The sequence below is a fragment of the Enoplosus armatus genome, chromosome 2 (genome assembly GCF_043641665.1).
Source record: "Enoplosus armatus isolate fEnoArm2 chromosome 2, fEnoArm2.hap1, whole genome shotgun sequence".
Taxonomy (NCBI): domain Eukaryota; kingdom Metazoa; phylum Chordata; class Actinopteri; order Centrarchiformes; family Enoplosidae; genus Enoplosus; species Enoplosus armatus.
The window spans coordinates 28604198-28748376 of NC_092181.1; the positions used below are offsets into that span (position 1 = coordinate 28604198).

At 44.0% G+C, this 144179-nt stretch overlaps 6 protein-coding genes across 7 annotated transcripts in view; 4 read left to right on the forward strand and 2 right to left on the reverse strand.

The window, feature by feature from the left end:
• Positions 1 to 6649: 6649 nt before the first annotated feature.
• Positions 6650 to 27692, forward strand: LOC139296266 (serum response factor-like). The gene is made up of 8 exons (XM_070918639.1): positions 6650 to 7309; positions 15657 to 15926; positions 17252 to 17459; positions 17758 to 17922; positions 19961 to 20068; positions 20777 to 20977; positions 24758 to 24837; positions 25605 to 27692. Exons 1-8 carry the CDS (start codon positions 6848 to 6850, stop codon positions 25686 to 25688), a joined length of 1578 nt encoding a protein of 525 aa, XP_070774740.1. The 5' UTR covers positions 6650 to 6847; the 3' UTR covers positions 25689 to 27692.
• A 6486-nt stretch (positions 27693 to 34178) lies between these two features.
• On the forward strand, positions 34179 to 41046 carry eif4a3 (eukaryotic translation initiation factor 4A3). The gene is made up of 12 exons (XM_070913808.1): positions 34179 to 34427; positions 35217 to 35289; positions 35379 to 35445; positions 36512 to 36574; positions 36675 to 36807; positions 37922 to 38002; positions 38148 to 38289; positions 38702 to 38840; positions 39191 to 39306; positions 39797 to 39904; positions 40348 to 40475; positions 40867 to 41046. The coding sequence occupies exons 1-12, from the start codon at positions 34274 to 34276 to the stop codon at positions 40881 to 40883; spliced, it is 1221 nt and encodes a 406-aa protein (XP_070769909.1). The 5' UTR covers positions 34179 to 34273; the 3' UTR covers positions 40884 to 41046.
• A 523-nt stretch (positions 41047 to 41569) lies between these two features.
• Positions 41570 to 47515, reverse strand: soul4 (heme-binding protein soul4). The gene is made up of 6 exons (XM_070920123.1): positions 47417 to 47515; positions 46133 to 46338; positions 45672 to 45757; positions 44371 to 44512; positions 43773 to 43956; positions 41570 to 43220 (listed from the first exon to the last, which is right to left on the reverse strand). The coding sequence occupies exons 2-6, from the start codon at positions 46284 to 46286 to the stop codon at positions 43046 to 43048; spliced, it is 741 nt and encodes a 246-aa protein (XP_070776224.1). The 5' UTR covers positions 46287 to 46338; positions 47417 to 47515; the 3' UTR covers positions 41570 to 43045.
• Positions 47516 to 48306: 791 nt separating this feature from the next.
• Positions 48307 to 98855, reverse strand: LOC139300885 (mitogen-activated protein kinase kinase kinase kinase 3-like). The gene is made up of 34 exons (XM_070924077.1): positions 98760 to 98855; positions 93094 to 93151; positions 84632 to 84722; positions 84236 to 84300; positions 78983 to 79038; positions 78850 to 78897; positions 78679 to 78721; positions 76997 to 77069; positions 76578 to 76709; positions 75808 to 75870; positions 75077 to 75158; positions 74827 to 74946; positions 71644 to 71713; positions 71509 to 71567; positions 70917 to 70979; positions 60812 to 60873; positions 58930 to 58968; positions 58696 to 58821; positions 57639 to 57693; positions 57396 to 57543; positions 56635 to 56708; positions 55945 to 55986; positions 54062 to 54146; positions 53683 to 53762; positions 53261 to 53321; positions 52631 to 52748; positions 52347 to 52405; positions 50991 to 51094; positions 50475 to 50646; positions 50199 to 50267; positions 49980 to 50072; positions 49765 to 49835; positions 49639 to 49694; positions 48307 to 49558 (listed from the first exon to the last, which is right to left on the reverse strand). The coding sequence occupies exons 1-34, from the start codon at positions 98853 to 98855 to the stop codon at positions 49471 to 49473; spliced, it is 2721 nt and encodes a 906-aa protein (XP_070780178.1). The 3' UTR covers positions 48307 to 49470.
• Positions 98856 to 102150: 3295 nt separating this feature from the next.
• tmem178a (transmembrane protein 178a) lies at positions 102151 to 108690 on the forward strand. The gene is made up of 4 exons (XM_070923351.1): positions 102151 to 102676; positions 106984 to 107097; positions 107643 to 107780; positions 108449 to 108690. The coding sequence occupies exons 1-4, from the start codon at positions 102151 to 102153 to the stop codon at positions 108688 to 108690; spliced, it is 1020 nt and encodes a 339-aa protein (XP_070779452.1).
• A 9536-nt stretch (positions 108691 to 118226) lies between these two features.
• Positions 118227 to 144179, forward strand: part of LOC139292327 (son of sevenless homolog 1-like) — a 52142-nt gene continuing 26189 nt past the window's right edge. For both annotated transcript variants that reach the window (XM_070914643.1, XM_070914651.1), the window contains exons 1-10: positions 118227 to 118508; positions 125452 to 125577; positions 128391 to 128522; positions 128605 to 128769; positions 129448 to 129657; positions 130029 to 130172; positions 133409 to 133519; positions 134524 to 134622; positions 136118 to 136245; positions 143126 to 143787. In XM_070914643.1, the coding sequence (XP_070770744.1) occupies positions 118422 to 118508; positions 125452 to 125577; positions 128391 to 128522; positions 128605 to 128769; positions 129448 to 129657; positions 130029 to 130172; positions 133409 to 133519; positions 134524 to 134622; positions 136118 to 136245; positions 143126 to 143787 (1864 nt within the window). In that variant the 5' untranslated portion in view covers positions 118227 to 118421. The remainder of the gene's footprint in view (positions 118509 to 125451; positions 125578 to 128390; positions 128523 to 128604; positions 128770 to 129447; positions 129658 to 130028; positions 130173 to 133408; positions 133520 to 134523; positions 134623 to 136117; positions 136246 to 143125; positions 143788 to 144179) is intronic.

The following is a 144179-nucleotide window of genomic DNA, read 5'->3' on the forward strand; positions in this document are numbered from 1 at the left end:
TAAGAAACACATCATTTCATCACAATAAGACCATAAACCACATTTTCCGAATACCTCACCTTCCTTGCTTAGCAAGTGTGTGGTTTCTCACCTCGTAGGGTGTCAGGCAGATGCAAAAACAAAGCTTGTATCTTGTTCTTATCAGGTGCCAATTTAGCAGAATTTATCGAGGTGAGACATCCAGAGACAGGATGTCTGGTCCAATTTCGGAGAACAGGTCGACTTAAAACACTTCTTGACCTTATCTACTGAACTTAGTTTGAACTTATTAACTGAGTTTGAATTGTTACTTAGAAGAGAGGGGGGTGGGGGGGGGGGGGGGTGAGGGTATGACTCGGACACAACACGGGTGGAACACTCAACATCTCCTTGTTTAACAAGATCTTCTCCCTGAAGACTGGGAGCCTTAGTGATGCCTCTGAACTGAGGGGCTGCGTGAAGGGCCAGTAGAAGATGAATAAGGACTTGTTTCAACTGTGAATCATGCAAAGCTGCTCCACTGGAGTCCCAGAATACAAATATAGAGCTGAAATGAGCATAGTATGGGACCTTTAAGCAGAAAATGTCTGACTGTAATTTGTCTTCCTCTGGCTCACTAACAACATCAACTGGTTGAAACTAACTGTTGAACAGAGGCGGAAAGATCAGTTCATGCTAAAGTGACAAAGTGAGGTCAGACATATGACATCATGTGATGTAGAATTTAAACTAGAGCTTAAACTGGAAAAGTATCATCAGTAGTATGTAGACCAAAAGTACAGGCAAGCTGTTTGTAGTTTTTGAGTGAGCAACACCAGAAATCTAAAGTCATTGGAAGCGTTAGATCCTGCGTAACCCCTGTTCAGGAGGTACCGGACCAGCTCTCCGTTTAAAGGGTCCGAGTTTACAGCCCTACCGGTATCACCTGGTTAGGATGGCTTGAAACTATTCAAGCTGGTGGCGAGGAGACTCGCTTAGCTGCTCACTGCCTTCATCCGAACGTCTACCCTGTTTACTCCGGTGTAGCACCAGGCTGAGTAGCTCTGTGCCTGATACTGCCACCGGCCACGCCCATTAACGGCAGCTCTCCTCTTAGTGACCTGTGCACTGGGTGCTAGGAGATGTTTTAGGGACTAGTAAAATAAGTCCCAAGGGCCTGTTAGTTTGATAGGCTAGAATAACCTTTAGGAACCATGAAAGTTGTTAAACACACTATACCTCTAAGACCACAGTCCTTTAGACTGGATAAAGCCAAATTAGGCTTTAAATGCAATTTAGGAATTTATTGCAAAAATAGGCAGGGCAAAGCTTACAACTCAAAAAATAAATGTATAACAATAATTGCAAAAAAGATTGGTGAAATAGTGAAATATTGAAATTCTGAGAATATATGAAAACCTGAACAAATGAGTTGATGCTGAACAGTCCAGTGTCCGTTTTGGGAGAGAGGGAGGGAAAGACAGCCAGGCCTTGCGATTCATCCTTTATTGCCAAACTGTGGAACTTGTAGAAAACCTCATGATCCTGTCCAAAATCCACAAAGTATTACAAAGTCCACAGTTCATGTTGGCGGTGTGAGCATAAGGGCTCTGATAGTCTCTGATTGTAGTCCACAGCTGGTTGGAAAATGGTTAATCCTCCTGATGCTCGAGCTTCTCTATTCTACAGCTGTAGATTTTTATCAAAGTCCTTTTTGGTGCTCACCAACTCTGTCTCGTGAGATGAACAAAGTCTGGTGATAATCTTCTGAAGTGGTCAATTCAGTAAGGTAATCCAAACTTGCTTGAAGATCTTCAAGGGAGAAAGAACGACGACCACTCCCGGACTCATTCTTTTATACTATACATCGTCCACAAGATTTACGTAGTTATTTCCAGAACATTCTATGTGTATTTGTGTGTGTGTGTGTTACAGTTACTTTGGCCGATTTGTGTGTAAATGTGTGTGCGCTTACACAGTTACTGCACTTCCCCTTTTTACCTCCTTCCGGACTTTCCAACTGGACGAAATCATGTACAGCTCAGCATACACTCTGACACAGGTCATGATAACCTCTTGGTTACAGGTCATAAACTTGTGATTCTGATCTATTCACTTTCACTCATAAATTAAACTGCTTGTTTTTATACTTTTTTTTATATTATAACTTCAACAATACAATCAGTCAGTAAATCAGTGAACATATAATCACATCAATAAGTCATTACAGTCATGTTTTACTCTTGATACAATGACTAGTGCTTAATCATCTCATATACTTGTTTTTGTGGTTACATGCTCTACCATTATTATACAGTAGGAAATCACCTTACGCCCCCAGTTATAGGGAGAGTGTCCCTTAGCCCTTTTGATGGAAAGTCCCAAGAGTTTTTTGTGTGTGTCTTTATCATAAACAGGCTTTTTGTGCTGTTAGGGTAGGGAGAGATCTCAACTCACTTGACAGAAGATATAAAGCCAATGAAATTAAATGTAATTCAGGTCAATTCAGTTTTATTCATATAGCACCAAATCACAACAGAAGTTATCGCATGACACTACTACACTACATGTAGAGCAGGTCTAGACCTCTTTATCATATTATTACAGAGACAGACAGAGATGCACAGCAACAACAGTAATAACAACAACATCTTTAATAATAACAGTAATATGACTAATAATAATAATTGTAGTGGTGGGAGTCAAACAGGCCCACTGCTGCAGGCGGTCGACAACAACGTTCCATGGAAGCCTGTTAACTGCAGCCAGGCGTACCAGGACCACGATCCACAGGAACCCGCAAGACGAGAAAGCACAAAGAAACTCGGGGAAGATATAAAGTTAGTAACATGCATTGGAGGGACATGAAGAGGAGGAGAGAGGTCTAGGCCTATAGCAGCATCAGCTGGTCCAGAGCCCACCTGAGGCAGCCCTAACTACAAGCTTTATCAAAGAGGAACTGTAAGACTGTAAGCATGACGAAATATAGGAAAAGGAATTATTTAAACCACCCATCTACGTTTTAATTTATTTTGTTGTTAAAATCAGATAAGCCAAAATTTATTTGTAAACTGCCTGTTTGAAGAATGTCCTTCCTTTGTTTAAATAACACCTGGTGAACGGCTGTTGTTGTTCATAATGTTGTTTCTGTCGCTGGTGTTGCTGTTGTTGCTGCTGTGGTTGTTGTTGCTGCTGTGGTTGTTTCTGTTGTTGCTGTTGCTGCTGTTGTTGTTGTTGTTGCTGTGTCTGATGTTGCTGTTGTTGCTGTTTCTGATGCTGTATTGTTGTTTATGTTGATGTTGCTACTGTTCCTGTTGTTGTTGCTGCTGCTGCTGCTGTTGTTGTTGTTGTTGTTGTTGTTGCTGTGTCTGATGTTGTCGTTGCTGCTGTGGTTGTTTCTGTTGCTGGAGTTGTTGCTGTTGTTGCTGTTGATGTTGCTGTTGCTGCTGTTTCTGTTGTTGTTGCTGTTGTTGTTGTTGCTGTGCCTGATGTTGTTGCTGCTGTTTCTGTTGTTGTTGCTGTTGCTGCTGCTGCAGTTGATGTTGCTGTTGTTGTTGATAATGTGTCTGTTTGCTGGTGTTGTTGCTTCCGTTGTTGACGTTACGGCTGTTTCTGATGTTGCTGTTGCTGCTATTGTTGCTGTTGCTGTTGTTGCTGCTGTGGTTGTTGTTGCTGCTGTGGTTGTTTCTGTTGTTGTTGTTGTTGTTGTTGCTGTGTCTGATGTTGTCGTTGCTGCTGTGGTTGTTTCTGTTGCTGGAGTTGTTGCTGTTGTTGCTGTTGATGTTGCTGTTGCTGCTGTTTCTGTTGTTGTTGCTGTTGTTGTTGTTGTTGCTGTGCCTGATGTTGTTGCTGCTGTTTCTGTTGTTGTTGCTGTTGTTGATAATGTTTCTGTTTGCTGATGTTGCTACTTTTGTTGTTGTTACTGTTGCTGCTGCTGCAGTTGATGTTGCTGTTGTTGTTGATAATGTGTCTGTTTGCTGGTGTTGTTGCTTCCGTTGTTGATGTTACGGCTGTTTCTGATGTTGCTGTTGCTGCTGTTGTTGCTGTTGCTGTTGTTGCTGCTGTGGTTGTTGTTGCTGCTGTGGTTGTTGTTGCTGCTGTGGTTGTTTCTGTTGTTGTTGTTGTTGTTGTTGCTGCTGTGTCTGATGTTGCTGTTGTTGCTGTTTCTGATGATGTATTGTTGTTTATGTTGGTGTTGCTACTATTCCTGTTGTTCCATTCCATTGTTGATGTTGCGGCTGTTTCTGATGTTGTTGTTGCTGCTGTTGTTATTTCTGTTTTTTCTTCTTCTGTTGTTGTTGTTGTTGCCTCCCAGATTCCTGCACAAACAGAAACCACCTGACGGAGGCTTCCATTTTTTATTTTACAGTGGTGTAGTGGCACCTGGAGAAGTGGGTATACTCTTAATTTATATCCAAATGATAAGCGCCCTGTGTATACACAGTGACATGTAAGACTACTCCTGCATATCTAGTTGAGCCCCTACACATCTTAAGAACATAATTTACATGGTTCTGTTATTAAAGAGCATGAAGTCATGCCTTCACCATCCTAGGAAAAAAAATTAAATTATGTGCATCAGAGGGAAGATTTAGAAGTGGGTATACGCAAAATACGCCATATACCTGTGTATACCTGCACTACACCACTGATATTAACACTCAGTCAAACTAGTAACCTACAAACATGAACTGTTAATATTATGTCCTCTCTTCTTCTTGTCTCTCACTCTGTTATTGATCTGGATATTGATGATGAGTGTTCTGCCTTCAGATGTGAAACCTTCTCCTCATTGTGTAATGGACTACTTTCATGTTTGAAGTAAAGTCAACACACAAAGTATAAGTATAGTCTTCGACATTCAAAATTGTTCTGAATCTGAAGTAGCACAGAGGTATTTGCAATGAAATGTACTTAAGTATCAAAAGTAAAAGTACTCATCATCATCACCCTGTCAGTGTTACATTATTATGTTATTGGATGATTATTATTGATGCAGGTGGAGCTGCTTCACACACACTTTAATGTTTAATAATTCTGCATGTTGTATTCACTAATCAGTTACTGTTAAATGTGGTGGAGTACAAGTTAAATAGAAATACTCAAGACCTCAAAATGGTACTTAAGTACAGTACTTGAGTAAATGTCCTTGGTTACTTTGGTGGAGTACAAGTTAAATAGAAATACTCAAGACCTCAAAATGGTACTTAAGTACAGTACTTGAGTAAATGTCCTTGGTTACTTTGGTGGAGTACAAGTTAAATAGAAATACTCAAGACCTCAAAATGGTACTTAAGTACAGTACTTGAGTAAATGTCCTTGGTTACTTTCCATCAGTGGAATAAATGAGTGTCAGCAGCTCCACCTTGCGAGTCAGTGAAGTTTCCTACTTCATATCTTCTCACTATTATATGTTAATATTTTATATATTATTAAATATGAGAATATGGTGTGTTCGTGGCCCCATCAACCTGCTGGGGGGCCCAGCAGTTAAACCAACCAGCACTCTAGAGCTGAAGTTGATGAATCGACAGAAAATGAATTGACTACAAGTTTGATAATTAAGTGTTTAAGTCATTCTTTAAGCACAAACTCACTCGTTCCTGCATCTCTACTTTTCCCATTTTCTATGCTAAAAACTCAACATGTTTGTGTTTTTGACAGCTGATCAGACAAAACTACACATTACAATATGTTCACTTGGGCTGTTTGCTGACATTTATTCACTCAACAACCAATGGATTACAACTGTCAGTCTTATTGATGATGAAAATAATTGTTGCTTGCAGCCTGACAGTTCTGCTATGATGCAATAATATGGCCTCCCCACAGGTTTCCTCTGTGTTAACAACATAACACAAGAGCAACAAATATAAACTAAACAATTCAGGTCTTAAACCCACATTTCCACCCCTTCAAGACTGGGGCCACAACATGGAGGATGGAGGAGCTGACACTGTTGATGTTGAATTTCAGTGGTGCACATTTCTTATAAATGCACGAGTAATCAAAGTATGTGGACATAAATGATATGGATTAAACCTTCTGGGGCCCAGTTGGGGATCCAGCCTTGGGTGTGTTTTATGTAATGGTCATGACAGTTCAAATGCTCCTTCACAGTTTACTTCCCCCACCTGAACAGGTTTGTTTACAACAGTTCACACGGGATCTCTCCCTCTTCTCTTTCTTTTCTACACGTGTTTGTAGTTTTTCAGTGAAAGCAAATGATTGACCAAATAAGGAGAGGCAGCGCCATAAAAGGCAAGGTGTTTCTTTATATGGAGGAAAGTAGTTCCTTAGCTTGTCTGAAAGAACACATCTCCTTTTAGTATCCCTGCGCACAGCCACCATTAACTTCAGGCATTTTCTATAATATGTCATGTAGATTACATTAATGTCACGTTTCTGATCAAAGGTGTGATATTTTTAACAAGAAGTGTGAATATAGTGCGTAAAGTATGTAGAACTATATTCCACGGCGGACTGATAAAATCGGGCGCTGCTCGTCATTTCCTTATGTGGAGCGGAGTGTTTCTGGGGGCCGGGCCTCACTGATTACTGTACAAAACACAACTTTTAGAACTTTATTCATTGATTCTGGTGAAACTGGATCATATTTTATGGAGAAAATGTTTTCTGTTTTCCTTCTGATGTCCTCCGGCTGCTCTGCCTCAATTCTCGGTGATTTACGGAGTTTCCTGATGGACAGAAAGCTTTAGAAAGTAACTGCTAACTGCTGCTAACTGTAGCTGCTGTTAGCTAGTGGTACAGCTAGCGGTCATTAGCTGACTCTACCTGGACTGGGCGCTCGAAGCACTGGGGGAGTGTTGGTGTTTCAAACGCTAGCAAAGGAGCTTTGGACCGCCAGGGGGAGGGGGGCCTGCGGGAAATGCTAGTGGGGAGCGGCGCCGGCATGGGCACCAGAACCGGAGTCGGGCGCGCGGGCAACGGAACCGGTGTCAGCAGCCTCCCAGTGAACACGGCCGGACCGGGACAGAACACAACCTCCGAGACCGACGGAGGCCAGTTTGACGACAAGGAATACAGTACCGAGGTGATTTACAGCGGCTCCGACCAGGATTCTGACTCCGGGGACGACGAAGACACAGCGGGTTCGGGCGGAGACAGGAGAGGCGTGAAGAGGGAGAGGAGCGAGAGGGAGGTCGGGCATCGGTCAGCCCCAACCCCCGGAGGCCTGAGCGAGGGTTACGGCGGGGTCAGCCCCGGGGTGCCAGGAGCCAAACCCGGCAAGAAAACCAGAGGACGAGTCAAAATCAAGATGGAGTTCATAGACAACAAACTGAGGCGGTACACAACTTTCAGCAAGAGGAAGACTGGGATCATGAAGAAGGTGAGTGTGGAGGGAAAACCTCCCGACAGGTAAACACGACAGGGGTCAGGGACCCAGCTGGTCCACAGACCTGCAGACCTGTTCATGTTGAGGTTGTGTTGATGCTCAGCTGCTGAGCTGATGTGACACCACATGAGGTTAAAACAGGAGGACAGTTTAAAATTATATGTTTCATTTGTCTTCATCATTTCAGACTCAAGTGTCTGAAGAAGAGAGCGCTCTCAGTGTGGACAGACAGGTACATTTACTTAAGTACTGTACTTAAGTATAGTTTTGAGGTACTTGTGCTTTACTTGCGTATTTCCATTTTATGCTGCTGAAGTTGACTATTAAATGTGACTCAGCAGTAAATATGACTCCTAATGGGAACAGGCATCAGCTGTTGGTTGCCGACACTGAAAATATGTTGTATTCAATTCAATTTTATTTATATTGTGTCAAATCACAACAAAAGTCATCTCATGACACTACAAATAGAGCAGGTCTAGACTCTTTATAATATTATTAGAGAGACCCTAATTAGAGAGAGAGAGAGAAAGAGAGACACAGGCAGAGATGTATAGCAGCACCAGCAGTAGCCATAGCAACTATAATTATCATAATAATGGAAATATGACTGATAATAGTAGTTACAGTTGTAATAATAGCTGAGATATGATTAATAACAGCAATAACAACTTTAATAGTAACAGAACTATGACTAATAATAATAACGGTAGTGATGAGAGTCAGGCAGGCCCATGGCAGCAGCAGCCGGGAGTACCAGGACCACGATCCACAGGAACCTGCGAGACGAGAAAGCACAAAGAAACTCCGGGGAGGTATAAAGTTAGTAACATGCATTGGAGGGACATGAATGTGTAAAGATGGAGAGGGAGAGGAGGAAAGCTCAGTGCATCATGGGAAGTCCCCCTGCAGTATAGGCCTGTAGCAGCATAACTAGGGGCTGGTCCAGGCAGGCCTGAGCCAGACCTAACTATAAGCGTTCTCAAAAAGCAAAGTTTTAAGCCCACTCTTAAAAGTAGAGAGTGTGTCTGCCTCCCGGACCCAAACTGGGAGCCAATTCCACAGGAGAGGAGCTTGATAGCTGAAGGCTCTGGCTCCTGTTCGGCTTCTGGAGACTCTAGGAACCACAAGCAACCCTGCATTCTGGGAGCGGAGTGCTCTAGTGGGGTAATAGGGTACTATGAGCTCTTTAAGATATGATGGTGCCTGACCAGTAAGAGCTTTGTAGGGGAGAAGAAGGATTTTAAACTCTATTCTGGATTTTACAGGGAGCCAGTGCAGCGAAGCTAACACAGGAGAAATATGATCTCTTTTCCTGGTTCCTGTCAGTACACGTGCCGCAGCATTCTGGATCAGCTGGAGAGTCCTCAGGGACTTATTGGGACAGCCTGATAATAAGGAATTGCAATAATCCAGCCTAGACGTGACAAATGCATGGACTAATTTTTCTGCATCTGTTTGAGACACGATCTAACTGATGTTTCAATGTTACGGAGGTAAAAGAAGGCAGTCCTTGAAGTTTGGTTTACGTGAGAGTTAAAGGACATATCCTGATCAAAGACAACTCCGAGATTCCTCACAGTGGTGCTGGAGGCCAGGGCAATGCCATCTCGAGTAACAATATCCTTAGATACTGTGTTTCTGAGGAGTTCAGGGCCGAGAACAATAACTTCTGTCTTGTCCGAGTTCAACATCAGATGATTGCAGGTCATCCAGGTCTTTATGTCCTTAAGGCATCCTTGGAGCTTGGCTAACTGATGAGGTTCTTGGCTTGATGGCTTGATTCGATAGATATAATTGGGTATCATCACAGCAATGAAAATATATGTGTTTTCTAATAATATCTCCTAAAGGAAGCATAAATAAGGTGAAGATCATTGGTCCAAGCACAGAACCTTGTGGAACTCCATGACTTTGGCGTACATGGAGGATTAACGTGTACAAACTGAGATCGATCTGATAAATACGGTGAAATCAGGTTTTACAGCTGGTTCTGAGATTCCTGTGTTTGAAGGTAAGGTACCACCTGAAGACAGGAGGTGATCAATTTTGTCTCTAATAGTTAGAATTTTATCATTAAAGAAGCTCACGAAGTCGTTACTGCTCAGGGTTATAGGAATACGTGGCTTCGTAGAGCTGTGACTCTCTGTCAGCCTGGCTACAGTGCTGAAGAGAAACCTGGGGGTTGTTCTTGTTCTCTTCTACTAATACTCCTCTAATATTTGAATTCATTTAAATGGTCGGGGGGCAGACACAGTCATTATGGGGTTTTGGGTGGGTAACTGCTCTAATGGAAGTGCAGAGAAGCGTGTAGGACTGCGACTCTGCCTCCTGGTCTGGCCTCTGACTCTGGGTTTGGTTCACTAATAAAGTCGGTCAGATTTCTAGATATGAGAGCCGCTCCATCCAAAGTGGGATGAATGCCGTCTCTCCTCATCAGACCAGTTCTCCTCCAGAAAGTCCGCCAATTATCTACGAAGCCCACATTGTTTGCCGGACATCACCTCGACAGCCAGCGGTTGAATGATGACATGCGGCTAAACTTATCATCACTGGTCAGATTGGGGCCCAGAGAAAACTACGGAGTCCGACATAGTTTTTGAAAATGTACACACCAACTAACATAGAACATATAATCTGACAGACAACAAGCATGTAAAAATATAAAGGTAAAAGAATAAGATAAGATAAATAGCAAACAGTGCAGTGACCAAAAGAAAGTGTCCAGGTAAAGTGTCCAGTAGGGGGCGTGTTAATGTAACGCAGTATGTAACTTGTGTTTGTGTGTGTGTGTGTGTGTGTGTGTGGGGGGGGGGGTTGACTGCAGAGGGGAAGAAACTGTTTTTGTGGCGGGAGGTTTTGGTCCTGATAGACCGCAGCCAGAGGGGGTCGAACAGATGGTGTCCGGGGTGGGAGGGGTCGGCAGCGATCTTCCCTGCTCTCCTCAGGGTCCTGGAGGAGTACTGGTCCTGAAGAGATGGGAGGTTGCAGCCGATCACCCTCTCTGCAGAGCGGATGATACGCTGCAGTCTGCACCTGTCCTTGGTGGAGGCAGCAGCGTACCAGACGGTGATGGAGGAGGTGAGGATGGACTCTATGATTGCAGTGTAGAAGTGAATCAGCATTGTTTGTGGCAGGTTAAACTTCCTCAGCTGCCTCAGGAAGTACATCCTCTGTTGGGCTTTCTTGATGAGGGAGCTGATGGAGCCCAGGAAACAGAAGGACTCCACAGTGTCCACTGGAGAGTCACACAGGGTGATGGGGGCGGGTGGGGCTGCACTCTTCTAAAATCTACAACCATCTCCACTGTCTTTGAAGCGTTAAGCTCCAGGTTGTTGCTGTTGCACCAGGTCACCAGATGGTCAATCTCCCACCTGTAGGCAGACTCATCCTCTCCAGAGATGAGTCCGATGAGGGTGGTGTCGTCCGCGAACTTCAGGAGCTTTATGGACTGGTGACTGGAGGTGCAGCTGTTGGTGTACAGGGTGAAGAGTAGAGGAGAAAGAACGCAGCCTTGAGGGGAGCCGGTGCTGATCGTCCGCGAGTCTGAAACGTGTTTCCCCAGCTTCACGTGCTGCTTCCTGTCAGACAGGAAATCTGTGATCCACCTGCAGGGGGGGTCAGGCACGTTGAGCTGGGAGAGCTTGTCCTGAAGAAGAGCCGGGATTCAATGATTCAATGTTACTCGCTCTGGCCCCAGGAATACATTTCATTATGGTCGCTGGTGTCGCTAACTTCACGTTTCTGACTATGGAGCTGCCAATTACCAGAATCTGCTTCTCAGCGGGTGAGTCGCTGAGTGGGGAGAACCTGTTAGAAACATGAAGTGGTTGGTGGTGAACCGTGGGCTTCTGCTTAGGGCTATGCTTCCTTCGGACAGTCACCCAGCCTCTCTGGCTGAGTCAGAAATACTTTATTTATCCCCGGAGGGAAATGATACAGTACCGGTGCTCCCATTCAAGAGTAGAAAGTAGCATAAATTTAGAAATGAGAGTATGTACAAAATATAAAAAATATACACATTTACAATGATAAGTATAGGTAGTATATGAACAGGTGAAGCAGGTCCAGAGTCAGTCTGTTTCTTCTGAGTGTCAGTCACACTCAGAGGGAGGAGTTGAACAGTCTGATGGCCACAGGCAGGACTGATTTCCTGTGTCGCTCTGTTGTACATTTGGGAGGAATGAATCTCCCACTGAAGGTGCTCTTGTGTCTGACCGGTACGTCATGGAGAGGACAGAGGACGGTGGTGGCAGAGAGGAGGATGCTGTCCAAGCTGCAGGTCATCTTGGACAGCATCCTCCTCTCTGCCACCACCGTCAGAGAGTCCAGCTCCACCCCCGCAACGTCACTGGCCTTGCGGATCAGTTTATTGAGTCTGTTGGAATCCGCCACCCTCAGCCTGCTGCCCCAGCATGCATCAGCTTAGAGCAGGGGAATTCAACTAAAATTCGAAGAGGTCCAGTTAGAGAAAATTTCCTCAAGCAAAGGTCCGGAACATCATAATGTCTAACTTGCATTGTGATTTAGTGTGATAGGGGTGCTTAAAGCCTGTGCCCCCCAGCTATGTGGAGTACTTCACCACGTCTTCAGAGGGTCACCGTGCTGTGGAAGACATCCTGCCTCGTTCCTGTGCCAAAGACGCCGCGACCCAGTGGCTCCAAGGACTACAGACCCGCGACACTGACCTCCCACATCATGAAGACCCTGGAGAGACTCGTCCTAGAGCAGCTCCGGCCCTTGGTCAAGCCACACTTGGACCCCCTTCAGTTCGCCTACCAGCCCCGACTTGGAGTGGAGGATGCCATCATCTACCTGCTCAACCGCGTCTACGCCCACCTGGATAAGCCGGCGAGCACTGTGAGAGCCATGTTTTTTGACTTCTCCAGTGCGTTCAACACCATCCGTCCGGCTCTACTGGGTGAGAAGCTGACGGAGATGCAGGTGGATGCCCCCCTCGTGTCCTGGATTGTCAACTACCTGACTGGCAGACCACAGTATGTGCGCTTACAACACTGTGTGTCAGACAGAGTGGTCAGCAACACCGGGGCCCCGCAGGGGACTGTCCTCTCTCCCTTCCTCTTCACCGTCTACACCACGGACTTCAGCTACTGCACTGAGACCTGCCATCTTCAGAAGTTGTCTGACGACTCAGCAATAGTTGGATGTATCAGCAAAGGTGATGAGGAGGAGTAAAGGGCTGCTGTGGACAACTTTGTCACATGGTGTGAGCAGAACCACCTGCAGCTCAACGTGACAAAGACAAAGGAACTGACTGTTGATCTGAGGAGGACCAAGGTGCCCATGACCCCTGTTTCCATCCAGGGGGTCCGTGTGGACATTGTAGAGGACTACAAGTACCTGGGAGTTCACATAGACAATAAACTGGACTGGGTAAAGAACACTAATGCCCTCTACAGGAAGGGCCAGAGCCGTCTCTATTTTCTGAGGCGGCTGAGGTCCTTCAACATCTGCTGGACTATGCTGAGGATGTTTTATGAGTCTGTGGTGGCCAGTGCTATCCTCTATGCTGTTGCATGCTGGGGCAGCAGGCTGAGGGTGGCGGACTCCAACAGACTAAACAAACTGATCCGCAAGGCCAGTGACGTTGTGGGGGTGGAGCTGGACTCTCTGACGGTGGTGTCATAGAGGAGGATGCTGTCCAAGCTGCGGGGCATCTTGGACAATGTTTCACATCCTCTCCATGACGTACTGGTCGGACACAAGAGCAGCTTCAGTGGGAGACTCATTCCTCCCAAATGTACAACAGAGCGACACAGGAAATCATTCCTGCCTGTGGCCATCAGACTGTTCAACTCCTCCCTCTGAGTGTCAGACACTCAGGAAGAAACTGGAAATCTGTATCTACTTCACCTGTTCATACACTACCTCACTATTTATTCTTAATGTTTAAGTGCAATACATATATAGTGCAATACATATATAGTCATACACTTCAGTGCAACACATACATACATATACATTGTTATTGTATGTATTTTTTTTACCTCATTTCACTTAAATACTGTAAATGTGTATATTTTTTATTTTCTATTTCTTATTTTTATATTTTGTACATACTTTTAGTTCTAAATTATGCTACTTTTCTACTCTTGAATGGGAGCACTGGTACTGTACAATTTCCCCCCGGGGATCAATAAAGTATTTCTGATTCTGATTCTGATTCTGAAGACTCAGGCTCATGTTGAAGACATGGTGAAGTACTCCACATAGCTGGGGGGCACAGGCTTTAAGCACCCTGGGGCTGACACCATCAGGGCCTGCAGCCTTGCTTGAGTGGAGTCTCATCAGCTGTCTCCTAACATGGTCAGCAGTGAAGCACACTGTAGAGATGACCGGCGGGGGAGGGGTGGTGTCGTCAGGTTGGAGAGTGCCGTCAGCCTCACAGGAGGATGGGGGGCTGTGAGGAGGAGGAGGGGGAGTATCAAATCTGTTGAAAAACAGATTCAGTTCGTTGGCCCGGTCCACACTGCCTTCAACTCCTCTGTTGTTGGTTGGCCTGTAACCCATGATGGTCCTCATTCCACTCCAGACCTCCCTGATGTTGTTCTGCTGGAGTTTCCACTCCAGCTTCCTCCTGTACTTCTCCTTGGCCTCCCTGATCTTTACCTTCAGTTCCCCCAGTTCCCCCTTGTGGTCTGACCTACCCAGAGGGGGGAGGGGAGAGGAGCTGTATGCATCCTTACGTTAGCATACAGCAAGTCCAGGGTCCTCTGCTCTCTAGTAGGACAGCTCACATACTGTGTGAAGGTGGGAAGTGTCTTAGCCATGGTGACGTGGTTGAAGTCACCCAAAATAGCAATGAATGCATTCAGGTGTTGAGTCTGTAAACGGGCCATGGCGGAGTGAATGACGTCACACGCCGTGTCTTGTTTGCCAGTGATCTGACATTGCCCATGATGACAGAGGGGAGACACGGCTTATATCTACTTTTCTCCATAAGCCTCTGTTGTCTCGGCCCACCTCACTTCCCTCGTCGCTTCGTTCCTCCTCTGCATCTCTGTGTGTTTTTCTCTTTCAGCAGGGATCGCCGATGTTCTGGTCTCCAAGCCGGCCGGCTTCAGAGCGATCAGCTGATCTCTGAAGTAAACAATGCGTCCTAGAAGTTGCTGCGCAACTGTACGATGTCTGACTGAAAGTAATTCCAGGGTGAAAAAAAGTACCAGAACTGCAGGGGGACGGCTATCAGGAGCTACACTGAGTTGGTCCACACCGGCTGCTGGGGACTGGCTGACTACAGCCGTCTCCATGGTGCGGAACCGAGCGTCCAACTCGCTGAGCCTCGCCTCCAGCACACTAAATAAGCTACATTTATTACATTTACCACTATCACTAAAGGAGGCGGGGGAATAACTAAACATCTGACACACCGAGCAGGACAGAGCAGGAGAGTGAGAAGGAGAGAGAGAAGCCATCGCTAGCTGCTAAGCTAATAACAGACAGAATAGTGTGTAAACAACTGAGATTAGTGAAAAAGTTGCTAAAAGGAGAGCGCTATGAGTGCGAAGCAGAACTAGTGTATGTTTAAGTGGCTAGTGGATGATTAGCCGTTGTAATGAAATATATAACAAACTTAATTTAACTTGCAGCCAAACACACACGCTACCAGTGACACAGACACCGGAAATGAAGCAATACGCTTACCGCAGTATGTCAGCAGGGGTTGTAGTCACCTTATATTTTGAGAAGTTAAGAGACAGTTACACATAAACTTAATAATGAACAATGTTTAAAAAGATTTACTACAGTAACCGAACAACATTGTCTGTAGTTCGTGTTTTATCTGATACGTCAGTGTTGACAGCGAACGTGCCCCCCAGCAGTCATGTCAGCTGTCATGATCGTCACAGACCCCTCAAAAAGCTTCTTTGTCTGTTCTGTCTTTTTTATGTTGGGGTGCTCGTGTTGCTGTTTGCTGTCCCTGCTTTTAGATAAGTTGAAAAGTGGTTGCCACTGATATCAACCAAAGGCCAAACATTTGTTGCCAATGGTAACCTGGCAACCATTACTGTCGAGTCCTGGCATTGTAGCGACCAGAGTTCGCCTCACCTGAGCTCACTGCAGTGAAAGTGACAGCTGGCCAATGGCCTTTTAGTTGAGTAACATTGGAGAAATATTTCTGTTGATCTTAACCCTTTAACACAGAGTGTGTCGTAGGAGACATGTTTGTCCAAGCGCACTTTGGATTACCATAATTATTTTTTTTACCGATAGTGCAAACCGTGACGTAATTATGGTAATCCAAAGTCCAGCCCGTTTACCTGCTGAGGTGTCAAACAATCAGTCAGCACCCTCCTCAGATCTGCTCTCCCTCCTGCAGGCGTACGAGTTGTCTACGTTGACTGGGACTCAGGTGTTGCTGCTGGTTGCTAGTGAAACAGGTCACGTGTACACCTTCGCCACCAGGAAGCTGCAGCCGATGATCACGTCAGAGACGGGGAAAGCTCTGATCCAGACCTGCCTCAACTCTCCGGACTCCCCGCCTCGCTCAGACCCCTCCTCTGACCAGAGGATGAGCGCCACAGGCTTTGAGGAGACCGACCTCACCTACCAGGTGTCTGAGGCCGACAGCTGCTCGGAGGTCGCCAAGGTAACGCCACGTTCAGAGTAGGGCTGTGCAATGGGGTGAATATATTGGGTGTTGGCTTTTGCAGGTCTGTCATTTTATTTAAACAATGAACACGTAATTCATAGTGTGTGAACAGGAAGTGGCAGTCACAGTATGAACGTTCTCGTTGCTCTGATTTTAAATGACAATGAAGATGTTTTTAGTGGTTTCTGTCAGACTGATTGGTGCTGAAAAGCAATGCCAATTCATAGATCACATTACCAAAGACTGTGCAGTTGTTCCCCTGGTCATTTGACACACTTGGTTGTTCTGTTATCATTTATGCATATATTCACGTGGAGATGTGGTGCATACTCACCCTGTCGTCACCCATCAACAAGTTTGGTTGGCAAAACGGGCAGAACAGGTTAAATAGGATGGGCTTTGTTTCAAATCACTTGTTTTGAACTGAGGAAAATGTTTAGGAAAATATAGATAATTCATATTCAAAATATACGTGGGTTTAAGAAACTGCAAATGCCTTGTAACAAAAGGTCTAAATTGTATTTTTCTTATGTAATTATTAAGCCTAATGGGAGGGGCAATGGGTTTAAAAGATGCTGCCTTGGCCCTGGATCAGGCAGTCTTACCTGAGTTACATAGAAGGTAACATATACTGAACCTTGAGAGCATATTGGATTGTATTTCTTTTTTTCGATTTTGTTTTGAAGATATCTGAGTTGTTGAGGATTTTTTTAAAATCCTATATAGAGAGTAATTTTGATTTATATATAGATTAGAGAATATATTATATTCTCACCATTTGGGAGGTCTGTGCAATAAATCACACCATCATAGTATTTTCTGGCTAAGCCTGTGTTTTTCCAGTTTTTTGTTTTTTGTTTTGAGGAGTTGAAATAGAACCCTGTGACAATAACTTTAGAGCCACGTAGGACGGCTGAGCAGATATACGCTGTACAAATATTACAAAAATGTCAAATACAAAAATGTCATTTGAGCTGATGGCAGCTAGCTGTAGCAACAGTGTTCAGACTCAGATAATTAATCAAGGGATGTCCCGAGCATCAGTAACTGACTCTGTTTTAGCTAGACACACGGACGGTCGGAGAGATAGTATTCTCACCTCACACTATTTCACCGTCCTGCTCTCGTCCATGTGAATGCAGTAAAACAGTAACTGTGGCTGTTTAGCACAGTTTTGTCACAGCAGCGTGTAGAGGACATTAGAGGAACTGCAGCTGATGCTGATTGGCTGCTGAGTCTCAGGTGTTTTCAGGTAGAGTTTGTGCCTTCCTGCCTATATGACTCTGCTCAGCCTCATTCCTCCTGTCTGTCTCTTCCTGCAGGATCTGATCAAACCAGCGTTCACCATGTCCAACCTGCCCGGCAACACACAGACCACACCCTCCTCCTCCTCCTCCTCCTCCTCCTCCTCCTCCCTGTCCACAGTGTCCATGCAGGTGCAGACCAGCGCCCCATCCTGGCAACCGCCCTCCTCCTCCAATGGGACGGTGCTGAAGACGGTGCTTCCCGGAGGCTTCACCTTGATGTCAGGTAGGAGGGCGGAGCCCACTTGTCGCTCTGAGAGTCTGTGCTGAGTCATACAGACATCATGTGATGATGGTGATTATTGACAGTAATCTGATGATTATTGTATTGAGTAATCAATTAATCCAAGGAATTGCATTTTGCTGTCATTCTACTTTGATTGCATGTGACAAAATTGATTGATAACCAGCAAATGTTCACTGGTCATGTTCTGACCTCTCAGCTTCCCTCAGACCGGCTTGTGCTCAGTTTGTAAGTAGCTAACCTGTCTCTGGCCCTGCCCCCCTCCCTCACCTGTCCACAGGTGCCCCGCTGCCCCCTGGCACCCACACCATCCCCCTCAGCCAGCTGCAGGGCCAGCCTCTGGCCATGCAGGGTCCCATGGCCCCAGGCACTGCTGCCACGCTGCATGCTCAGCACACACAGCCGACCACGTTGCTCCGCCTCCCCGCCACCGTGTCACTGTCAGGTCAGCTGCCACGCCCACCTGAGAAATTTGTGTGTGTGTGTGTGTGTTCCTCTGCAGCTTCAGGACTGTAAAGACTAACTGACACCTGCTGAAACAGGCCCTGTTCACACCTGGAAACAAGCCTTCTGATTTTGGTCATTGGGTCATTTTATGGAGAAAATATTTTCTGTTTTCCCTCTGACGTCCTCCGGCTGCTCTGCCTCAACTCTCTGTGATTTACGGAGTTTCCTGATGGACAGAAAGCTTTACTTGTTGCTAAAGTAACCGCTAACTGTAGCTGCCATTAGCTAATTAGCTCAGTTAGTCGCGCAGCTTGCAGTTTATGAGCTGTGAAGTTTAAATAAAGCTTTGTTAAACCCCCTCTGAATGTGGTCTCAGAGATCAGATCTCAATGCGTCTTGGGTGCATTCTAAGGGCACCCCTATCAGAATTTTAGGAGCCAATCACTGGAAGCAGTATCGGCCGATAACCAATCATGGGGTCTATTTTGAAGCCTTCTATTTATCGTGTATCATTATTTATTTATGTATTTATTTAACTATTCTTAACAGCATTGTATGTAAAGTATTAAAATGAAGAGATGAGAAAGTAGCATGAATTGAGAACTATGTTTTTATTGGCAGGCAACATGTGCAACATATTCTACCGTCTGTCTTAGAGTCTCTGCCAGGAGTTGAACATAAAGAGGAGTCCCCTCAGCCAACTGGTCCTGAGGCTGGCTGACATTTCACCTTCTTACATCACAAACCCCAGCCAGCCTCAGAGCAGTTACACCATCACTCAGAAGATTAGACCGAACCAAATTATAACTAAAGAAAAAGAAAAACACATCACATATTGGAATGATGTCACACGCTCACAACACAAACTAGAAACCTAGAGAACCTGCGAAAGACCCTGACGATGTTCAGACTCCCTGACCACATTAACTGATAAGAACCTGAGAAAGACCCTGACGATGTTCAGACTGAGTGACCACAGTAACTGATGAGAACCTGAGAAAGACCCTGACGATGTTCAGACTACCTGACCACAGTAACTGATGAGAACCTGAGAAAGACCCTGACGATGTTCAGACTGAGTGACCACAGTAACTGATGAGAACCTGAGAAAGACCCTGACGATGTTCAGACTACCTGACCACAGTAACTGATAAGAACCTGAGAAAGACCCGGACGATGTTCAGACTGAGTGACCACAGTAACTGATGAGAACCTGAGAAAGACCCTGACGATGTTCAGTGCTGTCACTGTGATGAAGGAACTGTAGAGACAGAACTGCACTCACTTCAAACAGAACATCAAAAATAGAAAAATATCAGAGGAGTTTTTTCCAAAATTTGAACATAAGTGCCCAGTATTCCGAAATCTGACGTAAAGGGAGAAATTACCCCTCATTCTGGGGGAAAAGAAAGAATGTGCGGTGCTGGCTGCTCAATATGCCACTTCCTGACAAGAGAGACAGTAGGAATTAGAAGAATTAGATATAGACAGATAGACATTCATAAATACACCTGCACTCACCATATTATACTCTCCGCCACCATCTCCGTCTCCGACAACTCGTTACGTTGCGTGGTGCTGAAATTCGACCATGGTGTTCTGTCGGGACACACAGAGACTGGAAGAGTTATGAGAAAGAAAAAATTTGTTAAAAGTCTGCTAGCTGCTAGGCTAATTTATGCAGTGTAAAATGCCATAGGCTTAAGCTAATAACGTTGACTGTCATATCAGGATGGATGTTAATACCAGGTGTAAACAGGGCCATAGAGAACTGATCTGATGTCAGTGCTCTGTTTTTCTTTTCAGCTCAGTTCAGGCAATAATCAATAAAAAAACAGCTCAGTCAGTGAATCCAGTCCAGGTGAGGAGATGGGCTCCGCCTTCACCTGGGTGAAGTCAGTCTTCCCTCCCTATATATATATATATATATATATATACATATATATATATATACATATATATATATACTTAATATTCAGATTTATACATTAACATTGATAATGATTGATGATGTCACTCACCTGTGTGTTCATCAGGAGGCGGAGTCTCTCAGCAGCTACAGACCATCCAGGTTCAGCCCAACAGTCAGCAGACCTCCACCAATCAAAGCAGCTCTGACATCCACATCCCCGCCTCCTCCACAGGTGAGACCATACCCCAAGTTAGCTAAAGACCAGGTGTCCTCTAACAAAATCAGAAATACTTTATTGATCCCCGGGAGGAAATTGTACAAAGGCCACCATCGCCATCACTAAGTGCCTCTCGGTTGCAGCAGATCTTTTTTGTTATTATTTTGTTGTGTTCATCATGAAACTGGCCAGAGTCTAGCTAATTATTGGGAAACACTGGTGTTGTGAGTCTGAGAGGGGGCAGTTAGTCTCAGTACCAGCTGACATAGGGGACTCTTCTGGGCTTAGCTCTGGATTTTAGTGTGATCAATGTGTATCTGCCTCACTCTGCTCTACATGCAAGTACAAGATGTACCAGTGGGCTGATGACACTGTTGACACAAATGGATTTCATTATAAAATGTTCTATTAATTGCATTTAGAGCTCTGAGCTTTTCTTGTAGTGCATTCACTGCCATGTCGAAACAGGTTATAACTCATACTGTGATCAATGTCGTGATTACTGATGATAAACTGGTGTTTCTTCTCCTGACGGCAAATATCACATTCTGTGTCCAGCTGTTGCTTGTTCAGTAGGAGACAGTAGAACCAGGTCCTCAGCATGAAACAGAGACATCACCTGTCTCTCTGTCTGTCTGTCTGTCTGTCTGCCTCTCTCTCTCTCTCTCTCTCTCTCTCTCTCTCTCTGTCTGTCTCTCTCTCTGTCTGTCTCTCTCTCTGCAGCCAGTCTTCCTGCCTGCATCATCTCGTCCTCTTCCTCTTCCTCCTCCTCGCCCTCCTCGTCCTCCTCAGTGGCAGGTCACATGATGTACCCGGGCAGTCACACGGTGATGTACGCTGCACCGACGCCCTCATTGGGCGATGGTAGCCTCACCGTCCTCAACACCTTCCCCCAGACGGGCCACGCCCACTCACATGACCCCGGTACGGCCCTGCTTCTACGGATATGTGCACACACACACACACACACACACACACACACACACACACACACATACATACATTTATTCAATTCAATTCAATTCAATTTTATTTATATAGCGCCAAATCACAACAAAGTCATCTCATGACACTTTACAAAATAGAGCAGGTCTAGACCGACTCTTTATAATGTTATTACAGAGACCCAACAGTTCCCACCATGAGCAAGCACTTTGGCGACAGTGGCAAGGAAAAACTTCCTTTTAAGAGGCAGAAACCTCGAGCAGAACCAGACTCTAGGTGGGCGGTCATCTGCTTTGACCGGTTGGGTTTGAGAGAGAGAGAGAAAGAGAGGGAGAGAGAGAGACAGAGACAGAGAGATAGATGTAGAGACACAGATAGACAGACAGACAGACAGACAGACAGACAGGTAGGCAGGCAAAGATGTATGGCAGCACTAACAGTAGAAATAGCTGTAATATTAGCTGAGATTAATAATAGCAGCTTTAATAGTAACAGATCTACGACTAAACATAATAAATGTAGTGATGAGAGTCAGGCAGGCCCATGGCGGCAGCAGCACCCAGGCGTACCAGGAAGATGAGGAGGGAGAGGAAGAAAGCTCAGTGCATCATGGGAAGTCATCATGGGAAGTCCCCCAGCATATTTATATTTATAAATATAAATATAAATATATAAATATATATGTATATATGTGTATATATACATATATCAGAATCAGAATCAGAATCAGAATCAGAAACTGTTTATTGCCAAGTAACATACATTACAAGGAATTTGCTGTGGTCTGAAGGTGCTATTGTTTTGATAACAAATAAGTAGAATATAAAAGCTAAAATAAGAATAAGAATAAAAATAAAAATAAAGAAAATAAAAAAAATAAGATAAGATAAATAACAACAGTGCAGTGACCAGAATAAAGTAAAGTGTCCAGATAAAGTGTCCAGTGGGGGGGTGAGTGCGTTAATGTAACGCAGTGGGGACAGGGGTGATGTACGTTAATATAACGTATAGCTTGTGTTTGTGTTCTGGGGGGGGGTCAGTGAGAGTTTGTCAGGTTGACTGCAGAGGGGAAGAAACTGTTTTTGTGGCGGGAGGTTTTGGTCCTGATGGACCGCAGCCTCCTGCCAGAGGGGAGGGGGTCGAACAGATGGTGTCCGGGGTGGGAGGGGTCGGCAGCGATCTTCCCTGCTCTCCTCAGGGTCCTGGAGGAGTACAGGTCCTGAAGAGATGGAAGGTTGCAGCCGATCACCCTCTCTGCAGAGCGGATGATACGCTGCAGTCTGCGTCTGTCCTTGGTGGAGGCAGCAGCGTACCAGACGGTGATGGAGGAGGTGAGGATGGACTCTATGATGGCAGTGTAGAAGTGAACCAGCATTTTTTGTGGCAGGTTAAACTTCCTCAGCTGCCTCAGGAAGTACATCCTCTGTTGGGCTTTCTTGATGACGGAGCTGATGTTCAGCTCCCACCGGAGGTCCTGGCTGATGATGGAGCCCAGGAAACGGAAGGACTCCACAGTGTCCACTGCAGAGTCACACAGGGTGATGGGGGCGGGTGGGGCTGCGCTCTTCCTGAAGTCAACAACCATCTCCACTGTCTTTGAAGCGTTAAGCTCCAGGTTGTTGCTGTTACACCAGGTCACCAGATGGTCAATCTCCCACCTGTAGGCAGACTCATCCTCTCCAGAGATGAGTCCGATGAGGGTGGTGTCGTCCGCGAACTTCAGGAGCTTGACAGACTGGTGACTGGAGGTGCAGCTGTTGGTGTAGAGGGAGAAGAGTAGAGGAGAAAGAACGCAGCCTTGAGGGGAGCCGGTGCTGATCGTCCGCGAGTCAGAGACGTGTTTCCCCAGCTTCACGTGCTGCTTCCTGTCAGACAGGAAATCTGTGATCCACCTGCAGGTGGGGTCAGGCACGTTGAGCTGGGAGAGCTTGTCCTGAAGAAGAGCCGGGACGATCGTGTTGAAGGCAGAGCTGAAGTCCACAAACAGGATCCTGGCATAGGATCCTGCGGAGTCCAGGTGCTGGAGGATGTAGTGTAGAGCCAGGTTGACGGCGTCGTCTACAGACCTGTTGGCTCTGTAGGCGAACTGCAGGGGGTCCAGCAGAGAGTCTGTGATGGATTTGAGGTGGGACAAAACCAGGCGTTCAAATGATTTCATGACCACAGAGGTCAGGGCGACGGGTCTGTAGTCATTTAATCCAGTGGGCCCTGGTTTTTTGGGGACGGGGATGATGGTGGAGGCCTTGAAGCAGGCTGGCACGTGGCATGTCTCCAGTGAGGTGTTGAAGATGTCCGTGAACACCGGAGACAGCTGATCGGCGCAGCGCTTCAGGCAGGATGGGGAGATGGAGTCTGGTCCAGCAGCTTTACGCGGGTTTTGTCTCTTGAAGAGCCTGTTCACATCTCTTTCAAGGACAGACAGAGGTGTCGATGCTGGAGGAGTGGGGGGCACTGTGGGGGGCAGTTGTGGTGGTAAGAGGTGAGAGAGTTCAGCCCCAGGTGTGATGAGGGGGTTGGGGCTGTTGGGCTGGAGCTGGTGGGTGATGGTGTGGGGGATGGTGTTAGGACTGTCCCATTGTCTTTCAAAGCGACAGTAGAAGTCGTTGAGGCTGTTGGCGAGGCGTCGGTCGTTAGCAGAGTTGGGGGCTCTTGGCTTGTAGTTGGTGAACTGCCTGAGCCCCCTCCACACAGAAGCAGAGTCGTTGGAGGAGAACTGGTTTTGTAGTCTCTCTGAGTACAGTCGTTTAGCTTCCCTCACCGCCTTGCTAAACTTGTACTTGGCTTCCTTAAACTCTGCTCTGTTGCCACTCTTAAACGCCTCTTCCTTTTCCAACCTCAGCTGTCGCAGTCTTGCTGTGAACCAGGGTTTGTCGTTGTTATAACTCACCCTGGTCCGAGTTGGTACGCAGCAGTCCTCACAGAAGCTGATATATGAAGTCACAGCCTCTGTGTACTCATCCAGACTGTTGGTAGCAGTCCTGAAAACATCCCAGTCAGTACAGTCCAAACACGCCTTCAGGTCCTCTGCAGCTTCACTAGTCCACTTCTTCGAAGTTCTCACAACAGGCTTAGAAAGTTTTAATTTCTGCCTGTATGTGGGAATCAGGTGGACCATGTCGTGGTCAGAGTGTCCCAGTGCAGCGCGGGTGACGGCGTGAAAAGCGTTACTGACTGTGGTGTAACAGTGATCCAGAGTGTTCCCCTCCCTGGTGGGGCATTTAATAAACTGTTTGTATTTTGGGAGTTCGTGTCTGAGATTACCTTTGTTAAAGTCACCGAGGACAATAACTAAGGAGTCCGGGTTGGTCCGCTCCGTTTCCAGTATCTGCTCGGCGAGTGCGCGCTGTGCGTCCTGCACGTTGGCCTCCGGTGGAATGTAAACACCGACCAGAATGAATGAAGCGAACTCACGGGGGGAGTAGTAAGGTTTACAGTTTATGAAAAAGGTTTCCAGGGAAGGAGAGCAATGCCGTCGGATCACTGTCACGTCGTTACACCAGCTGCTGTTGATGTAGAAACAAATACCTCCACCCTTTGTTTTGCCGGAGAGGTGCGCGTCGCGGTCCGCTCGGAGTAGCTGGAATCCGTCCAGCTGCAGCGCCGCGTCGGGAGTTCTTTCCCCCAGCCATGTCTCCGTGAAGCACAAAACAGCAGATGAATAAAAGTCCTTGTTTCTCCTCATCAGTAGTAGTATATACATATAGTATATACATACATATATATATATGTATGTATATAAATATATTTTATGTCTTTCAGGTTCTCTGCCGCAGGTCTTCCTCACCTCGCTGCCTCCAGTCGGCGCTCAGATCCCGGTGTCTGCAGTCCAACTCCACCCTGTAAGAACACAGATACCATAGAAGTACCACAAATACCACTGAAGTACCACAGATACCACAGAAGTACTACAGATACTGCAGATAGCATATATACAGCAGAACTACTACAGATATCTCAGATACAACAGAACTACTACAAATACCACAGATACAACAGAAGTACTACATATACCACAGAAGTACTACAGATACAATCGAAGTACTACAGATATCGCACATAGCATATATACAACAGAACTACTACAGATACCACAGATCGCATATATACAACAGAACTACCACAGATACTCCAGATACCACAGAAGTACTCCAGATACCACAGAAGTACTCCAGATACCACAGAGGTACTACAGATACAATAGAAGTACTACAGATATCACAGATGTACTACAGATATCACAGACATACTACAGACGTACTACAGATACTACAGACGTACTACAGATACAACAGAAGTACTACAGATACCACAGACGTACTACAGATACTACAGATACAATAGAAGTACCACAGATAGCACAGATACAACAGAAGCACTACAGATACTACAGACATACTACAGATATTACAGACGTACTACAGATACAACAGAAGTACTACAGAAACCACAGGTACCAGAGAAGTACCTCAGAAGTACTACAGATACCACAAATACAACAGAAGTACTACAGATACCACAGAAATACCACAGATACTGCAGGTACCACAGAAGTACCTCAGAAGTACTACAGAGTATTCCTCCATGACTTTGTCTGTCTGTTGTTCAGATGGTGATCAGTCAGCAGAGCAGCAGCAACTTGACGGAGCTGCAGGTCGTCAGTCTGGACGTCCACCAATCAAAAGACGACTGACTGTCACATGACTGTCTCTCTCATTCACACTCACACACACCTTTGTACTTCTATATTTGTGAGGACCTTCATTGACATAATGCATTCCCTAACCTGAACCTTTAAAATCAAGTCTGAACCCTCAAACAGCCCTTTGTAGGTCTGTCTGAAAGTGAGGACCGGCTAAAATATCCTCACTTCTAAGGTGTAAAACTCAAAATTGGTTCTCACGAAGATAGCTGTACAAGTACACACACTCTAGGGCGATATGTTAAATCTTTACAGCTTGCCGATGTATTCGTGCAGGTGTGTTTGTGCAGCGAGCCGGCAACATAGTTTCAGCTGGGAGATGTGTGCAAACAGCGAATCCGCTACGCTCCACAAACTCTCTTAGCTTTTATTAGTCTAATAAATAAACTCACATGTCAAATGAAATACTCTTACAGCTACTTTCCTTATTAAACAGAAAAATACAACCGCATACCTTCTGAATTCAAGTTTCTCTCTTCCACCGGACTGAGACTAGCTTATTGCCTTGTGAACTCACCATAAGACACACTTTCAAACGCCACAAAAACAAACTAAAACTTGGTTAGTCTTTCCACTGTTCCAGCAGTCACCAACTAATAATCCACCGCGTTAGATGTGCAAATATTCTGGCTGTAACGTTAGCCACTGTGTTAGCCACTGGGTTAGCCACTGTGTTAGCTCGCTGAATGAGAGTCTGTCGCTGAGCAGCGGCTCTCACCCATTCTTCACAGATCATTAAATCAACTAAATAAAATGACAAAAATCGCCCAAAAAAAACAATTGCCGATGGACGCCGATATGTTCGTTCAATCATCCAGCCCTATTATACAAACACACACATCATGTGTCACTCGACATCATGTAAACAACAACAGTGTCCATTCAGACTCTTCACACAGTAACTGATCTAGAGTCAGTGTTTCCAGAATAAAGTCTGAATATTTTGAGAAAAGATTCTGAATGTTATGAGAATAATTTGCAAAATTAGAGGAAGAAATCCATAATATTGTTGTTGAATTATGACTGAATAGTTTTGATGATGATGATGTCATCAGACATTGAGATGTTCAGGTGATTGTGTGTGTGTGTGTGTGTGTGTGTGTGTGTGTGTGTGTGTGTGTGTGTGTGTGTGTGTGTGTGTGTGTGTGTGTGTGTGTGCGCGCGTGTGAGTCTTGTGTGTCATATGAATGTATCTTTTTGTTTTTGTTCGGTTTCACTTTATGATTTTAAAAAACAAAAAGTGCCAAAAAATGTGGAAAAGGAAAAAACTACAAACCGTGTTTACTTCACAGTCCATCTGTCATGTGACGGGATGATGTCACGTTGCATCACAACATTAACTATGTAGAATTTAAAAATGTGTCTTTACAAATGTGAAAAAGAGAAATAAAGTATAAATATTTAGATTGAACAGTTTTTAATTATGAGCTGATCATTAATGATCATTTAGTTATATATTAATATTTCTATTGTGAACATCAGTATGTAAGTACACGCTGAGTGTGTAGTGTTTAGAAAACCCTCTGTTGGTGCTTTTAAGGATGCTCGGTCATCTGAAAACTGATGTGTTGATGAATTCATGGACTCTGAGCTGATGAACTGATGAATTATTTCAGTCCTGATATAATTTGGTCTGGATTCAGCTTCATTTGGAGGATTTTCTCTGTTCCTGCAAGACCTCGTCAGACTCTGGATCTGAGCAGACCTGATTTATTTTCTCAATTTAAAAATGTTTTTTAAACTTTTTGACTTTGAAAGTGGAAGATATTTTTGCTCTTTGTTCACAAACTGAAGCAGGTCTGGCCTATGACCTCCTGAGTTACACAGTGCTGATCCTCTGAGCTGTCTTTGCGATGTTCAACCACCAGGAGGCGCTGAGCGACGCTGGATTAGGGCCCCAAAGGTTCACTGTGTGGTGATGAGTTTGTGGGAACTTTATTCATTCTACATCTGTTTGGGGATAAGCTCTAAAATAAAGCATTTTATAAACTTTAAGGTGGCTCCTGCAGTTTTACTCGATCACGAGGACCCTGTCTTACAAAGAGGCCCGGGTGAAAATCTGGTCTTAAGGCCTTCAATACTTGAGTTAATGTGTTGACATGGTGATGATGTAAGTAGACAGAGGGTCCAGGGCAGTGGTTTTAAACTACATTCAGTCCAGTTTTAAAGTCTTCAAGTGTTTCCAGCTGCACCACAATCATCCTCACATCATCTCCAACATGATGTGCTGACTAACCAATACTCTTCTACTAACTCTTCTGCGTCTGAAGCTTCATACAGATGTTTGATTTAAACAGTGATTTCTTCAGTAACGTACACTAAATGTCTCAGGGGACCTGTTGAAACCTGACAGCTGCCTTAATGTACAGAGACACATTGTTAGAAAGAGGGACAGAGTATAGATCTGATTCTGAGGGTGAATCCACGATGTCCACAGATCTGTCTCTGTTCTCACATCGATGACTGATCATATTTGATATATCTGATGTTTCTAAAGACTACACTTGACGAGGACTGAATGAGGACATGAAACAGTGTCGGAGACAGAGAGACACTTAGTGAGCAGGGTAGTTCACAGTGTCTGTTACCACAGTAACTGGCCCAGAGTCAGCTCTGTTTCTGGACCTGAAGACCAAGAGTGTCCCTCATCTATTCAATTCAATTCAATTCAATTTTATTTATATAGTGCTAATTTACAACAAAAGTCATCTCATGACACTTTACAAATAGAGCAGGTCTAGACCGACTCTTTATAATGTTATTACAGAGACCAAACAGTTCCCACCATGAGAAGCACTTTGGAGACAGTGGCAAGGAAAAACTTCCTTTTAAGGGGCAGAAACCATAGCACAGAGACAGCACTGGTGAAAGTTACAAATGACCTTCTAACTGCATCAGACAAGGGACTTATCTTAGTGCTGCATTTGACACCATTGACCATCATACCCTATTACAGAGACTGGAACATTTAATTGGCATCCAAGGAACCGCACTAAGCTGGTTTAAGTCGTATTTATCAGATGGATCTCAGTTTGTACATGTTAATGATGAATCCTCCATGTACGCCAAAGTCAGTCATGGAGTTCCACAAGGTTCTGTGCTTGGACCAATAATATTCACCTTATATATGCTTCCTTTAGGGGATATTATTAGAAAACACTCCATACATTTTCATTGCTATGCGGATGATACCCAGCTATATTTATCGATCAAGCCAGAAGAACCTCATCAGTTAGCCAAGCTTCAAGCATGCCTTAAGGACATAAAGACCTGGATGACCTGTAATTATCTGATGTTGAACTCAGACAAGACAGAAGTTATTGTTCTTGGCCCTGAACACCTCAGAAACACAGTATCTAAGGATATTGTTACCCTAGATGGCATTGCCCTGGCCTCCAGCGCCACAGTGAGGAATCTCAGAGTTGTCTTTGATCAGGACATGTCCTTTAACTCTCACGTAAAACAAACTTCAAGGCCTGCCTTCTTTCACCTCCGTAACATTGCAAAAATCAGGAAGATCCTGTCTCAAACAGATGCAGAAAAATGAGTCCATGCATTTGTCACGTCTAGGCTGGATTATTGCAATTCCTTATTATCAGGCTGTCCCAATAAGTCCCTGAGGACTCTCCAGCTGATCCAGAATGCTGCGGCAGGTGTACTGACAGGAACCAGGAAAAGAGATCATATTTCTCCTGTGTTAGCTTCGCTGCACTGGCTCCCTTTAAAATCTAGAATAGAGTTTAAAATCCTTCTCCTGACCTACAAAGCTCTTACTGGTCAGGCACCATCATATCTTAAAGAGCTCATAGTACCCTATTACCCCACTAGAGCACTGCGCTCCCAGAATGCAGGGTTGCTTGTGGTTCCTAGAGTCTCCAAAAGCAGAACAGGAGCCTTCAGCTATCAAGCTCCTCTCCTGTGGAATCAGCTCCCAGTTTGGGTCCGGGAGGCAGACACACTCTACTTTTAAGAGTAGGCTTAAAACTTTGCTTTTTGAGAACGCTTATAGTTAAGGGCTGGCTCAGGCCTGCCTGGACCAGCCCCTAGTTATGCTGCTATAGGCCTACACTGCTGGGGAGACTTCCCATGATGCACTGAGCTTTCCTCCTCTCCCTCTTAATCTTTGCACATTCATGTCCCTCCAATGCATGTTACTAACTTTATTTCTTCCCCGGAGTTTCTTTGTGCTTTCTCGTCTCGCAGGTTGCTGTGGATCGTGGTCCTGGTACGCCTGGCTGCTGCTGCCATGGGCCTGCCTGACTCTCATCACTACAGTTATTATGTTTAGTCGTAGTTTTTTACTATTAAAGCTGCTATTATTAATCTCAGCTAGTATTACAGCTGTAACTACTATTATCAGTCATATTTCCAGGATTATTATAATTATAGCTGCTATTTCTACTGCTGGTGCTGCCATACATCTCTGCCTGTCTGTCTGTCTGTCTGTCTGTCTCTCCCCCTCTCTCTTTCTCCCTCTCTTTCTCTCTCTCTCTCTCTCTCTCTCTCAAACCCAACCGGTCAAAGCAGATGACCGCGCGCCTAGAGTCTGGTTCTGCTCGAGGTTTCTGCCTCTTAAAAGGAAGTTTTTCCTTGCCACTGTTACCAAAGTGTTTGCTCATGGTGGGAACTGTTGGTCTCTGTAATAACATTATGAAGAGTAGGTCTAGACCTGCTCTATTTTGTAAAGTGTCATGAGATGACTTTTGTTGTGATTTGGCGCTATATAAATAAAATTGAATTGAAATTGAATTGAATTGAATTGAAACCAAGAGCAGAACCAGACTCTAGGTAGGCGGTCATCTGCTTTGACAGGTTGGGTTTGAGAGAGAGAGAGAGAGAGACATAGGGAGGGAGGGAGAAAGAGAGAGGGGGAGAGACAGACAGAGAGAGAGATAGATGTAGAGACACAGATAGACAGACCGACAAACAGTCAGACAGACAGGCAGACAGACAGACAGGCAGAGATGTATGGCAGCACTAGTAGTAGAAATAGCAGCTATAATTATAATAATACTGGAAATATGACTGATAATAGTACTTACATCTGTAATAATAGCTGAGATTAATAATAGCAATAACAGCTTTAGTAGTAACAGAACTACGACTAAACATAATAACTGTAGTGATGAGAGTCAGGCAGGCCCATGGCAGCAGCACCCAGGCGTACCAGGCCCACGATCCACAGGAACCTGAGAACTAGTTGGGTGACATTGTGACGACAAAGCAACATAACATACTTTAAATTCCAGATTGAATTAGAATTTCTCTGAAATAGTTTGAGCCAATCAGTTTTGCTCGTTCAGCATTTTAAAATCCAGGCTCTAATTTTCACTCCTACAAACAAAATGAGACATCCTGCCACTGACTTTACTTCATAGAGACACTAGAGTCACAAATTAATTCTTAAATTCTGGCTAAAAACCTATATTACGCCAAGCAAGTAACCAGTATTTCATGACAATTCATACAAATTTCATGACAATCGGTTCAGAATTAAGCGACTTACAGTTGATTTTGTAGTGAATACACACTTCAAAATACACATTGTATTGGATCCATGTAAAAAAAATATTATTGTTATTAATAATAATTATTATATAATCATAATAATAATAATAATATTTATTGTTATTAATAATAATAACAACAATAATAATAACAAATCGCGGACGCAGCGATATGCAGCAGCGGCCAATGAGGCATGATATATGATATATGGAGCAACAGCCAAGAATGTTTTGGAAAAATTAGAAAGAATACAGCACAGAGCTCTAAGACTCAGTATTAGTGCAATTAAAACAACGCCTACTAAGGCACTACTGGTGGAAGCTGATGAGTTACCATTATATTTAAGATGGTCAAAGTTGTCATTAACATACTGGGTTAAGCTAAAGGGGTCAGGAGACGAACAACCTGCAACAAAGGTTCTGTGTGATTGCTGGGAATACTCACAACAATGGAAAGGTAAAAGATTTGGATGGAATATTAGAACAATGGTAGAAGAATATGGTTTAAATAGGCTAGACTAAGATAGACTTTAAGATTAAGATAGACTTTATTAATCCCACAGCGGGGAAATTTACAAGTCACAGCAGCAAAGACAGAAAGGTGCAGAAACACACAGCAGACAAGCACTGTGTCAATAAGAATTAGAAGTATTTAAAAAAGAAAAACAATATACAAATAATAAATACAGATATAAAAAATATGGGGGACAAAAAATATATATACACGGAAAAATATAAAGTATGTACAGATTGTGCAGATTTATGTGCAGTTAAACAGTCTTCTAGCCGTAGGAATGACCGACCTGCGGTAGCGCTCCTTCTTACACCGTGGGTGTAGCAGTCTGCTGCTGAAGGAGCTGCTCAGGGCCCCCACAGTCTCGTGCAGGGGGGTGAGAGGTGTTGTCCATGATGGATGTCAGCTTGGCTAACATCCTCCTCTCCCCCACCTCCTCAATGGAGCCCAGCAGACAGTCCAGAACAGAGCCGGCTCGCCTAATCAGTCTGTTGAGCCTCCTCCTGTCCCTGTCTGAGTGTGGTCAGACCAGTCCAGTTTATTGTTCAGGAGAACACCCAGGAATATGTAGTTCTCCACCACCTCAATGTCCAAACCCTGGATGTTCACCGGTGTGATGCTGGATGGCTTCCTCCTGAAATCGATCATCATCTCCTTCGTCTTGCTGGCGTTGATGTGAAGCTGGTTGAGCTCACACCAGCTGACAAAGTTGCTGATGACCTCCCTGTATTCCAGGTGGTTCCCCTCAGACCCGCATCCAACGATGGCAGTGTCGTCACAGAACTTCTGGATGTGACAGCTGACAGTGTTGTCAGTCTGAGGTGTAGAGGGTGAAGAGGAATGGAGAGAGAACCGTACCCTGGGGGGCCCCCGTGCTGCAGACCACCACATCAGACACACAGTCCCGGAGCCTCACATACTGTGGTCTGTTGGTGAGGTAGTCGATTGTCCATGAAGCCAGGTGACGGTCCACTCCCGCTCCTTCCGACTTCACCCTCAGCAGTGCGGGCTGGATGGTGTTGAAGGCACTGGAGAAGTCAAAGAACATGATCCTCACAGTGCTTCCAGTGTTTTCCAGGTGGGAAAGGGATCTGTGTAGTAGGCATGTATGACAGCGTCATCTACCCTGATTATGGGACGGTAAGCAAACTGGAGGGGGTCCAGCATTGTGCTCACCAGGGGTCGCAGGTGTTTGAGGATGATCCTCTCCATGGTCTTCATAAGGTGAGAGGTCAGGGCGACAGGCCTGTAGTGGTTGAATTCCCTGGGGTGCGCCGTTTTTGGTACCGGGACCACGCAGGAAGTCTTCCACAGACCCGGGACTTTCTCCAGACTGAGGCTCATGTTGAACATGTGCATGACCACCCCACAGAGCTGGTCTCCACAACCCTTGAGCAGTCTGGGCTGATTCTGTCCGGCCCCGAGGCCTTTCTCACCTTGATGGATCTCAGCTCCCTTCTCATCTGGTCCGCTGTTAAGGAGAGGGGGGTGACGGGGGGGTGGGGTGGGGGGAGTTGTGGACTGGTGACGGTCTGGTGTTAATAAGAAAGGGGACGAGCAGGGGGGTGGAGTGGAGGGCAGCTTGGGCCTAATATTGTGTGGAGTAATGTTCCACCATGCATATTCCCAGTGCTCAGTGTGGACTTGAAACTTGTGGAACTGAAGAGGGAATGGACCAAAAGGAATATAGATAACACTGGATATTTGGTCCAAGAATATGTAAAGAAGAATTATTATAACTATATGTCGATATTTACTGATGGATCTAAAGATCCAGGTAGTGGACATGTTGGAACAGGGGTGTGCATACCTGAATTTGATGTAGTTATATGCAAAAGAATGAATGATAAATGATCAGTATTTACAGCAGAAATAATGGCTATAATTTTAGGATTACAATGGATAGAAGAGGTGAGGCCTGAGAGAGTTATCATTTGTTCAGACTCTACTGCAGCTCTAAATAGTTTGAATTCAAAAGAAACAATGAGAGATGATCTATTGATGGAAATAAATATAAGGGTTAGAATACAAAGAGAGGGAATTCAACTACAATTTTTAAGTTTTGTTAGGTTCCTGCTCATGTTGGTGTGGAGGGTAATGAGAAGGCAGATGAGATTGCAAAGAAAGCTCTGAAACTAAATGATGATAAAATAATGAAAGTTCCCTTTAGAAAAGGTGAGGCCAAATCATTAATAAGAAAAACAGCGAGGGATTCGTGGCAGAAGAAATGGGACACAGATACCAAAGGGAGACACTATCGCAGTATACAGAAATCAGTCAAGGTGAAAGTTTTCAAAGGGAAGTGCAGAAGACAGGAAGTGGAAGGACAGGAAGACTAAGATTTGGACATACTGGATTAAAATCAACTCTTTAGAAGAATACGACGTGACGTCATGTTACGCGGCGCTTACAGTGTACGTCACCGGCGCGACACGTGCGGCACTCTTTCTTTCCCGTGTTAGCAGTTAGCCTTGCAGCGCGGCGGAACTGATAAAGTTTGAGTTTTTTAACCGGATTCTCGGTGAGCTTTAGCTGAATAAATACTTCAGAGGAGGATGGCAGCTCCCGGTGTGCAGAGCAGGAAAAGGCTCCTGAGGGAAGAGGACATGACCAAGGTGGAGTTTGAAACCAGCGAGGAGGTGGACGTCACCCCCACCTTCGACACCATGGGCCTCCGAGAGGACTTGCTCCGTGGCATCTACGCCTACGGTAGGTTGGGGATCCGCGCGGCCTTCGCGGGAAGAATTGCTCAGGATGCTAAAGCTAACTGTTCGTCACCGTGATGTTTTTAAGGAGACGGATTAAATAAAATAGGTTAAACGTGATTCATTAGATAGTGTTAAGGTTTTAACGAACTATTAACTTTAATGTGTGTTAGTTTTGTTATCAAAATGTTTGCTAAGCTACAGGCACTCCGTACTCCGGTTAGCAGTAGCCGTTCCCGCTAACATTCCCTCCAGCCCTGGTCTGGGCTCTTCAAACTGTGTTTTGATTCAACATTAAACTGCTAGTGGCGATCCTCTTCGTGAGTTGACTGTATTGGTGGTAGTGTCAGTGTTTACCGGAGCAGAGCTGTACTACTGAGAAGGCTGGTGCAAGTTGAACCAACAGGCCTAGTGTTTTTTAACTTTCGTCCATCTTGTTACTTCTTCAGCAGCTGCAGATGATGGATTTGTTTTATTAAACTGAAGTTAAACACAGAACATACTGTAGGTTAGACCGGTGAGTCTGACTGATGAGACACTCCACTAGATTGTTACTGAATAATTATTATTGAATTAAACATTAATCTTTAGCTGAAAAGCGCAGATATTCTATTTCATATATCAACTTTAATGAATGTGGCTGCTGTTAGACCGCCATCTGCTAAATGAAGTGGTCCCAGTGGTGCCTGAATGACGACAGATATTACTGTAACTGTTCATGGTGTCAAAGGAGCTGCAGAAGCGTTCAGAGCTTACAGATGTTTAATGTGACTGAGTTTGTTTTGTGTTTCAGGTTTTGAGAAACCGTCGGCCATCCAGCAGAGAGCCATCAAACAGATCATCAAAGGCAGAGACGTCATCGCCCAGTAAGGACTCCAAAACTGTTCTGTAGTGATCCCAGATGTTCTGTAGTGATCCCTGATGTTCTTTAACAGTTGATCTATGATCTGTTCAGGTCTCAGTCTGGAACAGGAAAGACGGCTACCTTCTGTGTGTCAGTGCTGCAGTGTCTCGACATCCAGGTCAGTGTTCAAATAAACAGGTTCCACCTCAGGAACAGTTCCAGGACAGAGTGGCCACAGGTCCATGAAGTCTTGAAATTTCTTAAATTCACATGAATTAATAAAATGCGTTAAAAAAAGTATTTAATAGTCTTGGTCTTGAATATGTATGTATTGATGCTGTCATCATGGTCTAAAAGTTATAAAATGCCTGAACATTTAATCTTTGGTGAAATCATCAAGAGAGAATCTCCAGTATTTCAGAGTAAATCTCATTCATCATGTTAAACCCGTCAGCTTGACCTGGTGATTCTCTGTTCACAATAAACCTATGAAGAGCAACATTGGCTAAATAACGTGTAGGAAACACTGCCGGGTAAATAATTGTCCAACTCCACCAACTTTTTGGACAAAAGATAGCATCAGTCCAATCTACAGGAGGAGATTCGACTTACTATGACAACAGACTGCAGGCTGAATCTACCTGTTTATTTGAAAGTATGTATGAACTGTAAAACAGACCACCACAATAATAATACAGGAGTCTAAATGAGATTGTCTTTCTACCTTGATACAGCCATATTCGGACTCTGGTTGGAAGACAGTTGTACTGATTAATATTAAGGACAAATATCTTTTTTCACACTAATAAACGTATTTGGACAAATGTTCTTTAACTCAACCAGTTATTGTCATTTAGCCTTACTTAGAGTATGCCTATATTTAAAAACATTGGCCTCACATTTAATTAAATGGAGGCATTAAAAGTCTTACATTGAACTTGTGATACATGTCCCCCCCCTGTAGGAACCCAGGGGCTGTTTTAGAACTGTTGTAGGAATGTTTAAACCATTTCAGGAACTATTGTTGGAATCTGTTGGGACTGACAAGTGAGATGTTGGTTGTTGATCTTGGACAGCAGGTGATCTCACATCATCTGCTGAGGAAGATCACGCGATGCGATTGAAAGAACAGCTACTATGTTTAGTCTCACCACAGTCATCGAGTTTCAGATGGTGTCAGAATCTGAACCGGACTGCAGGTGTTGAGTGATGACCTCATGCTGTGATGTGTTTCCTGTCTGCAGGTGAGGGAGACCCAGGCTCTGATCCTCGCTCCAACCAGAGAGCTGGCTGGACAGATTCAGAAGGTAACCCCGACCATGCCATCATACCTGGCCAATCATCTGTGAGCAGAGATGATGTGAGGCTGTGTCCTGGTTTCTGATGGACTCTGTCCTGTGTGTTTAGGTGCTCCTGGCTCTGGGAGACTACATGAACGTCCAGTGTCACGCCTGCATCGGAGGGACGAACGTGGGAGAGGACATCAGGAAACTGGACTATGGTCAGCACGTGGTGGCAGGAACACCTGGACGAGTGTTTGGTGAGTTTAAACACCGTCACCAGCAGGAGGTGCCACACAAGCACTGAGAGGGTGGGGGGTCACTTTCATACACACAGCACAGTGCTGCGGACCCGCTGATTCCAGAGCTGTAATATTTCTTAGTATATATATTTCTTCAATAAATATAATATAACTTGAGTTATAGATAGCGCCCTACCATCTGATTGTGTCCCAGGATATTTTAAACATGCAGTTATTGAGCCTCTTCTGAAAACAACTAACCTTGATCCACCCCTTCCCCAAAACTACAGGCCTATATCCATATCTAGACAACTCACTACTGTCTTGACTGCGCATTTTACATAACTTGAAATCAAATCTCATGCAGTCAAGCATCCAGAGCAAGTTGGACAAATTCACTACCCATCATGCAATTCACTAAGCAAGACAGTGATCGAAAGTGCGCAGGTCTGCGTCGGTCTGGCTCCTCTCAAACAAGCCTATTGGCTTCCCATCAAGTTTTGGATTCATTTTAAGGTTCTTGTTTTCACATATTGAGCCCTGCATGATCAGGCTCCGACTCTGTGGAACGTCCTCCCTGTGGACATACGATCTGTAGTCTCTGACTCCTTTAAAGAAACACCAGAAGACTCCTTTATTCAAACAGGCCTTCATCTCTCCTTGTGGCATCTCGTGTTTGAAATGGTGTTTTTAAGGTTGCTGCTTTGTTTTATTGTTTGTCTCTTTTTTACTGTTTTTATGGTCTTATTTTTTATTTGTTTTTAACAATAACTTTGTGACACCGCTCGGTGAAAGGTGCTATATTAAATAAACTTGACTTACTTACTCGCTGTTGGAGGGTTTTATAACCCACTTCCACTCCCCTCTAATTGGTTTGGGATAGCACTTAATGTGATGGACGTGCAAACAAAGTCGACGTGGGAAAAGACAGGGTGTAAGGTCAGCAACATCAACACAGCTGATTGGCTGTTGATGTCAGAGATAACCAAATTTGACCATGAACTGTGTAGATTGACTCCATTCCCTTCCAGATGAACTGGTTTCAGTGTGACCTGTCTCTGTTCTGACAGCTGGTTGGTCAGCCTATGACTGAGGCAGCCAATAGGAAGTTTCTCTGTTGTTTTTTCTGCAGATATGATTCGTCGCAGGAGTTTGAGGACAAGAGCCATCAAGATGCTGGTTTTGGACGAAGCTGACGAGATGCTCAACAAAGGTGAGACTGTGCAAGTGTGTCACCTGGAGACAAACACACCTGGACGAAGCTGTGTCTGATGGATGCTGGAGTTTATGGATGTGTGAAACCCTGCAGATGGACTATATTTGTCATGTCATCAGTGTTGTTAAACTCTTCTGTTCAGGTTTTAAGGAGCAGATCTACGACGTGTACCGTTATCTGCCTCCGGCCACCCAGGTGGTTCTGATCAGTGCCACGCTCCCGCATGAGATCCTGGAGATGACCAACAAGTTCATGACTGACCCCATCCGCATCCTGGTCAAACGGTAAGTCCAGGAACACACACATCTGTGTCACATGATCGTCTCACATCCCATTTGCTATTCATGTCGCTGCTTCAGGCTGTGGCTGACACACATGGCCTATCGTTTGTTCCTGAACATCTTGATATTGATTTGTGGACAATGACATGGCTGGATAGTTGGTCTTGTTGTTAAACATACTGTCAAATTATATGTACCCCCGAAACATTCAGCACTAACACATCCAGCAAAGCATCCTTGAAAAATACAAAGAGACAGAAAACAAGCCATCTGTTACAAGTCAGTTTAGCAGCAACGTCAATTCCAGAATAAAGTTTATTATAGACTGAACTCTAACACCAAGTCTCTGTCTGTCTGTCTGTCTGTCTGTCTCTCTCTCTCTCTCTCTCTCCTGCCCCCCCCGTCTCCCCCTCAGTGATGAGTTGACTCTGGAGGGGATAAAGCAGTTCTTTGTGGCCGTGGAGAGAGAGGAGTGGAAGTTTGACACTCTGTGTGATCTGTACGACACTCTGACCATCACACAGGCCGTCATCTTCTGCAACACCAAGAGAAAGGTCAGATATACTGTTTTTAATATTTGTACGTGCAGACAGGGACAAATGAAAGGACAAAGTGGAGAAACATATGAAAGGCAGATGCTTATATCACAGCCTTCACAGCCACTACATCTCAACCCAGCTGAACACCCGTGGACCAGCGTGTGAGACAAAGTTCTCCACCAGCATCTCCATGAGACCAAATGATATAATATGAATCTGTGATGTCTGTGACTGTCTCTGAGGCTGGATGCTTGTTTTTCATTCTCTCTGCTGGGCAGGATCAGGATCAGCACTGATCCTGTACAGGATGGGAAGTGACACAGCATAGCATTCTGGGAGGTTGAGTCTCTGTGTGTGTGTTTCAGGTGGACTGGCTGACAGAAAAGATGAGGGAGGCCAACTTCACGGTGTCTTCGATGCACGGAGACATGCCTCAGAAAGAGAGGGAGTCCATCATGAAGGAGTTCAGATCAGGAGCCAGGTAACATCATTATAATTAAATTAAATTAGAGCTGAAACCATTAATCAATTATTCAACTAAATAATTGTTTTATAGTAACTATATTAACTGTCTGAGACAGTCCTTCAGTATTGACTGTCAGCACATTTATATGATTTTCTTTAAGTCATACACAGTGTTTCCCACAGGATTCTGTGAGACTGTGGTCTCATGCTCCTCATTTTAAAGTTAAACACATCAATCTGGTGCACTTTGAGAGGAAAGTGAAGAACTTTGTGTTCTTGTAAACAGTTTAATCATAAACACGTTGGTTGTGTAGATATGAAGAGTATAACACTGAAGAAACTTTAGTCCATGTCCACTTGTTGTGTGGACCTCACCGCCGTCTCACCTTGTGTATAAACTGGGCTGAGACGGACTGAAACTGGCAGGCCGCTGTCGTCTAGGTAACTAACGGGCATTAGTGCGTGCAGCAGCACATGTTAACAGGCTGTGTTTTTTCTGTCTTCAGTCGTGTGTTGATTTCCACCGACGTCTGGGCTCGAGGTTTAGACGTTCCTCAAGTTTCTCTGATCATCAACTACGACCTGCCGAACAACAGAGAGCTCTACATCCACAGGTACACATTGCAGCTGGAACACAACGTATTGCTCCACAGAAAGTAGTGCCTTCCAGCAAATTTTTCTACTTTTTGCTCCATAAGTACAAATTCAAAAGTAAATATGAAGTAAAATGATGAAGGAAATTTGGACTTAGAAAATATTAAATAAAAAATGATTCAAGTTGAAAAAGGAAAAAACATCTTGAATCAAATTGAAATTGTCCAAATGGAACTCAAATTTAAAAGCTGACGGTAAAAATATTTAAAGATTTAATAGAAAATGGAAAAAGAAATTTAAAAAGGGACAATGTTTTTCTCGTCTCACTTTTTAAAAATGTTTTATCTGTGTAAACAATGGGGGCGGGGCCTGAACATTTTATTTGTACCATTTTCTGTTGGGATGAGTTTATGCTCCAAAATGTATTCATGAAATGTTTGTAATGACCTCTGACCTCCTCCAGGATTGGTCGCTCGGGGCGTTATGGTCGTAAGGGTGTGGCCATCAACTTCGTGAAGAATGATGACATCAGGATCTTGCGGGACATTGAGCAGTACTATTCCACCCAGATCGATGAGATGCCCATGAACGGTACGAGTCGACCAATCACACAACTGCTACCTCTGATGTCACAGCAGGAGTCTCGTGTGTTAGCATAGTCGGAGTCTGTTTTCTCATGATCAGAGCTGCAACAATTAGTCGATTAATCAATCAGTCAGAAAATTATTCTGTTACTATTTTGATCAGAACGTTAGCGGTCGCAGCCTTTCCAAAGTGAATGTGTTCGCTTTTAAGCACTTGAGCTGTAAGAAATGTTTTATTGATCAAGCGGTTCATTAATGAATCAAAGAAAACAATAAAAAATCTTAGCGAGTGTGTTTGCTGGCTAACACGCTAGCTAGTTCTGTTAGCAGAGTGAAAACGGAGCAGGCTTCCTCCGATTGGCTGTTGCCACACTGATGTGTTTTTCTTCTCTCTGCAGTGGCTGATCTGATCTGATGACACCTGGATGGCGTCACACCAGAGCCCCGCCCCTTTTACTTCTGTGATTTCCTGTCTTTGTTTTTAAGTTTTCGGGTGTATTCCTTAATTTGACTTTGGTGAAAACGACTGTAAGACTCCAATTTGTTTTTGTAAATAAAGTTGTTTTGGTTCCACGTTACTTCTGAAGTTTTACTGAACTTTTATTTGATTTTATAAACCGAGGCTTCATCAATGATCTTCTTCAGTTGCTTTAATGTCCCAACAGACTCGCTTCATGTGTTTGTGTAGAAATCTGAAAAGAGCTTCACGTTAGACAGACTGACACCTGATTGATCAATGACTTCAACTATTAATCAATTAATCCATCAACTAAATTGTTGCTGAGCGATGATTTTTTTTTCAGCGCTGCAGTAACTGTACAGATAAAATTGTTCTGTATTTAAAGTTAAAAACATTTTTTGACAAACTAAAAACAGTTTGAGGGCGTCTCCTGTAAGGCTACACATGAGCTCATGTTTACACCGTCACGTTGTGGGGACTCCATAAGGGTTAGTTTAAGGAAATGAATGTAAGTCAATGTAATGTCCTCTGAAGGGATGGAAACACGTCTGTGTACGTGTGTCCTCAGTTTGACCTCAAACAGACAAAAGACTGTCACTTTGAAATCAGAATTTATTTTATTTTACACACAAACGTTTGAACAGAAGGAAACAAAACACTTAAAAAAACAGTTTCACAGTGAAAGTGAACAGGAAGTATATTAAATTTAAACAGGCACTAAATATCAAAGTTTTTTTAAATTTCACATCAAATCACAAAATCAAAATAGGAAGAAAGCTGCAGGATTAAAACCACGTAACAGTTTAACATGCTGATAATATTGAAAGACCTGGAGAGTCACCTGTCAATCAAAACCTTCAACAGATTCACAAACATAACATCTTTGATATTCTATATCTTGAATCCACCGTCAGTTTAAACATCAGAACAGCTTCATTAAAAACTCTACAAAAAAGCTGCAGGTTCATTTACAAAAATTTTCAGTTTCATTAAACTAACTTCAAACAGAAACCATCTATAAAAACATGAACAGTCTGCCCTCAGCTGAATCTGATCAGGACTCCAGACCAGGTTCAGGTCCAGGACCAACCATTAGCTGCTAATGTGTCATTTTTATGTACAGATGAAACAAACCGTGTGTGTGTATCTATATATATATAGATATAGATATATATAAACGTGTTAATCAGTGGATTCTGTTCCCTTTGGACTGAGCCAGGCTTGCTGTTTCCCCGTTTCCACCCTTTATGCTGAGCTAAGCTAACCAGCTGCTGGCTGTAGCTTCATATTTAGCATTCAGACATGAGAGTGGTGTCGATCTGAACATCTGACTCTCACTAAATGTTAAACTGTTGCTTTCATTTGCAAATTTCCCCACTGAGGGATTAATAAATGATTATCTTAATGTTTTTTATGGGTGAACGTAGTGGTCAGTTTATTCGGAACAGTCCATTCAGTTCTGTTTGAACATTGAGCTCACAGTTAGTGATGGTGCTGTACTGGGGTTCCTAATATTCTGACCACCTCATGTAAACATTAGAAACCGCTCCAGAACAACAGCAGCTTGAACTGTGAGCTCAGTAACAAACACATACAGGTAGATGTTGTGTACAGGTGTTCCTAATAAAGTGGACACTGAGTATAGGTCTGATGTAACGCACTCTGAATCTGTCTTCATTGAAACTGATAAATCAGATCTGGGATCAGCCTGTTTGACTCACAGGTCGACTTTATTTGAGTTTTAGTTTTATTTATTAGATTTACAACATGATCACGCTACAGACAGTGATTTGTGGGGAAATCGTGACTGTACCTGAAAACTGCTCAACTCTGACATCACCCTCAGGTGTACAGAGAACATCTGATTGGTCAGATCGCAGCGAATCAGGACGGAAGCTTGACAAAATGATGTGTTGTATTTCCTGTGGATCATTTAAAAGTGTGAACCAATGGGATGTCAGTTAGTCAGAGAGCAGGGGCGGGATTTAGTGTAAGGACCTGCCAACAAACATAAACCTGCTCTGATTGGTCGGGTTAAACTCAACTCAGCTATAGGAAGTGTGTCACTGAGCAGATAACAAACCAGCTAATCAGAGGAGGAGGTGATGGGAAGGCATCTACAGGTTGGGTTTGATGAACCAGATCTCGTTCCTGCGGCGGGATACGCCAGGGTTCTCGTACACGGCGATCATGTAGTTGTCTCTGCGGAGTTCATCAGTGATGCCGAGAATCTCCCACAACAGGCCGATCTGACGAGTCACCGTCTCCTCTGTGGTCGTTCCAAAGAACGTCCTGACAGCCAATCAGAGAGCAGAATGTCATCAACACACAAACCAGTCTGATGTGACATGAACGCAGCATGAAGTGCTTCAATCGGGACCTTTGAGGACCAGCCTGAGGGGTCACATGATGATTCACAGGATCAAACAGAACACAAATCACAACATTTCTGACAGAGTCAGATTTAATAAAGTAGTAAAGAATAATGATCGTGTGGTTGAACTGGTCTCAGAGTCACTGCAGTCAGTTCATTACAAAACAGAATCAGACTAATAAACTAATAAATCAGCAGTCTGCTGAGAAATGCTGATCTTTAGCTTTATGTTTCTGAAGAACAGCTGATGTGAAAGTGTTTCATTCATTTAAGGTGTGAAGTGAATTTAATGCTGCCTTCAGGGACAGTCAGGATTTCTGCAGCATCATTTCAGACTTTTGATTCTGGTGTAGATTAAATACTGGAGCTCTCCAAAAGTTTTGATTTCAGTCAACAAAAGAAGTCAAAGTTGTTAAACGTTTAACAAGAACCGGACTGAACCACCATGGTAATGATGATGATGTACTGACCTGGCGACGACTCTGATTGGCTCTCTGTGGACGATGGTGATGTCACGGTCGAAGGGTTGGGGGGGGTTGGTCTGAAACTCAGCGGGCAGGAAGAACGCCGTCTGGACATCTTTCTGAAACGTGTTTCCATCCTCCTTCATGTGGATGTTACTGACCACCGGCACCGTCATCCCCAGGTATCTACCTATACGCGATCAATACAGGACAAACAATACTGGTCACATGACCCAACAGGAAGTGAAGGATCAGACAGCAGACAGGTTTTTGCCTGGCAAAGATCTGAGGGCTGAGGCATTCAGGTGATGACACACTGTGGGATTCTTTGGTGTTCTTTTCAAGTAAAGATAGTTGATTTCAGTTACAGAAATGGATGAACAGTCAGTGGGAGGGGCTACCTGAGGTGTAGTGGGAGGGGCTACCTGAGGTGTGCTGTGAGTGGGCGGAGTCAGAGGAAGGGGCTATCCGAGCTGTGCTGTGGGTGGGGGGGGGCTACCTGAGGTGTGCTGTGGGTGGGAGGGTCTATCAGAGATGTGCTGTGGGTGGGCGGAGTCAGTGGGAGGAGCTCTCCGAGGTGTGCTGTGGGTGGGTGGAGTCAGACCTGCAGAGTTCTCCTTGCAGATGAAGCGCATCAGTTTCATGAAGCCCATCGAGATGCTCTGTTCATACAAATCTTCTCCTCTGGTCACACAGGCCCATTTTCCTGCTGGATACACCCGCTCCTCATACAGCACCTCCCCCATCTATAGGGAGAATGGTGAATTGTCATGGTTACCATGGTGATCTAGCCCAGTTAAAAGTGAGCCAGCTTTATGACACCAGAAACCTCAAAGACAACTGGTTAAGACACTGATACCACTGCTGGTCTGGTCTGTTGTGGGCTGTTCTGGTCTGAGGCCTGTACTATGAAGCAGGTTCAACACAGCAGGACATCTTCTCGTCATCTGGTCATTCTCGTCTTCACTAACAGCTGCATCACGCTGAGCGCTCAGTGTGAGTCAACCCAGGGTTTCACAACCCAGCCACAAGCGCCTTCACATAAAAGGGGCGGGATTTGCAGCATCTGACCAATCACAAACCTGGACACGTCTACTGGCAGCAGAGCGGCATATTTTACAACCGAAAAGCAAACTGTAATATTAGACAAAGAAGAAGAAGTTCAACACATCATCCAGGCTGAAAGCAGCACAGCTGCAGCTGCCAACAACCCCCACTGTGTGACTGAAGGCTTCTAATATCACTGCCCCATCATGAGGGCCGAGCAGATCTGACTGATTACATTTGTGTGTTCTATTAAATTCATGTGTTCTTACGGCGTGTTGGACAGTTTTAATCTTATTCTGTCAGCTGCAGCCCCGGAGTTTCAGACGGAGCAAATAAAATATAAAAACATGGGTCACAGCGGTGAGTAGGCTTACTTTTATATCTTCTAAGAACAACAAGAACATCAAGGCTTCAGTCAGTCTCTGCTGGAGGATGATATCAGCACACAGGAGTCATTCCCTCCATCCAGAATCTATATCTCTCATATTAAACACCGTCAGGGAAAGACAAAGGGCTGCTGGTCTCTGAACACTCTGCCCCCCTAAGAGACCCTCTCACGTCCCCCCCACGAGCTAAACGGGATCTTCTGTGATTGGTGATGCCGTTTTCCAAGAGAGCTGATTGGTCAGTAGGTGGAGCTTTTATACGAGTTGATACGTTATCTGGAACATCACCTGCTCCGGAGCAGGTTAGGTGTGCAGCATAAGTTACCATGGTGATGTACCCCGGTAAGAAGAGAACCACGGTCGTAACCCTGGAAACACAGGGTTAACCCACTGACCTCAAATCCTGCTTTGTAGTACAGGCCTCAGGTCTGTTCTGTTGTAGTCTGTTCTGTTGTGGTTTTGGGGTCTTTACCTTCTCATGACAGGATACTGGAGCAAAGGGGAGGGGCTCCCTCTGCTGGCTGTTGTGGGTCATTTCCTGTATCGGTCCAGCCATGTCTGTAACAGGAAGTCATCAGATTTGTTCACACATTTAAAATGTGACACTAACATCAATTAAAGACACAGAAGAAGAAGAACAAAGTCTGAGTTGAAACAATAAATAATCGTTAATAAAAAAAAAAACTTAAATTCCTAAACAGAAGATTGTTTTCTCATATTTAATTTTAGTTAACGGTTAAATGTGTGACTCTGTTCAGGTAAATCCAGGTGTGTTCTGTGGGTCAGTGTTAAACTCATCAGAATGACAACTACTTCCTATTCTGGAGCTATGCCTTGACAATAAAAGCACATTTGAGAGTGAACAATGCGCCACAAACATTTTGGCACCTTCAGTGCCAAAATATACTGAATTTACTGGTCCCCCTCCCTCACCTTGAGGAACTGACACCTGGTGGGTGCTGGCAACCGCCTGCCAGTGTGTCAGCAGTCGGTCCTCTCCATCCATTGGTTCAGGGTTGTCGCTGATGTCATCGTCCAGCTGCTCGTCGTCCAAACCGTCGAGGTCTTCCAGAGAGATCAGAGCCATCACTGCGGGAGAAGGAGCCTTTGACCAGCAGAGATGACGAGTGTTATTGTTCCTGTAACAGAGAGACACCTGTTAACAGAGGTTAATTAACTGTTAATTAACTGTGATTAGTGAAAGCAAACAACAACTGTAGGATCCAGTTCACGGTCGTTGATCTGCTGATTCTGGATCAGCCAGTAAACATCTACAGTGACTGAGCTTTAACTACATTTTAGTACATTTTAAAGCTACTTTAACACGTCTCCCGTTACATTTGATTGGAGGATTTACAGAGTATTTGTACACTGTAGTATTGATACTTAAATACTTTACGTTAGAACCTGTTCCTTTAATGAGGTCATAATGACGTAAGGAACAGCTGATGATTGTTTTCACTGTAAATTAATCAGCTGACTCTCTTCATCAGAGGAAATGACTCATCTGCTCTATTTGTTTCATTGATGATCAATCATACTCAGTCCGGTTTGATTGACAGCTCAGATGTCATAGTGGGAGTCTTTTAATTTGAAAATACGCCAGACTTCCTGAAGACAAACTCCTTTGTTTTATTTTGACTGACACAAAGTTCCCTTCTAAAAACCTCAGCAGTCCGGATCAAAGTGTATTCATTTCACCTGAAGACTGGTGGTCTCCCTGAATCCAGACTGATGCGGATCACTACGTCTGTTTACTGTCTGTCTAGACTTGAAGGATCAGGACTTTACTAGACCCTCTACAGACGCATTGAACACATAACGTTAACTGTCGAATGAAACCCGTGTCTTCGGTGTAAACCGTTTCAGGTCTGGCTCCGGGCCGTGGTGCTGCTGGACCCGCCAAGCTGTCTGCGGAACTCCGGGAGGGAAACTAGGTCAAATCCGGGATCCGGTGCAAACACACGACCACAGGCCGCTGACCCGCTTCAACCCGGCTCGGGTTAAACAGAGGTGTCAGCTGGAATAACAGGACCACAGACGACCCGGTTCGTATATAACAGGGACCAGAACTGGACCTGGTTTATTAGTACGGTGAAGTTAGCAAGGTTAGCATGGAGCTGCCTCTGCACCGCATTAACAGTTAGCCTAGTTAGCACAGTTAGCACGTGTGTCCACAACGGGTCCAAACAGTCATCAAGCAGATGTTTATCTCACCTGGTTCTGGTCGCACCTGTCCGCCAGGTGAGTCTGCAGCTGCTGAGACCGTCCGTCAATCACAACAACGCGACTCTGCTTCTTCTTCTCTGTTTCCGGTAGATTGCACGCTCCGGATACATCAAAATAAAAGCCTGCAGAGCCTTTTGCATTGTTACCATAAAAACGTCTTTAAAAGAAAAACAAATCTGCAGGACTTTTGTCAATTAATTTATTTTTATTCCCACGTCGGAGGATAAATACCTTTATTCTTTATTACAATCACTATTTTAGAATGTCTCTTTTCCTTCTTGAACTATTCTAAGAAACGTTTAATGCTAAAGACGCTTTGGTGAGTTTGGATCGAAAACATTTCCTCTCATATAAAAACAATTACAGGACATGATGTTCCAATGAACTGACCAGAGAACCAGGGTTATTGGAACACAAGTTACAAGTTATAAATGTTTGAATGAAGTTGTCAGAAATTATTTTTATTTCTCAACAAACTAGTTTGTTTTAAATCTGAGTGTCTCAACAGGACAAGGTAATGTTCCTTGAAGCAGTCTTCAGTTATTTATTTATTACATGTGTAGTTTTTATTATAATAAATATAGTATTTCCTCAATTTATAATTCAAATACTGGATCAGAAACATGGTATCACATGAACAAACACAGGAAGTGACACCTGTCTGTACATTCAGATATATTTATGTGCATATATAACATTGGAAATATGTATTTTATTCTATATGTTAGGAGCTAGTACCATCTTTTGTCGTACACTGTAAACATTTGAAAGACATCTGAGAATAATTTATAAGTTGTAATTTTGAATTATATAAATTATAATTGACTTGACAAGCTGGTGGACAAAAGCTTTAATGCAATGATTCAAACTGACAGTGATCAGTGTAAAAAAATGCTGTGTTTATTTTACAGTATTTGCACATCAGCATAAAAAATATTTAATAAATGTAAAATCTAAAAGGAGCTTTAATATTTGTATACAGACAGAAAAGTTACTGTAACTCTGGTTCTCTGATGACAGAAACCCCCGTGAGAAACAAGCCACTGTTCTACATCACAGACCAACACTCATATTCAGCTTCTCTGTACCCTTACACCTCAAATATCTGAAAGTAACTGATAATAACCACTATATGAATAATTATAGGTGATTGCTGTGAGTAGTAGTAACAGTGCAGTAACAGTTTGGCTAACAAAATGTAACAGCTGCTGCTCCTCTGATCAGATAAACACGAGACAATGAGAAGGACGACAGCTTTTACCTCTGAACTTTCAGCCTGGGCCACAGCTGAGTTATATTCAGCTGGTTTTAAAACTAATCAAAAACTGATAACTTTCAGATGCTCTTGATGCTCCTGACACTGCAGGACACACGTGGCAGACTCAGATTTAGTCCAAAACCTTTGGACCTGTGAAGGCGTCTAGCTTGTAGCTCCAGCAGCGAGTGTCAAATGGAACCTTAGATCATCCCGTCTTCTCTGCGACACTGAATGTGATTATTACAGTTGTATTGTTACATGAAGGCCACGTCACACAGACACAAATACAAGTACAATATAAACTACAATATGAAAATACTATTTACAGTTCTGACATCACTGTTTGTCGAGTTCTGAGGAACTTTAGTGTTTCAGTAAATGGATCCACTGGTGGTCCACAGAGAGCTGGACTCTGGACCTTCTTGTCACTCTGAGACTCTCTGAGTTGAAGCATAAGCATTAGTCATCTTAACAATATTGAACTGGTTCTCAGTCCAGTTCTGCTTCATCGTTCCTGGTTCAGACCTGCTGTGGGTCCAGTTTTGGATGATTGGCTTAAAACTTTTTCACTCTGTGTCTGACACTATTCAGGTGAGCTTCACTGCATGATGGTAGCTGGTGCTTGAATAGTGACCAGTCTTGGTGTAGAACTTCATTAGATTTGGTTTGATACTGGATTGGCCTTGGCTTAAACTGGTTTGGTCCTGGTTTTAACAGTTTTAATTGGTTTAGTCCCTGCTTTGTTCCAGGTTTGGTGATGGTTTTAACTGTTTTAGTCCTGGTCTCAGTAGCTGTTTTCGTGTCCTGCAAGTATGTACAGGTTACTGTGTTCCGTCGGGTTATCTGTTGCTCTGCTCTGTAGAACCACCACCCTGCAGACAGACAAGACAGGTGAGCTGACAGACTGGTTAACAGACAGTTAAACAGACCAGTGAACAGATAGGTGTCTCACCTGTCGGAGCCCAGCAGGCGGAAAATCCTGCTGATGTCACTGATCTCTTGAGTGATCTGCAGAAAAAAAAACAGCATTATGATACAGCAGTGAGGTGGACGGGCTCTCTGATTGGATGATTATTACCTCATTCGATCTGAAGCTCCGCCCCTGCATACCGTGTCTCCAGAAGGCCAAAACACTGTCCTGTAAACACACTGAGGAAAAGGAGAAGGTCAACACACAATACACCACAACGCGCTCAGGTATTTTTTGAGGAATGTATGTGTATAATGTAATGCACATGTAAGGTTGTTTGAAGTAGTTTTAAGGTGGTTTAAAGCTGATGTAAGATGGTTTACCGATTGCCTCTATCTGGAAGTTGAATGTGAGCTCAGCTGACAGCTTCTTGCTGGACTTCAGCTTCCCCTGAAGGTTTACGATCTTTATACAACCTGCAGTAAAGTAGCTAAGGTGATCTCTGACACACAGTCAAATCCTTCTAAATAAAACTTTTATCACTGAAAAAAATATGTTCTTTACATTCAATCAAACAAAATCATCTTTTTTCATGAACTTACGGTCCAGACAGACCAGGACAGTGTCTCTCTCCAGCTGAGTGATGTGGATCACACAACTCTGAGGGTTTTCTGCAAGGAGAATAGAAGTTGAAGGTGAGCTCAGCTAGAATTGTACCTGTGTCAGGAGGAGTTGTACCTGAGTCGGGGGGAGATGTACCTGAGTCAAGGGAGATGTACTTGTGTCGAGGGGAGTTGTACCTGAGTGGGGGGATACTTGAGTTGTGGGAGTTGTATCTATGTAGGGAGGTATTGTTCCTGAGTCTGGAGGAGCTGTACCTGTGTCAGGGGGAGCAGAGCAGGAGGAGTTGGGGTCGAGAGTCTGGAAGCTGACGGGCTGGTTGGGTTCAGTTCCTTTGCTAAGGCCAACACAGATCAGAGGGTATGGCTGCTCTGGGACGACGAGCAGCTCAAAAACCTCCAGAGGACATGGAGGCTGGAAGTCCACGTTCTGGCGAGAACAGACATATGTAAAGAGTTTTTACTGGGTCCAATTCTCATGGTCTATATCATCATACTGATAATAGTGTAAAGCTGCAGGTCAATCTACAGAGGGTGCTGATACAATTCATCAAAGCAAACTGAAACTTCAGCAAGACATATGTTGTTTTTATAAATATTACTGACATTTAAAAATCTGCTCAGGTGTCAAATGAAGGGTTTCTCTGAGCTCCTCCTGGATATCTGAGATCCTCACCCGGTCTCTATGGTGAATTGTTCTTGAGCAAGGCACTGATGTTGTCAGTGTGAATGGCAGATTAAGACATTAAAACTACACAGCTACTGTTTTCTTACCTTGACCAGCATGAATCTCTGCATAGGCTCGACCCACTCCAGCAGGACCACACCTGATTGGAAGGCCCCGCCCAGGTACTTATGACCTGTGTAGGGATTTCTCACTGTGGGGAGGGAGGGGGGTCAAAGATGATCACAGGTGTCACACTTTGGGTGGTGCACTGTCGCACGGAGCAACGTAGAGCGGGTTGAAGGTTCGATCCCAGACTCCCCCCGTCCACATGTCGAAGGGTCCTTGGGCAAGACACTGAACCCCAAGTTGCTCCCGATGGAGGCCAGCACCTTGCATGGCAGCTCAGTCACTCAGTGAATGTGTGTGTAAATAAAACTAATTTGTAAAGCACTTTTCCCTGAAATATGGGTCCATCTTAACTTTGACCTCTCATGTAAATCTCTGTTAACGACCAAATTTGAGGAGATAAATTTGACCTGCTGGGCCTCTGTGGAACTTAAAAACAATGATTTTATCCCACTGATTGAGGCTTCCTCTCTTATCTACACCTGCTCATATTATAGTTCTAGCCTACAAACATGTACTGGTATGAGTTATTTTTTCATAATCCATCACTCAACTTTAACACCTTGAGAGTTATCCTCCTTCCAGATACTAAGGCAGCACACTCTCTGACTCTGTCTCTAAATGTATCTGTCTGTTACCTACTCTTAGTGGCAGCCTGACTTGATAATGTTAGTGATACTTGATTCCACAGCTCAATTTTTGATATTCTATATATGCTATATAAATAAAATTGACAGCTCCTCTGGATATCAGGCTTTGAAAACAGGACAACTCAGTCCTGTGCTACACAAGTCAGATGTGCTCATTTAAACAGGACCGCAAGTGGCTATAATAAACATGGAACTCCACGAATCTTTGACCAGACTGGTTCGGGTTGTCCTGGTGGGGTGGGTTAAGGTGCCGACCATGAACCGCAACACCCTCCTCCATCTGACTTTTTATATTGCCAATGTCATAGTGGACTGGCAGACAGGGATAGGATGTAACTGGAGAGCGTATTTGCTGAAAGGTGTTGATAACAGACTGGTTACCTCACATTCTGATGAGCTACAGGTAAAAAGGGAGGTGAATAAGGAACGAATGTAGCACAGACAGCATTATGATCAAGAGTCTCTAACAGCTGGTTAGGTTCCTGGTGGCCTGGTAGCAAATGATTTATGATCTGCAGCCCCCAGGTTGGGAACCTCTAGTCTACACTACCACAACAGCAATAAGGAGAATGATCAGTTTCTGTCTGTCTGACCCTGTGGTGAGACAGGTCAGGTCAGTCCAGAGACAACTGCTGAGAGACGAGCACAAAGTGTGAAGTGCATGATGGGAAACAGTGGATGACTCACCTACGCAGCATTTTAGACAGCCTTTGGTGTCGGGAATCTTACTGGAGATGGAAAACTTCCTGTGAATAAATGAGAAGCGTGTAGAATGTTTTAGCTTTGTTACATGTCTTTTGTGCATTGTATGTTGTTGAATAACTTTAGCGTGTTGAATCTGTTTTGCCTATTGACTGTTTTTAGCATGTTGTAGAGGGTGGAGGGTGTTTTTTGTGTATTGAATGTTTTTAGCGTGTTGAATTTTGTTTTGCCTACTGAATGTTTTTAGCGTGTTGTGTGGAGGAACTGACCGTGGCAGGATGCGGTCGGGCAGACGGTGAGTCGGGATGGAGACCGTCAGCCTCTGTTTCTGTCGAGCCTGTTCGAACAGACCGGCCAGACTGTGGCAGTACAGCTGAGAGGCTTTACCTGCAGACAAACTCAGGGGTCAGCTAACCCTAACCCACACACAAAACAATGATGAATTAAAACTAAAGTTTATTTCCCTTTTTTCACGGTGCTCCAGATGTTTTTCTTTTACTTTATCATTATTCATTTTCAGTTTAAATGTTTCTTTTACACATTCAATTGAATCTTTTCCCCCTGAAAAATGTAAATTTACATTTAAAGTCTTTTCATTTCATGATATTCAGTTATTGCAGTATCAAATTAACTTTTAATAATTCAATTATGACCTGACTCTAAGTCAAGTCATTTATTTATTTATTCATCCGTCCTCAGTTGTCAGTTTGGTTCAAGGTTTTTATTACCTTTAACACAACAGTGAGGCAATCACTTGTTAGAGTCTGTAGGACAGAATATGGTGAAAAATATATAAAATAAAATAGACAACAGAGAGAATAAGGTAAGAATAAGATATAAAAAGAAATATCTATTTGTTCATATTTAGTCAGTATCAGTGGTGTGTTTGTGTGACTGACCTGAGATGGAGATCAGGGTGTTGTTCATCACATAAATCCACGTACACCTGCGAGGAAACAACTGCACACACAAAACTCAGTCACTGATTTACTCTGCAGAAAGTCCTGCAGCCAACCTCAGATCCTGAAGTAAACCTTGCTGTAGTCTCCTGATCTGGAGTAAAAAGTAGATGAGATCCTGAACCTGGCGTCAGTCTTTCTGGTCAAATCTGTCTCACTACCTCAGTGACTTCCTTTAAATCTACTTAAGTCTCTCTTTGCTTTTTTTAATAGACTTGCATTTCTGCATTAAATGGCGCTTCTGCGTCTGGTAACATCTGATGTCTTTGTTTGTGAGTCAGGTGGGTCAGGAGGACCAGGCGCGCCCTCCTGGGGTTTCAAGTGAAGAAATGTTTGTTTAGCTGATGTTTCCTGTCTCTCACCTGTTCCATGCAGTTCTCATGCAGCTCGTTTAGGTTCAGAGTGTAAATTCCCTCCTCAGCTCCAAAGATCAGATACTGATCTGAGGACAGAAACACATAAACACAACCACACTGAGATAATACTCAGGAATACTACAATACAGACAGAAACATACAATACTGACAGACTGTGTTATACTGGTAAAGTATTATTTAAAAAAAGTATCCAAAGCTGAAGGTAGCAGCAAGTAAAAGTCAGAAGAAATGTCGCTGCTTCTAGTCAAGATACTTTTATGACGTATAAAAATGAATCTTCGTTTCTGGCTTAGCATCATTAAAGCAGCTATTGAGTACAGAGGTAAGAGGTCACAGAGGTCAGATGTCACAAAGGTGAACATACCTCTAGTGTCGGGGTTGATCCAGGAGGCAGCAGAGTGAATCTTCAGAGGACAGCAGTTAAAGACCTTTGAGAAACAAGCTCCCATCTAACAAACAGGAGGAAACAGAAACAGCTGAGTGTGTTTGATGTCCAACATAAACGTCAGTCTACACTTTTATGATATTCTTTTAGCAGCTGATGGTGGCCAAACATCTATTTTACTGCTTTTAGATCTTACTTCAGCTATTGATACAGTTGACCACCAGCCATGTCACTCATGGAGTGCCTCTGGGTTCAGTTATTATTCTCCATTTATATGCTACCACATTTCAAAAGCACCATCAGTTTCCATTTCTATACAGACATAAATGAGTTATTATCATAGATCCAGACTCTGTCCTCCTGGATTAAACCCCACTGTAGAAATCTAGACAAGCTTCATTCTGACCGTCCATCTGTTGTCCAATCTGGCTTCCTGTACCTTCGCAACATTTTAAAAAATATGATCTTTTCTATCTGCAAAGAACATGGAAACTGTCATCCATGACTTTAGTTGGTTAGATTACTGTAACTCACCATTTCCTGTCTGAGTCAATACAACGAGTCCAAGCTTCAACTGGTCCACGCTTCTCACAAGATCCAACAAATGAATGCACATAACCCGAACCTTAGAATCTCTACACTGGTTACCTGTATGTTTGACAATAATAATTTTAATAATTACTTTAAGACATGTATGGGGTTTGCTCCTGTCTTTATCTCTGACCTCCTAACCCCCCATACAGGGGTCTGTTAGTAGCTCCTGGGTCGAGGCTAAACAACCAGAGGAGAATGGTGCATTCATGGGCCCTCAAATCTGGATCCACCTGCCGGAGGAGATCAGGCAAACCCGCTGTTTTTCTTTGTTTAAATCTCACTTAAAAATGCATTATTTTAGAATTGCATTCTGTTTTTTGTGTTTTTATTTTCTGTTCTAATCTCATTTGGTACTGTATTTTAATCTTATTTATTTGATTCCACCTTTATCTGGTAGTTATTTATCTGGAAGCACTTTGTAACTTGTGCTATTGAAGTTAATATTATTATCAAAATAATATTATTTTTACACCTCTACTGATGTAGCCTGTCTGTGTCCAGAGGGATGTGTAGGATCATTCTGGAGGATGTAGTTTGTTTCTGTTTCAACACAAACTGAACATTATAACCTTCATGATGGAGGATTTATTACAGGACTGTTGGATTAGAAAAATAACCGGCCACTATTTTGATAATCAATTCATAATTTAAGTCATTTGAAGTTGATTTACTCATTTCAGTTTCTCAGAGGTGAATATTTGCTGTGTGTCTTTTAATCTTCCAGGATTCAAGGACTAAATAATTTGGGGTTTGAGACTGTTGGCTGGAAAAAACAAGACATTAGAAGACAAACTGTGACTGTGTTTCTTTCTATTTTATGAACCAAAAGATGAATCAAGAAAATAATCAGCAGATTAATCGAAGGTGAAAATAAATGGTACATGCAGCCCATTTCTAACCTCTGTGTGTGTGTGTGTGTGTGAGTGTGAGAGAGAGAGAGAGAGAGAGAGAGAGAGAGAGAGAGAGAGAGAGAGAGAGAGAGAGAGAGAGAGAGAGAGAGAGAGAGAGAGAGAGACTTGTATTGCTATCTTTGTGAAGACCAATTTCAGTTTTAAACCAGGTTTTGGTTTAGATCAGGTTAAACTAGAGAGTGTAGCTTGTGGTGTCACATTGAGTGCTTTCTGTTTTATGTAAAATAATATAAAACTCCTCTAATTATAAAACATTCTTATAAAAATCATTAAACAAAATATTAAAAAGATGCCAGTTAGGCTCCTCTTGTATGTTATTCATATGGTCTCCCCATCTCTCCGTCAGACAGGACTTACGTGGACTCTAGGTGTAGGCGGGAGTCCGTTGCTGACGGGTTTCTGATGAAGGAACAAACGCTGACGTCAGTATGGAGTCTTTCTGCCTCCTTTTTTATCATGAACTATTTATTAACAATCAAGGGTCATTAACAGGGTGTCTATACACACACACAGACCAACACACACACACACACACACACACACACACACACACACACACACACACACACATAAATGTAAATTATTTTTAATCACAAATAAATAAAAACTCTCAGCTGTAGAAGTCTGTAAGTTCTGAATAGAACATGAAACTATAAAACACGACAACATGTTTATTCTCTCGACTAGAAGTTCTATCATGATATATGCAATATTATATCATCACATTAAACATTAGAATAACATGTTTAAATGAACATGTGATGAGGTTAGAGGAGTGTTTATGTTTCTTTCTGATTTTCTTCACAGGATCAATAAAGTTTGACTGAATGATGTAACAGCAGAGACTCAGCAAACTGATCCTCCACATTCAGAAGGACATAAAATACTGACGTCACCTTTTGACACAGTGAAGGTCTCTGACAACAAACTCATTCATGTTTGTTTTCACCTGCAGGGGGCAGCAGAGGAGGGACAAAAATGCTCTTTTTCTACCTGCTGATCGTTGACCTGACCTCTGTCACAAAGAGAAATCATAGTTTGACTTACTAGACTACTGACTTTCCTGTTGTGAACAGCAGGAGGCGCTGCAGGCTGCTGCTCAGAGGAGGATGGGACATTCTCTACAGAGACAGAGAGAGAGAGAGACTGTTGGACACTGTATCTGCGGTGTACAGGAGCAGTTAACACCTGTACTGAACAACCAATTCAGGTGTTTTGTAGGTGTATAAGGTATGAAACGGGTAAACAAATGGTTATGATGTCCCTGATGTCCCTGATCAATGTGACTGAAATGCAGAGTAATGCCACGTTCACGTCATGTCAACTGTAATTACAAGCAGCCGAATGGGACAAAACGTTCACGTCAGCCTTCAGAGATGTCTCCCACACAAGAAGTGCAGGACGGCTGCAAACGCACCACCACTGGCAGCTAAAATCCAACATCAACACTCGTACAGTCCAGTCAGCTGTTTGTTTGTATCTGGTTTCACTTGGTAACAAATTGCTACAAATACCAAACAAAACAATAGTAGCCAATTTAGGCAGTTTATGTGACTACAAGGTTAGCACCGAGGCTCCATCTGGGGATAATAACACTTCCCAGGAAACATCATGGAACATCATTGAAAACAAGGACAGCCGTCTGATGTTCTACGATCCTCAGGTTTACAGCTCGACATACAACAGCCCCCAGTTTAGGAAGTAAACTGTCTGTCTGAGTTTTACTGCACATAAACTTGACAGTAGTTATAATACAACCTGTGTTCTCAGAGGGTCAAGGTGGTCCTAAAGGTTCCAGCAGAACTCACCCAGGCTGTGGAGGGGCAGTTTGGGGGGTGGAGGTCTGGGGGGGCCCTGGGTGGCTGAGCAGACGGGGCTTTCTGACAGAGGATGGCACTTTATGGTATCCTGGTCCTGGTCGCCACAGTGATCATCATCAGGAGGTTGGGGGCCATCCTGAAGGGGGGGCGGGGGGCACAGATTTGAGAAGTTGGTTCGGACAGATAGAAATGTTCCAAACAGCCAGATCCAGGACAGGTGAGAGCACACACCTGGGGGGGAGTAGCTTCAGGAGGAGGGCCGGGCCGCAGCGTTGAGTCTTTTACACTGAAAGAGACAGAGTGAGAAAGGAACTTCCTGTGAGTCCAACCAGACATCTGCAGGTAACTGAAACATCTGTAAATCACTTTTTGTTATCAGACGAGTCAGAAATAAAGAAATAATATTGTTGGTTAAATGGTCAAAATGCAATGAAAACTTTTCCTCTCCAATCAGTTGACAAAATAAAAGAAAACATAATTCATTTATTGCTTGGTCTTAATCATTTATCATTTTCCAAATGCTTGTATGGTAATGAGATGGGCGTGTCCATGTATTGGCAGGGCAGGGATTGGTCTACAACCAAAAGTTTCATATTAGCCTATACCAAATGAACTTGACTTGGCTTTAGCTGATCTAACCTGCCACAGGTGTTGTTCTGTCAGTTAAACAGGTGAAGTCAGCTACAGTGAGCCGCCTGCTCACATCACTGTGTGTTTTACATCCATATGATAAAATTAGTTTTATTTGGGGGATAATCAAGCTCTCCATTACAGCAGCTGAATCAGCTGTTAGCAGCTCCTGTCTGCAGCGTCCTCATGGATGGACAGACAACTATCACTGATCACTCAGACACTAAAGGAAACTTAAAAACATCATGATTCTCAGGCAGGTTCTGCAGCATCTTTCTTCTCTGATGTCTGAGTGGATTTCTGGAGTTTATTCTGGACATCACAGATAATGATCTCCTCTGGAAGTGGACGTCACACTGAATGATTCAACATGAGCGTCATGTCTGTGAGTTCACATCTGACTGAGTTGTGACTCTGAGAAGGAGTGCAATGTTTGGCTCATCAATCTGTCTCTAAGCGATTTAACTCCAGTTGCTGCTGACCGTGTTAGTGAGCGCCTAAACTACAAAAAGTAACTTCCTGTTGTTAACTCTCCCCCCTGGGAGACGCCTCAGTTTGAAAAGCTCTGTATTAGAGTCAATCAAGTGTTCTAGCGTCTAAATAACTGAAACACCTACAGGTGTTTGAATAGGTGTTTCAGCGTTTTCATCACACTCACTGCTGCATGTCACTGCCGTCTCCATCGTCATTGTCATGGCCTGATTGGTCATCTTCATTCCCTCCTTCCACACAGCCATCGTCATCCTCACCTGCAGCCACATCATCCATGTGAGTTTCATGACCCCTGGATGGAAAATATTTATTAGCTGAGTGTGGAAGAAACTCAAAAACTCCAATATGTATCACCTGTATGATGTCACACCTGCCTGTGCAAGGAAAGGGTGGGGCTTACCTTTGGTTGAGAGCATCCTCCACAGACTTCATCAGGCTCCTGATTGGACAGTTTGAAACAAAAAAAGGAGAAAACAATAACGGGAAACCTGAGAGAAAGCCACAGATTTTAAACGTCAGCCGATCAATAACAGACTGTCACTTTATCACTGTCACAGTACAGCTGTGTGACACATTCACTTATCAAATCTCACTAATGTTCAGCTCCTCATGAGCAGGTGACAACACCAGGCTGAAACCAGTGATTTGATTCTTGAAAACAAACTTGACTGAAAGATTTATAATAAGAATATTAACATGTAGCCTGAGGCCTGATGTCTGAGTGTTAAGATGTTTGATAGCTGTCATATTTAATGCTCAGGATCTTATTTCTTTCTTCTGTGACCACAGTGGAACCTCGATTCATATTAGTACATGTAGTGTATTACCTGTAGTGTAATAGATGTAGTGTAGTATATTAGTGTAGTTCATGTAATGTAGTACATTAGTGTGGTATATTAGTGCAGTACATGTACTGTAGTACAATAGTGTAGTATATTAGTGTAATACATGTAGTGTAGTATATTAGTATAGCACATTAGTGTAGTAGATTAGTGTAGTACATAAGTGTAGTATATTTGTGTAGTATTGTAGTATTTTAGTGTAGTACCTGCCTCTCACCTGTCAGCTGACCTCACCCATCAGATGACCTCACCCATCTGATGACATCATCTGCCTACTGACCTCACCTGTTAGATGACCTCACCCATCTGATGACATCACCTGCCTACTGACCTCACCTGTTAGATGACCTCACCCATCAGATGACGTCACCTGCCTGATGACCTCACGTCTAATGACCTCATCTGCCTGATGACCTCACCCATCAGATGACCTCACCCGTTTGATGACCCCACCCTTTTGATGACCTCACCCGTCTGGTGACCTCACCTGTTTGCTCTCTACTCACCTTCAGCATGTTTAAGATTCTCAATTGATTTTTTTTTTCATTTTTTCAACCCTTTTTCATCACCAGAAACAGTTTTTGGTGTGAAGACATGTGACCCTTGGTGAGGAGGTCAGAGGTCAGCACATTCAGAGAGAAGAAGAAGAAAATGTGGGGGTGACCTGCGCTCAGGACAGTCAGTGGAAATGTCAGCCGTCCATTTAAAACCATCCAGAGCTGCATTTTCTTCACAGTTAGCAAATATTCCAAAGTGCTCAAATGCAGCGTCTTTAAATTTTCATCAGCACCACCACTGCTCTGTGTGCACCCCCACCTCCACCTTCTCCACCCCCCCTCTGAGAGGAATGATAAATTATTCAGATGGAGCTGAGGTCGACACTCAACACATTGATGGAATAGAGAAACACACTGCAGCTCTCAACACCAACAGTCAGCTTCTTCTTTACATTATATACATCCATTCAGTACAACACAGAGTGTTCCTTTCATATTCACTTCACTTTCTGTGTGAACAACTTCAGACTATCAGTAGGGTTCCAACCGTCAATGTGGGACACAAATGAAGCGGGTCCTCCATTTCCTGCATTCTGGTGAATTTTATGCATCAATTTCAAAGTTCTCTGCTGCACTTAATTTGAATGTAAAGGAAATAAAGAGTCAATAAGAGTAGCTAACTATCAGGTCATTAATAAATGAGTAGCAGTAATAATGTCGTTTTAGGACCCTAATAGTCGTATTAAGTGGCCTCTCTGCCTCAGTTTGTGCCTCTTTTCTTTCACTTTGAATGTAATTACACAAGTTCCCTCCTCGTTCTGCCTGAACACCTTCACATATGTTGCTTTTTGTCTTTTTAAGGGATTTGTTAACAATAAGAATGATCTTTTAAACATGTGACTGAGGTCTGAGGGTTCATGTGTTCACGTCCTCTCTCTCTCACCTGTTTCCAGTGAGGATGGATCCTGATCCTGCAGCAGCATCTTCATCCTCCATCTGAAGCTCCTGCAGGAGACACCAGGCAGGAGATACATGTTTCGTTTGATTAGCTATTTTCTTCTAGAGCTTCTGACAAACTTGCTGGACTGCTTGAGACCAACAGCTCCTACTCATCTTCTTCTTCACTCCCATAAAAGCCTGCTGTACAAACTCCAGTTAGGAGGTTTCATTAGAGCTGAAGTGGAGGCAGCTGATTGGTTGGCAGAGCATTGGAGCTGACTCAGCAACTTCCAACTGTGAAAATCCCAACGGAACAAAACACTGCTGCACTACGCTACCTTACTTTACCTCCACATCTTCATCTCTGCCACACCTCTGTTTCTACAGAGGAAGTGTCGACAGACATGAAAAACATTTGTGTATCATGTTTTAACGGATTGATTTCTACAGCTAATTATTGTAAACCACTATAAGCACAGTAAGTAGAGCTAAACATGAATACAAACAGACTGAAACACACAGAGACAGACTGAGACAGACCAAGTCAACCTGAGACGGACTAACGCAGACTGAAACAGACCGAGACAGACTGAAACAAACTGAGACAGATTGAAACAGGCCGAGACAGACTGAAATAGACTGACGCAGCCTGAAACAGACCAAGAGAGAGTGAGACAGAATGAAACAGACTGAGACAGACTGAAACAGACTGAGACAGACAGAGACAGACAGACAGACTGAAACAGACTGAGACAGACAGAGAGAGAGAGAGAGAGAGAGAGAGAGAGAGAGAGAGAGAGAGAGAGAGAGAGAGTGAGACCTGAAACAGTGAGACTGAAACAGACTGAGACAGACTGTAACAAACTGAGACAGACTGAAACAGACAGAGACAGACAGAGACAGACCAAGAGAGAGTGAGACCTACTGAAACAGAGAAAGACTGAAACAGACCAAGTCAACCTGAGAATGACTGAAACAGACACGGACAGACTGAGACAGACTGACGCAGACTGAAACAGACCGAGAGAGAGTGAGACCTACTGAAACAGACTGAAAAAGATCGAGACAGACTGAGACAGACTGACGCAGACTGAAACAGACCGAGACAGACCGAGACAGAGACAGACTTAAACAGACTGAGACAGACCAAAACAAACTGAAACAGACTGAGGCATACGACACAGACTGAAACAGACTGACACAGACTGAAACAGACCGAGAGAGAGTGAGACCTACTGAAACAGACTGAAATAGACCGAGACAGAATGAAACAGACCGAGAGAGAGTGAGACAAACTGAAACAGACAGAGACAGACTGAAATAGACAGAGAAAGACTGAAACAGACCAAGTCAACCTGAGACAGACTTCAACAGACTGAGGCAGACTTCAACAGACTGAAACAAACTGAAACAGATTGAGACGGGCCGAGACAAACTGAGACAGACTGAAACAAACTGAAACAGACTGAGATGGACCGAGACTTATCTCTTCTTATCTTATTCTTTTACCTTTATATTTTTACATGCTTGTTGTCTGTCAGATTATATGTTATATGTTAAAAAAATGTAGCACCATCAGACTACGGCAAATTCCTTGTAATGTATGTTACTTGGCAATAAACAGTTTCTGATTCTGATTCTGATCTGATTCTGATCTGACAGACTGAAACAGTCTGACGCAGGCTGAAACAGACTGAGACGGACAGAGACAGACTGAAACAGTCTGACGCAGTCTGAAATAGACCAAGAGAGAGTGAGACCTACTGAAACAGGCAGAGACAGACTGAGACAGACCGAGAGAGAGTGAGACAGACAGAGACAGACTGAGACTGACTGAAACAGACTGAGAAAGACTGAAACATACTGAGACAGACTGAAACTGACTTAGACACACTGAAACAAACTGAAACAGACAGAGACAGACTGAAACAGACTAAGACAGACCGAGAGAGAGTGAGACCTACTGAAACAGACAGAGAAAGACTGAAACAGACAGAGACAGACTGAGACTGACTGAAACAGACTGAGACAGACTGAGACTGACTGAAACAGACTGAGAAAGACTGAGACAGACTGAGGAAGAGTGTCGACAGACATGAAAAACATTTGTGTATCATGTTTTAACGGATTGATTTCTACAGCTAATTATTGTAAACCACTATAATCACAGTAAGTAGAGCTAAACATGAATACAAACAGACTGAGACAGACTGAAACACACAGGGACAGACTGAGACAGACCAAGTCAAGCTGAGACAGACTGACGCAGACTGAAACAGACTGAGACACACTGAGACAGACTGAAACAGCCCGAGACAGACTGAAATAGACTGACGCAGACTGAAACAGACCAAGAAACAGTGAGACAGAATGAAACAGACTGAGACAGACAGAGACAGACTGACGCAGACTGAAACAGACCTAGAGAGAGTGAGACAGAATGAAACAGACTGAGACAGACTGAAACAGACTGAGACAGACAGAGACAGACAGACAGACTGAAACAGACTGAGACAGACAGAAACAGACTGAGACAGACAGAGAGAGAGAGAGAGAGAGAGAGAGAGAGTGAGACCTGAAACAGTGAGACTGAAACAGACTGAGACAGACTGTAACAAACTGAGACAGACTGAAACAGACAGAGACAGACAGAGACAGACCGAGAGAGAGTGAGACCTACTGAAACAGAGAAAGACTGAAACAGACCAAGTCAACCTGAGAATGACTGAAACAGACACGGACAGACTGAGACAGACTGACGCAGACTGAAACAGACCGAGAGAGAGTGAGACCTACTGAAACAGACTGAAAAAGATCGAGACAGACTGAGACAGACTGACGCAGACTGAAACAGACCTAGAGAGAGTGAGACCTACTGAAACAGACTGAAACAAACTGAGACAGACCGAGACAGACTGAAATAGACAGAAACCGGGAGGCAGACACACTCTCTACTTTTAAGAGTAGGCTTAAAACTTTTTGATAAGGCTTATAGTTAGGGCTGGCTCAGGCCTGCCTGGACCAGCCCCTAGTTATGCTGCTATAGGCCTAGACTGCTGGGGGACTTCCCATGATGCTCTGAGCTGTCCTCCTCTCCCTCTCCATCTTTACACATTCATGTCCCACCAATGCATGTTACTAACTTTATATCTTCCCGGAGTTTCTTTGTGCTTTGTCGTCTCGCAGGTTCCTGTGGATCGTGGTCCTGGTACGCCTGGGTGCTGCTGCCATGGGCCCGCCTGACTCTCATCACTACAGTTATTATGTTTAGTCGTAGTTCTGTTACTATTAAAGTTGTTTTTGCTATTATTAGTCATATTTCAGTTATTATTACAGCTGTAACTATTATCAGTCATATTTCCATTATTATTACAATTATAGTTGCTATGGCTACTACTGGTGCTGCTATACATGTCTGTCTCCCTGTCTCTCTCCCTGTCTGTCTGTCTGTCTCTCGCCCACCTAGAGTCTGGTTCTGCTCGAGGTTTCTGCCTCTTGAAAGGAAGTTTTTCCTCTCCTCTGTCTCCAAAATGCTTCTCATGGTGGGACCTGTTGGTCTCTGTAATAACATAATAAAGAGTCAGTCTAGACCTGCTCTATCTGTAAAGTGTCATGAGATGATTTTTGTTGTGATTTGGCGCTATATAAATAAAACTGAATTGAATTGAATTGAACAAACGGAAACAGACTATGACAGACTGTAAAAACCGAGACTGCAGACGAGACAGCACCATTCAACCAGGAGACTCTTTTTCTGTATACTTATCTGACAGAACAGAGGACTCCAATAAGAAAAAAGGAGGAGGCGTGTGCTTTATGTTGAATAAGGACCGGTGTGACAGCAGGATAGCTCACCTGATTTGGACTTATTGTCAATCAAATGCAGACCACTGTTTCTCCCAAGGGAATTTACAGTTGTCATTATGGCAGCGGTCTACATCCCACCACAGGCAAATACAGAAACTGCTCTGTCAGATCTTTGCAAGAACTTGAACTGCACTTGAACAGAATTACATCTGCACCTCACTACCCAGCACAGTGGACCCACTACACTGCCTACTGTCCCAATTGATCAACGGAAGACATCACAGCACACATCTTCCACACCCCCCTACCTCACATGGACAAGACAGGAAGCTGTGAGGTTGCTTGTTCAGTGACTACAGTTCAGAATTTAACATGATAGTTCTCTCCAGACTCATCACAAAGCTAAAGGACCTGGAATTAAAAACCTCACTGTGCATGTGGATCCTTGACTACCTGACGGGCAGACCCCAGGTGGTGAGGGTGGGCAGACACACCTCTTCCACCCTCATCCTGAACACCGGAGCACCCCAGGGCTGTGTTTTGAGCCCCCTGCTGTACTCCCTGTAGAGACAGGACTGTGTAGCCACTTTCAACTCCAACACCATCATCAAGTCTGCTGACACAGCTGTGGAGGACCGAATCACTGATAACAATGAAAAGGCCTACCTGAAAGAAGTAGGGAAGAGGAAGAGGACCTGACCCGCTGATGCCAGGACAACAACCTACTCCTGAACGTCAGCTAGGAGTAGTAAGGAGCTGATAGTGGGAAGAAACTACACCCTATGAAGCATGGAAGGAACTACGCCCCCTTAACATCAACGGGTCCTTGGTGGAGAAGGTGGACAGCTTCAAGTAGCTTGGTGTCCACATCACCGAGTGCCTGACCTGGGCGCTGCATACTGACTCAGTGGTGAGAAAAGCAAGGCAGAGACTGTTTCACCTCAGATGCTTGAGGAAATTCCTGGTGTCCCCTCAAATACGCAATTTCTACTTTCTACTCCTGCACCATCGAGAGTGCCCTGATGGGGAACATCACTGCCTGGTACGGAAACAGCACCGAACAGGACCCCAACAAGATGTTTTGGCTTCACTTTCAGGGAGCTGTCATGTTGTCTGAGGAGCACTGGGATGAATCGCTTGTGCAGTGGGTTTTGTTTCTGTGACAACAATATCTTAACGCCACGTTAACTACATAAACCCACTTAAGAGTAGGCTTAAAACTTTGCTTTTTGTACTCTCTCTCTCTGTCACTCTGTCTCTCTCTCTCTATCACACTCTCTCTCTCTGTCACTCTGTCTCTCTCTCTCTGTCTCTCTGTCACTCTGCCTCTCTCTCTCTCACTGTCTCTCTGTCACTCTGTCTCTCGCTCTCTGTCACTCGGTCTCTGTCTCTATCTCTCTGTCACTCTGTCTCTCTCTCTTTCTCTGTCTCTATCTCTCTGTGACTCTGTCTCTCTCTCTTTCTCTGTCTCTCTCAATGTCTCTCTCTCTCTCCATCACTATGTCTGTCTCTCTGTCTCTCTCTCTCTCTTTCTGTCACTCTCTCTCTCTCTCAGAGTGCATGCTGGGAGATTGTGGCGTGTGAGTGAGACACTGAGCGAGTGGATTTTGTACTTTTCTTCGTTCTTTTTTCAGTAATGTGTTTAATTTAAAGTAGTTTCTTGGTGGTGGTTTACTGTTGATAGTTGGTGCACTTTTGTGGTTTTTGGGGTTTGTTGGGGGTTTCTTTTGTGTCCTGCCGGTGTCTCTGTTGGCCGGCGTCTCAGATGGCATGGTAAATGGAGACTTCACCAGGCTCACATCACCGCGTCATCGAGACAGGTATTTCAGTAAACGGGATGTTTGTGTCGGTGCTGCCGCTGACGCAGCCCGCAACTAAAGTTGTCCTGTCCAATGTCCCTCCTTTCATTACCAATGAGTCTCAAGACACGGGAAAGTGGTTTCCCCGATTAAAAAGATCCTGTCTGGGTGCAGATCTCAGTTACTGAAGCATGTTGTGTCGCAGCCAGTGAGGCTAAAACGAGTTAAGTTGGGGAGGACACAGTGAGGAAACAGATGGATGCAAGCAGGAGTGAAGAGGAGTGTGTGTCGGACAGCAGTGATGTGCCATGTTTTAAACTGTGTAGCAGCCAGCAGAGAAAGCTGTACACTGCAGAAAAGATCAGGTTGTTTCTCCAACAGACAAAGAATCAACCTGGTATCAAAGTAGAGGACCATTTCCCTGATTTATCAGTGTTTTATTCATCTGCCAGACTCCATATGAGCCAAAGAGAGGAGTCTGGCCTCACGGACCAGGAGGGTTTTAGGTTAAAAAAAACTTGTTTTTAACAACTCACTTAACATGGACGTTTTTAGAGTGGGGAGTTTAAATGTCAATGGAGCCAGAGACGCAGAAAAAAGAGCACTTATTTATGAAACTGCCAGAATGAAACACATTGATGTCATGTTTTTACAAGAAACACACAGTGACACTGGAAATGAGGCAGACTGGAGGAGAGAGTGGGAAGGGGAAGCCATTTTAAGCCACAACACCACTCTAAGTGGAGGAGTGGGCTTCCTCTTCTCCAGGAACTTCTCTCCAGTCTCGCTGGAGGTCGAGCATTTTATTGAGGAGACGTTACTTTTAACTAAAGCTCGGTTTGAGCATTTCACGGCTGTTTTTATCGATGTGTACGCTCCAACAAACGGTGTAGAGAGGAAGCTGTTTTTACAAAAAGTCAACGATGTTTTAAACAGCTGTGCCTCTGAGGATTTTTTATTCTTGGGTGAAGATTTTAATTGTACTGAAAATGCATCTATAGATCGCAACCATGCAGAGCCTCATCCAGCATCCCAGCATGCTCTGGGGCAGCTGGTCCACTCTCATGGCCTGGTGGACGTGTGGAGGAGGATGCACGCAGACAGCAGACAGTACACATGGTCCCACCTCAGAGAGAGTAGGATCTCCTCAGCCAGACTTGACCGTATTTATTGTTTTAAGCATCATTTTAATATATTCAAAATGTGCAGAATTATACCTGCTGGTTTTACGGATCATTCCCTGCTTTTATGTCATGTTTTTATTAGAAATATTTTGCCAAAAAGTGCATATTGGCATTTTAATTCAATTTTAACATTTGACAAAAAGTTCAGGGAGGTTCTCGTGTATTTCTGGGGTGTTTTTAGACAGAGGAAGGGTGATTTTAGCAGTCTTAGGCAGTGGTGGGACCATGGTAAGACTGAGATTAAACTTCTATGTCAACAGCACACCCTCAATGTTACACGAGACGACACCAGATCTATGAAGGACCTGGAGTGATATATATTCTGGAACTAGAGAAAATGAGGATATATTGAAGTCCTCAAAGTAAAAAAACAGGCTTTAGCCGACCTGCTAGACGGTAAAGTACAGGGTGCACTGTTCAGGTCCCAATTTCAGAACATCGCTGAGATGGATGCTCCCTCTAGCTTCTTCTTCGGTCTGGGGAAGAAGAACGGACAGAAGAAGGTAATCCACTCCTTGCTGTCAGACACGGGGCAGGAACTCATGGAACCAGGCCAGATAAGAAGGCGAGCGGTGGAGTTTTACTCCGCTCTCTATTCTAGGGGGGGGGACACACTGCTGGAGGAGTTCTGCAGTGAACTGCCTCAGGTCTCTGGGGATACTAACTCCCAGCTCGAGGAGCCGCTGCAGATGCGGGAGCTTCAGGGATCCCGGCATCGACGGCTTAACAGTAGAGTTTTATAAAGCCTTCTGGGACATCTTAGCAGTAGATATTTTAGATGTTTTTAATGAAAGTCTGGCCTCTGGTTCCATGCCGATGTCCTGCCGCAGAGCTGTTCTCACGCTCTTGCCCAAGAAAGGAAACCTGCAGGACATCTGGCGCCCCGTGTCTTTGCTGTGTGTGGATTACAAGCTTCTGTCCAAGGCCTTGGCCAACAGGCTGAGGGGAGCTATGGAGCAGGTTATCCATCGGGACCAGACCTACTGTGTGCCTGGCAGGTCCATGGTAGACAATGTTTACCTAATTAGGGATGTTTTGGAGGTCTCTAGCTCGTTGGGTATAAACACTGGTCTGATTTCTCTAGGCCAGGAAAAGGCTTCTGACCATGATGATGGTGATGGTCTCCCAGTTCTTCCCCAGAGCCTGGCCTGGAGAAGAGACGGCCTAAAGTACCTGGGAGAAACGAAAACATGGTCCAGAGGAACTGGGAGAACGTCACAGAAAAGATTGAGGGAAAACTTTCCAAATGGAAATGGCTGCTCCCTCAAATGTCTTTTAAAGGTAGGGTTCTGGTTTTAACAACCTTGTGGCATCCCAACTCTTTTAACTGATTTAAAACTTTTAAAGTTAAGTGGGCTGCCTCCGTTTTATCAGGGTGTTTTTAAGTCCTGGGCCCTTTTTAATAAAAAAGGTGTCAAAAGTCTGACTCTCTGCACTGGTTGTTGAAAGAGCCACTGATACACGGGGCCAGGCTGGACATCAGCAGCAGCGTCACACCCGGCCTGATGGTGGCGCTGTGCAGGTCCAGGACCCTGTGCCTACAGCAGCTGGTGGATGCGCCGGGGCCGGCGCTGAGCGATGGGTTAGGGTTAGGGCTCTCTGTTGAGTCTGCACTTGGTCCGGGTGGTTCAGGGGGTCCTGGAGCTCTGGAGGCAGAGGCTCTCTGGAGAGGAGAGGAGCCTCTTAATGGACTACAGCCGGGGAACGACCAAACCGGACCCCGCAGATCCGTTTCCAGAGATCTACCTGAGCCCAGGGCTAGGAGACCGGCCCCCTGCTGACTGTCATTAACCCGAACAATCTGACTTTGCACAGAGCAGGCAAAAAGTCTTTTTATTCCAACTGTGTCAAAATCATCAACGCTTTTATTTCTGTTCTTAAGTGTCCATTCTGCGATCTCCACGAGACTGTCTTCCATGTTTTTACTGAGTGTCAGAGACTCACAGAGTTCTTCACTCTTTTAACGTTTGTTTTTAGTCTCTTTGGTGTGAAGTTTTCTCAGAGTGTTTTTATCATGGGAGCTGCCTACAAAAAGACAAACAGAGAGAAGTGGCAGCTCGTAAACTTCCTCTCAGGAGAAGCAAAGATGGCCATATATGTAAGCAGGAAGAACCGGGGGGAGAACCGTAAGGGACAGGAGGCCAGGTCAGTCTGGCTCTGTAACATCAGGGCCAGACTGTGGCTCGAATACAGGTTTTTTAAACACATTGGTGATTTGGACACTTTTAGACAGCGCTGGTGCTACGGAGACATCGTCTGTTCTATTCTATTAATAATGATTAATTGTTTTTACTGGATAACTTAATTTTAATTAGCACTTTATTGAATTGTCGTGAAGTATGGAAATACAGTGTTCTTGTAAAAATAAAAATAAATCTCTCTCTCTCTGTCTCTCTCTCCGTCTCTCTCTCTGATGTAATGTCTCTCTCTCTCTCTGTCACTCTGTCTCTCTCTCTGTCTCTCTCTCTCTCTGTGTGTCTCTCTCTCTCTGTGTCTCTCTCTCTCTCTCTGTCTCTGTCTCTCTCTCTGATGTAATCTCTCTCTCTCTCTGTGTCTCTCTCTCTGTGTCTCTCTCTCTGTGTCTCTCTCTCTGTCTGTCTCCATAGTGCTTCTCATGGTGGGACCTGTTGGTCTCTGTAATAACATTATAAAGAGTCGGTCTTATGGTTAGGTGTAGCAGAGATAAGTGCAGGTTAGGACTTTGACACAACACCTGGCCTCGGCTCGGCAGCATGGCCTGCCAGACACAAGTGGCTGCGTTAGTCAAATCAAACCAGTTTAAGCTTGTACACCAGATCAGCCTGGATCCACATCATGTCAGCAGCTGACACAGCTGTTTGAAACACTGATGGTTATTTTCAGTTACCCACTTGATGTGACTTTACTGGTCTGTCAGTTCAACATATACAAAGTGGTTCTAATGGAAACAAAGACACATCTCTGTACTGCCGATTGGACGAAATCACAGACTAATTAAGACCACCAGTTATAGCTGAGCAGGAAGTGACATCATCCAGGTAGAACAGAGGTAGGTGAAGACAGGAGATGTTCATGAAGCAAAGAAGAAGAAAACAAAAACAACAACAATGGAAAAGATGACTGAGGGTTAGCATGTTATTAGCCTGTCGTACAGTCAGACTATTAGCCTCTCTTAAGATTGAATGTTTTTGTTTACAGTGTTTTTCTTTGCTGTCAACTGTTCAATAATTACAAGTGATCTTGCTACAAACACAGAGACTGTTAGCCTGGCTAGTCAGTTAGCCGTAGTCTGATGTATTGCTAATAGGTGTATCTATCAGTAAGAGTTGGCAGTAAATACCAGGTTGGATCTTGCGGTGTAGTACAGCTCCTCCTCACAGTCCAGGAAACGATCAGAGTCGGACTATAAACACAAGACAAAAATCAGCTGAAAAATCTGCTGAGCCATCACAGATAACATGGATGCCAGTTTCATGTGTGTGTGTCCAGTCCAGAGAGAAATCCAGATGTTTGCAACACCTCTGAGGCTCCACCTGGTGTTACCATGTGATCTGGATGATGACATTAGATCCACAGGTCTTTACATTTACACCCGGTGTTAATAAGCGTTCTCATTGTCTCCATTCTGCTGCTCTGTGATCAGATCTTAATATGCAAATTAGGTAGGTGGGGCTGGTGGACACCTCTCACTCTCTGCGAAGGAAGACTTGCTAGCTGCTGCTACTTCCTGTAGCTTCCAGTAGACAGGTTGAATCAGCAGGAAGAGGCGGAGTCAGGTGACCTTTGAACGTGCTGGATAGATGTTTTCCTTCACAATGAGGTCACACTGTACAGGTGTCATTTACACCTGCTGAGATCTGATCACAAATCAGTCAAATCACCTCCAGATGTGGTCTGACAACTGATAGTGTGTGTGTGTGTGTGTGTGTTACCTCTTCATGGTGAGCTTCAGTCTCTTTCCTCAGAGGAGGATCGAACTTCATCTGATCAACTGAAAGACAAAAGACAATCACAACAAAGCTTCATCATTATCATCATCATCATCATCATCAGACAGGTAAACTCACAGTTGATTTCAGACAGAGTTTTTCCTTCTCTGGTGTTTCCAGATGGGATCCTCTGAGGGACAGAGACAACCTGCAGACAGACAGACAGAGATACAGGAAGTCAGACTAAAGATCCTGATGTTTAGAATTTCTTTTTCCATCAACTTAAAGGTACTCTGTGGAGTTTTGACCACTACTGGCGCTGTAGAGCCACATTTTTATGAGTATCTGCACAAATGTGCTACACGTTGAAGAACAAGACTGCACACAAACAAACATGGAGGTTAACAAGGTTAATGCTTAAAATGATCACTATGAATGTTGTATGAGGAAAGAAATACATTCAACATGTTTGTCAGACCTCAAGAATACACACAAAAATTATTTTTTGGTATTTTTCCTTTATGTGACTGCAAGAGACATAAAACCTGGAGAGAGGAAGGGGAAGACAAAGGTCCCCTGGCCAGGAATCAAACCGTGGATGTTGCTGTGGTATGCATCTTAACCATTAGGCGACCGGAGAGCCACATAGTTTTAATGAATGAATGTAAAGAGAAACTTTCTTACAAAAAAACTCCACAGGAGACATTTAACAGTATTTTCTGTTATTGGCTTTTAGACAGTATTCTTCGAGAGTATTAGCTGTTGGACAGTATAGAGATGACTTATTCAGCAGAGTGTCCTTGTGCTTTCAGCAGAGGACAATTCACATTAAACAGCAGACTAACATATGAAGTGACAGCTGCAGACATAAAATGGAGTCTGAGCGTCGTCCTTCAGTCAGCTGACGAGATGAATGCCATGTTGGAGGGTTGAGAGCAGGTCGAGGTCAAACACTGACTGACACACGGACACTGTTCGCTGTTAATAACCTCACTCTGTTAAATCCCTGATATCTTTTAAAAAGTGTCACTGATGTGTCAATCATTTTGTAGGAGTGACAGTTTCTGTTTTTAAATGTTTAATGTCTGATTTTCTTTCAGGATTCAGATTTTGAAACTGCAGCTGTTTGAACTGAGCTGAATCTAAAACATGTTTCCTCCATCAGAGTTTCATCAGATGGTTACATCTAATTTTCTTTTCATTTTGATAGACTTACTACTGAACATATGCACAGTATGAGGAGAGTCATTTTTGGCAGTGGTGAGCCGTCAGGGCCAGCAAGGCCTTCTCTGCTGGCCTAAACATCATCAGAACATAAGTTTCATTTTAATATTTTTTTTCATAAATATGTATTAAATTATTCCTCATAGTCTTTTCTCTTCATTTCATAGCTTTCCTCTTGGTTGCGCTGCTTCCAGCATTGTATATTTATGTTAGAGCTTTCATCCAATCATATTTCAGCTGTCATGTGTTGCCAGGCTCCAAGAAATCTTCCCGAGGCCTTCAGAATTAACAGTGGGGGCGCCTGTACACTTAAATGAACTGAAACAGACAGATTGTGATAACCAATCAGATTTCGAGTTGGCGACATCAGGGCCAGCTAGCAGGTATCACGTTGAACGTGACACGTTCACGTTCTCTGATTGGATACGCACTAGTGAGAGGCAGCGCTATTAGAGTGCAGTTAACCAAATGGAAGCTGGTGTCCCGTTAGCGACTCGAACGAGCTAAAACTACTTAATTCGCGTTAATTTCGCTGTTTTTTTTCAACCCACAATGGCTGAAGGAGGAGAAGAAAACTGCTTTGCGGGTGCGACAATGTGCTGTTTAGTGGACTTAAAACTTTGTAGACTGATTGCCTTTTATTTTTAAGTTGTGACAATATCCAAGCGAACATATAACTTTTACTTTACTACACTTAATTGTTAATACGGGTGTATTGATTTTAAATGCTCCGGAAATAAAGTAGTTGTACTCGACTATGTTTGTTTCTGTATAAATGTATGGTTTCGAGAGCCATGGCGTCATAATGATGGTATTAAGAGGTGGATTCATTCAGTGTAGGACATCACTGAAGGCCTAGGTGTGAAATGCACGGCTCGCCACTGATTTTTGGGAAACCAACTTCAAACCAAACTTCAAGCAAACTCCAAACACAAAAGATGAATTCAAACCAAAAACCAAACTCAAACAGTGAAACAACATAAATCTGTTGCCCAGCATCAATAATCACAAATATAATCATTATTGCAGTAGAGCTATAACTAACCATTATATGTATTATTGACTGATCTAATGAGTATTTTTTTCAATTAATCACTGATTTTTTATTGCCTATAAAATGATGACGAGTTATGAGAGCACTCAGTTTTGGCATCAAATTGTTTCTCTAATTAATTCTATAAAAAAACAATAATTAATTCTTTAACGCTATCAAACAGAAAATGAATCGATAAATTAACTCATCAATTAGCAGAGCAGCGGTTACCTGACAGCAGGTGAAGCTGCAGACAGAAGAAGAAAAAATACAAATTACTGTACAGTCACATGCATGTCACAACTATGGTGTACGGAACATAACGGAACATAACGGAACATAACGTGATGGAACGTAACAAAATGTGACAGAACACTATAGAGCATAACAGAATTTGACCCGTGGCTTCGTAGAACCACACAGCATGGTGATTAGGGATCAAATCACCACAATTAGGTTTGAGGATCTATTGAGTGTTTTCATCCCTCACTAGATATTTGGAAAGAAAGCTGTTGACTTCATGTACTGACAACATCAACTTGACTATTGGTGATTACAGGTGTAATCTAAAAACAATGTGCACACATACTGATGTATTCCAACTTTTCAGTTGTGCAGTTTCTTCAGGATTAGTCAGAATATTTCCACCTCTGCTACTCAGATTTGGAACATTCTGGTTTTAATGTGTCTCTCAAAGGAACAACTACTATATAGAAGAGACGCACTCAAGCACTGGACGACTGATTTAATGCATTTTGTTTTACGTCTATTGGTTTATTTGGTTAGTCAAATTATTAAAAAGATTTCTCTCTTCCTTCCCCCCACAGAGACTGAATATACTGAATAACATGAAGCTCACACTGCTGGACTGCAGTGACTCTGAACACTGAAGGAAACAGCTGATGTAGAATCATTTCATGAGAACAGTTTAACCTGGAGGAACTGATTTACATCAACTTACTTTACCAGGACAATTACTGTGAATAATAATATGGACGAAGAATGACCAACAAATATCTGCTGATGTAACAGACGTAAAGTGTCCTTTAGCCCCTCCCTTATACCTCTGAGTCCATCTCATCATCGTCCAGGTGGTCCTGGTAAGACGTCTGATCCGAGTTACTGACTTTATCCAGCAGCTCGATGGCCAGAGTCCGACTGAGAGGCTGAGAGACAAATGGGTGCTGGGGGGAGGACAAAAAAACCCTTTAATCTGCAGCCAGTTTTCTGAGCCTGAAACACTGGCCTGAAACTCAATAAGACTCAACTGAATGTGAAAATGTCAAAATCATCATCATGGCACAGTTTTATTACCTGAAGTAGTTTGTCAGCAGCAGGTCGTTTCTTGGGGTTCTTGGTCAGAGCAATTTTTACAAACTGATGGAAGTTTCCGGTCCTGCAGACACACAAACACACAGATTGAACACTAAATACCAAATTGAACTCATGCAACTCATGTTTTATCTTTTTTAAAAACTACTTCAACACATTAGTGATGGTGTTTTGTTTAGAAAAATGACGATGGAGACTGAAAGAGCAGATTGATATCAGTTAGGGATGAGATGATAATCTCTGTAATTGATAAATACGATATAGCACATATCTATACTGTGCTGTTAGTTTTAATTAGTCTGAAAACAACCAATAAGAGACACCTGGGGGAGCTGCTACTAGCACAGTGGTGCACAGTGACTTACTGTCCCAGCAGTCGTGTATAGTGATTTACTGTTCCAGTAGTGATGTGCAGTGGTTTACTGTTTTAGTGCAGAGGTTTTGAAGCTAACACTATTGAGATGTAAAGTTCCAATCCGTATAAAACCACCATTAGTCTGCTTCTCACGTTGCTGCTCTGCTATCTTTAGCTCCATTCAATAGCTGACATTCAAAGAGAATATTCTCTTTATTTGCATTAACAGCACCTGGTTGGCTGTTGTTAATAATTCAGCAGCATCTTGATTGGATTCATAAATATTACATCACATACCATGCTGAGATAGATAGCTAGATAGCTAGATAGCTAGATAGCTAGATAGATAGATACTCACCACTTCACCCTGTCTTTTAGTTTGGGTGGCTGAAAGTTACTTTTGGTCATCATCAGCAGAGCTCTGAGAGAGAAATAAATCATCAGTCACCATGTTAACAGGGAGTCGCTCATTCAATTTCCTGATCTAATGATCTGACTCTGTCCTAAACCTCTCCAGTCAGCCCCCAGCAGCCCTTTCTGCTGTCTAGTGCAGCAACATGATATATACAGTATGCATATACTGTATATGTCTGTATATATATATATATATATACATATATACATATACATACATACATATATATACATATTGATACTTTTTTTTCTTTTCTTTTAAAATGGACCATGACTCGAATCATTTTAAACTCAAATTCAAACTGTTTTGAAATATTCTGTAATTTATGAAAATAGTTTTTTGTGCTGTTCTGTGTGTGTTTCATGTATTTTAAATGCCTGAAACAGAATGTGAAGTGTCTATTACAGCCCTGAGTAGTATCTACAGTGTTCCTCTCAGGCTGTACACAGCCACAATAAGCTCCAGCCAGATGATTGAGTAGAGTGTATGCAGCCTGAGAGGCAATACCCAGGGCAAAAATTGGGTTCTCCTTGTTAAGCTGCGCTCGTCACTTTTGTCCATTCCTCTGATCGGTGGTGTGGATTATGGATCTCCCTTTCTGACTGGACAGAGAAGGGGGAACTGGACAGATGTTCCCCCAAATTATAGAAAACTACAAACCAGTTTGTGCTGCAGGAATAGACCTGTGAACACACACACAGTAACACACACACCTCATTGGGTGGAGGTCAAACATGGGTGGCTGCAGCTCAGCCAGTTCGATGGCGGTGATGCCAACGGCCCAGATATCACACAGCTGGTTGTATCCACCCTTCTTCTCTACCGCCGCCACCTCCGGAGCCATCCTACAACAACACACACACACCTCGGCTCAAAGTCAGCCAATCACAGAGGCCGACACACTGCCAGTTTTGGCATAACAACCAATCGCTGACTGATTAAATACAGCAGGAAGTCGTGAGAATAAGAGATAAAGAAAGAAACATGAAAGTGTAGTATCATCATCTTCATCCTGTGACTCCTCACATCAATGGGAGGGGAAAGTCAAAATGGCCGCTGTTGAAGCTGCAGACTGCTAAAGACCTCAGCGTCACCATGGAGACAACTGACAGGAGGAGGAACAAGGTCGTACCAGTATGGAGTCCCGATGAAGGATTTCCTCTTAGCGATGGTTAGGGTGATCTGAGTCGACACACCGAAGTCCGCTGCCAACACACACAGACACGGACACAGACACAGACACAGACACAGACACAGACACAGACACACACACACACACACACACACACACACACACACACACACACACACACACACACAGCCAGGGGTCAATGGTCAAATCATCAACTGTATGTGTGTTTGAATGGACTGACTTTTCATCTATACATTTGTAAACAGCTTCAGATTGTTTGAAAGGTCATACAAATTCAGGATAAATGGGAACTAATTTTACAAAACCTCTTCATGGATTTTGAAATATGACCTATTGACTCCCACATGTGAACACTTCAGTTCAAACTGCGGTACAGAACTCTACTATCATCTACCTATTTGTGTCTTTTTAAGGAGTTGAACAGTCACTGAGTCTTTGTACCATTAAATGAAAGAAAAGCTGATGTAATACAACACATAGAAGTGTTCCAGTTCAGAGCAAAATATGTGAAGAAGGAATGAAAATGTGTACAAATATCACAAACACATGACATAAACATGTAACATGTGAGGAAAGCAGGTAAAACACCTGTAATAGTGTTTCACTGGACACAGTGAGAGCCACTGTGATGTGACTGACTGATGTAAATACAAATTTAATTGATGATTAATAACCACATATTAAGTAGAATGCTTAATTATAAATCTCTCACGCTGATCTTAATGTTGAACTGTAATCAGCATATTTGATATTTCCAGACCTGCTCTATGAAAGGTGCCCTGAGATAACTTCTGTTATGATTTGGCGGTATATAAATTGAATTGAATCGAATGAGCTTTGCAGCTCCAAACATGTTTTTCTCTTCAGCCAATATTCAAAGTTCAGCAGCAGAAACAGTCAGCATCAGATCTTATTTAGTGAATCCCGATGAGCTGCGGCTCATTCACATCTGTAGTCTCAGTAACATCTTCTTTACTGAAGGTTTGGTAAATGTCTTCATCACTCTCTAATGTGCAGATTTTGTAACAATGACACAAATCATTCGTTCTATTGTGGACCAATAAAAAACATGGCTGAAAGGATGGTGATATACAGGCAACATGTGAACTCGGTGATGGGCACGGTGATCCTCCTTCTTATCAAACATCACTGTACAGTGGAAATATTAAGTATATGAACCAACAACAGGCACAAGACACATGCTGATTGGTGGGAAAGTGACTCGCTCTGCTTTATTATTAATGAGGCATTAAGTATGAATTATTTGAATTATTTAGGTTTTAAAACAATGTGTAATAAAAAAAAAATTAAATAAGAACTTTGCCCTCTGATCAAACAGGGTTAATATAATAATAATAATAATAATAATAATAATAAAGGGAGTTGTGTTTCTATCTTCTTTCTGATGTTCTATTATTAATATCATTAATCCTCATGGATCAAACCTGTTTGTGTGTAAAGGTTTGTTTCACCACAGTGTGATGGAGGACATATGCAGCAGGTTCACACTGATGACACTAAGTAACGATGACTCTTCATCACATCACTCTGGTCACCATCACAGTCTGCAGGTTTCATTCATCAGCTCATCATTCATAAGCCCCACCCCTCTATTTTATTATATCATGACATCACAGACCTGACAGGTGAGTGAGACTCACCCAGTTTGACGTATCCGTTATCAGTCAGCAGGATGTTGGCTCCCTGCAGATGCAACACAAACTGTTAGCTTGTGACTCATGGTCAACAAAACAAACGCACATTTAATGCACCTGACTGACCTCTGCAGGTGATGTGACAGAGAACTGTAAATGATTAACACTGCAGCTCACCTTAATGTCTCTGTGCATCTTTCCTTTGCTGTGCAGGTAGAAGAGTCCCTGCACATACAGATAACAACGTGTTACAGTACAAAAATATCAACATTTAATCAATAGAGAGTCGAAGAATCTGATTGGACATTACCTGCAATGTTTCTCGCAGGACGTAAGCAATCTGGGACTCAGTCAGTGGACCAGTTACTGAAAGACAGAGAGGTTCAGATGTACAACCATACCAGCTGTCGGACCCCGCCTCTCACCCAGTGCATGCTGGGAAACACTTGGCTCAGCAGGGGAGCAGGGATAGTGTTTGCCTCACTATATTTACTGTCCTCCATTTTATCTGAGAGTCTGAACTCTGAGGGTAAATTTCAGCTCTGACATTCAAACAACAGAAGAAACACATAGCTGAATAAAAAATGATGTTCTGAAGATGAGGATTGAATTGTGATGATAAAGATTACACTGATTGGTGTATGTTATACCAGATATAACAGATTTCTTCCACTATCATTCATTACACACCGTCAGGTTACCTGCGGGGAGGAGGCGTGGCTTCAACACTGACTGTAAGAACAAACTGTGAACTGTGAGACATTCAGAGTCAAACTGTTGTTTCAGACGTTTACAGAAGTTTCAATCGTTATCTGCCTGCAGGGAGTCTGGCTGCGATCGCAGTGGGGGGGCAGGACAGAGATTTATATCAGACCAGCAGGGGGGGGTGGTGTGGTGGTGGGTGGTGCCCCCAGTCACCCTCGGCATCGCCACTGAGGTTTAATGAGGCAGAGCGGCCGGCGTTTCACCACTCATTAAAGCTCGCTGATGACACCCCCGGCTCCCACCGCCGCCGCCTAACGAGCCTGGGCCTTAATGAGTGGACAGATGAAGGCAGTGTGGGCGTCGTCATGGTGACAAGGACAGCTGAGGCACGCAGAGTTAAAGATTTAAAGATGGCTGCCTCATTACTGAACGGAGATCAGATGTTTGTTGCTTTCAAAGCAGCAGGATGTTCAATTGTGAAGGAAAACAGTTTGTTATTTGGACAAACTAACACAAAGTCTCTCAGAGGGTTTCATTCTTCAGTCCACCATGTTCACATTTGGTCAGACACCAACAGAGAAAACATGGAGTGTCCTGTGAGTTAACATGTTGGAAACATGCTTTGTGATTGGCTCTTTGACCCTTTTCAGACATGAAACATTACAGCTTTGTGTCATTCAGACAGCTGACTGCTGGTAAACGTTCATTGCAGCTTTGTTCAGAGACGATGGGACATTTAGGAAAACATCAGGCATCAGATATATAAAACTCTGTAGATTCACAACTAAAAGTGTGTATTCACCCGCTTCTGTTTTATAAACCTCATAACCCTAAGAAAGGGTTAGAGCTGCTGCGGTAAGGACTCAGCCTATGTGGTATGCACTCTGCCCGGCGCCCATAAACCTCATTGTTGACACACAAGCCTCATTTCACCTCCCACAGTTTGACAGAAACATAGAAACATTCTGACTCCAACACTCATTACACCTGACGATGAGAAAAGCAGTTTCACTGACTGTGGATATCTACAGCATCATTTATTCATTACATGTACCTGTAAACATCATCAGCTGTAATATCTCAATCATCATTTAACAGCAGAAATATTATCATTATGAATTTATAGAGCTCATATTAACAGATTTTATAAAGTGCGTCACAGTACAGGATCAAATTAAAAGATTAACTGGTGCAAATGTGAGTAAAAAGAGCAAAATTCATCCCAATAATCAATAAAAATTAAGTTTATAAAAGTGCCTTCGATTGGTTTAGACTGCAAAAAAACAATCAGGGAAGTTGGCAAAAACAATCTTCTGACTGAAATGTTTTTTCAGGACATGTCATATTCCCCAGCTACAATTTGTTGAACAAGTAACAGAGGAGGCCAGCTAAGGGTTAGGGATAGGGTTAGCCATCGATTATTGATTATTGCCATCGAGGCCTTAGCAGCCACGATAAGAAGTGACGAATGTATACGGCATTACAAGAGGGGAGCAGGCACACAGATTGGCACCTTATGCAGATGACCTTTTATTGTATTTGTCCAATCCAGATGTCTCGATTCCAACTGTAGTGAGCATTAGAATCAGAATCAGAATCAGAAACTGTTTATTGCCAAGTAACATACATTACAAGGAATTTGCTGTGGTCTGAAGGTGCTATTGTTTTGATAACAAATAAGTAGAATATAAAAGCTAAAATAAGAATAAAAATAAAAATGAGATAAGATAAATAACAACAGTGCAGTGACCAGAATAAAGTAAAGTGTCCAGTAGGGGGTGGGTGCGTTAATGTAACGCAGTGGGGACAGGGGTGATGTACGTTAATATAACGTATAGCTTGTGTTTGTGTTCTGGGGGGGGGGGGGGTCAGTGAGAGTTTGTCAGAATTTGGGGAAATATCTGGTTATAAGATAAACTTAGCTAAAAGCCTGCTCTTCCCAGTTGATGAACAAAAGCTAATGTCATTTGAGCCATACCCATGAAATTCACCTATCTCAGAGTAAGGCGGCATTCAGACCAAATCTGTCCAGTCCTCCCCCCCAGGGGATGCCGGGGATCGAACCCGTGTGACAGTGCTAACCACTGCGCCACCATGCCGCCCCAATGTGGGTAGTGCGTTTAGGCGGTGGTGGTTAGGACCACAGGGGGTTCTGAGAAAAAAAAACGCAGCTGGCGAAAAGTTGAGACAGATTCAACTTTTGGAGAAATGCAACCCAACATCATCACGCTGCAGTGGCCAATCACGTAGACTGCCAATCAGACCGGAAGACGCCCATGAGAAGAAGAAAGTTGTGCACCTTTTAACGTCTGCGTCTAGCTTGCAGTCTATGCTGCAAAACAGCAATCACAAGAAGCTTCTTTTTGTTTGTGTCCATCTGTTTGAGTTCATGGGGCCCAGATCAGGGGTTAAAATTCTTCTTCTTCTTCTCTTTTGTTGTTTCTTTCCATCCCAATTTCAAGCATCAGTGCGCATGCGCCAACCGTGCATGCAGCCTGTTACAGTCGCTCCTGTTTGTTTTCTTCTTACTTTTCTCCTTTATTCCTTTTATTTAACTCAGTACTTTTTAAGATACTGATTTTTGAAGTTGTGCCCTCTTCAAACATGCTGGTGGAGAGAGTTCTGGTACTTTTTTTCACTCTGGAATTACTTTCATTGAAACATCGGACAGTCACACAGCAACTTCTGGGCCGCTTTGTTTACTCCAGAGATCAGCTGATCGCTCTGAAGCCGGCCGGCTTGGAGACCAGACCATCGGCTATCCCAGCTGAAATCTGGAGGAAAACACGCAGAGGATGCAGAGGGGGAACGAAGCGACGAGGGAAGAGAGATGGGCCGAGACAACAGAGGATTATGGAGAAAAGGAGATATAAGCCGTGTCTCCCCTCTGTCATCATGGGCAATGTCAGATCACTGGCAAACAAGATGGATGAGCTAACGGCGCTGGCTGTTGGAGCGCATTGTTTTGCCTTGTTTTGGTTGTAAATAGCGTTTTTTGTTTTGGTTTACGGAGCTCCTTCACCAGAGAAGAGCTCATAAACATCAGGGGAACAACTCCAGTGGATTTGTTTCCCGAAATTCTTGCACCCTCAGCTGTTTTGTGGGACATTCTGGTCAAAGGTGCTCTCACCTTTGCAGCTCTACGTTGACGTAGAGGGAAATGTGCCGGTGCGCTCGTGCGTCTTTGCCGGCGAGGACAAAGCACACCGCTACCCGGAATATTTCTCTCTAACGTGCGCTCACTGGGAAATAAGATAGACGAACTCCAGCTACTGATGAGGAGAAACAAGGACTTTTATTCATCTGCTGTTTTGTGCTTCACGTAGACATGGCTGGGTGAAAGAACTCCCGACGCGGAGCTGCAGCTGGACGGATTCCAGCTACTCCGAGCGGACTGCGACGCACACCGTGACAGTGATCCGACGGCATTGCTCTCCTTCCCTGGAAACCTTTTTCATTAACTGCAAACCCTACTACTCCCCCCCGTGAGTTCGCTTCATTCATTCTGGTTGGTGTTTACATTCCACTGGAGGCCAACGTGCAGGACGCACAGCGCGCACTCGCCGACCAGATACTGGAAACGGAGCGGACCGACCCGGACTCCTTAGTTATTGTCCTCGGTGACTTTAACAAAGGTAACCTCAGTCATGAACTCCCCAAATACATAAATAACTGTTTATTAAATGCCCCACCAGGGAGGGGAACACTCTGGATCACTGTTACACCACAGTCAGTAATGATTTTCACGCCGTCACCCGCACTGGGACACTCTGACCACCACATGGTCCACCTGATTCCTGCATACAGGCAGAAATTAAAACTTTCTAAGCCTGTTGCGAGAACATCGAAGAAGTGGACCAATAAAGATGCAGAGGACCTGAAGGCGTGTTTGAACTGCACTGACTGGGATGTTTTCAGGACTGCTACCAACAGTCTGGATGAGTACACAGGCTGTGACGTCATATCAGTTTCTGTGAGGACTGCTGTGTACCATCTTGCACCAGGGTGAGTTATAACAGCGACAAACCCTGGTTCACAGCAAGACTGCAACAGTTGAGGTTGGAAAAGGAAGAGGCGTTTAAGAGTGGCAACAGAGCAGAGTTTAAGGAAGCTAAGTACAAGTTTAGCAAGGCGGTGAGGGAAGCTAAACGACTGTACTCGGAGAGACTACAAAATCAGTTCTCCTCCAATGACTCTGCTTCTGTGTGGAGGGGGCTCAGGCAGATCACCAACAGCCCTACACTTCATCCTCCAGCACCTGGACTCCGCAGGATCCTATGCCAGGATCCTGTTTGTGGACTTCAGCTCTGCCTTCAACACGATCGTCCCGGCTCTTCTTCAGGACAAGCTCTCCCAGCTGAACGTGCCTGACCCCACCTGCAGGTGGATCACAGATTTCCTGTCTGACAGGAAGCAGAATGTGAAGCTGGGAAAACACATCTCAGACTCGCGGACGATCAGCACCGGCTCCCCTCAAGGCTGTGTTCTTTCTCCTCTACTCTTCTCCCTGTACACCAACAGCTGCACCTCCAGTCACCAGTCCGTTGTTTGTTGATGGAGTGGCAGCCTACATCCAATCACCTCCCCATCACCAGCGAAATTCCGAATTTTTTTTTTTACTTTCTTTGTGCAAACGAGACGATGATGAAATTATTAATTTAATACAGAGATGTTTAAACAGTTAATAGAAAAATAACTCAGGTGTTCAGACATGGCACCAACAAGAAAATTGTTTTGGAAAATTGGAAAATTACCAGAATATTTACATAACGAAGTGCAGGACTGAAAGGGGCTTCTGACTGTGTGTGTGTGTGTGTGTGTGTGTGTGTGTGTGTGTGTGTGTGTCTGTGTGTCTCACTGTGGTAGATGTCCTGCAGTGATCCTCCTCCACAGAACTCCATACAGATCCACAACTTCTCCCTGCTGCACACACACACACACACACACACACACACACACACACACACACAGAGTTTAATTGATCTAAATGCTCATTGAAACTGTGTGACAACAACAATGGTGATGTATTCTCGTTGGTTTGATTGTTGTTGTGGGTCGTAGCATGCAGCCCATTTTTAGTCTCCATAGCTTTAAATCGTCCGTCCGTTTGGATTGATGAACATTTCTCTCACAACAGTCAACTTTCGTGTCAGAGAGCCCAAAATCAAACAGTGTAAAGGGGTCTTTACTGGTTAAACAACCCCTCCACCACCACCCACTGTGGCTCTGATGTTGTTGTCATAGCAACAGTTACCGGAGGTAGCTGCCGTAGTACGCCACAATGTTGGAGTGTTTACAGTCCTTCATCATCAGGATCTCCTGCTGCACCACCACAAAGTCCTCACCTACAGAAAGACACACACACACACAGAAAACAAAATAGTTCACTTTACTAAAACTGACGTCTTGACTGAACTGAACACAACATGAGCCTCAGTGGCAGCTGCTATGGAGCAGAGGTTTTCAATTTGAGTCCTTCATCCTTCTCAACCCCCAACCTGCTCTACCCTGTTCTACCTCCCGTGCAACAGTGTCAATGACTGCAAAGACATTATACATCCTGTTTACATCTCCCAAAGCATTATGGGAACTAAAAAAGCTTGAATATGAACTTGACATTCCTGAGATTCAGAATGTCTCATCAACATGATTCCACAGCTGCTAGAAACAGCAGGAACACCACAACAAACACACAGAAGTTTGTGGGACAAACAGTTCAGAAGTAGATAGACCCTAAACAATGATGGAATAATAAACTACAAAATAAATTTCATAGAGGAAATGCAGTATGAATGATGACAGCTGAAAATACATTTGCAGGAATTAATTCCTTGAAAAATCTTGAAGATGCATTGCACTGCAGAACAGTTGGGAGTCAAACCGCAGTAGCAATAGTTGTAGCTGTAGTAGTAGCTGCAGTAGCAATAGAAGTAGCAACAGTAGTAATAGTAGCAGTAATAGAAGTAGTAGTAGCAGCAGTAGTAGCAGTAGCAGTGGCACCAGTTGTAGTAGCAGCAGTAGAAGTAATAGAAATAGTAGTTTTACATACATCTGCTGCACATACTTGGACACATCACCAGTGTTGTATCCTGGAGTCATTAGGTGTTAGAGCAGAGAGCGACAGAAGGAGGCAGAGAGAGAGCAAGAAAGACAGCGCAATTCCTGGCCAACCCCTTCAAGTTGACTAAGCAGCTCCTTGGCCAGAAGAGGACCGGTCACTTGACCTGCTCCAGAGGCACCATCAACCACCACCTCAGGTGCACCTACATCGACACCAGGAGAGACCAACCACTGGGTCAATGCAATGCGCTGATAACACCACCAGAGCCAACAGCAGACTTCAATCTGAAGGAGCCCTGCCTGAGTGATGTGGAGGAAGTGGTGAGGAGGGCGAGATCTAGCTCCGCACCAGGCCCAAGTGGAGTGACCTACAAGGTCTATAAGAGCTGCCCGAGGTTACTCAATCGGCTTTGGAGGGCCGATAAGGTGGTTGCCTTACTGTGTCTTGCAACAGACACCCTTGTCCAGGCAACCCGACTGAGGTTGATCAGGCCTCGGCCTGTGTCCAAGTGGCATGCTACCGACCCTACTGATCACCCTTTTTCAGTTAGAGCCATACTTTCTCTGCCGCCACCACGTTGTTGACCATGGCTATTCTCTTGCTTGGTCCCGTAATGCCAGTGTTCCATAGGCCTTGCTGAGGTAATGTGACGGCCCCAGCTTAACCTGTCAATATCTAATGGTATTGACATGGTAAAAAGTAGCAGGGGAGCGCAGCAGTTAGCCTGATCTGGAGCACCTGGGCCAAGTGCTATGTAGGCCCCGTCCAGTTGCCGTTCTCTCTCTCTCTCTCTCTCTCTCAGACCCAACCCACATCCACTGGCATCTGCATGTTTCACCTTAGTTAGGCTTTTGTTCTATTTTCACTCTACAACACTACACACCTCATCATGCTCACACATCCACACCTACACCACTGATGCTACTGACTTACACACTTCACATTTGTAGTTATTCCTTTAGTTGTCATTTGTGTTAAATAAATGTAAGTTTATTTCATTGTCATCTGTGTTCGTTTCCGAATTTGTCATGGCCTTTGAGCCAGGTTATGACAGGGAATGACTTGCAAACCCCTGACTGGCATCCACCTGGTCCTCCACCCGTTCCTGTGACAGTCCTCCACCAGCTCCTGGTACTTCTCCCTCTTCATCTCTTGCACCTCCTCCATCCTCTCCTCCCAGGGCACAGTTAGCTCCAGCAGGATGAGCTGTCTTGTGGCCTCAGAGACTAAGATGATATCTGGTCTCAACAAGGACTAGGTGATGGGTGGGTGGAGCTCTAAGCTGCCTCTCCAGGTCAACTGTCATCACCCAGTCTCGTACTGTGGAAAGCAAACCAACAGAACAGTTCTTGGGTCTTTTCTTTGGCTGTTCTCCCTCTTTAACAAACATGATCGCTTTTCACTAGTTTCTCTGTGATGGATGGGATCTGGTCTTCTCCCACCCTGAAGCAAAACATGTCAGTGACCCTCCCTCTCTTCAGAACCAGGGACTGGGACTTTGCAGGTTTGAAACTCATGTGTGCCCATGACATGTGCACTCTGTCTCTGCTGACTTGACCAGCATGTTCATTGCAAGCGCAAGAGGGTCACTGAGATGGTGCACCCGGTGATTATCCCCACTTCCAGCTGGTGCCAGTCAGATGTAAGCACGTGGTGTCTCTCCAGTGCAGCCTCGACCAGCTTGTGGGGTGTTGAGCCATAGGCGTTGGTAAGGTCTAGCCACAGTACTGCCAGGTCCGGAAATCTGCCGTTGGCTTTGGTGGTGTTAGCGTATTGCATTGACCCAGTGGTTGGTCTCTCCTGGTGTCGCTGTAGGTGCACCTGAAGTGGTCGTTGATGGTGCCTCTGGAGCAGGTCAAGTGGCTGGTCCTCTTCTGGCCAAGGAGCTGCTTAGTCAACTTGAAAGGGTCGGCCAGTAATTGCGCTCTCTTTCTTGCTCTGTCTCTCTCCGCCTCCTTCTGTGGCCCTCTGCTCTCCGCAGGGTCAGGAACTCCTTCCTGAGGATTGCCCGAAGATCTGCTAGGCCAGCCTTCTCAACTTCTGCTGCCGTATTGTACTGCCTCTTGAGTGACTTCAGTTCTTCCCTGAGCCTCTGCATTTCCATTGCTTGGTGATTTGAAGCATAGGCCAATGGTGCGGGCTTGGCTACCTCTGTCCCAAATCACTCAGCTGTGATGTTCACTATGATTATGGTCATAGTTCTCAGCCGGCAGTCCACATCCCCCTTGGCAGTCCCTTCCAAGATCCAGTCTACATCCTCATCAAACTGCTGCCACTTAGCTTTCTTTGTGGATTGGGGCCACTGGATCCTCGGTTGGGCCAGTGGAGCGCAGGTAGTTGTTGTGGATGGTGCTTGGAGGCTCTGTGCAATGCCAGCCAATGGATCAGCCAGTGGAGTGCTGGCAGTGGGTGTGGGCGACACTTGAAGGCTCTGGGCACAGTGGGTTGGCTCCTCTTGAGTCTCACCAGAAGTTGCTTCTGTGTGCTGTGTCGTCACTTCTGCTGGCAAGCATCTCATCCTAGCCTGGTGGATCCTCAAGTCCCTCATGTTCTTGCAGGTCTTGCAACAGATGCAGTGCACTCTCGATGTTGTTAGTCCACTGTCCTGTGTCGTTAACCTTGGGTCCGTCCGGTTGGGGTGCTCACCCACCCCATCTCGGGCACCACTGGGGGTATTTTCTCTTTGTGGGTTCTTTAGATTGCTTGGGTTTGTCACTTTCTTTCCGGTCACCATCCAGTCTGTTCCTGGTTGTCACTGGTAATACCAGAACGTTTCAGCAGTAGTACTAGTAGCAGTAGCAGTAATTGAAGTAGTAGCAGTAATAGTATCAGTAGTAGCAGTAGTAGTAGCAGTAGCAGCAATAGCAATAGCAGCAGTTGTAGTAGTATCGGTAATAGTAGCAGTAGCAGTAACAGTAGCAGTAGTAGCAGAAGAAGTAAAAGAAGTAGTACTAGCAGAAGTAGCAAAAGTAGTAGTAATAGAAGTAGTAGCAGTAGTTGTAGCAGTAGCAACAAAAGTAGTACCAGTAGAAGTAATAGAAGTAGTAGTAGTAATAGTAGTAACAGTATAAGTACACATTTATACATTTACATTCCTTTTATTTCATGGATTACGTCATTGGCAACAGAACATCCTGAGGTGTAATTTCATGGATTATGTCGTGATTTCATGGATTCTGTCGTGATTTCATGGATTCTGTCATTGGTAACAGAACATCCTGAAGTGTGATTTCATGGATTATGTCATTGGTAACAGAACATCCTGAGGTGTGATTTCATGGATTACATTGTTGATAACAGAACAACCTGAGGTGTGATTTCATAGATTCTGTCATTGGTAACAGAACACCCTGAAGTGTGATTTCATGGATTACATTGTTGGTAGGGTTGGACCAGACTCCATCTCCCCATCCTGCCTGAAGCGCTGCGCCGCTCAGCTGTCTCCGGTGTTCACGGACATCTTCAACACCTCACTGGAGACATGCCACGTGCCAGCCTGCTTCAAGGCCTCCACCATCATCCCCGTCCCCAAAAAAACCAGGGCCCACAGGATTAAATGACTACAGACCCGTCGCCCTGACCTCTGTGGTCATGAAATCATTTGAACGCCTGGTCCTGTCCCACCTCAAATCCATCACAGACTCTCTGCTGGACCCCCTGCAGTTCGCCTACAGAGCCGACAGGTCTGTAGACGACGCCGTCAACCTGGCTCTACACTTCATCCTCCAGCACCTGGACTCCGCAGGATCCTATGCCAGGATCCTGTCTGTGGACTTCATCTCTGCCTTCAACACGATCGTCCTGGCTCTTCTTCAGGACAAGCTCTCTCAGCTGAACGTGCCTGACCCCATAGCAGGTGGATCACAGATTTCCTGTCTGACAGGAAGTAGCACTTGAAGCTGGGGAAACACGTCTCAGACTCGCGGACGATCAGCACTGGCTCCCCTCAAGGCTGTGTTCTTTCTCCCCTACTCTTACCAACAGTACTGTACACCAACAGCTGCACCTCCAGTCACCAGTCCGTCAAGCTCCTGAAGTTCGCGGATGACACCACCCTCATCGGACTCATCTCTGGAGAGGACGAGTCTGCCTACAGGTGGGAGATTGACCATCTGGTGACCTGGAGCAACAGCAACAACCCGGAGCTTAACGCTTCAAAGACAGTGGAGATGGTTGTAGACTTCAGGAAGAGCGCAGCCCCACCCGCCCCCATCACCCTGTGTGACTCTCCAGTGGACACTGTGGAGTCCTTCCGTTTCCTGGGCTCCATCATCAGCCAGGACCTCCGGTGGGAGCTGAACATCAGCTCCATCATCAAGAAAGCCCAACAGAGGATGTACTTCCTGAGGCAGCTGAGGAAGTTTAACCTGCCACAAACAATGCTGGTTCACTTCTACACTGCCATCATAGAGTCCATCCTGACCTCCTCCATCACCGTCTGGTACGCTGCTGTCTCCACCAAGGACAGACGCAGACTGCAGCGTATCATCCGCTCTGCAGAGAGGGTGATTGGCTGCAACCTCCCATCTCTTCAGGACCTGTACTCCTCCAGGACCCTGAGGAGAGCAGGGAAGATCGCTGCCAACCCCTCCCACCCCGGACACCATCTGTTCGACCCCCTCCCCTCTGGCAGGAGGCTGCGGTCCATCAGGACCAAAACCTCCCGCCACAAAAACAGTTTCTTCCCCTCTGCAGTCAACCTGACAAACTCTCACTGACACCCCCCCGAACACTACCACAAGCTATACAAGCTATACGTTATATTAACGTACATCACCCCTGTCCCCACTGCGTTACATTAACGCACCCACCCCCTACTGGACACTTTATCTGGACACTTTACTTTACTTTATTCTGGTCACTGCACTGTTGTTATTTATCTTATCTTATTTTTATTCTTATTCTTATTTTAGCTTTTATATTCTACTTATTTGTTATCAAAACAATAGCGCCTTCAGACCACAGCAAATTCCTTGTAATGTATGTTACTTGGCAATAAACAGTTTCTGATTCTGATTCTGATTCTGGTAATTCTGGTTCATAGATTATGTCATTGGTAACAGAACATCCTGAGGTGTGATTTCATGGATTACATTGTTGGTAACAGAATATCCTGAGGTGTGACTTTATGGATTACGTCATTGGTAGCAGAATATCCTGAGGTGTGATTTTATGGATTACGTCATCATGGATTCTGTCGTGATTTCAGGGATTATGTCATTGGTAACAGGAAATCCTGAGCTGCCATATATGACATCAATGCCACTTGACTACGTAGTTTTTCTGGTCAGAGTCTGTGAACTTTGACCTTTTTATTAGCTATTTGTTTGCAGTGTTGCAATTATGAGATAAACACAGCATAGACAGGAAACATGGGGAGTGACATGTAGAGCTGAAACAATTAATCGAGTCATTGATTAGTCGATCAACAGAAAAATAAAACTGTTTTGATGATCACAAGTTCCAACTTCTAATTTGTTTTTTGTATTTTTTTAATATTTTTGGGGGCATTTTTTCTCTTTATTTGATAGAGATAGCATGGAGAGTGACAGGAAGTATGGGAGAAAGAGAGGGGATGACATGCAGCAAAGGGCCATGGCCGGAATCAAACCCAGGCCGCTGTGGTAAGGACTCAGCCTAAATGGTACACGCTCTGCCCAGTGAGCTACTGGGGCGTCCCCCAGTTTCTTGTTTGTAAGAATCTTCTCTTTATATATATATATATATCTCTCTCAGTAAACCGAATCTCTTTGGTTTTTGGACTGTTGGTGGTACAAAACAACATCTTAAAATGTCATCTTGGGTTTCCAGAGTATTCCAGAGACATTTTATAGAAAAACTAATCGAAGAATCAAGAAAATAATAGGTATATCAATTAATAATGAAAATAATCGGCAGTTGAAACCCTAGCGACACGCACCAAAGCTCCAGGACAGACTCAAACCAGTTTGAATCACATGGTCTGCAGCCACCAGGACGGCCTTCTTCCCAGCCCACAGTGTTTGTTCTGATGGAGTGAATGTGAATGTTCAGCACCCGTTCAGCAGGTAAACTCACAGTATTATCACCTGCTCAGTATACAGACAGAGTTGCAGGTGTTTCTGTTATTTTGTCCACGGATGAATGTGTTCATCATGTCAGAGCTGAGATAAATGCTCAAAGAGAGAAGAGAGAGAACAAAGAGTCTTTTCTGCCGGAGGCTTCAGGCCTCATTAGAGGCTCCACCGTCCTCCTCCAGCTGATCAGAATAATAAATATATGGAGGATTTATGTAACATCTCATTAAATAGAAGCTCTGCTGTGAGCTGATGTTGGAGGAGAGGTCTCACGCTGCTGCTGAAACACCATCAGTGAAGAATACACTTTTTTGTAATCCTTTTTCCTCTCTGAGAAAACAACAAAAACTCACAATGAAAATCACAGTTTTACTGTGACTGATGTTTTCATATCCATCCAGACAAAAGGCAAAAGAAAAATTCATCCATCCACACCAAGCTCATCCAACACTGTCCAAACTGAGAGGAGAACTGGGACTGTGATTATGGAAATGTCACTCATCCTCAAATATGGTCAATGTACACTAGCGGCAACATTAAGAAGCCAACTTCCTGTCTCCATCCGACTGTGATTCTAAACTCTGCACTGATTTCAATTTGATCAGAGTGACTCTTTATTCCTGCACTGATCGACTTCAATTCTATTTATGTCCTCCTGCAGGACAGAGATGGCTGCTGAGTCAACACCAATCAATAATGTCAGTGACCAGCAGTCCACTTTAAAACAAGCTTCACCTCCAGTCCACCTTAAAACACAGCACTGGAAAACCAAAAGTACACGGCAGATTGTCATGCTGTACAGAGGATGAACCCTTTTGATGTTAATGAATCTTTCCTCTAGCGCTACCTTTTGGACCAAAAAGGAAGTGTCCTTGAGCAAGACACTGAACACCAAATTGTAAAGCGTTTTACCAATGCAGCCATTTACATATTCAGGCTGTAAGAAGACATACATGATCAGGATGTTGTTTGTAATGCACGCTGCAGCCTGTAGGGGGCTCTTTGGTCAATAAAAACTTCAGTGTCCTCATAAAAACAGTAAAACAGCAGGATCCACTGTGAGATTGTGTGTTAACCTGCAGCACCACCTGATCAGTATTCACGGTATATATATCACACACACGCACAGTGAGATGCAGCTGGACCACCTGCTGACTGCTGCAGTCTGTCTGCACTGATTAATGAAGAGGATGAAGATTACGAAGAGCTGCATCACTAAGAGACTTCACACTGATCTTCACTCTCAGCTGCACAGGTTAAACATGTGAAAACCTCTCAATCATCTGTTAACAAGTGACCTCCAATCAGAAAGTATCTCATGTCACCAGGAAGTCACTGCAACAACACAAGAGACTCTGAGCAGAAAGCTGAAGTGACAACTGTCACATATTTATCATACAGTGTTGAGTTCACTGTCTCTGGTTGCACTGCAGTGTGGTGCAGTGGTGCTAAATGATGTCAGCTGAGTAAGCAGTGAATTTTGATTGATGATGACATCATGCAGTGAAATGAATACAAACAGATGCAGTGAGAGAACGTGAAATGAATATGATGCAGTGGTGAATGATGATGCTGGGATGTTGCTGGTTTGATTCCTACCAGGCTCCAGTTTGATGATCTTGATGGCAGCCAGTTCCCCAGTGCTGATGCTCCTCGCCTGACGGACAGAAAGAGATCATTTCTTTATCATCATTAATCAACTTTTTGTTGTCATCATGTTTCAATGTTCTGCAACATTAGCTGCTGCACACTCTTACACTCTCTCTCACACACACTGAAGCAGCAGCACCAATCAATTAATGCGTCCTAAGGATTCATACACAGTTAGAGGGTGTGTGTGTTGGTTCAACACAGTTCAGTTCTTGTCAAAACTGATCAATAAGATAACTATCAATACGGATTCAGCAAAGCCTCTTTCCCTGATAAACAACTTTTATGCCCACTCTTACAGGGACAACCAGGAGGCAGCCATCAAGGCTGACCACCAGCCCCTCACACCCCCCCACCAATGTCTGTGCTGCAATGAACAGGATTAAGGCTGCATTAAGACCAAATCCGGCGTTGTGGCGATTAACCAGGGTTGTGCGGCGGTGTGACGTCCCCCCACAGTCACCACCGCTGCAGCATAAACTGACTACCCACATTCAAATGAATCAGAATCAGAAATACTTTATTGATCCCAGGGGGGAAATTATACAAGAATGGGAAGAATGGGAGAACTGGCATTTTTTTCACCACAATGCCGGATTTGATCTGAATGCAGCCTAATGTACAAAAGGCTGCTGGCCCTGATAGCATCCCTGGATGCGTGCTCAGGGCCTGTGGCCTGACTGACATCTCAAACCTGTTACTGGCCCAAGCAGCCGTCCCCATGGGCTTCAAAACCACCTCCATCATGCCGGTGCTTAAACACTCCACTGCAACAAGCCTTAATGACTTCCGCCCTGTTGCATTCACTGTTATTTATATATACCATTATAGATATATACATACGCTGCACTTTACCGCTTTTTGCACTTCTGGTTAGATGATAAACTAAATTTCGTTGTCTCAGTACTTGTACTGCAATGACAACAAAATTGGATCTAATATAATCTAATCTGATCACTGAGGCTTCAGATTTTTACATTTTGACATTCGATCAATCCAACAGATATTAGTATTAATATCACTATCATCATAGTGTTTCAGTAACATAAAACTGGTTCCACAGTTGATGTTTTGGCATGATTCTTGCAGTTTTGGGGTTGTATCCACTTGGTTGAAATACACTTATTGTAAGTCGCTTTGGATAAAAGCGTCAAATAGCGTGTAATTAATTAAGTATTTCTGATTCTGAACTAAATAAATGTAATGTACTAAGATTAAATTAGACTGGATTTGATCAATGATTGGTCACACTGGATTATGTTATTTCATATAACTTTCAAATCTTTGGCACTTTGTTACAGTTTCACATTTATCTGGAATGTTTTGGTTTTTGTTATCACGAGATAACAGACATTAAAAGACAGGAGCTGGAGGCTCCTCATGTCTTTGCAGTGAGACAGAAGGTGATGGTGTCTGCCGGGATCTGAGGACCTGATGGAGGACAGGCTGCCACCGATCGATCCTCCTCCTCCGTCCTGACCTCCATCATCGCGCCACTTCAGCACTTCAACACACCGATTATATTCACACCTCTGAGAGTGAACACACTGCTGCACTCTGACTGAGTGTTAATTAAAACACAGCTCATGATAATTACCCCCCCCCCCCCCCCCCCCCCCCGCCAACCCTATGGAAGGTGAAGCAGCAGTGTCCTGTCGGTCGGTCGATATGAGCTGATGAAGCTTAACAACGACAATCAATAACTTCTGAAGGGGGGGCAGGTCAGTCTGATGCTAACAATGCTAATGACACAGAGTGGGACACAGCAGAGGATCGTGGGAATCAGCCCACCCAAGTATTGATCAGTGAAGGGGTGGAGTGTGTGTGTGTTGACTCACTGATGAGCTCACTCTCTGTCAGACACCAACTGCCCAGGAGCCTCTGAGCAGCAACCATGGAGTCAATACACTCTGACGACACACACTGATGACACACACTGATGACGACACTCCGACAACACACACTGACGACACACACTGATGACTCTGATGACACTGACGACACACACTGATGACGACAATCCGACGATACACACCGACGACACACTCTGACGACACTCCGACAACACACACTGATGACACTCCAACGACACACTCTGACGACACACACTGATGATGACACTACGACGACACACTCTGATGATGACACTACGACGACACACTCTGATGACACTGATGACACTACGATGACACACTCCGACGACACACACTGACAACGACACTCTGACAACACACACTGATGACACTCCGACGACACACACTGACAACGACACTCTGACAACACACACTGATGACACTCCAACGACACACTCTGACGACACACACTGATCACACACTCATGTGTGTGTGTGCTGGAGATGAAGCTCAGCAGGTCTGCAGCTTCTTGTCTCTGCTCTGATTAACATGGATGACCTGCTGCTGCACAACAACACTGAGTCTATTTCCATCCTCTATTTGTATTCACAGTTATAATTCACTCATAAAGAATCTGAGTGGAAACTCTGGAAATTAAAAACAATGTGAATGTGTAAAAGTGTTTCCTGTCTGAGGTGTAAAAGTTGTTTGTAGATGAAACCAGAAACAGACTTGATGAATAAATGCTGCCGTACGTGAAGCTGTTGCTTTAAAATGAAGAGCTGAAAACATCCAATCTGTGTTGGATAAAACTTGACTTCTGTCAACACATCATGAAACTAAAAGTATCTCCTCGCTGTGTTAAAGGCTTCTGTTTCTAAGCCGTACTGATGCTTCACTTTGTAGAAACTGAGCGGAAATCATTCAGACCTGCAGATAGCAGTGTGAATGTAGAGGCAGTGTTCTGTCAGTTTAACATGTCCAGCTGTAATATGTAAGTCAGTCTTGTTTAACGTGAATCTTCTTATAAAGGCTGATATTTAAATAGTGTCTGAGTCTCATTGAGTCACTCCTCTGCCTCTGGAAGTTTGGCCATCCCATCACACGCTTCTCACAGTGGTTCCCACTGAAATCAGGACAGCAGAGTCACTGCATGTCTTCTACTGCAGAGTCACTGCACGTCTTCTACTGACTTCTACTGCAGAGTCAAGATCAGTGAGAAATCATGGAGACCAGTGACCAGTTGTGTTTCAAGTAGCAGTTCAACGAACCAAATATATAAAACCAGTGCCATTTTCTAATCATTCAGTGGATAATATCTGAATCTAATCACGAGATTCCCAAAGATTCCTGTTTGCTGCCTCAGATCAGCTCCAGAACCCCCAGAGGAGCTACAGTGCAGTCTGGACTTCTCAATCTGGACATGAAGTCAGTAGAAGATGTGCAGCGACTCTGTGGTAGAGGATGTGCTTCGACTCTGCGGTAGAGGATGTGCTTCGACTCTGTGGTAGAAGACATGTAGCGACTCTGCTGTCCTGATTTCAGTGGTGAGTGCAGTGCACCACTGTGGAGCCAGAACAGAGAAGCGTCTGAGCAAGATGAGCAACCACAGGCTCTTCTCAGAATCAGAATCAGAAACTGTTTATTGCCAAGTAACATACATTACAAGGAATTTGCCGTGGTCTGAAGGTAGTGATGGGATGGCCAAACTTCCAGAGGCAGAGGAGTGACTCAATGAGACTCAGCCACTATTTAAATATCAGGGTTAGGGTCTGTTGAAGTGAATGAGAGGGCTGCAGCAGAGCTAAAGTGAATGCAGCCTCAGTTGACATCACTGCAGTGAGACAGTGAGAGACGGACTCAGAGGCAACTCAGGGTAATCTGAGGAGCTAACCACAGGTAGATCTGAGGGTCCCCTGAACCTGGTGAACTGAGAATGTTTCTGTTTCCTTAAACACTTAAATATTTAATGATATAAATTGTAATAATAAGCTGGATGGTTTCTTATCAGCACCTTCTGGAGATATATATTATCACTTACTATTAATTATATCATCACATCATTATTATTAATATTCATCCTCTGGAGACCATTAATATCTATATACCTGATGAACCTCCAGTCATGTGATGTTGATGCTGTGACCTAAAGCTGAAACAATCCAGAGATTCAGCAAGACAATCGACAGAACAGTTATTGGCAACTATTTCAATAATCAATTCATGGTTTAAGTCTTTTTACATTCACTGATTTCCGATTGTTCTGCTTTGTGTCTGTTTTTCCCCGTTCTCCATCAGTGAACTGATCATCTTGAACGGTTTTATGATGTTTTATAGACTGAATATTGATCAGTTTATCGAGCAGTCGACTAAATGATGATGAAAAGAATCAATAGTTGCAGCTCAGTTGTGAATAACGGAAAAGAGACACCAGCATCCTGACAACCAATCAGAGATGTCAAAGTCAAGGTGGGAGACTCTAGGGTGACCAGAGAGGTTCCAGAGGGGGAGGAGGGGTGAGGAGGAGGGGGGGTTGTGTTACAGGAAGCAGCAGAGCCCAGCAGGGATGCTGCTGAATTATTGATCAACTTAATGGACAAACTTTCATTTTTTTTCTGCCGTCATGTTGAGTTTTGACTCTGTGAGGACGAGAGACACAGTCACCTGAGATTTCCCATGAGGCCTCAGTCACCAGGATGCCAAGGATACACGACAAACCTTATCCTGACCAACAGAGAGTCAGAGAGACAGACAGAGATAGACAGAGATAGAGAGAGAGAGAGAGAGAGAGAGAGAGAGACACACACACACAGACAGCTGACTGAGGACAGAGATCAGTCAGGATGTTTAGAGTTTCCTCTGCTGAGAGTCTTCATCACCTGATCTCAACCTTCATCAGCTGACAGGACCTTCAAAACTCTACAAAGAGTAAATTCAGTTTTCTGTGACGGCATTTGGAACTCTTTCACCAGAGATGAGCTCGTGAACATCAGAGAAACAACACAAGCAGACGGATCTCTCACTTTCCATCAGTGGAATTATTGAACATTATTGATCCACTTCATCCTTCAGCACCTGGACTCATCAGGAAGCACATGAAGCTGGGGAAACATATCTCTGACTTCAGATCCATCAGCACCGGATTCCCCCAAGGCTGCTCTACTCTCTGTACACCAACAGCTGCACCTCCAGTCATCAGTCCCTCAAGCTCTTGAAGTTGGTGGATGGATGACACCACCCTCATTGGATTCATCTCTGGTGGGGAGGAGTCCGCCTACAGGTGGAAGATTGACCATCTGGTGACCTGGGGCAGTCAGAACAACTTGCAGCTCAACGCTCTCACTTGTTCTTTGGTTCAGAGTGTGTGTGCAGAACGAACAAGTTAACTCAGACAGACTCTCAGAGTCTGAAGGTAACATGCACTCTCCAGGAACAGGATTTCTGATTCACTCCTGACTCGAGTTAACTCGATCCTCTGTAAGACTTGTTCAAAAAGAACGATTCGTTTGTGAGTCTAACGTCACTAACATCCAGGGTTTAAACACCCGGTCTGACGTCATCTCAAAACTATGTCATAATAATCAACTGATTAATCGCTAATTGACGATTTTCTGTCAATCAGCAGAGTTACACTGACACACACGCACATGGCCGTGTAAAACACATGAAACCTCACATAGTCCCGTGTCTAACCCGGTTCTGAGCGAACCTGCTGCTAAGCTAACACAGTCAGTACACAGTCTGTGACGTCGCTGTCTGTACCTTGTAGACGTCGCCGTACGTCCCGCTGCCGACCCGCTGGATCAGCTGGAAGTCCTCCTGAGGGTTCCTGCGGGAGAGGTCCGGGCAGCTGCTCATCTTCCCGGCTGTTCAGACCGAACCGAGCCGGCGACTCTGACCCAGACTGACCCGGTCTGACCCAGACTAACAGACACCAAACAGGCACTGTCAACACAACTTTAACATGGCTTCTTCCGCGAAAACGGCGCATGCGCAGTGTCTACGCAGCAACTGGCAAGGAGGCTGGAGATGCCTTCAGGGGCAGTGGCAGAAGTGGGAAGTTAAAGCATAATGCATATAAAAATAAAACTGGGAGACATTAGAATGATGCAAGTTGATAATAAGACTAAGATTATAATGCTGTCATACAGTAATGAATTTTCTCTGATAGCTTCAGATACTGATGACGTTTTATTATTGTTATTGTTGAAGGATTTGATGTATTTACATTTTGACTTTAATGCACATTTTACAGTTACATTACATTTAATGGCCTAACGTCACAATTTTCATTATTTTGTGATATTTTTAGATATTTTGTGCAACTACAACTAAGGATACATTTTGCTTTCGGTTATTCTGTAGATTTTTTTTATTGATTATTTGTATAGTCTAGACTGTCAGAAAATAGTAAAAAGCTTCTTCACAGTTTTGTCTTCAAATGTCTTGTTTTGTGCCATCAACATAACCCATTCCGTTGACTGAGAAACAGAGAAAAACAGCGGACAGATGGAGTTTTTATTCGATGGATGGCCATAGACAATATTTGTGAAGCACTTTTCGAAACAAAGCGAATAATAAACCAGAGCTAATATGCATTGTTGTCGTATGTTTTAGTTCTGAGAAATATTCTGTTCACTATGTGGGCTGATACTGTGAGGAGACCCTGAAGGCAGCACGGAGCAGCTTCAGTGTTCCCGTGTTTCCTCTGCTGGAACTGTGATGTCTCTTTGTGAACTTTTATAGTGAACGCCTCAAACAAACCAAAAACCTGAGCGTTCATCTGAGTGAGCAGTTTGAGTCCACCAGGAGATTTAAAGATCTGCTGAACACGTTCCGTCACTGCTGACTGTTTTATTTTACTGAGACTTTCCTGCAGAATTAATTGAATTATTATCATATCATATTATTTAATTAGTATCATTATTATATTACTGAATTACTATCATTATTATATTATTTATTACCATTAGTATTAGTAATCAGTGACTGAGGAGAGAGACACAGAGACAGAGAGACACAGAGAGAGACAGAGACACACACACACACACACACACACACACACACACACACACACACAGACAGAGAGAGAGAGAGACAGACAGAGAGACACAGAGAGAGACAGAGAGAGAAAGAGACAGAGAGACAGAGCGACTCAGAGAGAGACAGAGAGACACAGGGAGAGAGAGACAGACAGAGAGACAGAGAGACACAGGGAGAGAGAGACAGACAGAGAGACAGAGAGAGAGACACAGAGAGAGCGACAGAGAGACACAGAGAGAGAGAGAGAGAGAGAGAGAGAGAGAGAGAGAGTCCACGCCCAGCTCAGTCAGGACGCTCTGCACCATCAAGCAGCCGCCGTGACGCCACATCCACACTCCGGTCTTTGATTTCAAAATAAGACTCAGTGCTGAAACGTCAGGAATGTGTGTTTGACGATGATGTGAAACGGAGTTTATATCTCTGTCTGTTTCACTTGCTGATTTCATTGTTGTGGCGGGATGTATGTAACATAAATATTGACAGGTTGCCTATTCTCCTGTTGCCTGGTATTGTAGTTTCCATGACAACGGTGACTGTATCTATAAATGTGTAAAACCAAGTGTATCAGAGAAATCTGTGTACTGTACAATAACGGATCAGAAGTGTAAAACTGTTCTTCTTGTTGAAGAATTAAAACATTCAACATTTTGAATTAACAATTGATCTGCTTCTTAAAAACACTTGGTTCATAAAATATGATAATGATTCTAAATTCAAGGGTTAGATGTGTTTTGATGTTTTGTTTCCAAAAGTGACATTTATCCTTTTATTTTGAAGGCTGGAACTTACTGTAGGGCTGATGTGAATTTGACCCACCAGGTGTGAATGTTTCAAATTAATCACGTGTCCACGTGTGTTAATCATGTGTATATCATCAGTGTTCATCACATGTTCATCATGTGTTTATCATGTGTTCATCACATGTTTATCACATGTTCATTGCATGTTTATCATGTGTGTTAATTAGTCTTTCATTTAATTCAATTCAGTTTTTGTATAGAACCAAATCACAACAAGTCATCTCATGACACTTAACATAATAAAGAGCCGGTCTAGACCGACTCCTTATTATATTATTACAGAGACCCAACAGTTCACCATGAGCAAGGAAACACTTCCTTTAACAGGCAGAAGAGAGACAGAGAGAGACAGAGATGCACAGCAACAACAGTAATAACAATAATAACTTTAATAATAACAGTAATATGACTAATAATAATAATAGTAGCAGTGGAAGTCAAGCAGGCCCGTGGCTGTAGGTATCCCGAAACAAAGATCCATGGAAGCCTGCGAGACTAGAAAGCACAAAGAAGATATTAAGTTAGTAACATGCATTAATAGTGCATCATGGGAAGTCCCCCAGCAGTCTAGGCCTATAGTAGCATAACTAGGGGCTGGTCCAGGCAGGCCTGAGCCTGCTGGGTATATACATGACACAACAATAAAAGTGTCTTCATCATCACCTTCTGTTTCTGGTAAAATATATGTTTTGTACACAGATGTTTTCTGACTTGACTGCAGAGTCTCTTCACACTCTGTTCAAGTCTGCTCGTTAAAGATTCAATTCAACCAAATTCATCTAAAATATAGTTTATGCTTCAGATCTTTGAAGTGTCAAACAACACCAGTGAAATATATGTATATTTTTTATATTTTATATCTCATATTTGTACAGACTTCTCATTTCTAAATTGACGCTACTTTTCTATCCTTGAATGGGAGCACCTGTAACTTGTATCATTTCCCCAGGGATCAATGAGTATCTCTGTTCTGTCTGTAACAAAACCATCAGCAGGTTTGAAGCCACCCCATCAGGTATGTGTGACTTTTACCCAGAATGAAGTGAATTTTTATTATTATTATCATCATCATCATTATGGCTCCACGGCATGTTATTCCACTCTGTGTCCACCTCGTTGTTATTGGAGTTATTGCTATTTCTGAAGGTAAAACTATTTTATTTTGAAGGCTGTCTCAGTAAACTTCCGGTGCTTCTGAGTGTTACCTGCCTTTACCTTTACGCAGCTCTGACGGTCCGTTAGTCGGCATGACAACGCGATCTCGAGAGCAAACGGGGAACGACTGACAGGCGCGAGGATGGGAGCAGAAGATGCTCAATAACGGAAACAGCGGCGGGAACAGAGCGAACACCAGCACCGGGACCTGCTCTGGGACCAGGAGCGGCTCGGTCCATGTCCCGGCCATGGAGAGAGCTCGACCGGTGACAGTGACGGTGTCTGCGGTGAGCCTCGCGCTCAGTGTGCTGTCCTTGCTGCTGCTGGTCACCGCCATCTCCACCGACCACTGGTACGAGACCGATACCCGCAGACACAAGGACAACTGCGACCGCCACGGATCTGACTCCAACGACCAGAAGAACCGGGAGATGCCCATCTACCATCTGCCTCTGGTGGACACCGGCAGCGGCGGTGCCCGGCAACGGGACGTGGCGCTGATGAAGCCCGTGCATGTAGGCAGCAGAGAGGAAGAGCTGCTGGAGAACTGGCGGGCCATCCTGGGGATGGGCATCCTGGAGACCGAGTGCGGCAGGCCGCTGTTCTCCACACACTCCGGCCTGTGGAGGAAGTGCTACTTCAAGAGCCTGGACCCGGACATCGACAAGCTCATCGACCGGGGTCAGACTGGCAAAATATATACATACACAAATAAACAGTAGGCTACACATGCATCAGCTGCAGTACATAGACTGCTTATAATAACATTATTATTAATGTAGTAATGGGCATCGACATCAGACTGCACACACACACACACACACACACATATATATATATATATATATATATATATATATATATATATATATATATATATATCTCCAAAGATACATATTTATATACTGCACATAGATACATAACATAATGGTGAACAGTGAGACTGTCTCTATACACACACACACACACACACACACACACACCTGCTGTTATTATATACATACAGTCAACAATAACAGCATTCATTAATTAATTAATGTATGAATGAAGCTGGACATCGACAGTAAATATAATGGTACAAATACACATACATGCAGTTTACAGTAATACTATTGATGTATTAATGAAGGTGGAGCTCATCGACAGAGGTCAGACTGCCTGTATATACTGATACATGTACATATACTGTGCATACAGTTTATATGGTGTTATATAACTATACAGTATGCAGTTTATAATACTGTATTAAATGTTTGTAATTACATTATGGTAAGATTGAAATAATAAAACTATATTTGCTACATTATGTTATGATACTGTTGTAAAAAGTATTGTAGTAGTAGTACAGACAGGCGAGACAGGTGATGGTTCAGGTACAGACAGGTGAGACGTTGGTTCAGGTACACACTTTGTTGGAGGGAGATTCTACACCTGTTAGATCAGTGTGTCTCACTGGTTTCAGACTGGTTACAGACAGCGCTGACTGGTATCAGCACACTAGTTTCAGGGTGGTTTGGGAAGTTCAGACCGTTCTCAGACTGGTTTTAAGCTGGTTTTGGTCTTTTTTTCTGGCATATTATGGATCCCAGAAACCCGAAGGCTTCCACAGATGACCGTTGTGTCATCTGCAAACTTCATGAGTTTAACAGATGAGTCTCCTGAGGTGCAGCCATTGGTATAGAGGGAGAAGAGCAGTGGGGACAGCACACATACCTGGGGGGCGCCAGTGCTGATTGTCCGGATGCTGGATGTGGATGTTCCCCAGCCTCACCTGCTGCCTCCTGTCTGTCAGGATGTTTGTGATCCTCTGACAGGTGGGGGCTGGCACAGTGAGCTGGGTGAGTTTGGTGTGAAGGATGTCTGGGATGATGGTGTGATGTCCTTCAGGCGTCTCCACACTGATGGAGGGTTCTTGGTTCAAAAGCATTTTTTTAGCTTTTCAGTGTAGCTCCTCTTTGCTACTCTGATCTCCTTCCTCAGTGGACATTCTGCTAATGTTACTGAAGGGACATCTTCTCTCTCCTAGTTGTGTCCTTCCTCGTCTCTCTATGACTGCAGCCACCTGCTGTCCCCATGTTCCTGCTACAATCACTATTATTAGTCTTATTATTATCATTACTATTATCATTATTACAATTATTATCTCCATCAATATTAATATTATTACCATTACTATTACTTTACATCTCTATGTGGAAGTTGCATTGTACTACTGTATGTTCTCTCTCCCGCCCTCTACCCAACCGGTCGACCCAGGTCCTGGTTCTGCTCGAGGTTTCTGGCTGTTAAAGAGAGTATTTCCTTGCCACTGTCACAGAGTACTAACTGTTGTGTCCCTGTAATATATTATAAAGAGTCTGGTCTAGACCTGCTCTGTATGGAAAGTGCCCTAAGATAACTTCTGTTATGATTTGGCGATATATAAATGAAATTTAATTTAATTAAATTTGCCAGATGTATTGACAGGAGCACACTCTCTCCTGTCTCAGTTTAACATGCACTCTGGGTGGTTTCAGACTGGTGTCAGACTGGTTTTCAGGCTGGTTTCAGGCTGGTTTCAGACTGGTGTCAGACTGGTGTCAGACTGGTGTCAGACTGATTTCAGACTGGTGTCAGACTGGTTTTCAGGCTGGTTTCAGGCTGGTTTCAGACTGGTGTCAGACTGGTTTTATGCTGGTTTCAGACTGGTTTTAGGCTGGTTTCAGGCTGGTGGTGGACTGGTTTTAGGCTGGTTTCAGACTGGTTTCAGACTGGTTTCAGGCTGGTTTTCAGACTGGTTTCAGACTAGTGTCAGACTGGTTTCAGACTAGTGTCAGACTGGTTTTAGGCTGGTTTAAGGCTGGTTTTCAGACTTGTTTCAGACTAGTGTCAGACTGGTTTTAGGCTGGTTTCAGACTGGTTTCAGGCTGGTTTTAGGCTGGTTTCAGACTGGTTTCAGTGTGGTTGTAGGCTGGTTTCAAGCTGGTTGTAGGCTGGTTTCAGACTACTTTCAGGCTGGTTTCAGACTGGTTTCAGACTGCTGTCAGACTGGTTTCAGACAGGTTTCAGGCTGGTTTCAGACTGGTTTAAGATAAGATAAGATAAGGTAATCCTTTATTGATCCCTCAGCAGGGAAATTTGCATTGTTACAGTGGCATACAGGATAGTGTATAAGTAGACATAAGTAGAAAATCAAGATATAATAAATAAAAACAATAAAGACTGTTATAAAAAAAGCTACAAAAACTAAAAAACAACTATAATTTACAAATTTACAAGTTCACAGAACGTGAATGGTTTCAGGCTGGTTTCAGGCTAGTTGTGGGCTGGTTTCAAGCTGGTTGTAGGCTGGTTTCAGATTGGTTTCAGGCTGGTTTAAGATAAGATAAGATAAGGTAATCCTTTATTGATCCCTCAGCAGGGAAATTTGCATTGTTACAGTGACATACAGGATAGTGTATAAGTAGACATAAGTAGAAAATCAAGATATAATAAATAAAAACAATAAAGACTGTTGTAAAAAAAGCTACAAAAACTAAAAAACAACTATAATTTACAAATTTACAAGTTCACAGAACGTGAATGGTTTCAGGCTGGTTTCAGGCTGGTTTCAAGCTAGTTGTGGGCTGGTTTCAAGCTGGTTGTAGGCTGGTTTCAGACTGGTTTTAGGCTGGTTTCAAACTGGTGTCAGGCTGGTTTCAAGCTGGTTGTAGGCTGGTTTCAGACTGGTTTCAGGCTGGTTTCAGACTGGTGTCAGGCTGGTTTCAAGCTGGTTGTAGGCTGAGACTCAGCCTTGTCACTGCAGGATTGACCCTGGTCAGTCACTATGATGTCTGCGGTTTGTTTCTCTGCAGTCTCTGGCAGCGTGCCGACCAGAGACCTGGAGGTCAGAGTGATGGTGAACAGAGAGGATCTGGACCCCGACAACACTCGGCCCACACATCAGATTACAGCACTCCAAATCACATTACATTACATTATGTTACATATCATTACACTGCATTAGACTGGACCCTGAGCTGTGATCAGATTAGATCAATCGATCCCTGCGGGGAGGATCAGCTACTCTGACAACAACACCAAATACAGACCGGAGAAGATACAGACTACAGACATGATAACAGTGCCAGGGGTCTTTGTACCCTGTAACACCTAGGACCCCCAGAAAACGTCAAAATCTAATTTGGGGGGTCTCTAAATTAAGCTAATTATTTTCTATTTATCTATATTGTAAAATGTAAAAAATTGTAAATGGCTGATTAACAGCTGATACGGATACTGTAGACCACAGGATGTACACAGACTGAACTGGTCTGCTTCTCCCTATCTGGAAAACCTCTTTGATGCTTTATGTCTTTATTTATTTTAAACTTTCTCAGTTAACAGTTAAACCCTGGTGTCAGGTTGAAGGTTTAAATTATGAATGAAGGTATCCAGCTGTGTCAGCTGTGTGTAATATTACCTGTGACACTGCGTTTTTATTTATTGATCTATTTATTTTTGTACATTTATTTACAGTTTTTATCTCGAAGCAGGTTTAGCCTACCGGGTCGTGACTTGTATATTATCGTGTGATATTTGACTGTGAGCCGATGTTTACTGACGAGAGCTGCTGTTGTTGTTTCATTATTACAGCAGCGTCTCCTCCAATATCCAAAACACGTGATCCTACATTTCCCATAATTCACCCTGATAGTGTCTTTCATTAGAGCCTCCCTGTCTGGTAAACAGCCACGAACTCCACACCTCCAGACAAATGTAGTCTGACGACATCCAATGACATCGCTATGACATCATACACCTGTTTTTACAGGCTGTAAGGAACCAACCATGTTCAGTCTCCTGGTCCTGGTTAGTCAGATTGAGGAGGACTAACCAGGACCAGGAAAGTGAACCCAGGTTTGGTTGTAAATTGTTGCTTGTTCACAGCAGGTGTAGTTGGGGTCTTCACAAGTGTAGTTATCAGCTCGGGTACACAAGTGGACATCTCACCTGTCTCTTCGCTGCAGGTATCGCAGATCGATGCACAGCTGTGAAGTATCACTTCTCTCAGCCAATCAGACTGAGGAACATCCCTCTGAACCTGACCAGGACCATCCAACAGGACGAATGGCACCTGCTGCGTGAGCTCACACAGACACACACACACACACACACACATACCGTGTGTCAGACCACTTCCTGTAAGCTGTTCAGACTCTGCTGTGTTCATGTCAAATCAGAGTTATCAATTATGAGTTTCGGACTTGTAAACACGTCAGTCATGTTTTGACTCTCTGACCTGATCACTTCCTGTTGGCTGTTCACATCACAGATGATAGATTATTGATTATTGATTGTATATTTTCTCAGCTGATTTCATGTCAACATTATTTGTTCGACTGTTCCTTTAATGCCTGAGTTTTCTTGCTTGTCCTCCTCGCTGCTTGTCACTGGTTGCCATGGAAATATGCCATGACAACAGCACAGCAGTGGGGGGTGAACAAGAAGTGGTTGCCATGACAACGCTCCTCATTTGCCGCTCTCATTACTGACAGTCCTGTGTGTGTGTGTGTGTGTGTGTGTGTTTGTGTATATTGTGTGTATGGTGTGTGTGTATGTATTGTGTGTGTGTGTGTGTGTGGTGTGTGTGTATGTATTGTGTGTGTGTGTGTGTGTGTGTGCGTAGACCTGCGGCGCATCACAGCAGGGTTTCTGGGCATGGCGGCGGCCGTCCTGCTGTGTGGGAGCATCGTGGCATCGGTTGGGTTTTTCTGGGAGGAGAGTCTGACGCAGCATGTCTCCGGTCTGTTGTTCCTGATGGCAGGTAACTCACCTGAGAGAGTGTGTGTGTGTGCTGGTACAGTAGACCTGTGTGTCCCTCTGCTGGTGACAGTCAGAACTCACAACAACATGAAACAGCCTGTGAGGATCAGAGCAGCAGCCAATCAGAGTTCAGCTGTAAGACACTAACACTACAGGAGGGAGGAGAGAGGAAGGAGGAGAGAGGAGGGAGGAGTGTAACAACTGGTTTCACAGGGAAAGGACCCAAAAGCACGACTCAGACTCAGGCAGGTAAAAAGTAAAAACTTAAAACAATGCAGATAATCCAGGAGGGAATAGGCAAAGACGTAGTCAGAATCCAAACAGGAGTTTAAAAAAACTGCTGGAACACTTGCACAAAGGACAAAGACGAACTGGCACAGAAGGAGGGGAGAGCACGGGTTAAATACACACAGGTGAGTGACTAATGAGGACCAGGTGAAACTAATCAAAAGTGTCTGAAACGAGACAAGACTAATGAACTGGACGAGACGTTACAAGGAGGGAGGAGGGATTAGAGCGGAAGGAGGAGAGAGGAGAGAGGAGGGAGGAGACAGGAGAAAGGAGGGAGGAGAGAGAAGAGAGGAGAGAGGAGGTATACAGGTACATCTCCTGAAGTGTGTATTGATAAGATAAAATGATCTGATCTGATCTGGTCTCTGGTCTCTTCAGGGATCTTCTGCACCATCTCTCTGTGTACGTATGCAGCCAGTGTGACCTACGACCTCTCCAGAAACCCCCCCTTCATCTACGGTTTGCCGGCTGACGTGGATCACGGTTACGGCTGGTCTATCTGCTGCGCCTGGGCCAGTTTGGGTCTGACTGTGGCTGCCGGCTGCCTCGGTACCACCTTCCCCTTCCTGAGTCGGGCTGGAGCTCTGCGATCCAAAACTGCCCGCGAGTCCTCCGTCTGAGCCATCAGCTGTCAATCAAGAGGTGGGGGGGTGGGGGGGGTGGGGGTAGTGAACCGGGTCTCACCAGGTTTATGTGACCCAGGTTCTGGACAGACTGGAGGTGGGGCATCGGCCTCCAAGTTCAACACCTGTTTCTAAAATGTGTTCAATGAATCGCACTTTTAATATGAAGCGTTTGTGTTTGTAGGACAGACAAGTGTCTCTGCAGCACAGCACCCCCTGCTGAGAGACTGCTGTGGTGTTTATGATATGGACGTTAATGTAACACACACACACACACACACACACACAATGTAATATTACAGCTGAGCGGGCTGTCGAGTCCTAGTCAGACTGAGACTAGTCTGACTCACCAGATGTAGGCTGCTGAGATAAGTTTGTTATTCTCCTCCCATTCTGCTAACTGCGCGTTACTGTTTTCAAAGTCCCCGTCGCTACGAGAAACAACTACATCAACAACCTCTGAGCTAGCAGCCTGTACTCTTTGACAAAGACTTGGATCGTCTGTGGTTTTAATAGGTCCAGTGAGCTCCTCCAAAGCAAGTGTAGGTAGACTTCACCTCTAGGACACCGATGATCAAGTTATGTTTGTCTTATTTAACAGTAAAAGTTGTGTCACATAGTCTCCACCATAGACTGTATATAAAGATGGCCGATGTGTCTCCACCATAGACTGTACATAAAGATGGCCGATGTGTCTCCACCATAGATGGGGGGTTTCGGGGGTAATAACTGATAAGAACTACCTGGAATGACAGAAACCATCTTTGGGAACATAGTATAGTATTTGACGTGTACTTTGATTTTTTTGTTTGGCCCATGTCCCCTTCATTAACATGGAAGGGACAGGGCTTATGACCTGTACCAGCCCCAGAGGGCGATCGAGACAGTTTGGCTTAACTGTCTTAGACTTATGGTCCACATACGTCGTTTTATGTGGCGTTTTCTTTTGCAGGGATTAAGGATTATGCCAGGGCTCGCCTTGCCACGTACAAATGTTCCACGAAAGTTCACCTGAGACACTATTTTGCAAGTTCACCATCGCTGCATCCTGGGTTTAGCACCGCCCAAGACCATTGTGATTGGTTTAAAGAAATACAAACAAGCCAGAGTGTTTCACAGTTACGTAAGGACAGACAGTGTATGGTATGAGCGGGGCTCGGTATCATTCCAAGCTTGTTAACAATAGTGCTGATTACTGACAAGTTTTAGTTCTGCTATGAAAACAAAACTTTGTTCGATAAATTACTTTGTGAAATATAAACTTTTTTTTATTAAACATAAGACAAACGTGGAACAAAATTCAGTCTAAAACTGGAGACATGATGATTTAAATCAGGAACCATCTGAGCAAAGAAGTCAGCACCTTTTATCAGTCTGATCATGGTGATGTTTTATCTCCATCATTACCTGCTACATGATCTGGTTTGGGTTCGAGTCCACTGCAGATGTGATGTTCAGACCTGTATGAGTTCACACACACTCACAGATGTGTATAAAAGTAAAGTGTTTTTTTACCTAATAAGAGAACATGAATGAATTGAAGCAGTGTTATATAAAAGTTGTTGTTCGTTTAAATGCATATAGCCATTGGCCTGCGAGCTGAGCCACAGACTGACTCTGACCTGAACCGTCGAGTTGAATGAGGAACATCACATATGTCTGGAGAACATGTGGAACATTTACAACAGAACATCTGGACCAGATGAAACCACAGTCCCTTTACTCATCAAACACTGGATGTGATTCATCAGTTGACTGGTCTGAGATCAAATTAACATGTTCTCTGCCTTGTCTTCTTCTCACACACAGGAAGTCCAGGTAATCCAGGTGTATAAACTGATGCATCATGTAACTGACTGAATGCTGCTGCTCGGTGCTTTATTATTTATTGAATTTAGGAGTCAGTGTTCAGAATAACTCCTTCAGTCATCTTCAGCTCAGTCTCAGATACTGCAGCAAGCTGGATGCCACGTCTTTACCCTTTGATACCCTCGGATACCCTCTGATACTCTCTCATGTGTTTCTAATGTTCTTTGATACATTCCCTTTAACACTCCAGGCTGATGGGGGAGTGAACATTTCTTCATCAGATATGTAAGCATCTACCTGATACTCCCTAAGATCTCTCATTGCCTCTGAAACTCTCTGATACCCCATCATACCCCTCTTATACTCTCTGATCCCCCGATACACTCTCCAATACCCTCTTACGCCCCCTGATACTCTCAGATACTCCCAGATACCACATATTTTTTACCCTCTTTGAGTTTATCTTCTGATACTCACATTTTCTCCCATACCCATCATGCCTCATGCCTATACCCTGTGATCACCTGTAATACTCTCCTAAACCCTCAAATATTCTTGTATATATGTCTACTCTACTCTCTACTAATTGCCCACCATACCACACCTGTACCCTTTGTTACCCTCCATTATACTTTCTGATCCTATCCAATACCCTCTTAAACCCTCTAATACATCTGAACTAATGCCTCCTAAAATCCCAATTCCTTCTGAAACCCCGTCTGTACCCTCTAATACCCTTGATACTCTATAGCCTTGTTTCCAGTAAATTACTGGAATAATCTTTCAGGCACCGCGAGTGGTTTAGTGAATAGATGGGGCAAGGGACAGTCCTGCAGATGGCGGTATTTCTACACTCATAAATGGCAACTGCCATCAAAACTTAACAAGAAGAAGATGGGTCAATGCCAGATGTATGTGAATGCGGCAGAAGATAAAACATCTCTTATTATTTTCAGGAACATGGTGGGCGACCTGTTTTTGTCCTGTGCCAATGTTCTTGTAATGTATTTAATATTACATAGTAACAGTGAGAAAAGTAATATTTATCCGTGGTCTACTTGAATCAAAATACATACATTCAAAGGAACAATAAAATACTTAATCAGAATCAGAATCAGAATCAGAAACTGTTTATTGCCAAGTAACATACATTACAAGGAATTTGCCGTGGTCTGATGGTGCTGACAACAAACATGTAAAAATATAAAGGTAAAAAAAAAAAAAAATAAGATAAATAACAAACAGTGCAGTGACCAAATAAAGTGTCCAGTAGGGGGTGGGTGCGTTAATGTAACGCAGGGGGGACAGGGGCGGTGTACGTTAATATAACGTATAACTTGTCATCAGTGGAGTCTTGTGATTGGTTCGCTCGCTCCATGTGAAAGTGTTTTTCGTCAGATGGACGGAACCCTTTACGTGCTTGTCCCTGCAATGTTACTACTTTCATTCACAACACAGCCGCAATGGCATTTTCCCTGATATGTTACAAGGTCTAGAGGAGGGACATTGGTACAGATTTCCCTGAATATTGAGGAAATGTTCCTGAACATAAACCCCCTAAAACCTCTTGATACCCAATCATACCTCTTCTAAACCCATTCTGATACCCTCTTTAACCCTCTGTGCCCTTTAACCCCCCCCCCCCGGTACCCCATCACATGGCCCCTGTACTATCTGAAACCTGTCCTGTACCCTCTGGCACCTTGTGATAGCCTCTAAAACTCCAAACCTCATCATGCCACCCAAAACTCCTTAGTATCCTATTAAAACCTCTAATACCCCGTAAAATCTTCTGATACCCCCTGATACCCCTACTGTACTGTCTGATTGCATCTTATACCCCATCATACTCCTCCTGAAACCCTGTGCTGCCCTCTGCTGGATGCTCAGTGTCTCTTCAGTCTTCTGATCTTCAGCTGTAAATAAACAATATAAACATCATCAGACTTATTGTCTTCTGTTGAGATCGACGCCTTCAGCCTGCAGATGTGTGAATTACAGTCACTGTCATTTCATGGAAACTACAGTTATAGATGCTTAAGCTGCTGTAATAACTGTACATGACAGTAAACCCTACAGCAGAGCATTTACAGCAGCTATCTGAGCTATATATATATAGATGTATAAAGATAGTTAGATTAAGTGTCACCCCTGAATGCAGCATCATGAAGAGACGCGTTATCCAGATAATAAACAATCCAATCTTGCCTTTGCGTTTACACCTGGTATTTTTAATGCGTTGTTGCTATCCTTATTAAATCGAATCTCTGCTGCGTGAGTAATTTGAGGTGACGGCAAATGTAGACTGTCAACATGGCAGGTGTAAGATCACCAGAGATGCTATCACTATACCACGTTTCTACTGTTTCTCGTTCAAGGAAGGGGTCCATTTCGACGTTTTTCTTTTAGGACCAAGCAGAAAAGAAAAAGAACACTAGTCCTGTTTAAAGTAATTGCATTTGGGGCTACTGTAAATGCTACGACAGTTAACCAATCTCTGTTGATGAGGGAACAGAGTAATGAGTGGTGGGAGCGTATTGTCTTGGGGTCTTTTGACTGGATGGCAAACTTCAGAATGAGCCGAAATTTGTTTGACTACATCTGCAAGAAATAGTGGCCTGTGCTGTCACGGAGAAATACTCTGCTGCAGTTGTCAGTGTCTGTGGAGAAACGAGTAGCTTTGGTATTATGCCACAGGCTCTGAGTCAGGACAGTCTCTCATCTCTTTGGAATAAGTGCAGGAACTGTATACAAGGGAGTCTACCAGGTCACCAGAGCACTATGGTCTGTGTTTGGCCACAGGGAGGTCATCAGCAACTTTGTCAGCTGGTGTGAGCTCAACCAGCTTCACATCAACGCCAGCAAGACGAAGGAGATGATGATCAATTTCAAGTCATCCAGCATCACACCAGTGAACATCCAGGGTTTGGACATTGAGGTGGTGGAGAACTACAAATTCCTGGGTGTTCTCCTGAACAATAAACTGGACTGGTCTGACCACACTCAGGCCCTGTACAAGAAGGGTCAAAGCCGCCTCCACCTGCTGAGGAGGCTGAGATCCTGTGTCCACGGTGTGTGCAGGAAACTGCTCCGGACTTTTTATGACACTGTGGTAGCTTCGGCTATCTTCTATGTTGCGGTCTGCTGGGGGGGGGGGGACTGTATTGAACTGCCCAAACGACAAAGGCTTCTAGAGGTGGTGACTGGCTTTAAGGAGTGGTGGAGGTTCCCTCAGTGTGAGGCCGCTGCTGACAGGACACATATACCTGTCATGGACTCAGAGTACAGTGCGACTGTATGGACTTGTATAATTTCGCTCCGGGGATCAATACAGTATTTCTGATTCTGATTCTGATTGATTCTGAAAGCTGACGAGGTCATTATTTATCACCTTTTGCCTGATGTTTGATGTTTATAGCCTACATCTGATATAGTTTTATGTCACCAGCTGGTGCCTTTGCAAACGGCAGTCTGCTTTGTGAACGCTGCGTCGCTGCACACTATGACCGGCAGACGCCATTCTCCAATCGGCGCTTGTGAACGCTGCTCAATATACCTGCATGTGTACTGGTGGATCTGAAAGCTGTCTTGTATGGCGACTACAACGCCAGTGTGCGTGTGTTTACAACAGTGAAATGTAAGGAAATGAAACTAGTCTGAGTCAGAGAAGGAGTGTATGAGGAGAGGGCTGCAGAGGAGAGGGAAGGAGGGAAAGAGATGATTCCTTTACAGGGGGTCTCTTGCCTTTGTTGGAGCATGGGACCTCATCGGAGCTGAATGTGGGCTGAGTGGAAGGGTGGCCCATGGGAGTTGTGGATGGACCGTTTTCAGCTCCTTCTCCTGATGTTGTGTTCAGGGAGTTCTCTAAGCAATGTTAATAATAAGTGTCACTTAATCTCAAAGCATTTGTTAACCAGCTATTCGTTTATCTTACGTTAGCTAACACTAGAGATGCTGTTGTTAGCAACATGATCTTGTTGTGGCCATAGCCCAATTAAATTTTAATGTTAGCGTTAGCAGGATTACTCACCTTTATCGTTTGAAGTTGAGTCCGTGTCACTGTCGGAGGCTGGCTCCCCACTGTCTAAAGGCAGCTCTGATCACGGTGCGTTTACACCTTGCATTAATATGCGTTTATACAGATCGCATTTTATCACCTGGTGTAAATGGGACTAGGGTGAAGAATGTGCTGTTTGTGACTGTCTAACTCAATATACTGTATGTTGAAGGCTGAGTCAGTAATGTCATGAAATATTTAAATTAATGTTGCTCTGTCAATTTCTTAAGGTCAACCAGCTTCTTACTATGAATGATGTTGTTCTACATGAACACAGTTTTTTTTAAACAGTTTTAGTATTTCTTGTTTTTCACTAAGGTCTACTCTCTGGTTTGAAGTGGGTGGGGCTCAGTTGGAAAAAAATCAGGGTTTAGCAAACATTTGAATCTAAATCTGGTGTTAATCAAACTCTTCTTTATTAAACTATTCATAAATAATAACTAAGGATGTTTTATTTCTGAACTTTGATCATCGCTCAAGTAGTCATAGATATTTGATATTAGAGAGAAATATTTAAGATTTGAAACCATGAAACATTTAACCATTTAAGGGTTAAACCAGGTTTAAAACTGATGTGGTCTCCATAACTTTTCAGAGAGGAAATAACAGCAACATTTCCTTCTTACAAGTGAAAAGCTTAAATATTAAGCAATAAAACACACCATTGCTTGTTTCAGCACACTCAGGGGTTTGGCTTGGCCTGGTATGACCCAGCCCCCAGGAAGTGCGCTGGGTTTTGCAGTCAATTTAACCAAACTGTGTAATTACAACTTCTGGATCCATGATGTGATGCATACTGGCCCCAAAATACTTTTCCCACAGACTTGCATTGTGAAAGAGATGTCTGCAAATCAGTGGATTCATCATTATGGCCTAAAAGTTGCTTTTACTTTTGTAGTTACTTTTGTCCTAAATAGTTATTTTCCTTGGCATAATGAACGCTCATCAGAGCCATGGAACTGCGGCGCCCTGCACCACTTTTATGATATTATAATACATTCATGGGTTGTATGCTGTAAAGCCTGTACCGTGCAACTGTAATGTGTGAACTGCCATTCATGTGAACGAGCCCAAGCATTTGGGAGGAGGGGTTAAAGGAAATCCTGGTGCGCTTGCTGTATGGGCCACACGATGCAGATGATAATAATTTCATACTCGGAAATCGGGGTCATGAGCCACTGAGCAGCTTTCATAGGAATGAATGGGGCCCTGCCCCCGATGCTGTATCCAGTTCTCTTTTTACATCCATGCATATGACCAGTAGGTTCTGGTGGCTAATGTTTGCTCATGTTAGCTAACTTTAGACATTGCTGTGCTACTGATGCAGTTTGCTGATGTTATAACCTGCATGTTCATCTATGCTAAAACATAGTGTCCCAAGCAAAAAAGAGTAATAAAGTCAACAAACTAATTCAGTGGTAATCAGTTACACAGACACGTCTAATTAAAGTTAGCTAGCATTAGTTAACATTAGCCACCATAAGCTACTGGTCACACCAGACCAAGTTAGATTGTAGCAACAAAACCGGTGAGTATGTTGAAGTGATTGAGCGATGGCTGTGTCACATATTTCAGTCTAAATCAGCTGCTGCATCCTGAAGAAATCCTGGATCTGAAGTTTAAACCTGGATTAACTGATTTGTATTTTCAGCAGAACAGTCTGTAAACCCAACATCTGACATCATCTTATGAAGTAATTTGTGTCTAGCATGTGATCAAACAGTTGCTTATTTCCACATTCAGCGGTTACGAAGCAACATGATGTTTGTCTCCTCTCAGACCCATGGCACTGACCTCCCACATCATGAAGACCCTGGAGAGACTCGTCCTGGAGCAGCTCTGGCCCATGGTCAAGTCACACCTGGATAAGCCGGCGAGCACTGTGAGAGTCATGTTCTTTGACTTCTCCAGTGTGTTCAACACCATCCGTCCGGCTCTACTGGGAAGAAGCTGACGGAGATGCAGGTGGATGCCCCCCTTGTGTCCTGGATTGTCAACTACCTGACTGGCAGACCACAGCATGTACGCTTACAACACTTGTGGTCAGCAACACCGGAGGTCAGTGTGGACATTGTAGAGGATTACAAGTACCTGGGAGTTCACATTGACAATAAGCTGAACTGGGCGAAGAACACTAATGCCCTCTACAAGAAGGGCCAGAGCCGTCTCTATTTTCTGAGGCGGCTGAGGTCCTTCAACATCTGCCGGACTATGCTGAGGATGTTTTATGAGTCTGTGGTGGCCAGTGCTATCCTCTATGCTGTTGCATGCTGGGGCAGCAGGCTGAGGGTGGCCGACTCCAACAGACTCAACAAACTGATCCGCAAGGACAGTGACGTTGTGGGGGTGGAGCTGGACTCTCTGACGGTGGTGACGGTTTTACTTTTATTTTTCACTTAAATATTGTAAATGTGTATATTTTTTATTTTTTATTTCTTATTTTCTATTTTTTATTTTTGTACTTACTCTCATTTCTAAATTTATGCTACTTTCTACTCTTGAATGGGAGCACCGGTACTGTATAATTTCCCCCCGGGGATCAATAAAGTGTTTATCATGTCTACCAGGCATTGTGCCTTTTTTCTACTGTATGAATACAGTGTATCAGAATTAGAAATACTTTATTGATTGTATTGCTATAAGCTGCCCTGTTAAAGTCTATATGTGAGTCGTATCTGATAGACTGTGATTGTTTGTATTGAGACAACTGTCCAGTTACATTTTCTATAAGTTGCTAAGCAGCAATAAGGAAGCTGCAAGGATGAATTATATGTTGCTTTTTCTTCTCACTTTATTTTATCTTCTTCATTTCTTGCATTTATATATCAGTCAGTCATAGTCAAGTCATCAAGTTATGCTGAGGCCGTTCTGTGTGAAAAACAACACAGAACAATGTGTTCATAAAAATAAAAAGTATGAACATCATGCCTGACAGAAGATGTTCCAGAATAATAACTTGCCAGAAGTACCGCTGGTGGCCGCCGAGGGGCAGCAAACGTCACTCTGCTGCGCGCCGTCTCCATGAAGCACGCACTCCCACACAGGAGCCCCGCCCATGCACGTCGGAACCTGGCCACTGCGCATGCCCAAACGCTCGACAGTCTACGGTATCGCACACCGGAGTCACAACAATCAACAGCCGTTCACAGTCACCGGCCGTTAGCTCGGTGACTGTTCGCCTGTCAGGAGGCCGCTGTCTGACAGTGTCCCGGGGACAAAGTCGGAAGAGCGTGCACATAGTGGAGGAGTGGGGTTCGACTAACGTAGCCGCCCCGCCGGAGAGTCTGTGTTCGGTTAGAATGTTAGCAGCGGAGGAGAGAGCCCGCTGATTCACAGCGATAACCCGGGTAACCCTCACAGTCTGTCCGCACCTACACACCCACACACAGACTAACGTTAACTAGCAGCTGGTAATCTGTCAATTTATTAAACCACCACCTGCTGATGGATCCACCCGCAGGCTGCTAACCGCTGTCAACATTAGCCAGACAGGCTACATGCTAATAGGCTAACACCAGCCAGCTCAGCAGCGTTAGCTGTCTGTCACAGGGTGTCCTGGTACTGTTAGTATGGAACGGTTAACGGCCATCATGCTGTCATCCCGGTAAAGAGAACAACACCCAGCAGTTAGCTGCTAGCCGCGGAGCTAACAGTTAGCCGTGTGACATCTGGCCGCAGCCAGCTCTCTGTGTAGCGGCCGAGGATGGTCGCAGTGACAGCAGCTGTTCTGGAGGAACGGCCTGCCCCCGCTGGATGTTCTCACAGCTTCACCCTCCCTGCTGGGCTCTCAGCGTTCATGTAAACCGGTGAAACGTGCGTGTCGGTCCCGCTGCGGCGCTCAGGCCCCGTGGCAGCAGCAGCCATGCAGGCGGCCCAGCTGCAGTACGACTTCTTCAACGAGGAGAACGCACCGAAATGGAGAGGCCTGCTGGTGCCTTCACTGGAAAAGGTAAACACACACACACACACTCAGGCCTGAACATTACACTGAAGCTCCAGATGCGTGTCTGCAGTCTGACCTGATCCATGAAGGTGTGGATTCACTGACAGACTGCAGATTTGCTGGTGTTGGAGCTCCTCATGATGAAGCTCTCCTGTCTGTCAGGTGTTCATCCTCTGAAGTCCTGGTCTCCAAAATAATCTGTTTGTCTGAATTAGGACGTGCAGTATAGATTTAGACTTAGACTTTATTTCTCCCACAGCGGGGAAATTTACATGTCACACCAGCAAAGACAGAAAGGTGCAGAAACACACAGCAGACAAGCATTGTGTCAATAAAAACCAGAAGTATTTAAAAAAAAAAACCCAAACCATTATACATATAATAAATACAGATATAAAATGGATCAGACCCTGATCCAGGACCATGATACACAGTTTATGGACCTCCTTGAACTCTGACCTTCAGTCACAGATCTGCTCATAACGTTAGTTACTGTGTAAATAGAAATGTGAGGAGCTGCAATGATTAATTGACTAAAGTTGATTAATCGAGAACTCTAGTTCTTTTTGGGAGTTTTGGACAAAATGAGACTTTTGCAGATGTCCCTGCAGGTTTAGAACAGAGAGATGTTTTGCCTTTCTCACTCATTTCTGACATTTTGTCGACCAAAGATGAATCAGTGTCCTCCTGTCTTAGAGCAAAACACGAACTGCAAACTGGTGCTGATGGTGGTGTGTGTGCGTAGATGTTTATTGTACCGGCTGAGTGTATCTGTAAAGGACAAGTGAGTGTACAGCTTCAGCTGGTTGAAGTCAGTTTGTTGTTGGTCAAACAGAAACATGCAGGTCAGTGTGTTCAAACAACATTCACCTGCATGCAGCTCACAGACAGACAGACAGACAGACAGACAGACAGACGATGTTGTAGCAAACAGTCAGTCTGCTGTCTGTCTGTCTGTTAAAGGGACAGTGTTTTTACTGCCTGCTGCTGGTGTTTGTTGAGGAGGAGCTGAAGTTTGGAGCTCGGATCAGACTGAGAGTTGAACATAGTGACGCTGCTCTTCAAGTCAGATTCATTCATATATTTGTCAACATTTTGTGTATGACATCACAGTGTCAAACAGTGATGTCACAGCTTGGTTGGCAGTAGAGACTGTTGGCGTAATATCTCAGAACATCAGTTTACCTGTACGGTGGTGCAGTTTGGTGTTTACACTCTGGCCCGGTTTACACCTGCATTAACATGCGTCTGATCCGTGGGATGCTGCTGAGGAGAAGAGAGGACCAAATGAAACAACTATGCTGATAAGTCTCTTCCTCTTGACTCTACCTTCTCTGTCCTCAGCTGCTACACACACACACACACACACACACAGACACACACACACAGCAGAGTGGAGGTGAGACAGTGAACCACAAATCTTGAAATATGGCCAGTTCTTGTAAACATGTCTACTGGCTGAGACGGACGCGTGTCCCCACAGCTGGTGTGTGGCTTCACCCTGACTTCACTATAAGCCTTGTTAACCAATGTTATTCTGTGATTGTTATTTTTGCGATCACTCACAGAAATGTTAAATGTGTTGTTCCTGATGTCTGAGTGTAATGTGAAAAAGTACAACCTGTTTGGGTTGAAATTTTTTTTAGCATGCATGCTCCCCCTTGCTGCCACAACCCCATCCTTGGGGAAACCCTGTGGCCACAGGATACGCCACACCGAAGGACTGCCAACTCATCTGACATGCTCTGCGGAAGTACGTACTCATTCAAGTGCCAACGGTGCTAAACAATATGAAGACGCCACAACAACAGGCTAATGGATTCTGGTGGAGGAGGACAAAACATGTTGTCTGATGTCCTCCGGCTGCTCTGCCTCAACTCTCGGCGATTTACGAGTTTCCTGATCGACAGATAGCTTTATTTGTTGTTAAGAATCAGAATCAGAAATACTTTATTGATTTCCGGGGGGGAAATTACACATTAACGTAAACACTAACTGCTGCCAACTGTTACTCCGTAAATCACAGAGAGTTGAGGCAGAGCAGTAGGAGGACATCCTACAGCATGTTTCGTTTGACCTCCATCCACGAGAATCTGTTCTGCCTGTTGTCGTGGCGTCTTCTTGTTGTTGTTTCGCACTTTAATGAGCGAGTGAGTTCATACTCCTGCTTACGCTGACGAGTAGGCGGTCCTTGGACACATTCCCATACACACTGCTAAAAGAATATGGCCACCTCCGAATGTGGTCTGAGCGATCGGATCTCAATGCGTCCTCAATGCATCTTGGGTGCATTCACACCTGGTGTTAGGGCTGTCCACTTGTGATCGGATCACCCAGGATGGATGTTAATACCAGGTTTGAACAGCTGCACTGACTGATGTTTTTATTGTTTTCAGCAGAAACAAGTCGTGAACTCAACATTAACACCTTACTTGTTAAGTTAATATCAGAATCAGAAATCAGAATCAGAAATACTTTATTGATCCCCGGGGGGAAATTGTACAATGTTGTTGTATGTTGAACTTGTGATCCACCAGCTGCTTACTTCCACATCCAGCAGTTACAGAGCAACACGATCCTTCATGTAGAGTCGTGTTTGTGTCACCTGATGAATGAAGTCCAGTATTCTCTCTCTGTTAGCTCTGTTTTTGGTCTCTATCAACTCCTGAGGGAAACATCTGTCTCTTTAGCGGCTGAATGCTGCACCATGTTCAGCAGCTCGTCTCTGACTGTGTCTGTCTGCTGTCTGCTGCTGAGCAGCTCGTGGTCAGTGGCTTCTTACAGCTTTGTCTCTATGAGAACTGAGAGTCAACCAGAACCGATAAACCAGGAGCTGAGAGTCCCTATGAAGACTGAGCTGATGGTTCAGAGACACCAACACACTGTCAGACCAGACATTAGTGTTATAGAAAATGTAGATTATAACTGCTTTAAGTGAGACTTTCAGCAGCTGAGGTGTCTTCACCAACATCTGCTCACCTTGTTTACCATCAACACCTCTTAATGTTTGTGACGGTCGGTTTCTCTTTGATTATTTATCCTCATTTATCACCAGTTGATGACATCATCACACTGTGAGCAGAGCTTTAATTAGCCAGGAGGACTGAAAACACCAGTACAGGGGTGTGTGTGTGTGTGTGTGTGTGTGTGTGTGTGTGTGTGTGTGTGTGTGTGTGTGTGTGTGTGTGTGTGTGTGTGTGTGTGTACAGATCAGCTGTTTCAGGTTCATTGACATTGTTAATAAAAGCTCTGTAACACCTGCTCTGCTCCACCTGGTGGCAGCAGAGAGTCAGCTTCACTACAGCCTTCTGGATGGTACCAGAGAGCAGTGCATTCTGGGAACTGTCAGTTAACCCACACTACATATAGTTTGTTATTGTTTTGACATTTGGCCTTCAGGTGACAGGAAGAGACAGGAAATGAGGACAGAGAGCCTTTTGAGTGAGCTGTAGATGACACTATACTCCCACAATGCACTGCAGCTCACAGGTGCTCACAGCTGGAAAACATTGAAATGAAAAGTGGATGGTGGTGAAACAGAAAGATCTCTGAAAACAAAAAACATGATTAAATCTTAAGAACGACATTTTGCTTCCTGTTGAACTTTCAGTTGGATGTGTGACATCACATGTACTGATGTATGTCTACATGTACAGTAGGGTTCAAAAATGGGGGCAACTCTAATCAAAACACCTTTTACAATGAATATCTAAGTGAACAGAGGCTAACCTGACCTCTAAACGGTGCAAAGTTAAGCATCACACATCTCTTCAAATTTTAAAGCAAGATTAGTTTTTATTTCAATTTTTTGCAATTTCAAAATAATAGAAAAAGGGTTAGGGTTAGGATGGTAGAGGGCTCAGTGGTCGATGACTGTGAGCCACCGGCGATGGATTATGGCATTGTCCAGCGGCTCAACCCTACCAGCTGTTATGTGTGATCCATATAACCCACTGAGTGAATGTTTATATCCACTGGGCATTAGCTAGCGGCTAGCTAGCTGTTATTCATTCTGCCAATTATTCATTCTTAACTGTCCTTTTTTCCCAGAATCACCACCAAGCACCAACCTCAGGGTCTGAAAAATGAAGCCAATTTGGAAGTGCCTTAGACCTGGATTCTTTATAATGGTACTTGCAAAGAGAAGTCAGATTGTATAGAAGTCTATGAGAAAATTGCCCTACTTCTCACTTGATTACCTCCAGTAAACGTTTTCCTAATGAGTTTATGGTCTCAATCGCTAGTTTCAAGTCTTCTTCAAAACAGCATGATGTTCATTTAGTAAATTATGGTCCCATTTAGAGTCAGATGTGGTGACACAGAGCCCCCTGAGCGAGTGTTGAGTGTGTACGCGTCAAATATTTTTCAGTGCGCCCGGAAGAGATTAGATTCAGAGTGCAACCTGGGCCTACATTGCTGTGCGGTGTTGTCCTTTCAGCAGCCCCCTCTTCCTATGAGTAATAATTTTGTCAAGGTAGGGTTCAGCATCGTCCATCACCTATGGCTCACAATTATCGACCACTGAGCTCTCTACCATCGTAACATTGTGATTTAAAAGCCCGTAATAGGAGTAGTCCATAAAGATGAGCCCCCATGAAAGCCTCTCATTATGCATGAACTTGGGAATTCCCTTTGACACGAGCACAGGATGTCTTTCTTTTTTCAGTCCCTTATTAGCATATAGTGTGTATCTGAACAGTAGAGGCTAAACAACTAATGTGGCCAGAAAATTGGAGATCGTAACATTTTGTCCCTCTTTTTATAAATGAATAGTTCCTTACAGCAATGTCAGACGGCTATTCAAAAAGCGGTTGTTATGCGCAAAACATCAGATGTCACTGGAGATGCAAGATACACTGGAATTATAGAGTGGAATTAAGAATTAAGAGTAATGTGGAAAGGAGATAAATCCATTTTTGTCTAGTAGGCCTTTTTGTATTATAGTATTAATGATAATGTACTCTTTAAAATGTATGCTTTTAATGTGTTTAAATGGGACTATTTGGCCCACAACTGATACAAAAGACACAAAAATGAATTAAAAGTTAGCCATTCACTTGAAGTATGTTGGTTACATCACTCGTTTCAGTCCCTGATTATTTATACAGTTACAAGTGAGGGAGATTCGTTGAAGCTGCCAGCACACCACAAGAGGCCTGTGATGAGGAGGAGGAAACTTAATGATGCTGTCGATGAAAACTAAAAGCAAGTTCGCAACATGCAACTCAACAAGTTTGCAGGTGTATCCTATTCTCTCTGCAGGATTTAGACAATCTCAGAATATCTTTCCCTTTGAGCCCTTTGGACAATCTGGGCTCCTAAATCCACAGGATTCTCCAGGAACGATAAAGATGATTTTCTTTCCGTGACCAGAAATTGGTGAGGAGGTGGAGTAGTTGTAGGAGTAGAGCTGAAGTCTGAACATAACCCAGGGAGGACCAATATAGGTTCACAACATTAGTTACATACAACCAGATGGAAAGAGAGCCACAGGCGCGAGAGTGGAAACCCAGGTTTAAACTCAAAGTTATCTGAGTAACCAGCTAACGTTAATCCCACTTTGTGGGACAGTCTTCAGGCTCTCTCTGATTTGTCCTCTGCTACTTACCTCAAGGACTACTGATGGCCTCATATACAGCGGAGCCCTTCTGAAGATCTTGTGCATCATAGAAGCATCTAACTGCTGACCTTTGCCTTTGTGTGGGTGTAACCAGTTAGTTCCCACACAGCAAAAAAAAAAAGTACAAATAAACAACCAAATAATTACATCAATCATAGCCTTAACTTACTAAACTAAACTGTAAAACAATAATAACCACACAATATTTAACAGACAGGGAAAGCAAACTGTTGGTGGCTAACAGGTACTACGTTTTAGCTGCCAGCATGAGCTAGTTAACGCAAGGTTCGCTTAAATTTACCTGACTAGCTGCCTAATTTCAGCTAACGGCATAATTAAGTAGCTAGCTATCAAGCCACTATGCTAGCATGCCGACATGACATACCTTGCTCCAGAAGGAATCTTCCCATCAAACACCTCATGCAGTTTGAGTAGCAGCCTTGTGTGGTTCCATGTTTTTTCCAGTTCTAGCATACTCATATGTGGCACTTTTCATTTAACAATGCCTTCATTTGTGGCTTTGGGACTTTATTGTCCCGGGGGCTGCAGAGCAGTAAAGACATAATTTAATTATTAATTAGTGTATGATGGTTTTGGTCTGGAAAGTGAACTAAATGAACAGGTGTCATTTATGTTAAATTTACTGCCCTGCTAATAATAAAGAAAATCAGTCATGTTACCCTCCAGCGTTTTCTCCATTGAATGCTGGTCCACCGTGTCACCGCCCAATCAGAGTCAACCATACATGTGAGTCGCTTATACAATTTTACCAATGTCCTGAATAACGTTTCAACACCGCGGGCATAGAAACCACCACTTCCTGCCCTAACTTTCGAAATAAAATCAGGGCAAACACGATAAAACATGAGTTTGTGATGTGCCTTGTAGTGACAGATTGTGTCTCTAGGCAACCATATGCACAATTAATCATGTTCTCACAGATTTAGGAACAATATTTAGTTCAACATCCCTAAAACTAAAGGAGTGATATTTTCTTGCACGTCACATAAGCATAAGCCATAAACTGCTTACGCTCACGCATGAGCATCTACGGTTGACTCAGATTGGACACAAACTGACTCTTATGCCCTGGTCACACAGCCTGCCTGAGCAGTGTGGCTCAGGCTCCCTTCATTCCTTAACAAGGCTTTTATTGATGACCATTATCAAAGACAAACTCAATGTAGAAAGATAGGGCTGGCAGCAGCATCGTTGTCTGTGTGGACACCACAGGTAGAGGTAGGCAGTGTGTCCTGGGTGTGTGTGATGATTGGCCGGTTTAACAAAACAAAGAGCTGCAGGTGAAATGTTGTTCGGTGTGTGTTGCAGGTGCTGAACCAGGTGCATCCAAACCTGGTGTCACAGCAGGAGGCGCTGCAGTACATCGAGGAGCTGATCCTGCTGCTGCTCAGCATGCTGTGTCAGGCTCAACCACGCTCTGTACAGGATGTGGAGGTAACTCACACACACACACACACACACACACACACACACACACACAGTAACACACACTGAATGCGTCAGAACAGGAGTGGCTTGTGTCCACATAGTATTTATCTCTGGAAGGTCGCTGGAATGAAGCGCTTGTGCGGAGAGAGAGAAAACGCAGCATGTCGGTTTTGTTTCTATGACAACAATATCTTGATGCTGTGTTAAGCAGTTTACTAATACACAGCTAACGACAAGCGTACGACAACGTGTAGGGTGATACAGGCACAACACTCAGCAGCTACATTTAGAGTCTGGCTGATCTGCTCCCACAAATGGGCTTTTCTGTCTCTGTCTCTCCAGCTCCTTTCTGAAAAGAGATTTTCAACTCGAAGCGGCCACACAAAAAGAGAGCTCTCTCCTTATCAGGAACAATAAATAAATGATTAAAGTGGCAATAGACAGGTTTTTTGCTTTAACTTATGATGAAGTTTTTGAAGGCACCAACCAGCCTGAGGAGGCCCAGTTGAAGAAGATGAGCGTACTGTTTATGACTTGCTTGATCAGTTCAGGGTTTGAGTGTGTGTGTGTGTGTGTGTATGAGAGAGAGAACATCAGTATTTTCCTTAAGAGTTTAAATATTTACCTTATGTAAGTAAAGGTAAAAGTAAAGTAGCCTATTGCTTGAATATTGTAGATCTTGTTTTATTATTTTTCACATGCAGTTACCATTGGACGGTTAAAACAAGAAAGTGGCTGGTAGATTTTGGCATCTATCGCCACTTTCATAAATATTGTAATCCAGTTGAAGTCATTAACCCCGAGGATCGCTGGCCTGTAAACCGGATCAGTGTTCAGCTGTGTACTTCATGTCCTTTCAGTCAGTAAAGATGAAACTGTGTTTGTTTATAAGCAGCTGTTGAACAAACAAACATGCTCCCATTTAATGAAGTCTCACTTCTCAGTTTGTCAGTTTAACATAAGTATAAAGCAGCCAGGAACACAAAAAGAGAATGACACATACGCCTATAAAGATGTACAAATATTGAGTGATAATAATTTTACATATTATTATAACAGTTCGAGGTTGTACAAAATATTTTACATGTATATTTATATGTAAACTGATTTTATCTCCATTGTTGTGTCTTTTTCATTGAAAGTCTATAAATAATCCATTGCTTTAAACTTTTCTTCATGGAATGTTTGATGTTTAAATAAAACAGGCCCTTTATTTGTATCTGATGTCACCTGAAGTTTAAATGTCTCTACCTGATGACATCACTGTGAGGCTGAAGTGTGATTGGTCTGGTTTGCTTCTTGTTTCCAGCTGATGGAGGCTGCAGTGAGATAATGAGGTGCTCTCTGGTAAAATACCACAAACTTCTGGTGTTTTACCACACTGACCCCTCCCACAACCGCACCCCCACCCCTCTCTGACCTCTGCCCCCCACCCCACCCCCCGACCTCTGACCCCTCACTGCTCCTCAGGCTCAGATCGTGTGTGTGTGTGTGTGCTGTGTTCCTGTTTGGTGACTTGTCGAGTCAGTTGATCACACTGAGACAAACACCTGCAGTTAACAACCAATCAGAGCTGATCAGAGCTGATCACCTGACCTGCAGGTGTTTCCCACAGGATCCAGCTGTATCTTAGCCTGGCATCACCACACCAACCTCTCAGCTCATTTTCAGTTTCCAAGGGACGTTATCAAGGGGCCCAGACCAAAACACGTCTGGACGCTACAATGTAGACGTAGCAGTAGGCTGCTAGGCTAGGTAGCTAGTTCCGACATCCAATAATATAGCTTCTAGTTCAACATAATACACAGACGTTTGGCACGACTTGATTTAGAAGCCAACCATTTGTCCAATTTGTTTAATACTGATGCGATTGATTCAGAACGTTCCACATCAGCTGCAGCCATCTTGGTTGTTTATGCCAAGATGCCTCAATGACGCTTAAACCCGCCCATATTGGATAAACGGTTGTGAGTGGCCCAACCTGAATCAGGCCAGATGGTCTGAATGGGAGGGGGGACACATCTGCCAGAGCAAATAAAACATGAGCTTGCAGATGGATCTGGTTCCAAGGCTAGCTGTGTCTGGTTCTGGTGTTAAAGCCCCGGTCGCCAAACCAAAGCAGTAAAAGTTCAGCGTGAACCAAATCAACAAACAAAAGAATCAGATCACCTTCACAGATTTGAATTCGAATGTGCAGTTTCAAACAGCTTATTAACTATCAGTTATCAAAGTAGAGAGTGTTTGAAGTATGAGGACAGACAGCTGCCAGTCAGATAAAGACACCTGTCGATTCATTCTCATGGATGCTTACAGGCACCCTTTAGTAAGAAACGTAAAGCTCTGCTTTTATACTAAACAGTAACTGTATTCATGTGAACTTCAGATCTCTTTGTAACATGTTTGTAATGGAAGTGATGGAGGATAATGTCCATATGAACACCTGTTTTAGGACAGACAGAGGTGAACCTGTCCTTTTAATAAAGACAACAGCTGAGGTGTAACTGTTTAATGTAAGAGTCCAGATAGCAACTGATTGGTTGCAGTGAACACCTGGACACAGATCGGAAAAGTTCTGTATCTGGTCTATACTATAATCTGCAGAAATATGTGGCTTTTGTTGCTGGTGTTGCTGGTTTTGAGACTGTACAATCAGAACAGAGGACAGGTGTGTCCTGCAGTGTGATCAACACTCACTTTCAGACAGATGTGTCTGCTCGGTGCTCTGCAGTCCAGATGTTTAGACCAGAACAGTCCAGCAGTTTAGACAAGTAGTTTACTCTGGTTCCTGTTCTCACCAGTCCTCCCCCTCTTCCTCTCAGGAGCGAGTTCAGAAGAGTTTTCCTCACCCGATCGATAAGTGGGCGATCGCTGACGCTCAGGCCGCCATCGAGAAGAGGAAGAGGAGGAACCCGTTGGCTCTACCTGTTGACAAGATCCACCCACTACTTAAGGTACACATGCACACATCATCATCATCATCATCATCATCATCAAACACTCAACTGTGTTTCCCATGATGCCTTGTGTTGTCAGGAGGTGCTGGGTTATAAGATCGACCACCAGGTGTCGGTCTACATGGTTGCTGTGTTGGAGTACATCTCTGCTGACATCCTGAAACTGGCAGGAAACTATGTCCGGAACATCCGACACTACGAGATCTCTCAGCAGGACATCACTGTGGCCATGTGTGCAGACAAGGTACACACACAGCAACACACTAACCCACACAGGCGGCATGGTGGTGCATTGTTTAGCATGGGAGGTAGAGCGGTTCGATCCCCAGCTCCCCCGTCAGCATGTCGAAGTGTCCTTGGACAAGACACTGACACCTTGTATGACAGCTCGGTCACCGGTGTGTGTGAACGTGTGAATGAGACCAAGCTGTGCTTTGGGAACCGTTGAGGTTGAAAAGCGTTTTATAAGTGAAGTCCATTTACTATTTCCTTTTACACATACTAACGTGCCATTCAGACAGGATGGCACAGGGGGACGTTGGGAATAAAACAACACTAATGAACTCACAGACATGAAACACATGTTGAATCATTCATTGTGACTTACACTTCCAGAGGATATCGTTATCTCTGATGTCCAGAATAAACCTGAAGAAATCCACTCAGACATTAGAGAAGAAAGACGCAGCAGAACCTGCCTGAGAATCATCATGTTTTTAAGTTTCCTTCAGTATCACAGTGATCCAGTGATAGTTGTCTGTACATCTGTGAGTACGCTGCAAACAGGAGCTGTTAGCATCTATAACTTGACTTCCTACATTTTCACACAAAAGTCAATTTTCACACTGAGCTGATAAAATGCAGCAGCCTCACCTGTCTGTCTCACTGTCTCACTCTCACCTCTCTGTGTCTGTGTTTGCAGGTGCTGATGGACATGTTCCACCAGGACGAGGAGGACATCAGCGGCTTCCCTCTGATGGACGAGGAGCCATCAGCCAATGAGGAGCAGAGTTACTACGAGCTGGTGAGGAGCTTCATGTCGGACGGTCGACAGTACCTGAGACAGCTGAACCTGCTCATCAAGGTGTTCAGAGAGCCCTTCAACTCCAGCCCCATGCTGTTCTCTCAGCACGTACGTATGGTACCACCTGTCTGACCACCTGTCTGACCACCTGTCTGACCACCTGTCTGACCACCTATCTGACCACCTGTCTGACCACCTGTCTGACCACCTGTCTGACAATCTGATCACCTGTCTGACGACCTGTCTGACCACCTGATCAGCTGTCTGACTACCTGTCTGACCACCTGATCAGCTGTCTGACTACCTGTCTGACCACCTGTCTGACCACCTGCCTGACCATCTGTCTGACCACCTGATCAGCTGTCTGACCACCTGTCTGACCACCTGTCTGACCACCTGTTTGACCACCTGTCTGACCACTGTGTTTTTAACCCCCTATCTGTCTGATCAGTCTGATTGACAGCCTGTCTGTGTGTCAGGATGTAGACAGTATCTTCAGTCGGATCGTTGATATCCACGAGGTGACGGTGAAGCTGTTGGGTTTGATCGAGGACACGGTGGAAATGACAGATGAAGGCAGTCCTCATCCTCTGGTGGGAAGCTGTTTTGAGGACCTGGCTGAGGTCTGTACCTGTGTCTGTGTCTCTGTGTGTGATAAACTGGAACAACTAAATAGTCCTTAAACTTAAGTGTGATCTATTTTTGAATTCAATAAATCCCAGATCTGTTCAATAGGATTCAATTCTGGACTTTGACTTGGCCAGTCCATCAGTTCCAGTACTCCAGATTCCTTTTTCTTGGTCAAGTAGTCTCTGCACAGCTTTGCAGTATGCTTGGGGTCATTGTCTTTTTGGTCTATGAACCCACGACCAATCAGGTTCAATCCAGAAGGGATTCCATGATTGTGGTAGACCTTCTTGTTCATGATACTGTCGATTTTAACTAATTTGCCCATGCCGTTTCCACAAATGGAACCCCATACCATAATGGAATCTCCACCGTGTTTCACTGTGGGTGCAATGTATCTAGCATCAAAACGCTCTCCAGCTTTTCTGCGGACATAAACACGACAATGCTGACCGAAGAGTTCAGACTTGGACTCGTCCGTCCAGAGTACCTTCTTCCAATCATCTGCAGTCCACTGTTTGTGCTCCCTGGCAAATTTTAGGCGTTTTTGGATGTTTGCAGGCCTCAATAATGGCTTCTTAGCAGCTATTCTTCCCTTTAGGCCTTGTTCCGTCAGTCGTCTGCTTATGGTCATTGTGGAGACTTTCTCAGATTCTGATCTAGAAGCATTAATCTCTGCCTGAAGATCAGCAGTGGTCTTCCTTCTGTCTCTAGTACTTAAAATCTTGAGATGCCTGACATCTGCTTCAGTTAGCTTTCGTTTTCGGCCTCTTCCTTGACGCATTTTGTAAGTACCAGCAATCGAGTCCAAGGCATACTTGACCACACTGTGAGAACACTTTATGTCTTGCCCTATTTGTCTCAAAGACCATCCAGCATCATGAAGTGCTTTAATTCGGACTCTTTCTTTCTCAGTGAGTTCCCTACGCTTCACCATTTTGAACAGGAGTGAGGAATTTCAAACTGAATTCACGTTTTTATACCCAAATTTGAGCCAGCACACTGGAATTCTCTGAGTAGTCAGAAATTAATCAAGAATAACATACAACCACTAAAACAATTTTATACAGTGCTGTGAAAAAGTATTTGCCCCCTTCCTGATTTCTTATATTTTTGCATATTTGTCACACTTAAATGTTTCAGATCATCAAACAAATTTTAATATAAGACAAAGATAACCCGAGTAAATACAAAATGCAGTTTTTAAATGATGATTTCATTTATTAAGGGGAAAAAACTATCCAAACCTACCTGGCCCTATGTGAAAAAGTAATTGCCCCCCCTTGTTAAATCATGAATTAACTGTGATTAACCACATTTTTTGGAAAGCTGAGTTCAATTTCACTAGCCACACCCAGGCCTGATTACTGCCAGACCTGCTGAATCAAGAAATCACTTAAATAGAGCCTGTCTGACAAAATGAAGCAGGCTGAAAGATCTCAAAAAGCAAAACAGCATGCCGAGGTCTAAAGAAATTCAAGAACAGATGAGAAACAAAGTCACTGACATCTATCAGTCTGGAAAGGGTTACAAAGCCATTCTAAGGCTTTGGGACTCCAGCGAACCACGGTGAGAGCCATTATCCACAAATGGAGAAAACTTGGAACAGTGGTGAACCTTCCCAGGGGTGGCCGGCCTACCAAAATTACTCCACAAGTGCATCGACGACTCATCCAGGAGGTCACAAAAGAACCAAGAACAACATCTAAAGAACTGCAGGCCTCACTTGCCTCAGTTAAGGTCAGGGTCCATGATTCAACAATAAGAAAGAGACTGGGCAAAAATGGCATCCATGGGAGAGTTCCAAGGCAAAAACCACTGCTGACCAAAAAGAACACAAAGGCTCGTCTCACATTTGCAAAAAAACCTCTTGATGATCCCCAAGACTTTTGGGAAAATATTCTGTGGACTGATGAGACAAAAGTTGAACTTTTTGGAAGGTGTGCGTCCCGTTACATCTGGCGTAAAACTAACACAGCATTTCATGCTCTTGCCCTAACTCTAACCCCTGGGAAGGTTCACCACTGTTCCAAGTTTTCTCCATTTGTGGATAATGGCTCTCACAGTGGTTTGCTGAAGTCGCAAGGCCTTAGAATGGCTTTGTAACCCTTTCCAGACTGATAGATGTCAATGACTTTGTTTCTCATCTGTTCTTGAATTTCTTCAGACCTCGGCATGATGTCTTGCTTTTTGAGGTCTTTCAGCCTACTTCATTTCGTCAGACAGGTTCTAATTAAGTGACTTCTTGATTCAACAGGTCTGGCAGTAATCAGGCCTGGGTGTGGCTAGTGAAATTGAACTCAGCTTTCCAAAAAATGTGGTTAATCACAGTAAATTCATGATTTAACAAGGGGGGGCAATTACTTTTTCACATAGGGCCAGGTAGGTTTGGATAGCTTTTTCCCTTAATAGTCATCATTTAAAAACTGCATTTTGTATTTACACAGGTTATCTTTGTCTAATATTAAAATTTGTTTGATGATCTTAAACATTTAAGTGTGACAAATATGCAAAAATATAAGAAATCAGGAAGGGGGCAAATACTTTTTCACAGCACTGTATGCTCTTAGTTAGCTGACTCTAACCATCTGACTCTCGGAGCCCGGGACTGAAAACCTCCTCCTCCCAGTGGTCCAAAGCTCCTGTGCTTGCGGTGTAAACACCAACACTCCCCTGGTGCTCAGAGCGAACTGAGCTAACGGCAGCTACAGTTAGCAGCAGTTAGCGGATACTTTATAAAGCTTTCTCATTTTCATTTTCTCCATAAAATGATCGAGTTTCACCAAAATCAGTGAAGTTGTGTGTTTTTGCACAGTAATCAGTGAGGCCTGGGCTCAAACGGCTTGTTTCAGACAAAGGGTGCATGAAGGGCCAGAAAAAGATGAATAAGGAATAAGGACATACCGATGGTGACCGAGCTGCCATGCAAGGCGGTGGCCTCCATCGGGAGCAACTTAGGGTACAGTGTCTTGCCGAAGGACACTTCGACATGTGTGAGCCGGGGATCGAAACCCCAACCCACTCTATCCCTCTCTACCTCCCATGCGACAGTGCACCACCATGCCGCCCAAGTCATATGTTTATCTTCAGTTTATGCTCTTTTTCTTTTGTATTGTGTTGTTCATGGGTAATGTTTTGTTTTCTGTTTGTTCCTGTGAGTTTTGGGACCCAAATCTCAAGAGGTGTGTGATTGATTATTATGGTTCTGTCTGGTGTGTGGTTTGATTGACAGGAGTTGGCCTTTGACCCTTATGAGACGTACGCTCAGGACATCCTGCGCTCTGGTTTCCATGAACACTTCCTGAGTCAGGTGTCCAAACCAGGAGCTGCCTTCCACCTCCAGGTAAGTCCCGTCCCTCACCTCTAACATCGGAGACGTATTGGCTCCACCTCCTAATTGTCAGAAACAAAGTGTTAATAAACAAACTGGTGTACAGAACATAAACCTGTATGATGATTAAATTATTCAATTTCTATTTATTTAATTTATATAGCGCCAAATCATAACAGAAGTTATCTCATGGCTTTTTTCATATAGAGCAGCTCTAGACCGACTCTTTATAATATTATTACAGGGACCCAACAGTTCACCATGAGCAAGCTCTTGGCGACAGCAGCAAGGAAAAACTTCCTTTACTGACATTACAGGGTTTCCCCCAGAAACGTTGTTAGGCCTTTTTGACGGGGGGGGGGGGGAGATAATAAGTAATTTATTCAACAGACATTTAAAAAAATCAACAACTATAGCAGGGTCTTAAATAAATAATATCAAAGTTTTGCACTCAAAACTCCAAACTGATCACTTTACAGCCTCTGGCCTCTGGAACAATCAGCACTTGATGGATTCCATTAGCTTTTGATTGTGTCCTCTCCTTCATGAGGAGTGGAGTTGCTAAGTAATGTTAGCTTGTGATAGTTGGAAGCGTGAACTCAACGTAAAATGAAGGTAAAGAACACTGATCTCAGACCTGCTGTTTTTCTGTAGTGTGTTCACATCACAAACATCGCTGGTGAACTTTCCCTGTAACCGAGCCGCCGCACTGTGACATAAAAATACATTAAATAATATAATAATAAGATAAATAATTTCCCTGATGCTTAGGCCTGGCGAGGAGCTTGCGATATACTGGCAGAAAACTGCATTATTAGGAGAGTTTCTGTGTTCAGTTACATTCAGATCCTTTAAAGAAAAAACAACTCAGGAACCAGCTGCTCTTCACACTGAGCTGCTCTGTTTCTCTGGTAGAGATGATGATGATGAGGATGGTGGTGGTGGTGGTGGTGATGAGGATGATGGTGATGATGGTGATGACAGGAAGTAAAGATGCTGTCTGTCTCTGTCTTCAGTCCATCTGTGAAGGTTTTAAAGAGGCTGTTCAGTATGTTCTGCCTAGACTGCTGCTCACTCCGGTTTACCACTGTCTGCATCTGTTCGAGATCCTCAAGGTGAGACTACCACACCTGTACCACACTTGTACCACAACATCTAAACAACACCTGTATGGCACCTGACCACACCTGTACCACAACATCCCAACAACACCTGTACCACACCTGTATTACACCTGACCACACCTGTACCACAACATCCGAACACCACCTGACTACACTTGTACCACAACATCTGAACAACACCTGTATGACACCTGACCACACCTGTACCACAACATCCGAATAACAGCTGTACTACACCTGTACTACACCTGTACTACACCTGTACGACACCTCACCACACCTGTACCACAACACCTGTACCACACCTGTACCACACCTGTACCACAACATCTGAACAACACCTATACAACACCTGTGCAATGCCTGTACCACAACATCTGAACAACACCTGTACAACATCTGAACAACACCTGTACCACACCTGACCACACCTATACCACAACATCTGAACAACACCTGTACCGCACCTGTATGACACCTAACCACATCTGTACCACAGCATCTGAACAACACCTGCACAACATCTGAACAACACCTGTACCACACCTGTATGACACCTGACCACACCTGTACCACAACATCCGAGCAACACCTGCACCACACCTGTACTACACTTGTACAACACCTGACCACACCTGTACCACAACATCTGAACAACACCAAAAAATGACCACACCTATGTTAAACCTGGTAACACAACATCCAACTCTAGACCTAGATCAGCACTGTGGAGTGGGATTGGTACTGTAGACCTGGACCAGCACTGTGGAGTGGGACAAGTACTGTAGACCGGGTCTAGCATTGTAGACCAGGACCAACACCGTAGACCAGGCTTTCATTGGATGCAGTCAGCTGATTCACCTTAAAAATTATAAGTACACCAATCAGATCCAGTCTGGGTCTGGGACTTTCAGCTGTGCAACTGGAAGCTCCCTTTGGCCAAGCTGAGGTTAAACCTCTGAAATACCTCAAGTCATGTTCTTCAGATTATTTCAGGGCTGATGGGGGGGGGTCATGGGGGGCAGGAGGTTTGTACCAATCTGGTTCTCATCCTGAAGGAACAGGACAGACGAGCTCAGACCAGATTCTACCATGTCTGTTCACATTCTGCTGCTAGACCTGGACTGAGATCTGGATCAGACTTGGTTCTTGTCCTGTACCCTCTGTAGGCCAAATCTATCAGGCATAGTCCTCCCTCTTCTGGCCTGGTCTGGGTCTATCCTGGTTCTGATTTAAGCTGGTTCTGACATGGTTCATGATTTTGAAGTTCTGTTCTGCTCAATGAGAATATATCCGATGTCACTAATGTTCTGGTCTGCAGTCTGTCCTGAAACCTTAGTATTTGGTGCTTCACCTGAGCTACAGTCTGTTAAAGAGAGAATACTTGCCTAGGTGCTGATCTGGCACATGATGTCAGAGATCTTCAGTAGTTCCTGATCTGCCTCATGGGTTCTGACCCACCTCTGCCCTTTCTGTGTTTTCGTAGCAACTGGAGGAGAAGAGTGAGGATGAGGATGATAAAGAATGTCTGAAACAGGCCATCACAGCTCTGCTGAACCTGCAGAGCAGCATTGAGAGGATCTGCTCCAGGAGCCTTGCCAAGAGGAGGCTCAGGTATGTCACCTGTACACACCTGTATACACACACAAACTGCTATATAACCCAGGTAGGTTGGAGCGCCACTTGTCTAGCAAAACATAAATGCAACAAAAATAACAGAAACATTTCATGTAAAATGTGATTAATAGAAGCAGACTGACTGGAACTAGGCTAACAGTTTCCATCTGCTTCCAGCCTCTATGCTAAGCTTGGCTAACAGTTTCCCCCTGCCTCCAAGGTTTCTCAAGGAGCCTATGTGAGTCCTTGAGGAGGTTCTGGGGTCACTGAAGAGGTGAAACTGACACCCATGTTGTCATGTGACTGTGGTAATGTAGGAGAACAAATAGATTTACAGATCAAGTATGTTAAAATGCAGCGAAGTAATTAACTAAACAACAAGAATAAAACCTGAGAAAACACACACACACACACACACACACACACACACACACACACACACACACACACTCACACTCAGTACACTCACTCATGAGTCCAGTCTGTTAGACTCCTCCCATCCGCCCTGTTTCCGTCAGGACATAAATAGACGGGGGGGGGGTTGTAGGTCGGATTGGAGGTTCGTGGAGGGTGGGGGGGGGGGTTGTTAGAAGGAAGCGTCGTCAGGACCTGGGCGGTCCTGCTCTGCTGCTTATTGTTCTCTGTTTGTTAGAAAGAAAAGAGCAGAGAGGGAGAGGAAAACTACTGCTGCCGTTTATTTAATAAAGTTTAAACTTTTGAACGCTCTGATCACCTGACGAAGGAGAAGACGAAGAGGAAAAACAAGAAGGAGGAGAAGGAAGAGAAGAGAAAGGAGGAGGAGGAGAAGCAGAAGGAGGAGTAAAAGAAGAAGGAAGAGAAGGAGAAGAAGAAGAGGGAGGGGACAGACAGACGGTTGGATGATTGGCAGGTGGATATGAGGACGTAGGTGACTTCAGTTTCTTCTTTCTGTGTGTTTGTGCTGCAGACTGGAGGCTTTGTTGTTATGTAGGTGGAGGCTGATGGAGGTGGATGGGGGCTGATGGAGTTAGGTGGAGTTGGGTGGAAGCTGATGGAGATGGGTGGAGGTAGGTCGAGGTAGGTGGAGGCTGATGGAGGTAGGTAGAGGCTATTGGAGGTAGATAGAGGCTGATGGAGTTAGGTAGAGGTAGGTGGAAGGTGATGGATATAGGTGGAGTTAGGTCGAGGTAGGTGGAGGCTGATGGAGGTAGGTGGAGGCTGATGGAGTTAGGTAGAGGTAGGTGGAGGCTGATGGAGTTAGGTAGAGGTAGGTGGAAGCTGATGGAGATAGGTGGAGTTAGGTCAAGGTAGGTGGAGGCTGATGGAGGTAGGTAGAGGCTATTGGAGGTAGATAGAGGCTGATGGAGTTAGGTAGAGGTAGGTGGAAGCTGATGGAGATGGGTGGAGTTAGGTTGAGGTAGGTGGAGGCTGATGGAGGTAGGTAGAGGCTATTGGAGGTAGATAGAGGCTGATGGAGTTAGGTAGAGGTAGGTGGAAGCTGATGGATATAGGTGGAGTTATGTGGAGGTAGGTGGAGGCTGATGGAGGTAGATAGAGGTAGGTGGAGGTAGGTGGAGGCTGATGGAGATAGGTGGAGTTAGGTCAAGGTAGGTGGAGGCTGATGGAGGTAGGTAGAGGCTGTTGGAGGTAGATGGAGGTAGGTGGAGGCTGTTAGAGTTAGGTGGAGGCTGATGAAGTGGAGTTAGGTGGAGGCTGGTGGAGGTAGGTGGAGGTTGATGGAGATAGGTGGAGGCTGATGGAGTTAGGTGGAGGCTGGTGGAGTTAGGTGGAGGCTGGTGGAGTTAGGTGGAGGCTGATGGAGATAGGTGGAGGCTAATGGAGATAGGTGGAGGCTAATGGAGATAGTTGGAGGTAGGTGAAGGCTGATGGAGTTAGGTGGAGGCTGATGGAGATAGGTGGAGGCTGACGGAGCTGGCTGGCTGCTTGCTGTGGCTGGTGTGAACCCTTGTTAACATACCTCAGGGGTTTATGTTTAAACTGATTAGTGAGCTGCAGCAGAGCTGTGGCTCTTAAAGGGACAGAGTGCTCCAGCTGCAGACAGACGTCAGTGTTTAAAGTTGTGTTTTTTTCAGGGACTGTTGCTAGAGCCTGTCGCCTACAGCTATTTCAGATTGTACTGTTTCAAACCAATAAACTCACAGTACCTGTTTTGTACTAATACTTCAGTACTGTGAGTAGTACATGTAAGAGTAACATGATGCCGTCTGTTGTAACAGCAAACCCCAGAATAATATGTAATATGGTTTTGTTATAATACTTAGTGTTTGTTTGTATTAATATAGAAATATAATGATAAACATACTATAGATATAATGCAATAAAACAGTATAACATATTAACATTATATAATATAAGATATATAAGGAGAAATGTAGTAGTAAAGTATGAATTTAATCGAGTATAATATGTAATAAATATAATTATAAAAGAAGATGATGATGATAATAAAATAATAACATTCCCATCAGCCTCAGATGTACTTTGGGTTTACTGCTCATTAACACATGTTAGCATGCTAACACACTAAAGTAACATTATACTTACTGAGCATCAGCATGTTAGCATGCTGGTGTTAGCATTTAGTTAACAGAGCATTAATCTCAGAGTGTAGAAACAGGAACACAGAGTACATGTGATCCTGATATGCTGAAACCTGGAGAAACACCAGGACCAGGGCTCTCATTTATAACTGTTGCGTACGCACAAAACGGGGCCTGAAAGAGGCGTACGCCACCTCCCACGCAGAAGTTGTGATCTGTAAAAACAAACTTGGAGGGAGAATGAGCTCACCTGGACTAAACTCTACCAACATGTTGCAGATGCAGACAGTGAGGTGGTGAACTGAAGATTGTATCATGATGCATCTCACACATTTAATTTCACTTAATATCAAACGTTAATTATAGATCCACGTTATCAGAAACATTCAGACCAGCAGGGTTATTTGTACTTGTGCTTGTAGAGAGCCTTATAGAGAACTATTCCATACACACCTTTACTTTGAAAAGATAGAAGCCAATTCAACTCTGAAGTCAAAGTCCGCTCAACATTTCATCAGCGCTTTCTCTCCATCACATCCCCCCGGAGCAGAGGAGAGGGCCGGACTGTATGGGAACTAACTGATGAAGATTTCATTATCATCCACATAAAACAGAGCGACAGCACTTCTTAATAATATCTTCTATTGGGTTGTTCTATAGTTGTTGTGTGTAAAATGGCTGCAGTGAACAGACTGCCTTCTCCAGTCATCTCTCATCTTCACCAGCTGCACACGGACTGCCATGATTCACCGCGACGTGCTGTCGATCAGCAGCTCATTGATATGCATCAGTATATGGGCATGTAGAGGGCGGGACATGAGGCTGATCCACATGCACACATTTCCAGGTGGACTGTGGTTTTAAAGGAGACGCTGCGTGCAGGTGAGCGTGTGCACTGTTTTTTTTTTGGCACCCGCCACTTTCAGCTTTTGTGCGCACAAACACTTTTAGTCTGGATCCTATGCACTGTGTTAGAAATGAGACCCCTTGTTTCACAGCACAAAGTCATTCCTCTAAACCTCTCACTGATTTACCTGTAAGACTGGAAGTAAAACTGTGTTCACCTGTGAAATGACACCTGAGCAGGTCACACTGGATACTCATTCATTACAGCTCATTGAAAGATATAATTTTGGCAGGGTCATCTATACAGGATGCAAAAGAGAAGGAAAGCTCTCTCCACATATGTGACACTTTCTGCAGTCACAAAATCAAACACACATCATTCACATGTTCATTCAGTGGGGAGTTATAGAAAAACAAGCTGCTTTCATGAGCATCATGGCTTTATTTATTCTGTGTTCATTTAAAGTTTGAGCTGATGGCACTCTAATATCATAGATGTATTGTTGCTGTGTATTTATTCAAGTTCCTACTTGTCCGAACACAGAGCATCTGGTGTAGTGAGTTCAGCTGTGTCCACACACAAGCTGCTGTACTATTATCACCATTATAGGTATGATGAAATGATGTGACTGGATAAGAGTGACACAGTCGCATGAATTAACGTTTTATTTAAACTATATGCAAGTCGGTTGTTTAACAGTGTGTCAGGAGGTGTTTCTATTTTAATCAGTGGAGGAGGTATTCATAAAAGTATTACACACATCAAGTTACAATGTGTTTAGTACTATATTCACTCTTACTTACTGTCCCTCTCTCCCAGCTCAGCACAGAAACACAAAAACTCTCCTGGGAAACAAAAAGAGGGAAGTTTATGTTTAAAGAAACTTGCTTTGGAAGACAAAGAAAGGAGGTCCACATAGAAACAACTGAAATAAACAAGTCATTCAAGATAAATCAACACAAACAAACTATGATGTGTGAAGTCAACTACCTGTATCATGAACAAAAGATAAAGGAAACAGTCAAACGTCAGATCCTCCATGACTTCCATTAGAAACATGTTATAAAGAGATTTGTTTCTCTGTCTGTCTGTCTGTGAACACACACGGAACATGATTTAAACTTATAAAAACGTTGTGCGGTCGAGCAGCAGCTAGCTTTACGTGATGATGTCACAGTGATGATGATGTCACTGTGTCTTTGTGTAACAGTCCGGCTGTTTGTCTGAGCTGAGGTTGGAGGTCTTCCTGCTGTAACCTCATTTCCTGTTGGACCGTGCCAGCCGTCACTGCAGCCTCGCTGGTTTGTACTGACTCCGACCACGTCGTCCAATCAGAACTCACTCTGCTGTCACGTGGACATGTAGAAAACCAACCCAATGATGAGACAGGTCACCTTGAAACACCACCGCTCTTTATATTGAAGTAAACAACACACAGGAAGTGTTTTCTACTTCCTGTTCTAATAAATATCTGCGGACAGTTTACAGACCTTCATCATCTTTATGACCTTTATGTGACCTTTGGTTTCACAGGTGTGGGAGGTGAATGTTCGACAATACAATTCCAACTCAAGGTCCACTTTTCAAGCATTTTCCAGATCTTTCAACCATACCACATTGTCTTCATCAGTCAAGCAGGGTTTGATCAGTTGTCACTGAGATGGATCTGTTGCCATTCGAGCTCAGTATCAGAGATAATAAGGGGACTTTGAGGTGGATTGTTTTGTTAAAGGTCCCATATTATTCATTTTATTCATCTTATACTGGCCCTTCATGCATTCTCTGTCTGAAACAAGCTGTTTCAGTTTCTATCTCTTTAAGGCCCCCCTCCCTAAAAGCCCACATTTTATTCTGATTGGCCAGCTCCCTGCAGCCCACGAGGCACAGGGAGAAGCCTTCGACCCCTGAGTATTGAGTACAGCCTGCACCACCTCATCCTCCTGCCGCTGTGCTCGATGGCATCCGACAGCTGCAGTAACTTAGCTTGAAAATACATATATGAGGACTGAATGTGATGAACTTCCTGTTTATCAGACCACAAACGAGACAAGAAGTAGGAGCGGAGTGTTTCTGGGGACTGGGCCTCACTCATTACTGTACAAAAACACACAACTTTATTCACTGATTTTGGTGAAACTGGATTATATTTTATGGAGAAAATGTTTTCTGGTTTTCCCTCTGATGTCCTCTGGCTGCTCTGCTTAAACTCTCGGTGATTTACAGAGTTTCCAGATGGACAGAAAGCTTTATAAAGTAACTGTTAACTGCTGCTAACTGTAGCTGCTGTTAGCTAGTTAGCCGTGCAGCTAGCATTCCTAATTAGCTTAGCTTACTCTGCCCAGACTGGGAGCTTGGAGCACCGCTGTATTTACACTGCTAGCATAAGAGCTTTGGACCACCGGAAGGAGGAGGTTTTCAGCCCCGGGCTCTGAGCTTCCAGTCCGGGCAGAGTCAGCTAGCGAATAAGACTGCTAGCTGCACGACTAACTGAGTTACAGTAAGCAGTAGCAATTACTTTAGCAACAAGTAACTGAAAAAGCACTTTCTGTGAGACAAACCTCCAAACACTTGAAGAGTCGTCCTGAGCAGAGCGGACGAATAACTCAGACAGACTGAGCAGGTGGATGAGCGTCCCTGTACTTGGTGGGAGTGCTGTGATTGGAGCAGATGACCTGCTGGGGGTGTGGCTAAGTGTGGTGACTGTATAGTTGTAACATCACAACCTTAAGGAAGTCCTGACGGCTCATTTAAAGGCACAGTGTCTGAATCTTTGTGATTTGAGTGTTTTGATACATTCAGTATTTATATAGCACCTAGTGAACGAGACATGGAAATCTCACTTACTACAATATGGGACTTTAACAATTAATTTGAATACTTCATGTGAATATTATTTTCTACATTTCTATAAATCCAGCAAATAACTAGTTATGATGAAATTGTTTGTCCATAATAACATGAGAAATGCTATGTAAATTACTGTATTATTAATGCACTAACTCATGTAGTTTTAATGACAGAGACCTGACTTTACCTTTATGATACATAATATTATATTTCTATATTTTCTGCCTCATCTTTGATTGATGTCTTTTTAGAAGAAAATTAAATGTAAATCAAAATATATATAGGAAACAACAGATGATAAACACCAGCTGTAACAGTTAGTTAGTTAGTTAGTTAGGCTGAATATATGTATTCTAATAGCTGTCAGAGCACTCTGTTTACAGAGATCAGACATCACGCAGCATTGCTGCGGGGAAGAACTTGTGAACTGTCCCTGTTAATTTACTGTGTTCCTGTTAATTTAAAGTGAAAGAGTCCCTGGTGAGACCAGGTTCAGGACGTAGCACTAACACCTCCATCTTTACTGAAATCAGACCAGAATTTAGATCTCAGATGGGTTTCCTCCCTGAACACAGACTGAAGAGTCCTGATTAACTCTAACCCTTCTTCTCCTGTGCTCTCACTCTTCCTCCCGGGTCTGCAGTGAGTCGGCGTGTCGTTTCTACAGCCATCAGATGAAGGGGAAGCACCTGGCCATCAAGAAGATGAATGAGATCCAGAAGAACATCGACGGCTGGGAGGGGAAGGACATTGGCCAGTGCTGCAACGAGTTCATCATGGAGGGCACGCTGACCCGAGTGGGCGCCAAACACGAGCGCCACATCTTCCTGTTTGACGGCCTGATGATCTGCTGCAAGTCCAACCATGGCCCACCTCGGTTGCCCGGCGCTGGCTCCACTGCAGAGTACCGGCTGAAAGAGAAGTTCTTTATGCGTAAAGTCCAGATTAATGACAAGGACGACAAGGAGGGCGAGTACCGGCACGCTTTCGAGATCATCCTGAAGGATGGGAACAGCGTGGTGTTCGCCGCCAAGTCTGCTGAGGAGAAGAATGGCTGGATGGCGGCGCTGATCTCGCTGCAGTACCGCAGCACGCTGGAGCGCATGCTGGACTCGGCCATGCTGCAGGAGGAGAAGGAGGAACAGATGAGGCTGCCGGTAGCCGAGGTGTACCGATTTGCCGAGCCAGACTCCGAGGAGAATGTTGTGTTTGAGGAGAACGTCCAGTCCAAGTCCGGGATCCCCATCATCAAAGCAGGGACAGTCCTGAAACTGATCGAGAGGCTCACGTTCCACATGTACGCAGGTAAGGCGTAATGTCACACAGGTGTTTATTAACAATTCAGTTGAATTTTATTTATATAGAAGTTATCACAGCTCACTTTTCATGGAGCAGGTCTAGATCGGACTCTTTATATTATTCTTATATAAAGAGAATGTACAGTAGCACAATGCAAGTTCCACATAGAGATGTAAAGTAATGTTTATGGTAGTGGCCATAACATTAATATTGATAAAGATAACAGTAGCAATAATAATAAATATAGCCGCAAGTGTCGAATCTGGGGTTCAAGCCAAAATAGACTGTTTGAAGTTGAAAGCTTTTTGTCGGATTTGTGTTATGCCACGCCCAATTATTTGCATTTGTAGCGCCCCCCAGTGGTCCATTAGAATGAAACTTTCAGGGTATGTTTTAGG

What these genes read in the sequence shown, in the direction of transcription:
- LOC139296266 (XM_070918639.1), top strand. Translation starts at nt 6,848, where the DNA reads ATGCTAGTGGGGAGCGGCGCCGGCATGGGCACCAGAACCGGAGTCGGG. An exon ending in GCTGCTCGGAGGTCGCCAAG is followed by an intron (nt 15,927 to 17,251) that starts GTAACGCCACGT and finishes CTCTTCCTGCAG; the next exon opens with GATCTGATCAAACCAGCGTT. An exon ending in CATCCCCGCCTCCTCCACAG is followed by an intron (nt 20,069 to 20,776) that starts GTGAGACCATAC and finishes CTCTCTCTGCAG; the next exon opens with CCAGTCTTCCTGCCTGCATC.
- eif4a3 (XM_070913808.1), top strand. Translation starts at nt 34,274, where the DNA reads ATGGCAGCTCCCGGTGTGCAGAGCAGGAAAAGGCTCCTGAGGGAAGAG. An exon ending in TGGCTGGACAGATTCAGAAG is followed by an intron (nt 36,575 to 36,674) that starts GTAACCCCGACC and finishes CTGTGTGTTTAG; the next exon opens with GTGCTCCTGGCTCTGGGAGA. An exon ending in AACACCTGGACGAGTGTTTG is followed by an intron (nt 36,808 to 37,921) that starts GTGAGTTTAAAC and finishes TTTTTTCTGCAG; the next exon opens with ATATGATTCGTCGCAGGAGT.
- soul4 (XM_070920123.1), bottom strand. Translation starts at nt 46,286, where the DNA reads ATGGCTCTGATCTCTCTGGAAGACCTCGACGGTTTGGACGACGAGCAG. An exon ending in CCAGGTGTCAGTTCCTCAAG is followed by an intron (nt 45,758 to 46,132) that starts GTGAGGGAGGGG and finishes TTCCTGTTACAG; the next exon opens with ACATGGCTGGACCGATACAG. An exon ending in CCAATCAGAGTCGTCGCCAG is followed by an intron (nt 43,221 to 43,772) that starts GTCAGTACATCA and finishes ATTGGCTGTCAG; the next exon opens with GACGTTCTTTGGAACGACCA.
- LOC139300885 (XM_070924077.1), bottom strand. Translation starts at nt 98,855, where the DNA reads ATGAGCAGCTGCCCGGACCTCTCCCGCAGGAACCCTCAGGAGGACTTC. An exon ending in TCCTGCGAGAAACATTGCAG is followed by an intron (nt 78,898 to 78,982) that starts GTAATGTCCAAT and finishes CTGTATGTGCAG; the next exon opens with GGACTCTTCTACCTGCACAG. An exon ending in GATCAACCCCGACACTAGAG is followed by an intron (nt 53,763 to 54,061) that starts GTATGTTCACCT and finishes TTCTGTCCTCAG; the next exon opens with ATCAGTATCTGATCTTTGGA.
- tmem178a (XM_070923351.1), top strand. Translation starts at nt 102,151, where the DNA reads ATGCTCAATAACGGAAACAGCGGCGGGAACAGAGCGAACACCAGCACC. An exon ending in GGACGAATGGCACCTGCTGC is followed by an intron (nt 107,098 to 107,642) that starts GTGAGCTCACAC and finishes GTGTGTGCGTAG; the next exon opens with ACCTGCGGCGCATCACAGCA. An exon ending in TCTGTTGTTCCTGATGGCAG is followed by an intron (nt 107,781 to 108,448) that starts GTAACTCACCTG and finishes TGGTCTCTTCAG; the next exon opens with GGATCTTCTGCACCATCTCT.